General features: G+C 34.8%; 7 protein-coding genes across 11 annotated transcripts; 4 read left to right on the top strand and 3 right to left on the bottom strand.

Annotated features, from left to right (window-relative positions):
- Window positions 1-11,494: 11,494 nt before the first annotated feature.
- On the bottom strand, window positions 11,495-28,172 carry Pp4-19C (protein phosphatase 19C). The gene is made up of 8 exons (XM_089234749.1): window positions 27,880-28,172; window positions 24,797-24,955; window positions 24,520-24,672; window positions 20,928-21,101; window positions 17,130-17,256; window positions 14,817-15,006; window positions 14,475-14,553; window positions 11,495-11,883 (listed from the first exon to the last, which is right to left on the bottom strand). The coding sequence occupies exons 2-8, from the start codon at window positions 24,944-24,946 to the stop codon at window positions 11,833-11,835; spliced, it is 924 nt and encodes a 307-aa protein (XP_089090875.1). The 5' UTR covers window positions 24,947-24,955; window positions 27,880-28,172; the 3' UTR covers window positions 11,495-11,832.
- Window positions 28,173-28,203: 31 nt separating this feature from the next.
- On the top strand, window positions 28,204-55,617 carry eIF3c (eukaryotic translation initiation factor 3 subunit c). 4 transcript variants are annotated; one of them, XM_089234745.1, is made up of 22 exons: window positions 28,204-28,364; window positions 32,751-32,858; window positions 34,881-34,946; window positions 35,392-35,468; window positions 36,044-36,165; window positions 36,565-36,736; window positions 37,282-37,385; window positions 38,569-38,678; window positions 39,358-39,490; window positions 41,698-41,960; window positions 42,472-42,646; window positions 46,117-46,275; window positions 46,589-47,029; window positions 47,654-47,779; window positions 47,871-48,024; window positions 48,671-48,754; window positions 50,437-50,546; window positions 50,701-50,904; window positions 51,133-51,295; window positions 53,431-53,496; window positions 54,372-54,437; window positions 55,431-55,617. In XM_089234745.1, the coding sequence occupies exons 2-22, from the start codon at window positions 32,764-32,766 to the stop codon at window positions 55,457-55,459; spliced, it is 2,919 nt and encodes a 972-aa protein (XP_089090871.1). In that variant the 5' UTR covers window positions 28,204-28,364; window positions 32,751-32,763; the 3' UTR covers window positions 55,460-55,617. The 4 variants fall into 4 exon arrangements, with proteins under 4 accessions (XP_089090871.1, XP_089090873.1, XP_089090872.1 ...); XM_089234746.1 differs by having other exon boundaries at window positions 28,212-28,364; window positions 41,701-41,960; XM_089234747.1 differs by lacking the exon at window positions 53,431-53,496.
- Window positions 55,618-61,875: 6,258 nt separating this feature from the next.
- mRpS35 (mitochondrial ribosomal protein S35) lies at window positions 61,876-76,408 on the bottom strand. Its single transcript, XM_089234744.1, has 8 exons — window positions 76,203-76,408; window positions 74,392-74,477; window positions 72,943-73,168; window positions 72,677-72,816; window positions 70,255-70,367; window positions 67,322-67,391; window positions 63,513-63,641; window positions 61,876-62,078 (listed from the first exon to the last, which is right to left on the bottom strand). Exons 1-8 carry the CDS (start codon window positions 76,306-76,308, stop codon window positions 61,935-61,937), a joined length of 1,014 nt encoding a protein of 337 aa, XP_089090870.1. The 5' UTR covers window positions 76,309-76,408; the 3' UTR covers window positions 61,876-61,934.
- A 240-nt stretch (window positions 76,409-76,648) lies between these two features.
- Window positions 76,649-86,404, top strand: LOC149084362 (vacuolar protein sorting-associated protein 37B-like). Its single transcript, XM_089234743.1, has 6 exons — window positions 76,649-76,764; window positions 79,080-79,230; window positions 79,438-79,609; window positions 82,542-82,624; window positions 84,175-84,391; window positions 84,469-86,404. Exons 2-6 carry the CDS (start codon window positions 79,111-79,113, stop codon window positions 84,750-84,752), a joined length of 876 nt encoding a protein of 291 aa, XP_089090869.1. The 5' UTR covers window positions 76,649-76,764; window positions 79,080-79,110; the 3' UTR covers window positions 84,753-86,404.
- Window positions 86,405-93,181: 6,777 nt separating this feature from the next.
- Window positions 93,182-95,495, bottom strand: LOC149084361 (NAD-dependent protein lipoamidase sirtuin-4, mitochondrial-like). Its single transcript, XM_089234741.1, has 2 exons — window positions 94,549-95,495; window positions 93,182-93,364 (listed from the first exon to the last, which is right to left on the bottom strand). The coding sequence occupies exons 1-2, from the start codon at window positions 95,323-95,325 to the stop codon at window positions 93,212-93,214; spliced, it is 930 nt and encodes a 309-aa protein (XP_089090867.1). The 5' UTR covers window positions 95,326-95,495; the 3' UTR covers window positions 93,182-93,211.
- A 203-nt stretch (window positions 95,496-95,698) lies between these two features.
- LOC149084360 (uncharacterized) lies at window positions 95,699-96,594 on the top strand. Its single transcript, XM_089234742.1, has one exon. The coding sequence runs from the start codon at window positions 95,794-95,796 to the stop codon at window positions 96,490-96,492; it is 699 nt and encodes a 232-aa protein (XP_089090868.1). The 5' UTR covers window positions 95,699-95,793; the 3' UTR covers window positions 96,493-96,594.
- A 7,900-nt stretch (window positions 96,595-104,494) lies between these two features.
- On the top strand, window positions 104,495-123,841 carry LOC149084359 (phosphatidylinositol 4,5-bisphosphate 5-phosphatase A-like). Of its 2 annotated transcripts, XM_089234739.1 has the most exons (13): window positions 104,495-104,825; window positions 105,686-105,776; window positions 106,180-106,299; window positions 108,637-108,745; window positions 110,409-110,525; window positions 112,663-112,770; window positions 114,141-114,208; window positions 115,857-115,968; window positions 118,265-118,374; window positions 118,906-119,062; window positions 119,632-119,766; window positions 121,937-122,242; window positions 122,865-123,841. In XM_089234739.1, exons 2-13 carry the CDS (start codon window positions 105,736-105,738, stop codon window positions 122,883-122,885), a joined length of 1,404 nt encoding a protein of 467 aa, XP_089090865.1. In that variant the 5' UTR covers window positions 104,495-104,825; window positions 105,686-105,735; the 3' UTR covers window positions 122,886-123,841. The 2 variants fall into 2 exon arrangements, with proteins under 2 accessions (XP_089090865.1, XP_089090866.1); XM_089234740.1 differs by lacking the exons at window positions 104,495-104,825; window positions 105,686-105,776 and adding an exon at window positions 108,440-108,470 and having other exon boundaries at window positions 106,183-106,299.
- The last annotated feature ends 3,761 nt before the right edge of the window (window positions 123,842-127,602 follow it).

The following is a 127,602-nucleotide window of genomic DNA, read 5'->3' as shown; positions in this document are numbered from 1 at the left end:
CAGTAATATTGTGTGGTGCGTGGGGGAAGAGGTGTGTTCTGTCGCGTTTCTTTTGAACTGTGCTGGTGCTCAAGTAAACAAACAGCCGGTCCTGGTGACTCATCGTCTCATATTTCCCACAAATATCATTCGCTCCAAGTCGTTCCCTGCAAGATGATATTTTTAACCCGAACATCATAATAATATTCAAAGAAATCGTCAACGAATAAAGCAAATACCAGGAAATACTAAAAAACTTCTTATGCATTTCGACACGCTATGGGTGTCGTCTTCAGAGGATAAGAATATTACGCTGACAGAGTTTCCCACTTGGATTGATTTCCAAATCTTCAATCTCGGTTGCTCAGCGGAAAGAAAAAACTATACATCTGTCCAAGTCAAACGTCGTGGCAAGAATGAAGCAAAAATGCCTGCGTGTAAGTAAACTCGGCCAGCATGATATTCTTATCCTCTGAAGACGACACCCACAGCGTGTCGAAATGTATAAGAAATTTTTTTGTATTTCCTGATATTTGGCTTTTATTCGTTGCCTTATTAAAAAATTAATTCAATAAATTTCATTTTATATTTTGGTGGATGGGGGTGACAAGTTAAAACTCCGTACCGAGTGCCACCAGACCTTGCTACGCCACTGCCTCGACGTATTCTTCCGGTGGAAGAGGAGCATCTGGCAGTCGCCCAAACAGCAGGTCACCGGGCAGCCGAAGATCTCGTTTCATGAGCATGTGCTCTGGAGAAAATCCGGTGCTCTCGTGGACGGCACTTCGGTAGGCCAGCAGAAAAAGCGGTAAAGTTGCGTCCCAATCCTGTTGGTTCTGCGACACGAAGAGCGAGAGATGGTTCAGGATGGTTCTGTTGAATCTCTCGACCATCCCGTCATATTCCGGATGAAGCAGCGTAGTTTGTGTCTTTTCCATTCCTAGAAACTTGCACATACCGACGAAAACTGCTGAAGTGAAGTTTCTTCCCTGGTCAGATTGTATCAGCATGGAGGCTCCGAATCGAGACACCCAATTTCGCACTAAAACTTTAGCCAGCGTCATTGCTTCTTGATCAGGAACGGGATACGCTTCCGGCCACTTGGTGAAATAGTCCATCACCACAAGTATGTATTTGTGGACATCGTGAGTCCTGGGTAACAGTCCGAGGATGTTCAGGGCGATTCTCTCGAACGGCGCATCAACGTTGTAGCGTTGAAGACGGGCCCGAGTGTGCTTTGGAGGACCTTTGCGAGCGGCACATGCATAACAGCTCTTGCACCATTTTTCCACATCAGTCCTGGACTTGTCCCAATAGAATCATTCACGGACCTTCTGGAGTCTTGGTTATGCAGAAATGTCCACCGGTTGACTTTCCGTGCAACTCTTTCAAAACATCTTTCATACGGCCTCTTGGTAGAATGAGTTTCCATCGGAATGTTCTTCCGTCCTCCGACTCCCATTTGCGGTACAGCACGCCATCTCTCATCTCCAGGGAGTCCCATAGCGCACAGTATCTTTTGGTCGTCGGACTGGAAGAAGCGATGTCTTGCCAAGTTGGTTTACTCCCGGGATGGTTTACTATTCCTTCAAATCCTATTGGTCATATGTCAGGATCTTCTAGTTGGGCTTTTCGGTTGTTCTCGTCGCTCCAAGGATCGTCACTTGAGATTTGTGATGTTATCTGTCTCACTGTATGGCTCATGGGCTCGTACTTTTGTTAAGCTTTGACACAATGACGACGATTTTGTGGACCCGGTCCTCTCGGCAGGGTATCGACATTTCCATACGATTTTTCTTTACGAGGCTGGATCTTCATGCCATCGGGTATAAATTTTTCCGCTTCCTGAATGGCCATCACTTTCCATGGAGGAAATTCATCATGACCACATCCAAGTACGGCAATGTTTTCCCTGCAACTGGTCATTGCTCATGTCCAAGGAAATTCCACGTTTCCTCAGGAAGCCCAGTCCGATGATACACAGGTCTTTTATGTCGGTCACGAAGACGGAGTGTCGATAGGTGACCATAGTGAACTTCACCGAGACTTTAAATTTTCCTCGCAGAGTCATTTTCTCTCCTGTGACTGTCTGCAGCTTCAACGATGGTAGCACGTAGAAAAGTCGTTGCTGGAATTTTTGAGCCAGGTCCGTCCTGATGATGCTTCACTTTAGCTCCGTTGTCGATGACCATTCTACATGGATGTCCATCAATTTTACCTCGCACGTAGAGTCCGTGGTCTCCACCATGCAGCTGCAAGACATGGTACACTCGGCATGGCGCATCTCCCGTACCAGCAGCAACGACTGAGCATTCGCTCCGTAAGGTGGCCTTTTTCAGGTCTTTTCCAGCACACCAGTGACTTGTCTCTCCGGTTCCCACGATCGTTTCTGGCACACTCTTCAGAAGTTCTTTCAGTTCTCTGATGATCTCTGCCGAAGAGTCCTCCTCAACAGCACCACTGACGATTCGTCTGTCTCTCCTCGAAGCTTGCTGGGCTGCTTCACTGGATGTCGGGGTCCTCGACGGAGTCGACAAAGCACCGCAGGGTCAGTCCATCCCTGATGTCCGGTGGGCAATCGGGATACCGCCCTTGCAATAGCATTTCGATGTCCATATCCAGTTATTGCAACGTTTCCCCCCGTCCTCTGCTGCCTGGTCTTGAGTTGCTGCAAGTGGAAGCCCTTGAGATAGTTTCGTACCTTGTGGCCTCTATCTTGTCATTAACGGCGGCAATAGTGGTGTTGACATCATCTTTGACGGCAGCAATAGATGTGTTGACGGTGGCGGCAGATTTGTTCATCTCTTCCAAGATGTCTAATTTCATCTGACCCATAACTGTCATCAACTGGTTCAGCTGTTCTCGCATCTCGTCCATCTTCGTTCCTCATATCAAAGAAAAGACCTCCCACCATCTGGTTCCAAGGGAAAACCATCAAGAAAACGGACTTGCTATGTTATTTAGGCGTGTTTATCCATAAGCAACTTAGCTGGGAAGATCACATCAAAGAACAGAAGAGAAAGGCGTCACGTGTTCTTCAGAAGATGCGTCTGATGGCTGGACCACAGTGGGGACTGACACGGGCTCTGAGGAGATCCCTCTACTCAAGGGCGTAGCCGGGGGGGGGGACTTGGGGGTCTGGTCCCCCCCCCGAAATGTGAGAAAATGACCGAAAAAAGGGAAAAAGATGGCCAAATCTATTGTTCTGTCACTTTGGTCCCCCCCCCGAACGAAATTTCTGGCTACGCCCCTGCCTCTACTTGACAGTGGTTGAGCCTATGATAGCTTATGGAGCTTCAATATGGCATTCTTCCAAGGTCCAGATGTTCAGACGGCTCGATTCTATACAAAGACCCTTCCTTCTATATATCTCTGGTGCGTATAGAACTACACCTACGAATGCTCTTCAGGTGATCTTGGGGCTCCCGCCATTATCCTTCAAGATAGAATTCCTGGCAAGAGTCACACGTCTTCTAAAGCTTCACAAGCCATGTCCATTGTTAGAGGAAACATTAGTCCCGGACGCCTTCGAGCAAAAAACTATAGGCTGGACCTCGCATCCTGCAGAATTTCTGCAGGCCAATCAAGTATTCCTAGAATCTTCGGAGGATGATACACCTGAGGAGAAATCCGTCGTATATTACACGGATGGCTCTAAACTGGAATCAGGTACAGGAGCTGCCTGTATAAAAACCGTGGGAACGAAGATCGTGCATAAATGGGCTGCTAAACTAAAAGAAAATAATTCAGTATATCAAGCTGAGATGCTCGCTATATTTACAGCAGCTCTGGATGCAGCTACAAACAGGAGGCAGACTGTAATAAGATCGGATAGCCGTTCAAGTCTCCAGGCCATTCTAAACCCGCTCTCTGAAAACGCAATGGCGAGAAGGATAAGGAGTATACTTGTATCTCACCCATCAATACGCATCTCCTGGGTAAAAGCCCACAACGGCCAGTGGGGAAACGAGCTTGCGGATGCGGCGGCCAAAGAAGCGACCAATACCGGAGTCTTTTACGACGAACTCTTATATCCAGCTTCTCACGCAAAATCACTCCTCTGGAGGGACATGATAGCAAATTGGAAATTGCATTGGGATATGTCGGAGGCGTCAGGAAGATCAACTCATGAAGTTATGAAGAAAGTAGATACTAGGAGCAGGGGCTGGTCACGAGAGCTCATCTTATTTGTCACCGGTCATGGGCCTTTCCCGGCAACCTTACATCGCTTTAAAGTGATTGCCAGCGATAAATGCTCTTGTCTTGAGCCTGGCACGCCCCTGCACTACGCCACATGCTGTCCAGAAACGATGCCCTTTCACTTCTGTCCGCTGGCTGCCCATCTACACAGACCATGGATGCTTGGCATACTACGTCGAGAGGAATCAAAGGAAAAGATAAGAAAAATGGTGAAATTCCTTGAGGAACATCCCGAGAAGATAAGGGATCCGTCTCCTGCAACTCCGGTACCAGCGCCGTTAATGAGATCGCCGCGTCTTCACCCTGACAGTGCGCTGGTGGCACTGTTTGCGAGCGAGGAGCAGGATGAATCCCAAACCTAATTAATGACGTCTCGGAGAAATTAGACTGACTGTATTGAACTGCCGGAGTGCAATGAGGTTCTCTGCCCTTCTTGTCATTTGATACAATCCTTGATCAATCAAATTTCTGATTGCGCCTTTTGCGATACGATTTTATACAACTTTCCATGATTATTTATTATCCGTGCCCGTTGCACTTTACTTTAACTTGATTAATTTGATTCTTCGATATACATAATTTTTGATTTCCTTGCACTATATGTAATCTTTGACGTATCAATAAATTTTGGTTTTACCGGAGATGCCCTGTTTCCCCCCCCCTCCGGGGGGGGGGGGCGAAGTGCTTACGTTGCTTCTTGCGACAGAGCCTGGATGTCTCGTGGTTTCTCCAGTTTCTCCGTTCCTCGCGTCTTTACCATTCAAGTCTTTGAATTAACCCACTCCTAACACCAAATTGTTCCAGATAATGTCTCACACGCCCTTGAAATTATCAGTGGATGAAACAATTTACTGGACGTCACAGATTTATTCATGGAAAACAGCTATTTAAAAATAGGAATCTCGCATTGAGGATAAAGTCCAAGAACTGACCACCCTCTTGTGATCGAATCACTTTTCATAGGTACGGTAGAACTTTCGAGAAAAAGAAGATTTCAGAAAACTCCATCTCACAGTTTCCAAATGTGCGGCGCTACTAGACGGGCAGAAAACCAATGTTCCAAAAACCAATTCCAGAAAATTCGAGAAAAACCAATTTCTCGTTTGGCAACAGGACATCGCCAAGTTTGTAAATTTCTGAGGGTTATCAAGAGGGCCGTCTTAAGAGTATCAGGAGCCCTGGACAAATTGATTTTTCTGAGGCCTTACCAAACAAATTCTCGAAACTTTCAACCAAATATAATTTTTGTGAGGGCACCTTTTTGCTGGAGGCCCCCCGGGCCGTGCCCTAATGGGCCCATGCCTTAAGACGGTACTGTAGAGCCAGACATGACCCAGGCTCTGTCCCATGAAACCTTAAGACGGCACTGGTTATCGACAAAATGCGCTATCGATAATTTTGGTAACAATACGTTGTGAAACTTCCATTTGGCATTTCACCTACAGAGTTAGGAGATTCAAAAGAGTTTGCTGAGAAACAGGTCAAAAGTCTAGAGAAAAAACTGTCGCAGAATAGTGAGCTCCATAAAATTTACAGTAAATTCATGAATGAATACTTGGCTTTAGGTTATATGGAGAAGGTTTACAAATCACCTAAACAGGAAGCTTACAAATCCCCTTCTGAGAGTTATTACATGTCACATCATGCTGTAATTAACGAGTCTAGTACAACAACGAAGTTTCGAGTAGTAGCATCTGCCAGGACAACCAGTGGACTTTCTCTGAATCATCTACTATTTGCTGGACCAAGAACGCAATCGGATATATTTCCTATGCTATTGAGGTTCAGAATAGCATTGCAACTAATACAGAAAAAATGTTTAGGCAGATCAAAATTCATCCGGAGGATGCGGATTTCCAGAGAATTCTGGGGGAAAATAAACCTATATTCAGAGTATAGACTTTCAACTGTGACAAATAGCACTTCATGTGGTCCATTCCTTGCCATACGAGCACTGAAACGAGTTAGCTTTTGATGAGGCTGAATCATATTCAATAGCTTCCAAAGTTCAGTGACTTTTATGTTGACGACTACTGTTGGGAGCTGAAAGTGAAAAAGAAGCTAACGAGTTGACCATACAACTTCAACAGATGGTGAGAAAGGGAAGAATGAACTTGAGAAAGTGGTGCTCTCTAATAACAGTGCTGTTATGCGTCTGGTGTCAGAGGACTCGAGTGATTCCCACCATTATTTCAGTCTAGAGTTAGATCATTCAGTGAAGGTTTTGGGATTAAACTGGCATCCAGCATCTGATTTATTCATGTATTGTGTCTCTATGTGTGAGAGTGAGAGAAGAGTGTTATACGAAGAGATACTTTTTTATCAGAGATATCGAAATAATTTGATCTCTCTCTCTCTCTCTCTCCATTAGGTTTTGTGTTACCTGTCGTAATCGTCGCAAAGCTTATTATTCAAAATCTGTGGAAAGAAAATATATCGTGGGACGAGCAATTGAGTGACGTTTTCAAGAAACGTTGGAATTATTTTTGTGCTGACCTCTCGATGTTACCAAAGCTGACGATTGCAAGACATATTATGGTAGGCAATCCTAAGAAGATTGAAGTCCATAGGTTTTGTGATGCCTCAGAGTTGGTATATTGTGCTGCAATCTATTTTCGATCGTGAGATAATGATTTAAAGTGATGGTTGCATTGCTGACATCAAAGACTCGAGTCGCTCCTCTCAAGGTGATATCATTGCCAAGGATAGAACTGTGTGCTGCTCTACTTCTGTGTAATTTATTGGAAGCAGCCTTAAGTTCTCTTCACTACCAGAGTAGGAGTTATTTACATGGACTGATTCTGAGGTTGTTCTCTCTTGGCTTGCAGCTGAACCAAGACGATGGAAGACTTTTGTTGCTAACCGAGTGGCAAAGATACAGGAGATCGTTCCTCATAGTCATTGGTGTCACATTGCTGGAAGCCAAAATCCGGTGGACTGTGCTAGCTACGAGAGGTATTACAGCATCTGAATTTACACAGAGTGAAGTATGGTGGAACGGGCCTAGTTGACTGAGTGACTCTGCTTTTGTTTTTCCTGATAAGGACTTGTGCTTTGAGCGAGAGATACCCAAGGAAAGGCAAACCATAGTTTCATCTGTTGCTCAGGTTGAGGAAAATCATTAAGGTTCTCATTGTGGATAAAGTTGCTTCGAGTTATCTCGTAGTGTATCGTTTTGTTAATAACGCTAAATCTTCTGCAACTCGAGAGTACGGTACTTTATCACGTGAAGAGATTAATAGATCTATGGCGACAGTTATCAGGTGTGTTCAGGGTGCACAATTTCCTGAATAGCTCTCTCCTTTACAGATGGAAAAACCTGTTCCAGTTAAAAGCAAACTTTGAATCCTTTTCTGGACAGAGAGACAAGGAGGGATTCGCGTTGTAGGAATATTGTCGAATACACCTATTCCTGAAGATCAGAAGCATCCAATGTTGTTGCCAAAGAGTCATCATGCCACAACCTTGCTTCGAGATCATTATCATAAGACCCATCTCCGCGCAGGCCCACAACTTCTTCTATCTGTGATACGAGAAAGGTTTTGGATAATTTCCGGAAGAGATGCAGTCAGATGTTATTTGTTATAGGCATAGAGCAAGACAGCGACTCAGCTTATAGCTGATCTCCCTGCCTCAAGAGTGCAACAACCAACAAACAAGACCATTCACACGAGTTGGAGTTGATTACGCTGGTCATTTCGTTATTACACTTCGAAGAGGAAGAGGACAGAGAACATTCAAATCACACGTTTCTCTCTTTGTATGTTTTTCAACACGAGCAATCCACTTAGAAGTGGTTGGAGATTTGTCTTCGCAGCCATTCATTGCTGCATTCAAAAGATTCATAGCGAGGCGTGGAAAGCCTAACGAGATGTTCAGTGACTGTGCTACGAACTTCACTGGGACACACAAAGAGTTGAAGGAACTAATGAGTAATGTGTCGAAACACCAAGGCAGTGGTCAACTCATAGATTGGTAATCTAGTGAAGGTATCAAGTGGAATTTCAACCCACCGTCTGCTCCACATTTCGGTAGACTGTGGGAAGCTGGTATAAAATCCATGAAACATCAGTTGAAGAGAGTGATAGAAAACATCATTTTCACTCTAGAGGAGTTTTCGACCTTAGTCGCACAAGTGGAGCTTTGGCCTGAGCTAGGTCCAACAGACGGTCCCGTTCAGCGCACACGAGCTCTAAGGAAAAATTGAGATATTCGTTGCCTCTGTAGTCTAGCACGTTCACCCGGAAAGTGAAAGGACGTGGGTTCGATTCCACGCAGTGGCAGTTGAATTTTCTCTCTTTCCAAAATATATACATCTCCAGCCACCTGTTAGAAACCTTTAGAAGTGGAAGCGTGCCTCAATTCAAGATCACTATGTCCACTATCTAGTGTTCCATCAGACTGGTCATTGCAGACGATATTGTTGTGACGTTGTCGTCTGCTTTTTGTTAGTGTAAATCATAGTTTCTCAACCTTTTTTTATCCCATCCCCCCCTTCTTCAGAAATTTTTTCTCCCATCGCCCCCCAACGCAATCTAACCCATAGGATCCTATGTCATACCCGCATCTTCTACCGTCCCCTGGAACATTCCATCGCTCCCCAGGGGGCGTTAACGCCCACATTGGGAATCACTGGTGTAAATGATTGTCGGCTGTTTTTACTCAGCGTGTGTGAGAGCGCGACGAGATAGACGTGTCTCGAGGAGCGCGAGACCATCGTTTTTTTATGTTTTGTTTATTAAAGATTTTTTATCATTATTTTAACCGAGTTCGACTCGTGCCAGAGTCGTCATTTGGGGGGGTCATTCCGTTGCCCCCCCCCCCCGGCTTTAGAAAACACACTAAAAATGGTGTATATACATACATACATACATTGAGTACATGTTCTTCGCCTTCCCCCCCCCCCCGGAAAAAAATGACGTTCCTGCGCCGTGCTTCGTATCCTACAGATGGTACTGTATTCTCGAAATAGGTGATGCGGTTTTTTTTTTCCAAAACGTAGGACGACACCTGAAGTGACATTAAAGAAAGGATTCCAGGTCTGATAATCCTACATTTTCAGACTTCTGCAGGCAGTGTTAAATAAAAAAAAAAAAATCAGGGTTGGGTTTCGAATTTGTGGAATCGAGTTTCTTTTATATCTGAATCAGTTTTAGGGGTGCTCTGACCCGCTCTACAAATTTCCGTGGGGTGCTCAAGTTCCCTCAGCTTCGCCGTCACTGCGAAAAACCAGCTCCTATCAATGAAGAGATATAATCAGGAGAAAAATCCCCAAGACTGTAGATAGGAATTATTTCCAGAAAAAGGCTTTGAAATGCACGGCCTGTTCCTCATAAGTTCGGGCCCCTTATATGTAATGTTCTTTGTAGTGAATGCATATGTTGTGGGGGCACGTGCTGAAAATACGAAAGGCAACCAAATTTCAGGCCCTGCTCAACAGTGTCATAGGTCTCTGGGCAAAGCGTTTTTTTTTGGGCTTCGCCCTCTACCTGGCAAAAGTAATGTATTAACAACTTCTGAAAATAGTAACTAGATCTCACTAGACGACCTGGGTAAAAAACTGCTTCACCAAACACCAACTCTGGCCATATCGCTATATTGCAATTTACTACCATTAATGAGATGGGTTGGAAACGAAGACACCGTGTATCGGTGGTAGCAAGTTCATTCGGGAAAATATCTATATCCTCCCTCAGATTCGAACCCGGGACAGCAACCTTCATGGTGGTAGATGAGCATCTTATCACCACATCACTAGGGCAGAAAACTGGTCTTTTAGTTTTATACCAGGGTCCAAAAGTTTTCTCCGTTTTTGTTATAAAATTAAAAGCATATTGGGAAATATTGGATTCCATATATATATATAAGCATATTGGAATTCTGTATATAAATGACATTGCTCATCACTGCTACTACCTGCTAGTTCTTCCCCTTGAGATTGTCCAAAAGAGGCATTTTGAAAATTTGATAGCTAAGTATCAAAAATATGAGACACAAAATGTTTATAACGGCTAACCAAATGATCACACAATCACAAAAGATCTTAGAACTAAATAAAAAAACTAATAAAACTCATTAAAAGGTTCCTTTGTTTAATTTATTCCCATGGAAGCTTGTGGGTCTTGAAATAGGAATAAATTGTTTTTTCTGTTTTGAATGTCCAAGGCATAAAATATTTCCTCAGGTTCATACTTGATGTAAGGATGGGAAAACTGATGGTTTGTCTGAATCGCAGATGCAGAAAAACAGCATCAATGAAATCACCAAAAAATGTGAACTACAGCTTCTTTGAGATATGGCAGGAAAACGAAAAAATTGGTCCAAAAAGATTCAATTTCTGAAGCCCTTTAAAAATGCTGCATATATTTCCCCAACTCACCACTGTACCGACATAGAGGAAGGAATATAATATATCACATTCAACACTCTTTACCCCCCAGTGTACTTTGCTTTTTACACCATAAATATTTACTAGAAATAAGCCAATGAAATTTTTATTGTCCTAGGAGTCCAGTTTCAAAACTTGAGGCTCTGGGCAAGGTTGTTGAGATCCTAAAATTAATACTGAATACAATGGAGACACATCTATGCCATATGAATATGATGAAGAGTGTTCCCTGTGGTCATGGATCGAAATCATCTCTTGCCAGACCCTTATGGAAAGCAATAGATAAACTTACTTTTTTCTTCATGCTTGTTAGAATTACGGAATAGTTTTCTTGCAGTCAGTCTTACAGTAACTTGGATTAACCAGATTGTCTATGACAGAGCAGTCTTAAGAGCATCATGGGACTCCGGGCAAAGTGATTTTTCTTAGGCTTTACCTGGTAAAAATTCTAGAAAATTTTAACTAGATCTCATTTTTATGAGGCCCCGGGCCAAGCGTTAAGACGGCACTGGTCTATGATCAATAATCATGAGAAAGTGCAAGAAAAAGGGGGAAAAAAGCAGAATTCAGTGAATGGAAGGATGCAGTTTTCAACTCAAGTTCCCATTTTTACAGGTGGTGTATATCATATGCAGATTTCTTTAACATTCCTTGGCCTGAGATATACAAGCTACATTCAAGCAAATGCAACCAATAAGCTTATTGGTAACATCTTTTCGAAAGTAACGTGCTTTTGTGCTGCTAAGTAACATGTGTATCTCATGCCTAAACACCTAAACACCAATTATAAGTATACGCGATACACCTAAGAGCACAGTAATTCATATTAGCACAAAAACATGAAGTTTTTATTTCCTTGTAGAAGCATATTGACTTCGCACAAGAAACAAAATTTTCATAGGAAATATTTACACCAAACATATAACCTGAGACCAGAAATGAAATTTATTCTATTAATACAACATGTAAAACATTGTACAAGAGTAAGAATAAAATAAAACTCGCTTTTTTAATGGACATTCACTTTATATACAATTTCTAAAATCAAAAGAGAGAAAAAAAAAAAAAAACATTCACATACACTATTATGTAATACTCGAGACAAATCTGAAAAACCACCAGCTGTACATGGCCAAATTTCATTCAGTACTTCCCGAGACACGATGAACGACAAGCACATGAGTAGAAAAAAAAAATTTACTTTCAAAAAATTTCTTTTTTTATAATGCCTTCATTTGTCAGTTTCTTTAGATGGAAAAACACAATTACAAAAAGTAATCTGGCTGTGGCTTTTTCGTTGGTATTCCTCTAGTTTCCTACAAAATTCAATGTAAGCAAAATTAATAATAGAATACAACTAGAAAGAATCATATGCTTAAAATTAAAATTACAGTACAGAAACTGATAAAACATTTTTTTAAACAAGCAGTCTGAGATATACTTCTGTATGTACAAAAGAAAAAAAAATTGTTCCTTTGTCGCATTTCAACAATACACAATACAAGTCTACTAAGGATGGTATTCACAAACATGGTCTAAACTAGTCACAATTTTTAGACAAGAGACCGACACAGATTAGTTTAAGTCAGGTTTTAAAAAAATCGTGTCAATCTCCGATCCTACTGGCAAGTTTCATTTTCAAAGTTATCTCGCGAGAATGAAACTTGCCAGTAGTTCGCTGTGTATATGTGGAACCAATGAAGAAGATCCTATGCATCTTCTTCTGTCGTGCAAAAATCTAACGAAGGAGAGGGTTCATTTCAGAAAAGAACTTAAGAAACTGTCTATTTCTTGGCCGCCTGCATTGTCCGATTTGGTCAAATCAAAGGAAGTCCTTCGCATTCTAAAAATATATGTACAAAATATCTTTGCGAAAAAATAATTGGTTTCTATTTTATTTTTTGTATATACAATGTGTACATTCTCATTTTCCTTGCAAGTGCTGTTTTCGATTCTTGAATAATTAATCAAAATTTCCATTTAAGTACTAATTATTATTATTATTATTGTTATTATTATTATTATTTATTTTTTTTTTCTCACTATCTTTGTATGTATGTATTGGTGTGTGTATATATATGTGTATGTGTGGATATATATATATACTTATGTGTGGTCGTATATTTTTCTATTCATGTGTGTGTATTGAATTTTTTTTTTTTTTTTTTTTTTTCATTGATACCATATGGCATTCACTGGTGCAATATTGCGCTTTGAAGTGCATTCGTATATTGTTATTGTACATACTGATCTGATTTTTCCTTTCTTTTGTATTACGCTGTATTGCAAATTTTGAGTTTCTTGAACCGTATATGTTTGTTGTTGTTACTTACGTTTGTAAGCCTCGTGGTATACTCTGTGGAACACGGGGAGTTGTTTCTGAAGGACCCAAATAAAAAAAAAAAAAAATCTCCGATCCAAAAAAATTATGTATACAGTTTAAACCATGTCAAGTGAATACCACCCTAAGCTCATCATGTAGGCTTATTAATGTTAGTGTGTGTGGGGAAGGGAGAAGAATCAGTTTAACCAGTCATCTGGCCAATTAATTTCTTTTCCTATTTTTTTTTCCTTTTTTAAAAGTTTAAATCTCATAAAATATACTTGACTGATTAGAATTTTTTTTTATAAATATATTGAAACTGACTTCAACATCATGTTCTTAACTGTGTTTTTTAAATCAACAAAAATATAATAATTAAAATAATTACAAATTAGTTTTCAAATATTGAAATAATTAGACAAAATCTTCACGACAACATAGCCAGATGATTGGTTAACAGTTAGTTAAAAAACATGTAAAACTATTTCTTTTATCATTGATAAAGTTCAAAAGACAAAAATGAGAATATATTTTTTTTCATCTCAAAACACTACTGTTACTAAATTGGTTCTTAAAAGTTAAGGAAATACTGTCACACAGTAAAAATACATATTGCATAACTGATATAATAATAGAGTAAGACTTATGTACAAGGATACTGGGTTGGACGATATTTTTTTTGTTCCAGTTCTATCCTGTTTCAATACAATGAATATATATAAAAAATAAACAGATCACTGAATACAATGTGAAAGTGGAAATTGCACCACCCTTTTCCAGAAAGGCTACAGATAAAGTGAAGGCTGTGGACAACAATGTCAGACAAAAAAACTGTTCCAATGCCCTCGTTGGCTAATGGAGCTGGATGCCATCACTCCTCAGCATCATAGATACGATGTCAGGCAGGGGGAACGCAGTGGGGGTAGACAGAAGATGGAGTGAAGTTTCCAAGTGAAAATTATGCTTTCACTTTGAACAAAATGCACCTAAAGAGGTTGAACTGTACTAAAATACGTGTGTGGTAAGGGCCGTCTTAAGAGCATCATGGGTTCCTGGGCCAAGTGATTTTTCTGAGGCCCTATCAGGCAAATCCTCGAAAATTTCAACAAGATCTGATTTTCGTGAGGCCCTCGGGCCATGATTTAAGACGGGACTATGCACGGTTAAGTAGCAGTAATGTGTTGCGTACGAAAAATATTTTTTATGAGGAAGTTATTATGCATGTGTTTTTTGTATATTTCATTACAATAAAACTTTCTCTTCAATGGTCAAGCTCTGTAACTGTACCAATGATACAGTTGCGGTATATTGACAGTAATAAGTAGTCTGAATTGTATACGGTTAACATGTAAAAAAAGGATGTGCGATTGGACCCACTTTTTTTAATTAATCAAGGTTCCACTGTAATAACACATATGCATATAATTTAATTAAATTTTGCTCTTGTAGTTTCGCCTTGTTTTTGTTTTGCTCTTTTTTCCCTTCTGTTTCAACTCAAATTTGCATAGTATTATCGTAATTGACTGGGGACAAATAAATTATGTTATGTTGTACAACTGTCTTTTGCTTAAAATATATACTGACCTGGGGTGCAGCTTCAAAGATTGTAAATTCTCTTTGGAGATGTTCATCGAGTTCTAATATTGCTGCTACATTACCACATCTACAAAAAAAAAAAAAAAATGTGTGTGAGTAATTTAACAACATCCATTAAAGGCAAGTGAAGAATAACAGAATAGTATTTGTTGACAAACTCTAATAATCATCAAGCAGTGATACAGGCAGCTTTCCTTTCTGTCATGCACTGCTGTCTTCTCCAGCAAGTGTTTTGTTACAAAAGAACCATTTTGGCTGAAAATTTAACCACTTGCAGGTGGGGGGGGGGGGGGGGGGGGGAAGAGAATCGAAAATTTAACCTCAACTTACCTGTAGCAGTAGTTGGGGGCAGACCATACTGTAAGAACAGTTTCATTGAAATGCCATTTAAAACCTTCCATAACTAATTGATGAGCTCTGCAAATCATGTCAATGTCATTGGCTGAATTGAACTGTGCTACAACATCACTTCCAAAAAGGTAACCTGCACCTCTTGGGCTAACACCCCATCCTTGAGTATCTATAATTTAAAAGATAAACAAAAAATGTTTCTTTTAATATTAATATAAAAGACAAAATACACGAAATGGTTATGGCTAACTTCATTTAATGCTTTGATAAAACCTTCAGTTTTCTTTTGACTTTAACAATCACTTTTATGATTTATATTTTTGTCACACCATAGCTAGTTTGCACCCCATTGAGCCAAAATTTTCCTGTTTCTTTGCTGCAAAGAATGAACGCCCCCCCCCCCCCAGAAAACCCTGCATATGCTACTATATACACATGAGAGTGAGTTATAAGCTGGTATCAAACGACTATGCTTCCATGTCTATTCACTGTGATTCATGTTAAGACCCGTTAAACAAGAGACCTGCTAAATAGACAGTGTTTAAAAAATGTAGTGATTGAAAACTATTTTTTTTAAAGAAATTAATAGTTGAAAATAAATTAAAGAAAAATTCTTGGGAAGAAGAGATATAAACATAACATAAAAACAAATAAAACCATTATTATTAGAGCCAGGAAGTTCAGGCAAAATGCCATAAATGCCTTTTTTTTTTAATTTTCCCGACATAAATGCTTATTTTAACATATTTTTGAGTTTATTAGTGAATTTCAGAAGCCATAATCTGCACAACTTGTATATTTTGAATCATTATTTCTTTATCATTATTTTGAGAACAAAATAATGATTCGAGATTGCACGAGAATGCACTTTCTTCTTAAAATTTTCTTTCTCTTTACTAATTATTATCAGAAAGCCCCATTTAAATTTGAATAACTGATCTAAGAGATTGCATTAACTTTGCTTTGACCAAATGGTGTTAGACACGAATGATTTTGTTTCAGATGAGCGCAGCTCATGTTAAAAAAGCAGAGGAAAATTAGAATTTTTTGCTTTTCCACATGTTTTACATAACGTCTCACTCTGGACTGCATTGTAAATGTATAGCTGACCAATGACTGTCTCAAGGTCATCAGTATACATCATGGCTCACACAAGCAGGGTAGGAGTCCCCCAAGCAGAATGTTTAGCACTGTTCTGCAACAAGCACTCAGCTGACTGAAAATTTACAGTTGTAAAAATCCCCATACATGTAATAGTGTTTTTTTGCAGTTTTTCTTAAAATTCTTCCAAATTGTTCTGCAGTAGCACTAATTGTTCTGTGACGTACGTCACAGATTTTGGCACATTCTGCTTTGAGGGTAGGAACAGACAAGGCTCTTGGGCCCACGTTATTCCGATTGTTTTTTTTACGCCATAAATGCACTGTACAACGGCTCTTTATTTTGCATACATATTTAGTATTTGATTAAATTAACCAGAGTTGCCCTCAGAGGTGTGCAACAGTGTGTGGCCACAGAGGGCACCAGGCTTGATAGTCTTGCTTTAATAGAACAAGGTATCTATTGAATAAAGCATGTTTCACCTATAGAATTGATAATGATTATTCCAAATGATGCAACAAATGAACAAGAATTATTCGCAACTTGAAGGAGCATCACAGATCATTTTCTCTACAGGCTATGCATCTGGTAATGGTAGCTCTGTAACTCACCTAATCCTGAGAGTTTACTAGCATTTTATTGGGACTGAAATCAGTTTAACTTAGATAATAATGCAGTCATTATAAAACAATAATTAAAGCAGTAGAAGGAGTAAATGCAACCAATTTTTCAGATAGTTTTTGGACCCTTAATATACCTTAGTTTTAGTTTTTTTCCTTCCATAAATTATTAATGCCTTTTTAGTGCCTATTTTTGACATTTTTAGTACCTTTATACCCGCCTATTTAGACCATTTTTAATGCCTAAACTTCCGGGCTCTAATTATTACTTTTTTTGACTATTAAAATGCAAGCATTAGAAAGAAAGAGTAAAAAATTCACCTATAAGTTTCAAGCAACTGATTTGGATAGCAATCAAAAACCCACATGAAACATTATGGGCTTCATTCACTCACTAACCCATTTGCACAATCTCTCTGAATTTTGTACCCATCTTTTACGTATTACCATGCATCAAAAGCGAAATAGATTTTTACATACTTTGCAAGAGGTTTACTCTGCTTTTGCGTAAAAAAGGTTGAATATTATAACAATTAAAATTTGATGTATTAAAGAAGAGAGAACAAATCACCTTCTGGGTCAGACCATAGGAGATCACACATTGGACCATCATGAGGGACTTCCTGCTTCCTATCTATTGTCCTGATTTGATCCAAGGTTTGAATAGATGGCGAGAGTCCTCCATGAACACAAAAGATCTACAATCACAATTAAATGCAATTAGAAAATCCAAAATCCAGCCTATAAAACAATTTTTATAAAACAGATTTAGAAATAAAGGGTGGTCATAAAATAACTGGCATTACAAATGTGCTCCTAGAGGCAGCAATACTTTGAGTACAAAAACAAAATTTATACAGGGTATGAAAGAATCATGATTAAAAAAAAAGATTTTTTTTTAATTTAAAGTAACTGACTGCTTATAAATTAAAACAAATCTGGTTGATCATAAAGAATGCATATTTTCATATTACAACTGCTTTTTTCTCCTAATCGCTCAAATTTAATTAAGCATTAATGAATAAACAACAAGCAAACTATAAGCAAAAAACATAAACACCAAAAATCTGTGTTTATGTAACATGAAGGGTCATTGAGCCTAAATTAACTTCATGGATTAACTTTTTTTTGTAGAGAAAAGTGGTTTTTTTATTCATGAACCCCTTCCCCCACCCCCATTAAAGTGAATGGGGATGGTAGTATCATATATCTGATGCAGACATCTCAATTCACTCGATTTACAACCAAAGGGCCATTCAGCATCAACTAAATAAAACAAATTCTATTGGAAATATTCTCTTGCACAATGAATGGATTTGTTTCTGACTTGTATGATATTGCTTAATAGTTTACACATTTGCAGATGTTCTTTACAGATTTAATGATTTCGATAAAAAAAATGAGCAAACCAAAAATTTTAATACGAAAAGTAAAGTCGAAAGCCTATGTTGGTACAATATCTATTACTACTTTGAATTGGCAATTAGGGCAAGGCTTTATACAAAAAAATTATTCCTCTTTTTTAACCATGCGAACCCTAGTGTAATGCATTTAATATAGTGCAGTTTAGCTCCCTATATTTTTCTTCAATGTTTTCCATGAACAAAATCTAGAAATAGAGCAGCTTCCTTACTGCATTGTAACTAGGGATAAAAAGTTCAAGTCTATATTTACCCCAAAGATCTTCTATACTTCTTTTAATCACAATCAATCACATATCAGTGAATATGCAAACCATACCAGGTTGCATTTACTTCAATATCATTGAATTTATGTAAAGAAAAAACAAAATTTAAATTTTTTGATTTAAATCAATGATTTAAAAAAAAAATTAAGAAATATTGTGAATACGAAATCGACGTACCCTGATTTCATATGTACTTTATTTCAAAGTATGCCTTCAAAAATCGTGTCAATGACATTGAAAAAACACTCATAGTTACAGCAAACTAAATTTGGAAAACAAAATCAAATGCGTGGTAACACTATTGACTTTTAAAATAAAAATGCCAATGATAGGCCTACAGTCCTATAAAAACATTGCAATGTTTGTTCTTTTCGAAACACAATTGTGCAGAAAAACATTAAAGAACACAAGTTTGGATAGTGAAAGCTTTGATTGCTTTATTGAGGAATTCTCAATATGGGCTCTTTTATTAGAAATGGCACATTGTATGCAAGATATGATGGACATTTGTAAAGCATGTATCATAATATATTAAATTTTCAGAGTTGAATTTTCAATGACTTTGTTTAAGTCAGAAAAAGCTCTAGGATTTTCTTTGTGTACTGGCAATTTTCAAAACTTCAACAACCAGAAATCCACTTGTGATCCGCCAGGAACTGAAGTGGCAAAACAAATACAAAGTGTTTGGATATGACTGACCTAAGACCCTTCTCATACTAGTATGCTAAAGCTCCATTCACATGGGAAATAGCAAAAGCGGGTTTAAAACCCGCTTCAAGAATTTTCACCAATGACTGCTCTACATTTCTTTCCTTATGAAGGGATAAAGTCGTCGAGTGCTGGAACTCCCAATGCTACCGCAATATTTGCACATGTGAACAGGGCTTTAGATACCAGATGGAACCCACTCAGATAGAGATATTGGAGTATGTCTAACCTGCAACTGATGACTTTCAACTAACAAAATTACTTGATACAATTCACTTAATTAACAAAATTATAATTTTTATTCCTTACAAATATGGAGTTCTCTTAAGAAGGTAATTTTTTTTCACACTTTCAATGCAACAACCCTTTTTTGTGGAATAAAGGGGGTCATTATAACGAATGTCGACTGTATCATCAAATTTTCAAGGCATGTACCGGAATGTGTGGGAAATCTTGTTTGGAAACGTCTATATTCTAATGTTAAACTGCTACCCCACAATATAACGGTAATCCCTCTACAACAATATTTTTTTTCTTGGTTTGCAGAGTATCGTTATATTGAGGTTTCACTGTATTTTTTTTAAATAATGGTGTTATTTCATAAGGCTTTAATTCAGATATTTTTTAAAAATTCTTATAGATTTCTCTCGGTTGTATTCATTTCCTCAAAAAATCATTTCAATCTACCAAATCAATGTTGCGGAGCATAAGCAGTTCATAACAATGCAAAAAATGCTAAATAAATCGAAATATAATTTTAAAAATGTTTTGTAATTCTATACACAAATTCTTATGCATGTAAAGCATTCTGTTACGTGCCATGTTATGACAGCAATAAAATTAAAAGTGCAAATAGTAATACATTTTTTTAGTTGGATATCATTCATGTGATATTGGATGGTTTTTGGTTTTAAATGAAATCGGTGACGATATTATAATATGCTGCTTAAACTATTTTAAATTTTTCCACACCCTGAGTATAAACAAAAGCTTGTGAGGTTATCGAAATAATAATAGTAATCTATCATATCTATAAATCTGATAGCAATGTCAGTGGATAAAGGAACCAAATCAAAGTTTGAAAATTATTACAATAACCTAATAAATGTAATTACGGTACTTGAAACTAATTTATCATTTCTTTAAAATAACAATTCATTGGAAAAAGAAAGAAAAATTGTCAAACAGACTCTAAAAAAATAGTGTCACTGAAAAAATTATTTATACTTTATAAATCACTTTTTATAAGGAAGACGATGCAGGAGACAAGGGATTTGCCCAGTTTCTGTTTGTAGGATCCATTTGCATTTACAGGTAAGATTTTGGGCCCGCAATTGAACGCTAGAATGACCAGTTCCAGGGCACACTCCTAACAGTACACTTTTTCCGCCTTTACACGCACACTCTTGAAGGAGTTTTGAATTTGTTTACAGCAGTTACACGCATAAAAGTGTACGTGTAAAGGGGCCTTTACAGATTATTTGCAGCTTTTCCGATAAAGGGTTGATCAAAAACACACATTTTTTCTTATTTAAATTCTTATTGGTCCCTAAATGCACTTGTGACTAAATTTTCACTGGAACTTATGAATACAAGCATAAGGTTTACATGACCTAAATTTCAGAACAATTCATCAAGCTTTTTTCCAGACATTTGATAAAAATCTCTGAACTCCAAAGTGTCCCTATGACTTATGTGTATAAATATATGCACATCTATTATACGCACATGCATCATTTCATGGCAATTGAATACATTTAAATAGTATATGTTTAGTTCACTAGAAATTCATATTTATATAGTTATGGTGTATATAGTTTTCCACTCATTTTTTAGCATGTTCTTGCAATTTGTAATTGCACCAGAAATCGTAAACTGCCAAACATTAGTTAGATACACCCAATGCACGCTCAATAGATATAGTCAAGAATGAGGTGTTTTTCCCCTATATAATTAGATATTCTCACTACTTACCCTCCCATCAATTACAGCTGATAAACTTAGATAATCGAATATTTCTGTACAATATCTCCAGACAGTTATGGAACCATATTTTCGCAGGCATTCATCATAGAACCCATAAACTTGAGTGATTTGACGACTTTCATGATTTCCTCTGATGAGAGTTATTCTATCTGGATATCTAACCTGAAAATGTTAAAGAAAAAATATGCATCATTAAAAGAAATAAAGACTGACAAATATCCAGGTTAATTTGTTTTTCAAATTTTTCTCTGAAAATTTTCAGATTAAAAAAAGAACAATCATACACAGTATTTACACCAGGGCTTGATAAATTGAAGAAAAATTTTGGTACCATACAAATTTTTACAAGCTATGTATTTTTTTAAACTGTCAAAATATCTTTTTTTCCAACTTTTGTGGGACAGTGTGTCGGCTAACATAGAAAGGGGTTACAAAAATAAATGTTTAAATATTTTGTGTTGTCCTCAAACCTCAATCTAGTAATCACATACAGAAACTTTTAGGCACCAATACAAATTTTTCAGTCGTCATGGTAACTTGGGATTTGTCAAGCCTTGGTGTACAAAAGAACTCACTGAGTTTTTACAATTCACTTGATATTTGACTGGTCCTTTCACCGGCACAAAAGATGGCTGTAACTTGTCAGGGCACAAAGCTTCTATTGACAGTGTTGGGTTCAACAGTTTTATTGCTGCCACTTTAATTTCTGCTTCTTGGAAGTAATTGCACCATTTTGATCATATATACATATATATATATATACATCCTCCCATTACACATGTCCATTACACTAGCACGGTTACACCCAACAAACGCTGCTGTTGTGATAATTGATTCACTCATTACTGTGCTGCCCGCAACCATGCCCTTTATATATGCAAGGTATCCAATCTTTATATAAACAATGTTCCCTCTGATTTCTTTTTTTTACCCATGTGCAATAAGGCAATTTGCTACATAAACCAATAGTGAATTTTATGATTTTATTCACAGAAAAGCACATTTTAACTATGCCTGGCCATGCAAGGAATTTTAGAGAAAAGTCTTATTTATTTTCACTTGCTCTACAACACAGAAATGAATCCCAGTGTTTATACTGGCTTAATTACCTGTAGTTGGACTCAGGGTTGTTTGGTTTAAACCACGTTGGTTTAAACCTTGGTTTTAACCAAGTGGTTTTTTTAAAAAAACCACTTCGGTTTTTTTCAAAAAATCAAACAAAAGTTGCCTAAATATAAATTTTTTTCCTTGAAAATATCATATTGGTTCATTATTAGCCAAAATGTTTCATTTTTACCACATTTTATATCCTTGGGGTACATTCTGATGGTATATCTTTAAATGACATAAGATTTTATAAGTGGTTTTTTTCAAAAAGTCTCATAAAAGTGGCCAGAATATATATATATTTTTCATATGAAGTATCTTAGTCATTTAAAGTTATATATAAAAGCCTAAATTTCTCATTCTTACAACATTTTCTAACCTTTGGCTACATTCTGATGCTCTATCTGTAGCAAATTCATGAATAAGGATTGCATCACACATCTAAATGTAATGGTGTATTATCTCACAGGGTTTTTTTTCCCCCTTCACAAAGAAGCAGCTACAGTAGTGACACCATCATGCTAGGGGCAGGTGGTCCTATAATCCAATAAAGACACCAGCTGTCCTTAAAGGACAAAGACTAGTGTACTAGTAGTTACATTACCTCACATACATTTTCATTGTCTTTCCCATAAGAAGTAGCACATCTCCTACTGTATATCTCCTAGTCTTAATATTCAATAGCTGTTTTTTTTATACTTTCACACACACACTGTTAAGCCCAGTTAATCAAGGTTCTACTGTATAGTAGTAACAGATTTCCGAAAAATAATCAGCTATATACAGGGTGATTATAATTAAAGTTTTGATTCCAAAACTATACAATAAGTACTGATCAGAATGACTTGAAAATTTGCATGGATACTCCTGAAGCAATGGAAGTTTCTTTCGCAAAAGAAAAAAGTGTAAAATGTGCAAGTAGACGATGCTGTACTTGGCCAGCAGTATAATCTATTTTGTGCAACCACATCATTTCGGCATTTCCACAGCATCAGTGTGTGGATAGAACTTCTATCAAGATGCACATTGCAATACCAGCTGCTGAAGACCCATTTTGACAGGATGCACCTTAACCCTTGCAACTTCTGGCTGTGGGGATACCTCAAAATGTTATAAACAGTGGTCAGATTAAGTGGTTTAATAAAGCTGAATTGCAAGCACATCCACATTATGACCATGGGGCATACTCTGATTCTGTTGTTGAACAAGAATTTTTGTGCTTTCAACCTCATAGCCAGAACACGCGGTGGACAACATATTTAACATTTCTTAAGCAAGTTGTAGTTATTTGTTCAATTACTTCGTTTTTTGTGAGGTTTCCATGAATTATGAAATCGTGAAATGTTATAATTAAGGTATCATTCTGCCATGACTGTCTATCGTTTCCATTCTGCGGGCAAATTTCCCACATGTTGCATGATATCATTAATTTTACATTTTTAAGTATTTTTTCCCCCTTTATCAAATAAAATTGAATTTTTTCAGGAATATTCATGTCAATTTTCAAGTCATTCTGACAATCGTTCTTTTTTTAGTGTTTTGAAATCAGAACCTTAGTTATAATCACCCTGTATATCGTAAATCATTGCTAATTAATCTGCATTATTTATGCTTCATTAAATACATTATATTCACCTAATTTTTATTACTTTTTGCAAAATAGCTTCCTAATTAAGTATACTGAAAGTAACTGGAGAAAAACCTTTATATATGATTAATAATAACATTAAAAGAATTTTCAAACACTCAGTAATCCATTGAGTTAAGCAAAAAATAATTAAATTGCAAAAGTTGGTTTTTGTTAAAATGTAAGAAATATTTATTGATTAATTAGCATGGGAATAGTGTTAATTGCATTAATAAACATTTTATTTTAGTTAATTATTGGAAGTTTGAATGATTTTTCAGATATTTTATTGTTTTTAATGTTAATACTATTTAAAACAAAAAAACCGGTTTAAACCAAAAAAACCTGGTTTAAACCAAAAAAACCTGGTTAAACCAAAAAAACCTCGTTTTTTGGTTTTTTTCAAAAAAACCGGTTTTTTTACCAACCCTGGTTGGACTGGTCATGCTACTCAGGTAACTTAGCAAACTTAGTAACTTTCTTAAACAGCTGTTTGAAAAATAGATTGCTATTCAGTGAAAGCTCGGCACACATTCAAGTGTGGGAGGTGTATAGTTGCCTGTATATATCAACCATATGCATTTCAGAAATTGAAGGATTATGAAATTTTCTTGCTGTTGTCACGCTTGTCTGTTTGTTAAAATTAAACTTTGGTAATAATCAGTAATCTTAATGCCTGCTCAAGAGTATGGTTATATAACTGTTATGGGCAAATTGAAAAATCTGATTTACCACAAAACACCTGGCCATTTTACATGAGTCAGATTTTTCAATTAGTGTATAACATAGCCAGTTTTTCAGTTGTCTAGAAGAACATAAAACAATTACCAAGAAGTACAAACTTACTTTCAAAGCTAAAAGCAAAAGAAAAGTTTCTACACTGTAAAATCCTCTATCAACAAAATCGCCCATAAATAAATAATTTGTATCAGGAACATCGCCTCCAACTTTGAACAGCTCCTTCAGGTCATAGAATTGGCCATGAATGTCGCCACATACCTATGTGTAGTAAAAAAAATTTGTGTTGCTTCAAATTGAAATTATAATCAGAATAATTCTCTATGGGACAACTGAACAGCATAAAAAAGAAAATAGTACTTGAAAGGAACAAAATGTGACTCACAGTTACTGGTGAATCCACCCGTTGCACATTACTTTCTTCTACTAAAATCTCTCTTGCTTTCGCACACAAGGCTTTTACCTCACTTTCCTTGATAATTTCACATCTACGAAGCTGTTCGATTTGCCTGTCCAAATCACTACAGTCCTCCATCTTGACAATCTGAAAAGAAAAAAACCATGAAACTTAATGAAAAAATACTCAGAAACAACATGAGCCTGATGTAGTCATTTGAATTAGAAGAGGTTGATGTGGTTACATTTTTGTTACAGCCAGTGGTGCCACTATTCTAATTAACATGGGTCCCAAGAGAACCTGGTTGCTTTTTAAATTTAAAAAAAGAAAAGAAAATCAAGCCTTTTTGTGCTGTTTAATCAGTAATAAACTAAGATATTATGAGAGGCTTGTAAGAACACCAAACCTCAAAGGAATGCACCAAAAACTGACATATCACAGAACAATGAGTGCTGCTGCATAAAGATTTTATCTGCATAAGGAAAGAGACTCCTATACAGAAAGACTGTTAGGAATTTTCTTAGATGCCATACATGTCATCGTTGGCATAGAGCAGGGCCAGGAGCATCTCAACAGTTTGCGGCCACCATAAATGTTAAAGACCCCCCCCCTCACTCTGATCTTATATATCTTATGGGAGGGGGGAACTTGCCGCCAATATTTCAAAATATGCTGAGAAATATCCATAAAAAAGTTATTAACATCCATAAAAAATGTAAATGAACACACAAATTATTGGAAATTTAACACTGAAGGTAATTTTGAACTAATGAGAGAAACAATTCCCAAAACTAATGAAAATTTGACTTGATGAATGCACCAATGAAAATGCGAAATTGATAAGGGAAATAATTTCAGAATTGGCAAGGGCCCCAAAGCGTGAGGCCCGGTCTCACTGCATCACACCACGAAGAGCGGCTCTGAAACAGAGCAGCGGTTCTCAAACGTTTGTCTCCCACAGATTCCTCGTTCTAGTCATCATGTGTTTGCGGTTCACCAGAATAGTGTAACTAAGAACTGCCAAAGATCAACATTACCAGCTTGCAATGGTGTCCCTCTCCAAAGCAGAATGTTCTGCAATGAGCCTTCGGCTGACTGGAAATATTCTGTGGTAAAAATTCCAATATTAGTGTTTCCTGCCCTTTTCGTAAAAGTCTTCGATTGTTCTGTGACGTACATTGCTGATTACAGCATATTTTGCTTTGGGGATGTCTCTTACAAAAATTGGAGATGTTAATAGGAGGTAGGGACTTGCAGCAGCACATATTTGCTATGGTCACGTCGTCACCACTTCTGTTGTAGTTCTGCGTCAGGAAAGATTCTGAAATGGACAAATCGGGTATTACACTCACTAGACCTCTAAACATCCATTTGGTACTTTAGGTGAGTATATTATCAACCCGGGCTACCCTGCCCCTCGGGAAATACTCTAGGCAGTCTTTGCCAGATTAGAAAGCCTTTGAGCGCTTACACCAACGTCTACACGAAAATTTATTTTTCAGAGGGATACAGAATATAGAGCATGCCACAAGAAGCACAGGCACTGGTGCTGAGAATCACTCAAAGGTGATTTTGTCTGGCATGCATCTTTTTAGAAATGGCAGGGATGCGTAGCCAGACATCTATTCAATGTATGGCGAAACAAGAAATGACGTCACTTTGGTGTATCCAAACTGAGAGCGTATGGGCATTAGTGACAAGTGGATGTTCAAGAATTCATGAATTAAATTAAGATTCTGACTAGCATCCACTGTTAGCCCAGTTGCTAAAGTGTGAGATTTACAGTACAAAGGTGGATGGTTAGAATCCTGCCTACAACTTTAGTTTTTTTCCCTTTCACCTTTGATTCTTTGGCTGATTACCAATTTATTTTCGTTTTTCACTTGTATTCAAAATGATACTAAGCATGCAGTCATCCCTAAAGGGTTGTCTTGACTTGCACAGCCCGTCCACTAGGGCAGGCTGGACTAAACGATTCACATCATTTTTTGTTTTTCACACTAAAAATTCAATATAGGGACACGAAAAAAGTCCCGGTTCCCACTACCATGACAATCAATTCATTTTTAATGAAATATTCAGGGGTGAAGGGCCATGGTGAGCTTGCTGTGCGGGGTGGCAAATCAGTGAGAGAAGCACTCACTGTCTGTCCACATGAGCCATCATGACAAAAAAAAAAAATCGCATGGTGTTAATTATAATATAGATGCAATAATTATTTGTTTTATTTTAAACGGTCTTCAGGCATCCAAAGTGTTCCTGTCTACAGCACCACACATGAAATGCATATCCACCTTCCCACCCCTTTCTGCAATCCATAATAGAAATAACGATACTTGGCAAAACTAATCGTTATGTGTTTAATGACAGTGCCATCTAGCAGTTCACTGCTAGCATTGCAATGCACTGTAGATGCATCGCAAGACGAAAATGTCACTTATTTAGAAGTATTCTATCCAGTGCCACTTAATGCATGGGCTTACACGGGCACGGCCCAGGGGCCTCAGAAAATAGTGTAATTTTTCGAGAATTTGCCAGACAAGGCTCAGAAAAATCAATTGGCCAGGTGGCCCCATAATGCTCTTAAGACGGCCCTGGTTCTTACATCCCTCTTTGATTTTTGCCCATTGAGTTCTGAAACCCCCTGTTCAAACAGCAAATTTTCAAGAGACAATAACACTTATTCCCTTGTTCTACCGGAGATAATCTCAAAGGCTAAAGCTCGCCGATTCTTTCACAAGGGACTCGAACCTACGACCTAAAGTTTTAAACGTAGTACAATCACAAGATATATGTTGGGAGTCATCACCAAAAAAAGAAAATTGCACATATGCCAATTTGCGGATGAACTAAAAATTGGAATGATGAAATATTTTGAATAAATACGAAACATTCAAATTAGTTGAGCCGTTTGTTATTAGTGAAAGAGGTATAACACGAATAGACGAAACACTAAAGGTAATGACGTCATCTGAATGTAAATACGCGACTGATAAATTGAATGCATTGTATGCAATTTAAATAAGAAATCAGCTACATTCAAGTAAACAAGAATCGAATAATTAACTTACTCAGTGTGAACTGCTACCAAACAGCGAAAAACAGGACAGAGGAAAACAAAAAAATTGTTGCCACTGCACACAGCCACAGCTTCTACTTGAGACAGAAAGTTTTTTTAAAATACTTCTCATGACACGAAAAACTAATATGCGCTAAAACATCGTAAAAACCACAAATTATCTCATATCTATGTTTTTGTTGTTGTTTTTATTTTTAAAAAGTATAATTTAATGACGATGGAGTGAATTAAAAATTTTTCCTGACGAGATTCATTTCGAAATATGACGTCATTTCTTCATGAACCAATCTGATGGGAGGACAGATGCTTGGGTATCGAGGTCCGTGTCGGCGCATGTGCCGAAAAAGTCGGAAAGTGCCAGCGTGTGTGTTGTGTTTGAAAGTGTGGCGTTGGAAATCTTAATTTAATAATATCACTACCATCAAAACGACTGTCAGAAACATCGATCAAACCTATCATATAGTTTAATCTCGCCAGGTAACTCTTCCGTTTTGTGTTGTATCAATCATGTTGCATGCTCACATCAATACGGTGTAATATTGTGCACGCATGTCAAATGTTTCACCATGATAAATATATCGCCATATGAAATCGAAATAATATAATTTTCGTGGCTGTCCACAAAGAGTGCGATTCAGTCTTATCTACCAGTTCCCAGGGTCTTATCAACAATATTGTAGGCCTCTGGGCAAAGTGTTATTCTGACGGGGTTTCCCGTACCTAGCGTGAAATAACATATCAGTTCACGTACTAATTCTTGCTAGTCATGGTTCTTGAGAACTTTGAAGTACTTTATGCATATTTTATAGGCTCCTCACATACTATTAGACCTCATTATGTAGACCCCCTCCTGAGGTTTCCCGTTTAAAGTGTTTTCTTATTTATAACGTTTTTTATGACAGTTTTTGAAAAACGTTATAAGCAGGATCCACTTTAATTAACAGTTGAAGGTACACATTTATATATTTACCATTAATCAATGTATAAATTCCCTTCTGATTGATTTTACATTTCTTTAAAAATACCTTAGCATTTTCAATATCTTCTGATCAAATTTGAAGCAAATTAGATTCTCTCTCAGACACTTATCTTCTGATTCCCTGTTCATACTTTTCCTGGTAAAATGATTTTATTTTCCTTCCCTGATGGTCCACCATTCTGATCTGTCGCCATTTAACTGTCACATATCTTAACACCAGAGTACAGGGCCGCAACTAGGAGGGGAGCAGGCGGGTCTGTTGCCGCGCGCTGAACCAGAAGGGACACCGAATGCACCCTTTAACTGCTTCCTCTACATGCAAGGGGTGCCGAATTCACCCTTTTACTGCTTCTTATACATGTAAGGGGTGCCAAAATTCCAACTTGCCCTGGGGAACAAAGTATCTAGTTGCAGCCCTGCCTGAATATGGAAGCTATGTCAGATTTGTGATGAAGAAACTTAACAGTGTGCTTATGTGTGTGTGCCCAGCATTTGGCATGTTTTGTGTTCAATAGGTGGTGCCATCTATCTAGCGCCGCAACTAGATACTTTTACAAACGGGACAAGTACACATTTTGGCACACCCATGTAATGTGGAAGAAGCAGTTATAAAGGATGAATTTGGTGCCCCCATAGTCCAGAGCGCAGGATACTAGACCCACCTGCCCCTCCCAGTTGCAGCCCTGCATCTATTCTCCAAACTGGCAATGCGGCGTGCATTTGAAGTTCAATGTATGCATATTTGTATTGTAGGTCTGTGTGATCGCCGTGCCAGAAGTTTTTTTCACTGGCATAGCCAACTCAAAATTTGCAATCTTTAGAAAATAACATTTTTAGCTTTTTACCATTGCGCAATCACAAGTTCCAAACATGGATTTTCACCAAAAGCAAAATTTTGGTGAGGTTATGAGGAGCCTCTTTCCCCCCTCCCCCTCTCCCGATCAAAAATTAAAAATATTTTTGTAGAGAATTAAAATATTGGAATAAAATAATTTATTTTATACTATCTGTGAAGAATTTGATTTTCTGGTACCCCTCCAAAAGCCGATTCTGCGTACACACCCATGATTTTCGCTGGATATTTAAGGTCGAGTTTTTTCAGATTCGGTTTTTTTCCACAATATCCGGAAGGTTTTACAATTTGAACGGGCATTTCAATCCTTTACGATTTTAAAAAAAACATTCGCAATATTGTAGGAACAAGACAAATTTACGCCGTAGAGACGCAGCCTTTGAATGCCGGCCGATGGCTGCAAAAGTATCGTAATTTCCTGTATATAACCAGAAGAGAGAAAATCTGCAGGGTAATAAAAATACGAAATTTGAAACTTCTGTACATGGCCCCTCATTCAGGGAACCAACTAGATATCCCTCATCTTAAGCTGGGTTTTCCTAGGAATAAGTTTTTTCCACAGCGTGAACCGAATTAGACCATTTTGCGCCGGCAGAAACGTATTAGATAATTACACTACGCGTTTGTGTTTTCCTAGTGTGGCACATCAGATCAGAGCGGCTATATTATAGTACATGGCCTTGGCATCAGCTGCTCTGTCGTGTGCGTGCTCCGGTTTGAACGGAAGCGAAAGAAAATGAGAAAGAGAAAGAAAGGGAGTGAAGAGAACATCTGTAAACCGCGCGGCGCACAACGCATTTGCCTCCTCCAGAAGCAGTGGGCCAATCACGCCCGACGTAAAGCACTGTCGTGAGGTGTATTGCGCTCTGTAGGAAAACAGTTATGCTGCTTTTCTTATCTGTGAGGGGATGGCGTGTTGCACTGGGAGAATTATGTTGCTCGCAGCACAAAAAACCTGCTCCTAGGAAAACCCGGCTTTATTCTTCAACAACCTGCGTTGTATATCAATACAGTAGTGTACAAAGTAGTAAACCTAGTTTTTTAAGGTTGCACGATCATGATACACGGTAAAAAGAAGAAAAAAAAGAAAGGGAAAAGTTTTTCTACTTTTTCTTCTGAGAACTAGGAAAGAACATGTCCCAGAGGATACACGTAAAAATTTTGTTCATGTGTCCTTTCTTTCCGTTCTTTCCTAGTTCTCAGAAGAAAAAGTAGAAAAACTTTTCCCTTTCTTTTTTTTCTCCTTTTTACAAATACAAATACAACGCCACAACAGGCAAATTGCCCAACGAGGTGGCTGACTTAAAAACACCATGGATGCCCGAGCCATTTTTTGGAGGCCCTACCTACTACTGCTACACCACACGTGCACCCCCCCCCCCCCCCCCCCGCAGAACCCCAATGAATTGGAACATGCGGGAATGTGCATGTACGTGTAGTGAAACCTGACGTAAAGTTTTTTGTTTCTCTGTAATGCTTGTTATGTGTAGTGCTGCCATCTGCCACCAGTTATTAGCTTTTTACCATGTATCATGATCGTGCGACCTTGAAAAACTAGTTTTACTACTTTGTAGTCCTTTTCCGAAATTCTGGGTATGCGACGCGTTATAATGCGTCAATGGCATCTCTGAAGACCTACTATTATACCTCACACCAACTCCGGTCATATCGCCTTTCATCAATTAACTGCCAAGCTGGGTTTTTTCTCTCAAGTGAGCACAACTCTGGTCTATCGCCATGGGCAATTTATTACAGAGTTGTCTATGCTGGAAGTGTGAGTGTGTGTATCCAGCTGTCTAAGAGCGAATATAGTGTTGTCTGATTTTTCAGTGCTGCCATTTATATTTCAGAAGTGAAGTGCAATGATTGAATATTTGTACCATTGTAGGCCTGTTGCTTTCTGTGGCGAGACTTTTTAATGGGATGCATTTGAGCCTTGAAGTTGAGAACCACAGAAAACTAACTTCAGGCAACCACCGCTGTGGCAACGGTGGGACTTGAATCTGGGTCCTTGCGATGCGAGTCTGTCACTATGGCCACTCGACCACCACAGTGGTGATCGAGTTGAGTCTGAAATGAAGGATCCATCTATCAGTGGTCAACTCGGGTTTGGTAGGTAAATTACTTGTTAGCTATGTCTTTTCCCAGGATCAAACCCATGGACTTGATGGGAACCTTCATGGTGGTAGATGAGCATCTTTTCAACCTTTTAAGGCAGCACTAACTGTCTTGAATTTCCAATAATGCTTCACGTTTTCAAATTAAAAGTTTCCTTTTCTTTGTTGCTTGTAGCATGTATAGTTACTTAATCCAGTGATGAAAATAATCCGGCTGCAAATGGGAGGGGGCAATTAGGTCTAGGCTTTGGGCGCTGAACCAGAGGAGAACATCAAATTTACTCTTTAATTACTCTTTAAGTGCTTGTTTCAGCTGACAAAGTATCTAGTTGCTGCCCTGAAAATAATTCAAACTATGAAAGGTGATAACAAAAGCTTCATCTCCGCTCGTTATCCTGTACCTAGTAATTTGTATGTACAGTGAAGGTTTTCTCTAGTCTATCTTTATATGGTGCCCTAAACCAACACAAATTAAAAAATACAAGAGTAAAGAGATGAGACAAAGAAATAATTTTGTTTCACTATGAAAACATATCTGGTGACAATATGTTTTTAACAGCCTCTGCCAAAAAGGTTGATGAGATTACAAAATGTTGATTGATTGACAAAAAAATATAGATACCACCAAATTTCCTAGGAGTCGAGCACATATTTTTCTTTCCCCTCCTTAGAAATAGTTTGAAATAATTTTTTTCATCTTTTCCGAGATGGCGGTGACCCTTTTGCATGTTAATAGACATGCTGTCTTTAAATCTGAAATGTATTCATCCTATTTTTTCTGTTTGATTAAGCAGTATTGGCAAAAAGGCAGTAATAAGGCCTACATGTGTTTTTTTGTTCCTGTGGCAACCTGGCTCCTGGGACTTGTTAAGCCCTGACCTGATGTTTTATTTGATAAAAAATTTTTTTTGTAGGTGTGTGAACAAGATGAGTAGATTTTTTGCCACCGGCTCCGAGTCTGAAAGCGAGTCATCTTCCAGTGAAGAAGAACCGATACAGCAGAAATCTTCAGGCATCACATCGTAAGTTTTTGCTACTCTATGTATCGTCATAAACTTGTATATCATTAAAACAAATAATAAAATTACATTGCTGTGATAAAATGAGATTTTGCTATGGTGATGCTCCAGGGAATCGAATGGTTATGAGCAGGGTAACCTATATATATTTATATAACCCTTACAGCAGCTATCCTGAGATATCTCATCAAACTTGATCTGCTTTGTTTCTATCACCCCAAAATATTGGGTTCTTAATGTTATTTCCTGCATTTGCATCTTCTATTGCGTGTACAATCATCTCCATTTCGTGACTTGTATAGGGAACCTTGAATGCTCGCATTGCCCCTTGATCAAGGGGCTGAATGATTGATGCTGTATTAGGAGGCATATAAAGGACTCCCACACCATCAGAACTCGATGACATCTGGGTGTCCAAGAGCATTATCTAGTATCAAAAGAACTTTGAATGGCATGTCTTCACTCTCAAGGTACCTCCTGACTTCCGAAACAAAACAGTTTCAACCAATCCAGGAAAAGTGTTTTTTGTTGCCCAAGCCTTTTTTTGTTCATCCAAAATACGGGGAGTTTTGACCTATCCTTTCCCTTCAATCCTCAAGGATTCGCTGATTTGAAAATGACAGTGGGCTTTATCATGTACCCATATTCATTTGCACAAAACAACATAGTAAGTCTATCTTTATTTGCCTTAAAACCAGGGGCTCGCTTTTTTTCTTGGGTGATAAATGTTTTCTGCGGCATTTTCTTCCAAAATAGTGTGGTTTCTGCAGTCTTTGGAAATTGAAATTTTCTAGCTGCCTACTGGTCGGCAGAGGTTTGCCAGTGATTTTCCCATTGTGTAATCCGAATCATGTCTTAAACCTATGAAACCAACCTTTACTAGCGTAAAATTCTGATGAAATAGTTGTTTTTCATCAACCCTTCTCTTTATAGAAGAGTGAATTTTTTTTTTTGCCTTTTCTGTTATACTATTACAATAAATTGGAATACCTTTTTTGTGGCAGTCTTGTACCCACAAAAAAAAAACCAGCATTTTCTCTACGAGAAACACGTGGATCCAGTAGGCAATGCAAAGTTGTTGATGCCGCAGGTGCAGCTACAGATACTGCTGAACAAATTTCAAATTCCTTTTTCTTGATATATCTTACTGTAGATTCGTTGATTCCGTAATAGCGGATCCCAGCAGCAATTGACTTACTTTCACCAAGACTAGATTTGGTATAGGCTACAGACAGGAATTAGATTTTTTTTTTTTATTTCATTACAGTCTAACTTCTCAAAGTTTAAAATAACTGGCCTTTAATGGGTTGAGGAATTTATCGCGTTGTGGAAATACAAATTGCTTCAAATTTGTGTACTCTACTTTATCACAAAATTACATAGGTATAGATTTTTGTGTATGTAAATTTCTATTAACACACTTCCTATACATTTTGTGCGAACTACACATTTCAGTAGGTTGTATAATATTTTGACATACATTTCAAAAATTTTGTCTTGTCCTCTGACTTTTTTTAATATACCTGACAGACAGACGTAACCCCTGACCGCCCAGAGACACCACCTTGAGATGGTTTGCTCTCCTTCCCAAAGAGATGGACGGTCTCAGAGAGAAAAGTGATACCAACAGTACGTGGTGTTCTCAGGTGGTCACGCTCCCAAGTATTAACCGCTCCCAATGCTGCGTAACTTCAGTGATCAGGCGACAACCGGTGTTTTCAGCATAGTATGGTGTTAGCCACATCAAATACAAAAAATTCTTATCAGATACAGTAAATTTAGGGCACCAACACCAATTTTTTGGTTACCATGTCAATCTGCCGCTTCTCAAGTCCTGGTGTATATATATTGATAGGTCCACCTCTACTTTTCTCATGATTAAAAAAAAAAATATTCTGATATTTCTCTGTCAGTTACTATCTATTAATTTCAGGAAATTAGTATTCCTATTACAGATACAAAATTTGTAATCATATCATCAATGAAAGTTTATAAAAAAACTATATTAAGTTTTTCTGTTTTCAGAGCCTTTACCTTCAGCGATGAAGAAGAAGAAAAGAAACGTGTGGTTAGGAGTGCACGTGAGAAAAAGTAAGTTTTTCCCCCATGTATAATACTACTTGAAATGTGTTAACATTTTCCCTTTATACGTGACTAATCTAAGCATTTTATGCAGTGATTTCTTGTGATATTGTTGACTCGGATCTGAGATAACATTTGTTCAAGGAATGTTTTTCCCAGTTAATTTTTTTTTTTTTTTTTGGGCTTGTTTTAGTTCTCTTGAATGTGTTGTGCTTTGATGCATAGCATCATTTATCACATTATGCAGTTATTGAACAACTGTAGGTATATCCAGCTAATGTTGTTAAACATATAAATAAGTCTGGAAGTGGAGTTGTTTGAGCAGTTGTTTGGAATCAGTCCTGCTCTTGTATGTGTGTAAAATGTAGTGTGGAAAAAGTATCAAAAATTTGTCTATATAATCAGTGAAACCTTTTGTAATTTTTTTTTTTTTTTTTTTTTTTTGGTGAAATAGATATGAGAAAATGGTGGACACAATTAAGCTGATAAAAAACCACAAAAAGATAAAGGATATGAGCAAACTTCTCACAAGTATGTTATAATTTCATAAAATTCATATTGTAAGAACAATTGTTCAATCAAATTTTATTTTGTTGCTTCATATCAATTGATATTGTTAAAAATATTTAAATATAATTACCATATTTTAACATGTATAAGGAACCCTTGTGCATTAGAAATCCCTGATTTTTTTGGGTTTGAAATTTGGGGGAAAAATTTCATCCAAGATGTTTTTTTATTCACATCATAGACCATTAAATTCTTCATCACTCTCATCTGATAGGCTACATCACAATCAGCTGCATAGCTACGTAAACTAGTTCATTATCATCAGATTTGTTCTCATCGTAAATTTCAAGGAATTTAGTAATGTGTTAATATCTATAATATTATCCATGTGAAAGAACCCTCCCCCCCTTCTTTTGGGACCCAATTTTTGGCAAAAAGGGGTTTCTTATACACATTAAGATATGGTAAGTTTTGAAACATGATTTGTTTTGGGGTTTAAATTATGTGTAGGCCAATATTTTATTTTTTTTAATCATTATCTGATCTTTTTCTCTTGTTTTGGTGTTTGTATTTTTAAAATGTTGCTGAAATTTTAGGTTTTGAAAATTTGAAGAAAGCATTCACTGAAGCTCGTCCAGTCATTGAAAAAGAGGAGAATGGCAACGTTCCAAAATTTTATGTTCGTTGCCTGGTGGAACTGGAAGATTTTATTGTTGATGTAGGTGTTTCTATGTTTATGTATTTTATTATGCATGTAAATAGTTTGATTGCTACCTTAAAAAATCAGGATCATTATAAAAAGAAACTACTTTCTGTAAATGAGGAATTTCAGTTATGTAGGTCTTATTTTTTCTTGCTCTTGCATTATTTACTTGTATCAGTCTTCCCCCAAGTGCTTTTAATTATAAAAAATATGGGATGTTTATAAAGTATTTTTGCACTCATGCTATTTTCAAAGAAATCTACTCATAAGACTAGTGAACTATCTTGTTTCACGAAGCTTTTTTTAAGCACAGTAAGCATTTTATGCAACATAAAAATAAATAAACTTATAAATAATGATTTGAATTCCTGTAATTCAAATTTTTATTTACAAAAAATTATTTTATATTTCTAGTGTTGGGAAGACAGGGAGTCTCGTAAGAATATGTCAAAAAACAACTCTAGGTCATTAACCACGTTGCGGCAGCAGCTTCGTAAATACAATAAAGATTTTGAGGCAGACCTTGCTCAGTATAGGCAAAACCCAGTTGATGAAGACGAGGAGAAAGAAGAAGAGGAAGAATTAGGTATGTTTCGAAAATTTGCATGTGTATGTTATACAATTTTTGTAGCTGTCTTAAAGTTTAATTTCAAAAGTAAATTTAATACTGACAAATGTATCTTCGAAGAGAATACTATTATATTTAATGGAATCATACATACAATTTAATTTTTCAGGTATAATTAAATGTGTTCATTTCTTTTAAGCATCTTTTTTTTATGTGAGGTAATAAATTTTTCTTGTGAATTTACCTTTTGCCTCCTTTCTCTTAATTCACTACCTGGCCAATATCTCTACTCATCAATATTCAGTCTTTATGTTACTTGTTTAAAAACAAGTCTTTATGCACTGCATAACCAGGTTGTACTATACTAAGATATACCAACTATTTGCATATTACTCTGCTTATGGATGTAAATGAGTTAAGAGTAAGCCAAGAAGTAGCTATGCTAAAAATATGATTAAAACATTTATTAATAGAAATTATGAAAATTGTATTAAAGTACATATCACGTGTAATGACTTTGCCTGTTAATTTATATTTTTTGGGGGATATTTTTTTACCACCAGAATCAGAAGATGAGGATGAAAAGCCAATTGAATTCTTGAAAAAACCACCGAAAGAAGAAAAAGAGGAACCGAAGTCAAAAGTTGTGAAAGGCTCAGATGAAGAGGTAAGTTTTTACACCCTTGCACCTCCCAAGATGGAGTCAATTTGATTCAAGAGTGAGATTTTTGGATTTTTTTGGATTTTTTTTTTGCATAACAAGATTCTAAATGTTCTTTTGTCTTTATCCATTTTTTTTAAATTCCCAAAAAGTGTGAATTGAGCATCCCTGTGAAAGTGGTTCATTATTTTGTTGAGTATTGCAACCTATGATGCTTCCGTCTTTTAGAAATGAATACAGAAACAGATATTGGTTTTAAATCTGTAAAAGATGAATGAAGATCACTTTTTTGTGCCTTTGACGTTATTGACATGCTATAGCACATCAAATACCCAAAATTTCAGAAAAGGGCCTGTAAACATTTAATTCACTCGTCCCATTCTACACTTTCGCTAGGTGAGAACCCAGGTTTTTCCAACATCAGGGTTTCGGGAACCTAGGGTTGAAATGGAGTGACATCATTTTTGTGCATTTAGCAAACCTGGATAAGTTTTTAGTTGTAATTTTAATAATGAATATGCAAGGTATTTAATTTTATATTTGTAATAAATGTGGATTATCTTACACTCATTTTGTTATTAGCAGACTTAACCATAAAAAATATAGAAATCTGTGAAAATTGAAATGACCCAATCCTGGGAATTCATTGAAGCTTTTGATGTTATTTACATTTAAATACACATGAAAACACGTTTATGCAGATGCTTCTATGTATGTCAAAAGTCATCAACATTTTCTAATATAAAACATTTTTTGTCTGTGTTCAACAATGTGTCAAGTTTTTAAATTCAAGCAGACAGATTAGTATAGAAACTGATAAATTTATTACTTACATCAAAGATCATGGAAATTATGTGAAACCAATAGAAAATTTTACTAATGAAAAATAAAAATATTCTTTCTTTGAAGAGTTAATATACAGCATAAATTTTTATAATTTCACTTGTTGGTACTAATAATAAATTCCTGGCAAACCACAATTAATGAATAATTTCATCAATTTGTGATGGTCAGTGTGCATTTAAGTAGAAAAATAGGTACCTATATTTTCTACTTTAATTTGAACTTTTTGGTGGATTTTTTTTTTAATGTTTAGGTGTAATAATTCAGTCTACATTATCAAAAATGGTTATTCTTGGCATAATTATTTCATTGTCATGTATCACATCTTTTTTTCATTTCTCAACAGGAATCTGATGATGATTCAATTGATTGGGGTTCATCATCTGAAGGGGAGAGCTCGTTATCCAGCGATGATGAAAAATATGGTGGAAATCTTGCCATAAAATTTTTAAAAAGGTATTTGACAACTTTAAAGCAATTATCTTGTTTAAATAATTTTTGTTTTGATATCTAGTCAGTCATCTGAGTACTTCCAGTATCAGACCAAGGTTTAAACCAGATTTGTTTGAATTAGCTGGATTGTATATTGACATTTGCAACACACATGTCAAATACTCTATTTCTGTAAATAGACAAGATGTTGTCAGTCCTTATAATTTGATTGTGAGCGGTTTTTATGACTGGTTATAAACAGCTGCCTATTTGAGCTAAAGAGAGTTTCTGTTGTCTGAAAATTCCTTATCACTCAAACAATTTTTCCATATTTCAAATTGTATAGCTTGGTCACTGTCATGAGTAGCACATGTTTTTAGTTCTCATTGAAGTTTGATTTAAAAAAATGGCTTCTATACTTCCGCCTGAAGTCACGGTGGGAATTAGTTTTTGTTCTAGAACTCAAGGTAGTTTATGTTATGATTTTTGAGGATTGAAAAATACATTACATTGAAATACACCGTTAGTTGGGATATACTAGTTTACCTCATATCAATGTAAGACAAAAAAGAAAGCATTAGCCAGATATTGTGATGGCTGTCTATGATTTTTACCTGAAGTTTGAAAGGATTTTGAAGTTCAAAAGTATTTGATTTTGAACACCAGTTTTATTTTGTTTGATTTTCCCTATTCCTGGATGCAGACCTGGGGAAAAAGATGAACAAAAAGAGACAACCAAGAGAGAGAAAAAACGAGATAAAGAACGAAAAGAGAAGAAAAAAGATGAAGACGATGAAGGATGGGAAGAAGTACGAGGAGGGGCCGTTATTGTTATGGTAAGATAACTTATTCCCATCAATATAGATTGAAAAAAACAAAAGTTTTTTATTATTTGAATGTAATTTAGTTAGTCAAAAATTTATCAGAAATGGTAAAATTTATCTTTTCACGTTAAATTTTAACATGAAGACAAAAGTTTGCTCACTTTTCTTTTTCTTGATAAACAATTTCTATGACTCAAATTTTAAATGACTTTCATACAGTCAGTCATTGCAGAGTTCCTACAACCTAGAAAGTCAGAGAAATTTCTAAACACTGGAAAATTTCTTATATTTTCTAAAAACTGGAATATTTCTTATATTAAGGATATACTAGTAATTTTCTCTTCAGTTAAATACAATAGTTTTTTTTTCCATATTTACAGTACAGTATCTTGTCCCTTTTTATTGTGAGTGATATCCCTCACTTTCTTTTCCTCCCTCTATTTTTACTGCTATCTTATAGCTGTTTTTTCATCCTCTCTTGTTTATACTTTCATAACATTTGGACACCAGATTTTTAAATGTTGGAGTGTGTTTGGGGAATGGTTATTTAGGATCACTGAGTATACATTAAATATATTTATACCAAGCGAGCAAATATATATATATTTATATATATAATCAAGTTTTTTTTAAACAATTTTTTTTTTTACATTTTGAACATAATTTATTAGAAATTTGATTTAAAAAATCGTCAAACATTCATACTTATTTCACTAATTTAGAAATCGTGCTGATATGAGGTATATGCAATAATTAATTTCACTATATTTGTTTTCTACACTAGTTAGGCCAGATTTTTCATTGTAGTTAATATCATCTTTTATTTTTTTTTCAACTCACAAGGTCAGCAAAATAACTCTCCAAAGCAGCCTTTTTACATCTTGAATCATCATTAGCTATGGGGGAGATCAGTGTTTTCTGGATTTTGTGAAATCTATCTTATTTGCAAGCTATTCACTCCATAAATGTTTGATTTCGCATTTGTTTCACATGGTTCTTAGTATTTCTCATTGGTCCTCAGTTTTATTTATAAGTTTTATTTCTTTGTCTGATTGGTTAAAAGTTTTCCCATTTTAGAATACTGTATTTTGAAACATTTTTTGCATGCTGAAAAATCATACTACTCAATAAAATCTTGCAAAATAGGGGGAATAATAAGGGGAAAAATATTTTTGCATACCTCAATTTTTAACAATCAAATTACATTTGAGTTTCTAATTTAGAATCTATAATATAGCTATGAGAATGAATACACAATCAAGATTGTGGTAGAAGAAAAAAAGTGAAGCTCAACCTATCAAAATGAAGTTAATAAAACATAAGACTTTAAGATGCAGAGAAAAATGAACAAGGTTCAAGCCTGCCACTTTGAGTCCAGATATTTAAGAATTGCACAGAATCTCATTTCCCGGCATGCTGGTTAATGCAGTAATCAAAAAAATTTCATCTCAAAATCAAATGGTTTAATATTCAAGAGTACTATCATTCATTGCTTTGGATGAAAGAGATAAAACTTTGCTGTCCCAATGAAATGAAAATCTTGATAAAAAGTTTTTGTAAATAAGTATTGTGTATAACATGCAACTTTTGGGAGGGATGATTCTGTATCAATTCGATGTTTCAGAAGATATTTAGTTATTTGATGGTCAAGGAAATTTAGTTATTTGATGGTCAAGGAAATTTAGTCATCTGATAGTGAGGAAAATCTTTCAATCAAAAGTTGTAGGAATCGTGTATTGGGTAATGATGGACAAAAACTTGTCAAGTTAGCAAAACTTTCTTTTCAGACTAGCAGTGTAAATTGATTCTAAACTCAGATTTAGTTCATCAATATTTTGAGGACTGGCGAATTCAAAATAGGGTTGTGAAAGTGTGACTTACTTCTTGGCACAACATTAGAACACAACTATAGCAACCCTATCAAGAACAGAAATAGTTTTCCTCTACTCACCCCATTGAATGAGAAAATGAAGAAGAAAACCTCATTTTTGTTCATTTTTCTCTTTTGTCTTACAGTGTAGAATAGGAAGTGAGATATTCCATTATTGGCAATCTTTGCTTTCCGCAGTCAAATTATATGGAGTGGGCTGCATTAAAATTCATTCCACCCGAATTTATTTTTCAAATCGTATATTTATGGAAATAATAGATTTTTATTCATTGAATAATTTGATACGAATCAATACAAATGTATTATAGATAAGCAATTTTTCCTCAAGGAGAAACCGAAAATGTTCGCAAAAGACGCTGAAATAAATCACCAAGTTGTTGTCAAGAAGTTCAATGAAATACAGGCAGCAAGAGGCAAAAAAGGTACAGACAGAAGTGAACAGATAGAATTACTTATAGAACTGCTAAACATTGGTGAAGCTCATAATCTTGGTGATGGGATCAAGTTGAAGATCATATTTGCTATTGTAGCTGCCATTTTTGACTACAACCCAAATGTTGCAACTTGTATGAAATCTGACATGTGGCAAAAGTATGTTTTTTCAACATTTAAAGATTGCTTGTTTTTCTATGAAGAAGTTCAGTTCTGTTGAATTTGTTCCATAAACATTCCTAATTTAATGTGCAAATATTTCTAGTTATTTTTCAAAAGTTATGATTTTTCATTATTTTTATTGTTATGAAGCAAATGTCTATTTTAAAATGTGTGAAATATTATATTTTTAATGTGTTACATATTAGTTTCCTGGCATTTCATTAGCTCTTCATTGAAATTGCTAAACATTAGGTGTGTGATAGACATCATCCTTTGGGAGATCAAAATCTTGAATTCAGTTTGTTGTATTGTAGTGTGTGATGTTACATGTTTTTCACTTTTGTTCAATAAATTTAATTCTCAATCATGTGTCTCATGGTGTAATAAGTTCATAAATAAGATTTGAAAAATACTGTAGATACTGGTATTTTGATATTTCAGTTATTTATTGGACATTAATTAAATATGCATAATACATTTTTGTATTGAAGTGAAAATTTTGTTTCAGGTGTTTGGAATACATCAATATTTTGTTGGACACTGTTGTGGATAACCAGAATATCACAGTAGGTGAACACATTTCTGATGAATCTGAAAATATAATCATCCAACCTTATAGGGTAAAAGGCTGTGCCCTCACTGTTGTTGAAAGAATGGATGAAGAATTTACAAAGATGTTACAGGTGAAGTTTCTCTTTTTTTAATATTGTTGTGATACTGAATGATTTTCTTTCATTAAATTTTTTTTCTTGAAACTGCCAGCATGGGCTACAGTAAGCTTTTCAGGTGTTTCATAAAGCTGTCAGGTTTTATATATATAGCTAGTTTGCTTTGCTAAATTTCTTAGTATGTTTTAAAATTAATTTTTGAATTTTCATTCAACCTTCTCACAAAGCATTCTTTTTGTTAGTGAATATTTTTTATTACAAAATTATCAATGAATTTATAAATGTTTGATCACTCCAAAAATTCTGAGCGTTTTGGTGTGTTAATGTTTCATTTGCTGCTATGAGTCTTTTTCATACATATTATAATGGAAAATTTATGACAACACAAGGTACAGTTGAAAGTCTATTTTGATGTGCCCAACTTAGATTTCATTGTAATCGACCAGTCTAAGTGTCTCTTATCATTACTATCAATTGACATAGGAAATGATAAACTGCCTTATTTCAAGTATGAAATCATGCTGCGAGACCTGTATATCTGTAAGAGGGGACCATACCCCCTATTAACCCATTTTTTTGTTTATTCTGCAACCGCTGTTTCATACCTTCTGACTCCAACGAGTGTTATGCACGATCATGCGTGTGTATTACAATTATTGAATTGTTATTTGTTTTGTATTGTATCAATGCATGTACATATCAAATTTCATTAAAATCGGTACAGTATATCGGTACGGCAGAGATAATCGACCAAGTCTGCAAATTCTCTTAATTTCTTACACCAGTGTAATACAAATACAAGGCAACAACAGGCAAAATTCCCAATGAGGTAGCTGAAAAAAAATATGCCTATAACTAAATATGGATGTCATATATTTTCAAAACACAGCAATAGTAATCTTGTTAAAAACTCAATTATAAAAAATAAAAACTATATTTTTACGTGATAAAATATACACTGCCCGTAAAAAAATTTATGTTTGTCCTACTTATTAGAGAAAAACTCCCTGTGACACCACAACCTGGAGTTGTCCCTTATTAATCGATACTTATCTATTTCAGTTACAAGAGAGGTATTCTCTTAACTACCGGGCCACTTACTAATCGATACTGGTTTCCCCTTGTCAAAGCAGTTGATCGATAGTGTGTTAATAATTCATATCCATCCCATTGAAAATTTTAAACACTTTGATCATGTCCCCCCGACACTTGCATTCTTTCAATGTAAACATATTCAAGAAATCAAGCACCTTTTTTCTTGGCTCAAGCCTTGTGTACCAACAGGAGCACACATAGCTCTTCTCTGCACCCCCCAACCAAGCCTATATCCCTCTGTAGGTAAGGTCTTCAAAACCTCATGGTATACTCCAGTGCAAGGCAAACTAAGCCCCAGAAAAGTGAAAGAATCACTGAAGGTGAATGTGAAGGCATCTTAAGAATGAAACCAAGCATTCTGTTCACTTGAGAATATTCTTATAAGTTCTCTTGATGAGAATATTCTCCTGTTATTTATAATATAGTTACATATATCCTTGAGAATATTCTCTGGAAGGACTAAATTATTGGGGAATATTCTTATAGAAAATTAGTCTTTCCAGAGAATATTCTCCTCGATGAGAATATTCATATACCGAAATCTTTCCAGAGAGCATTATCAAGATTATATGTAATAACATGTATTATAATTTAGTGCTGTAGTGGTGGGTTGGTAAGGTACAGGGTTAGAGATGGGAAGGGTTCAGGTTACATGGGTTCAAACCCACCCACCTCCAAATAATTACGGCCGCTGTGGTGGTCGAGTGGTTATAGTGCCGGACTCGTGATGCGAGGATCCGGGTTCGAACCCCACAGTGGTGGTCGGCTGAAGTTGGTTTTCTGTGGTTCCCAACTTCAAGGCGCAAATGCGAGCCGATCTCCCCGTTAAAAAGTCTCGCCACAGAGAGCAACAGTCCTACAACGGTAAATCATTCAATCATAACACTTCACTCATAGTTAGTAAAACTGGGGGCAGATGACAGCACTACACATAACAAGCATTACACAGAAACAAACTTTACGTCAGGTTGCACTACACGTACACGCACATTTCCGCACGTACCGATTCGTTGGGGGGTTCCGTGGGGGGGGGTTGCATGTGTGGTGTAGTAGGTAGGGGCTCGGGGATCAGCCACCTCGTTGGGCAATTTGCCTGTTGTGGCGTTGTATTTGTATAATAAATAATCTCGATAAATAATTTGAGAATAATTATTATTTTCAATAAGAATATTCTCTAGTAATTTATAATAGTAGTCCTTTGAGAAAATATTCTCAAGAATATTCTCTGTCCCTGTCTCTCTTCCCGTCAAGAAGATGGGTATATTGTTTATATTGTATATTAAGTTTGTAGACCGTGATACAGAATTTAAGTGTATGTGCATTGAAGAAAACAACAATTCTGTAATCTTAGAATGAAGGTGATTATATAAGAATAGCTTCCTTTATCAATCAACTTTGGTTTAATTTATTTTGTTGTGAACTTATTTCTGAAAATTTATCTAATTTTAAAATATTTTTTAAGGTTTTAATCTAAAGGTTTCTAAAATCTTTATAACCAATTTTTTAAATCCTCTCATCATGGCCTGGAGACTATTCTCAAACTAAAAGTTGTCGTTGGGGGTGATTATACCAAAAATTGTTTTGTTGTAAATGTTTCAGGCAATGAAAACTGATTTATATTTCACAATATAAACAAAATTAGGGAAACAAATTTAAATTATTTAAAAGAAAAATTAATATTCTCGATTATTCTCTAATTTTTACATCCAGGAGAATATTTTTACCTCACATCTCTACCCCCAATCTAACCTTCTAATCCATGCAATGCACTGCTCCTTTAAGGATCTTTCCCATTTACGAACTTTTAGTTTTACGAAGTAGTTTTTCATAACTGAACAAGTTCGTAAAAACGAGTGTCAACTTTTGTGGAATTGCTTCATTAAATTAAATTAATTTCTACTCCACCACATATAGCTTTTACCCATGTAAAAGCAAGCATTTCTACAATATACATCTGTTTTGTGGTTTGCAAATATATGGACAGGAAAAAAAACAAGCCTGCTGTTCGGAATCTGCAATAAATTGTAGGTCCCAGTCTAATTAGCCTCATGTGCAAAAAATGACTGTGGTGCAACAAAAATGATCAAATAGACAGAAAAATTAATAGAAAAATTCTTTATACATTTAGTGATCTGTGTATTTCCAGTTATTTTAACTTTTCCGATACAGTAACTCCACGTTATATCATGCCTAAGGAGAAACAAAGAAAACTTGAGATACTGAATAAGCTGTATAACCAAAGACTTTATCTGGGTGCTTATATTAGGTATTATACCTATTGTACTTGTATCTCTTCATGATTCATTTGAAATTGCCAGTGGTTATTAAAATAGCTGGTAAAGTACTAAGTTCAGAGCTCATTTTGTTTCTCTTCCCCCATTATCATTTAGGGTTGTGATGCTCATTCCCCTGAGTATGTTGAAAGATTAAAAGATGAAAAGGCTGTTTGTGTAATCATAGAAAGATTGCAGGGTTACTTAGAATCCAGAGGTACTCCATCTGAACTTTGTAGGGTCTATCTGAGAAGAATTGAACATTTATATTACAAGGTATGTTCATTTTACATTTATCAATTGTATATTATTCTTTTCTATGTTGGAAAACCAACTTGAGCTGGTCTTAACTATGCTGCCCACGAACTATTAATACTGAAATTTTTTTTTATTTTCATATGCAAGAAATATCAGAGTAGAGTATTCAAAACTTCCACAAATTAAATGTTAAAAGCTTTTGCTTCCAATGAATAGAATTCCATAGATTTTTTTGTTTCGTTTATTGCTATAATTTTGTTATGAAAATCAGGTGAAATAGTGAACATTTAATAGCATTTATTGAAGTCTATATTTTTGTTTTATGGTATAGTTCGATCCAAGAGTCTTTGAAAGGAAGGAGAAAAAAGAAGTGACTGAAGTGACTGAACAGGTAGTTGAAAATGGAATTCAGAATGGTGAAGTAAAAGAGGAAAGTGCTGAAGAAGAGAAAACAGAGGAAAGTGCTGAAGAAGAGAAAACAGGGGAAAGTGCTGAAGAAGAGAAAACAGAGGAAAGTGCTGAAGAAAAGAAAACAGAGGAAAGTGCTGAAGAAAAAACAGAAACGCCAGAAGATACAGATACAAGTATAGATGTGATGGCGAAACTCTGCAAATTCATCTATGCTAAGGACAATACAGATAGGATACGTACACAAGCTATGCTATTCCATATTTATCATCATGCTCTTCATGATAACTGGTTTCAGGCTAGAGATTTGATGTTGATGTCTCACCTTCAAGAAACAATCCATCATTCCGATGTTTCAACTCAAGTTAGTATGAATATATGAATTGTGTAAATTCACCTTGTGTATCTTTCATGGAGATCTTTGTGGCATTACAAACATAAAGTCCATAACAGGCAAAATACCACACATCATGATGGTTTGTTTCCATCTAACACAAGCTTTGATCGCTAGAGAAGACAATCTCCATTTCTTCTTTTAAAACAACTCCAAAATGTATTCGTATATTACTCTCAAAACAGAGTGTTGTGACCTGTCAGAAAAATGTTTTTATTTATCCAAAATGTTATGTTAAAAAATCCTTCTTTACTCATACTGTTGAGTTTTTTGGAAAGGAATAGTAAAACATCGACAATGAGAAAACAAATCGGTCTATTTACTAGCATACATGGTTTTTATGTATTTCAGTGCTAATGATTTGCAGATCTTGCTATGATCTATATATCTTGCAAATTCCAAACTATTGGATGCTTGTCCAAGGCATTGATCTTTGATGTACTACAGTTGCTGTTTTAAAGTTAGAATTTGTTTTTTAAATTACAAATATTTTTGTAACTATCCAAAATTATGCTTGTTATGATACTTTGTCTTTCTTATGATAAGGATGAGAGAACTCATAAATACGGTTTAAATTTAATGTTAATTTTGTAGATTCTGTACAACCGGTCACTGGTCCAGCTAGGTTTATGCGCATTCCGTCATGGAAACATTAAAGATGCACATAATGCGCTTCTTGATATTCAGAGTGGAGGCCGAGCAAAGGAATTGCTGGCTCAGGTGACTATTACTCTCTGCACACTTATTTTCTGTTTTTGTATTTGATACTGATGATATTTAATAATTATATCTCGGTGTAATAACTTTTTAGGGTCTCCTACCACAAAGACAACATGAGAGAACACCGGAGCAAGAGAAGATTGAAAAGCGGCGTCAGGTTCCTTTCCATAAGCATGTAAATTTGGAATTGTTAGAATGTGTTTACTTGGTGTCTGCCATGCTCTTGGAAATACCTTATATGGCAGGTGAGACAATTGAAAAGTGGAATTTAAAAGTCATTTGTATTACTTTGCCAGTAAACATACTTGCTGCTGTGGTGGTCGAGTGGTCATAATGGAATTGAAAAGTTAGAATTTTTTTTTTTTTAAATTACAAATATTTTTGTAACAGACTCGCGTCACGAGGTCCCGGGTTCGAACCCCACTGTCGCCACAAGTTGGTTTTCTGTGGTTCCCAACTTCAAGACACGAATGAGAGCTGATCTCCCCTTTAAAAAGTCTCGCCACAGAGAGCAACAGACCTACAAACAGTACAAATGTAATTCCATCATAACACATCACTCGCTTCTCTTCTGAAATATAGATGGCGCCACTGAAGATTAAACACTATACTACATACGCATTCAGACTGTTAGGTGCACACACACACTTCCGGCACAACTCGCTAGGTAGTAAATCGCCCATAGATGGTGATAGACCTGATTTGTGATTGGTTGGAAAGAAAGAAGGCAAACATACTTATGAGTGAGTGTAATGGTATTAGTTTTGAGAATATACTGCTGATTTTAGTTCTTTTCATGTGAATAAGCAGAAAAATTTCAGTTGTATTTTCATTCACTAAAATATTATTTATTGATAAAAGTTGACTTAATTTTATTTAATTGCATTGCAGCGCATGAACTAGAAGGTCGAAAAAGGATGATCAGTAAATCATTTCACCACCAGCTTCGGAACAGTGAACGACAACCTCTTGTTGGTGAGATAAACATATTTATCTGTCACAATGTTTTGTTTTTTCCCTTTTCAATCTTGATATGTATTGATAGCTTCAGTTACACTGAACAAGAAATTTTGACAAAGTTTCTGTGTCCAAAACAAAAATTGTCATTTCTTATGTAATTTTGTGCACTTAAACTCACAAATAAAAATTCTATCACGCACATCATTAACACAAATTTGACAATAAAAAAGAAAAAAAAAAAAGCTGGATTAGCTATGAGTCTCTAAAGTTGCATATTTAATACACATATAATAATACAATATAGCATACACATTTCTGTAAGAAAAATATTGAAACACAACATAAGTATATTGTGTTATACACAATATAAGCATATATAAAGCAAAGTATAAATATACAGAAAAACAATACAAATACAGTAAAACCCCTCTTAACGGACACCCCCTAGATGCAGTCATCTCTCTTTAATGGCTAAATAATAACTTTTTCCCCTTTTATAGTAAAAGTATGCATTTCAAACCCCTGATTAACTTTCACCCCTCTTTTACGGATGAATTTTTTTGTTCCGTCGGTGTCCGCAAAAAAGAGGTTTTACTGTATATATAAATTTTACCAATATATAAAGGTATGGCATTAGTATACATAAAAACACAACACAAATACATAGAAACACCAAAAAAAAAAAACAATGTAGAAATGTATTACAGCATAATAGTTCATTTATGGTCTCTGACACATACTTTGTTTTGCATTGTTCTCATACTGGACAAATGGAGTATCTCTTACATTGTCCAACAGCAGTTAGCCAGCATCATGGGGTTGACTCTTTTCCCTGGTAACATTGTTCTATAACCCTTGCCACTTTTTTACCATACAATAAAACTTGTAAATAATTTTTTTTACTGTTAATAGGGCATATTAATGCATATTTTAATGTCGGATGCAATTTCATTATTATCCAGCATTATCAGACAATTGGTGCAGTAATGCTGAATAATCGTGTCTTTTTTTCCACCTTGGGCATTTTGCCCTCGTGATGATAGAATTTTTATTTGTGAGTTTACGCTTTCTTCATTCAATCTAATGCTTTTAAAATGTTCTCTGAAAAAACATTGAAGTTCGCCTATATGTTTCAATCTAATTGTTTTCATTTCCCCTTTTTAAATCTTTGAGTAATAAAAGTAATTATGTATGTCTAAGTGACCCATCTATCCACTGTGGGGAACTTGGTTCCAATAATTTTCTAACATAATTCTTAAAAATTGGTTGTGGTATAAAGGAAAAAATGTCATAACATGGTTGATTAAGGATGTATCATTGATAAAATAAGCTGTTGAAATATTGAAATGTTTTCACTTTTGTTGAATATTGTTTTCACTTTTGTTGAATATTGTTTTCACTAGTTGAATATTGAATGTTTATTTGTGAGAACTTGCTTCACAATGTTATTTAAAAAGGAAGTTTTACTTAAAAAAAATAAGCATAGAATAACTGTTATACAGAAATAAAATTTTGGATTGAACTTTCAATATGGTGAATTCCTATAATGCACAACTTTAATTCCTCAACATCTTATGAGATATTTTCCACACCTCTTTCTCCTTCAGAATTATTATTTTTTAAAATTCATGATAGACATTAGATGTATATGTAAAAGATATGTCGCCAAGATTTTCAAGGGAAAAAAATCTTATTAGGCCCACCAGAAAGCATGAGAGAGCATGTGGTTGCTGCTTCGAAAGCAATGAGAATAGGCAGCTGGAGAGCATGCAAGAATTACATTATAAATGAAAAAATGAATTCCAAGGTATGGATTTCTTTTTTTTCACTATCATTCTTTCTCAAAGTCATGTCTATTAAAATGTATCATTTGTAGATACTGTATTGGATCATATTTACATTTATGAAAATATATCAAACTCATTCATAAATATATATGATTTTCATTTTATCTTCAAAAGGTCTGGGACCTATTCCATCAAGCGAACAAGGTGCGGGACATGATCTGCAGTAAGATTCAGGAGGAAGCTCTTCGTACTTATCTTTTCACATACAGCAGTGTCTATGACTCTCTGTCTGTCTGTACCCTGTCTGAAATGTTTGAGCTGGAAAAATCTGTTGTGCACAGTATTATAAGCAAGATGATTATTAACGAAGAATTAATGGTAAGTGCAATGAATGTTTTGTGTGTTGTGAGTTTTACATTGTTTTGACAAACTGTATTAGTTTTAACATTTATGCAATAAAAAAATTAGAGCATTCAGCTGACAAGTGAATTGGTCTTAAGTGAGTAGTTTTGATGTGTAATATGTGTAATTTTTTATTTAAAAAAAATTGAAATGGAGGTTTTAATTATTCCAGGTTTTAAATATATTTTTTCCTCGTGATTATAGGCATCATTAGACGAGCCAACACAAGCTGTTATCATGCACAGAACTGAGCCATCTAGGATTCAAGCTTTGTCTTTACAGTTAGCCGATAAAGTTGCTGCTTTAGTTGATCAAAATGAAAGGTTATGGGAGCTAAAGCAAGGCTCATATTTTGGCAGAGCAATGGGTGAGTCTCATTTTTATTCTGCCTAACTTGTTATTGATGTAAAAAAATATCTAGCTTATTCCCCCCCCCCCCTCAAATGCACAAGAAAAGAAAATTAGTCCATAATTAATTTTCTAACAATAGTCTATATATTTTTTTTGTGATTAAATTCCGATTTGTATTTCATACTATATCATTATAATTATATATTGATCATTATAATCATTTGTATTTAATTATTTCATTTCCATTATATCATTATATTTTATTTATTTCTGATGAAAACATAAGGTGATTTTACTACCTAGATACATACTTACAAGCAGGGGCGGCTCACAACAAAATTTTCACCCATGCTAGACATGATCTTGATAAGCTGCATAAGTTAAACATCATGAAAACTCACGGCTGTGTTGTCATCTAGATAAAGTGTATCAAAAATTAGTTTTTTCTATGAACCATTCTGTCTGATACGCTCATAGTTTGAATTTTACAGACAAAACATTTTTTTCTGTAAATTTTTTCCCCTTACCCCTGATTTGACATTGCCACTGCATGGGTCGCACAGTCCTAGAATTTTTTTCCTAAAAGTCAGTCAGTGAAAATTCCAGCATGTAGTACTTAGAGTTACACACCATTCACCTTGTGCTTGCACTAATAGAGCCACTTTAGTAACTTCAAATAATTTGCAAGCAGATAGTAGTATAAATTTGCCCTCAATTGCACTCCTTAACCCTTTAGCTATGGGAATACAGTAGTCTCTCTCTTATCCAACATAAACAGGCTGGCAGAACGTCTGATAATAGGAAGGTGTTAAAAAAAAGCCTATTAAACGTCAAACTCTGCTATAATTTTACAAATTACTAACCTAATACTCATGTTTCATAACAAAAAAACTGAAAAAATTGACTGAAAAAATGAACTTATGGTTACAAAATATTCTAAAGTTAAAATACAGTACTCAAAAAATTCAGTCCTGTGATGATTTGAAGAAATTTTTGATCGTAGTCTGCTTTCCTGACAAGTGCCATTTCTTCACTGCCAAGTCTCGTCATCTTTGCAGCATCATTATGTCGGTTCCTGTAGCTTCTTGTTGCTCAATGACTTTAATTGCATCTTCTAGATCCTTAATTCCGTCGTTATATGAAATTCTGAGAGGCTCAACAGTTGGTACTTGATCTTTTTTTCCCGGTGGGACGTCGTATAATAGGGAATGTTGAATAAAGAAGACTACTGTAGTTGGAGAGATGCTTCTCTCTCTCTGTAGTAGCAAAAACAAAAAAAAAATTTTTTTGTGAAAGGTAGATGGCAATCAAACTCGAACTTTGCAAATCCCATACAATTGAAATAAAGTGGTGGTACAAATTGAGCTAGAACTACAGGGGGCAGCAGTTTTAAGTGGGAACAAAGAACACCATTGCAAAATAATAGAATTTTAAAGTTGTGGGGTTTGTGCAAAATCGTGTTTGTCCTGGGCAGCAAAAATCCTAGTTACTGCCCTGGGTACAAACACAAAACCTGGATTTGAACCCACTATCACAGACACACTAATGATTGAAGGCACACACTCTACCATTACGTGCACCCAGCCCATATAGTGCAAGTAAGCCTATCAGAAAATGAGAAATAAAAAACTATATGTTAAAAATGTTGAGGATTGCTTTTATTGTATATCCATACATTGTGTACCTTCTGTTTGGCTTTTTTAAACCAAGAGGAAATTCTTTGTTGCATTGCACATCATAATTTGAAAATTGTGGTTGTATGTGTGTGAAAAATAATTAAACTCATTTTGGGGTTCTTTTTTCTTTTCAGAAACAAGTAAGTAAAGTTAAGATTATCTCTTAAAAAAACTTGCTTGCAAATATAATTTTTTAAACAAAATTTGTTATAAATTGTACACATGTTTTAAGACTTCAAGGAAAAGGTTAAATGGAACCTTGCTTCTGAGCATCAAAAATATTGAATGGAAGAGAATATGAAATTGTTTATTCTTCTTAATCAACCCAAACAGTCAATATTAAATTTGCACCCAAGTGATAAAAAAATCTTCAATATGTTAGGGAAGTATGATAAGCCAAATTAACGATGATGTATTCAAGTATCAATTTATACTGACATGGATATTTAACATGTTTCTTTGTTGTTTGAAATAGGTCAACAAGGAAATTACAGAGACAATCAGTACCAGAAGAATTATAATCAGCAAGATCGTGGTTGGAGTATGTATTCTTTTTTTTTAACTATAAAAGTTTTAGGTGTATTTGTAGTTTTTAAGACAAATTATGTAATTAAATCAAAACGTTTAACAGACCTGCCAACTCTTCCGATTTAGGCGGGAGACTCCAGATTTTTCATCCTTCCTCCCGCTCTCCGGATTTGTTAAAATTTCTCCGGATTTTGGCAGAAAATTAGATTTTACGCGAACTTTCACGTTGCCGTGACGTCAATGATTACCATCGTCGTTAGGGAAAACACCCATAGAGGACAGCCGTGGTAATTTCCATCAAGCAGTCTTAAAAAGTCTCTGTGACCGCATTTGAGCAACTGGCAAAGACGCGACTTCGTTTTCGTAGCGTTTATCGGCAATTATTTATCAGGGGCATGACCTTGGTTGCCAAAATTCCTGTATAATTGTTATTGTATTCCATTAACAGCCGTGCGGTAAACATGTTTTTTTGTCAGCAGCTTTATAATTTGAATTTTACTTGTTTCTTCCGATTAAACGTGTTCAGAAAGAAAATATAAAACTTTAAGCTATAATAAAGCTAAAATATAAAGCTTTTAAGAGTTCATATACCCAAGATAGAATCACTGATAGCATTCACGAAAGGAAACATATTTTATAAACAGTATGTAGATGTGATTTCTCTATTCCTCATGGAAAGACTGACATGGAATTATATTCTGCTCAAGGGCAATGCAGAACCTGCCTTGCGATGGGGGGGGGGGATGTAACCTTTTCTTAATTGATTAAAAAAAAAAAATTTGAAATTTTTTTTTTTTGATCGAGTCTGTGAGTGCTGGAGGGGGCGGTCCCCCCCTCGGGAGAATCTCCAGATTTCAAAAGTTAGCACGTCTTTGTTGTTTGAAATAGGTCAACAAGGAAATTACAGAGACAATCAGTACCAGAAGAATTATAATCAGCAAGATCGTGGTTGGAGTATGTATTCTTTTTTCTAACTATAAAAGTTTTAGGTGTATTTGTAGTTTTTAAGACAAGTTATGTAATTAAATCAAAACGTTTAAGTTCAGTGGGGGAATGAATAGAACTGACTCAAAAAGCTAGTGAGATCTTTATGAAGGGACAAAAATTTGAATGTGTTTTAAAAAGTTTTATTAGTGGCTTAATGATGCTGTTTAAAAGCAGGGTGGGCCAACTTGCGGTATGTATGCCATTATGGTATGGTACTGAGTGCAAAGTTTGCCACAAAAATTTCAATTTAGTGATAAATATTTAATGATGGAGAAATTTCTGCTTATTACCAATAAGCAGAATCATAATCTTTCAGGGAAAAAAATTGATTTATAAATGAAGTCAATGTAATTTTAAGTCAAGTACAATGTAATTTTTTTTTTTATTCTCCCAAAAGAACCCCCTCCCTGTCTTATGCTGAATTTAACTTTACGGGATTTCATCTGCACCAATTTTGCTGAACTAACTAATCACATGAAGCGAGGGAGACCCGTATTCTTGAGGAATATAGACAGTTCTTGATATAAATGCAATTAAGTAATATAATGAAATATAAATGAAATTAAAAGTTTCTTGTGTGAGAAGATAATCTGCAGTGATAGATGTTATTTTTCTCAGTCCACAACACATCGAGGAAAGAGACTTTCTGGATATTAATATGGAGATGAACTTCAGAAAGATAAATTTAGCCTGCTTGCCCGGATTGAAAAAGGATCAGGGCTCCTTTTCCTGGATTGATACAATAAACTTTTCTTTTTGAAGTTACCTCAACATTAATATTCAGGAAATCTTACCTTGATAGATTAGCTGTAGTGTTGATTGTATGTTTTGATATGAACATTCTTGTTTTCACTCATTTGGCTGTGAGGCTTTTTGCTCCTCTTGTGGATTGCATAAGTAAGATGTTATTAGCATAATGGCCATTCAGTAGGTCTTAATTAAAATTTTTCATTTTTACAGATAGAAGATCTGGCCAGAGGAACTATTGAAACATTGGTTGGAATTTGTAATTCAAGTCTTGAGCATATTGTGTTGTATTAGGATGGACTTTCTGTGCAGGAGTGTGTGAATGTTTTAAAAAAGGCACGGCTACATTCATAATTATCAATGCTACAATAAAAATAGATTCGTCATTGATACTTGAAAATTTGTTCCAACTGAAGATGCATGTTAGTTAATAGTTTATTTAACAATACCTCTCAATAACTATTAATCCAAACTGTTGAACCAAAATTGGGATAGCAAATTTGAAAATAAAATTAAATTATCTGGGTTCACATTCTAAATAAAATCATGAATGTTTTGGTAGCATAAATAAAAGTGGGTATCTTTTCTTGCATATTGAACAGACAGTTAATTTTGTTTTGCAGCTACCAAAAGTCGATAAGCTTGCCTTCCTCATAAATACTTTCACTTATTGAATGAGTGAGAATAAACGGGTAGGGTTATTTTAGTCTGCAACAGTCTATGGTCTTTCTATGTATGATAAGCAATAGTAATAACCTATCATTGAAATTGTGACAAGCATGTAGGGGGCCTCACTCCTATTTTTTTTTTTTTTTTTTTTTGCTGTTTTTTAAGCTGTTGAAATTAACAAATTTAGCAGACATTAGAATACAACCTGCTTTTAAGTCTACAGACATAATGCAACATTCCATAAAATATATTTCTTATAACTTGAATTTTTTTTGATAGCTTGAGGCAATATTAATTTCTGGTCTAGTAGTGCTTTGAAATATTTAAAGTTTGCATGTGTTTATAATTTTTCACAAAATGTGATTGCTACCAATACCTCTAGCAAACATGAATCACCCATCAAGTCTTAATGGTCTGAAAGTGTCAAACTGCTTATAAAGAGTGGGCAAAAACTTTGTAAAAACCGGACAAATAACCAAAATAAAAAACGGTTTGCAGAGTTAGCATCACTAGGTCATGGGAATTTTTTTGACAGGAAAAAAAAAACAACTAAAAAACGGCCAATAGGTGGCGCTGATGTACACAAGTCAAAGAAAATATGCACAAATAATTAGCAGAATGCTTCTAAATCATTTATTGATGTGGTCCACGCAAAGCTGCATTAAGAGTAAGCATGAACAGTCCTATCGTTAAACTGGTCACCAAACAGTGTAACGCTATTGTAATCTCGTTACCTCCCGGTTCTTTAATATTTTTCCCCCCAGTAACCATTGAGTGGATGACAACAATGAAATAGACAAAGTTCGGATAGAACTATAACATTTATTCAATTATATTGTTAAACCATTAATCAACGTTATCACAATTAGGCTTTTATATGTTAAACTATTAATTAACGTTTCATCACAATTAGGCTTTTCTCTCATTGTCACAATGAAACAGTAATATGAATTGGTCTCACTGCCGTGTCCAGGTTTCACGTGTTATCACATCGTCCGGTGGATACTCCCAGGTGTCTGCCCCAAGGACTCGTCGGCACCAGCTTCAGACGGTTTTGATGTGAAAGCTCAGCCACTACACATGGAACTGGAGATGAAGGTCCATGGGTGGCCGGTCTGGCTACTAACCGATCACTCGATCACGACGACGTTGAAACCTTACGTGCGATGAGACGGGGTTAAGTGCCAAGGCACACTTCTACTATTGTAACTTCATTGTATTTATGAGACGATCTAGCTCACACCATGACAGGGCGTGACGCCTTACTGATTAAATCGTTGATTCGGTCGTAAGCAAGGAACGGAAGTCGTAACATCTCTAGCTGGCTTTTATATAGCAGCATTCCCACAATGCCTCACTGAAGAACCAATCACACAACATTGAAGGTGCGGTATTAGCTTGTATCTAATTTACATAGTTTCATGAGAAAAGGAAATATCGTAAACATTATAATATTGAATCTGGCAACCAAACATAACAAATTGGAGATCTGGCCAGGATCCACAACTTTTAGGCCTATTGCACATTGTAAAAACTCACGACATTATAAACCGTGAGATGGTCCTAGGAAAGACCGACGGCGTGGAGGTAAAATAGATTGCACATTTATATAACACTTTGCTGAACATTTATATTATATTGCACTAATATATTGCACAATTAAAATAGAGTTTGACGATGACGTGGCCTCCACCGACGAACCACGGGAACCCCCCCCCCCCCTCCCCAGAGGGAAAGAGAAGGCAACTAGACGAGCTATTGGGATCTCTGACATAGATGTAAAGCGGAATTTATATGGGACGTTGGTAGCCCGACCTCTGGCTCCGTTCTCGCCCGATGGCTAGGAGACCCCACCCCCCGACCGTCAGACTAAGCGAACTAACTGACCCGAACCGGAATGTCAGCGGAAGCCTCGGGTGGTTTCCGGTAACCAACGAACCCTGGGGCCTAAACAAAATTAAATGAACAACAGGATTGTAAGAGATCCCAGGTCGTCATGTTTAGATGGGTGCCTGTGATTGGCTGCTAGCATCGGGTGGGAAAGTCATTTCCCCATCACGGTGCCATTTTGTTTACTTACTCACGTGAAGACTCTCGGTTAGGTTGGTTAGCTTTTGCTCGTGGTTATTTTGGCAAATTGTTCATCTTTAAAATTATAAAAACGGGCCAACTAAAATTATATTTATTGAATAAGTCCGCGTGCATTTGATGGGTGTAACATGACACGAAGACGGATGTTCACAAGTATAGATTTAGCTGTTGAAGTGTCGATAACATTGTTATTGTTACTGAGTGATTTATATTTTTATGCACAAGTACGTCTCCTATAAAAAAGTAAAAAACGTATGCTTTAGTGGGAATTAAGATTTTTAGGTTCCGTAGCAATAGACTGAAAAATAAATCAAGGTTAAAATCGGAATAACGCGATCAAGGGAAGGGGGAAGAGAAGCGTGGGAACCACGTGATCAATCAGCGAGTTTGACACATCAAACTTCAGATGGCGCTGCTATCAATTCCGCGGCCTTTCTTTAACATTGAGTGGGTACGCTTAACTTTCAAGCGGCTTTGGTTCCACGTGACCACCACCGCAAGGAGATAACATATTGCAGGCGAGTCACAAATTCAGCAATGGCAGAGTGCAGCAGTTTGTTATTTGCATATCTTTTCTTTGACTTGTGTACGTCAGCGTCACCTATCGGCTGTTTTTTTAGTTTTTCTCCTGTCTTGAAAAAATTCCTGTGACCTAGCGATACTAACCCTACAAACCATTTTTTATTTCGGTTATTTTTCTGGTTTTTATGAATTTTTATCCACTCTGTATGATTTCTAAGTTATAATGAAAGGCATCCAAAGACATACAAGGGACATTTCTTCCCTTCATAATAGCAATGCTGCAAACCACCTTACATAAAAAAACAATAGTTTCAATAAGAATCACATACTGAGCTAATGTTGTATTTACCCTACAGTTTAAACTCAGTCCTATGATTATTTTTTATATCCCAGATATCAATAAATTAGTCCTCTAATTATGGAAGGGCTGAAATAGTGAAAATTATACAAATTCAAGCACCAGCCAAATTTTTTAGAAAAAAGCAGAGTTTATTTTTTTCCAAAAAGTAACCAGTTCACTCTAGGGGTACACATATGTGTACCTTTATTTGGTACCTTTAAATGTGTGTACCTTTATGTAAAATGTGTGTGCACCACATATGTGTACCTTTATAATGGTTTTAAAAATGGGATGAATATTTGGCTGCTATTCTGTATTCGGCCAGGCCAAATAATGCTTAGGTATTCGGCTGAATATCTGTGTAAATCTAAGCACAACAAACTAATATTAATTAAAATTCTTCAAATAAATTAACAATTTACTGATTATGTGTCAGGGTGAATTTCTTGGATAAGTGAAATAGTAATGTGGAAGTTGAGCATGAAGTTCATACACAAGTTCATTTACTGAAAAATGTACTTAGACAAAAAACATTGATCTACTCAAAGGGGCAAAGAACATTTAGAGAGGAAAAATAAGTCGTAAATTTTTTATGATGCATTAATACTTGAGCGTAAATAATGGTTGACATTTTCTTAATTAGATGTAAAATTGTAATAAGTGTTGAAAAAAAAAAGTACAGTGATACCTTGGCTAACGAATGCCTCTGCTTAAAAAATTTTCAGTCTCGGCTAGACACTCCAGCGTGATTAACTCATGCCCACCTCAATCTTTTTTCAGATATACCTACACTTTTTTCTCTGAAATTCTTTGAACCATTTCATATAAAGTGAAAGATTCAGTCAAAATAAAAAATGCATTGAGAAAAAAAAGGAGCCCTTGTGTTTAGAACATGTGTTCTCTCAGTGTAAGATGAAAGCATGAAACTGAACAGTCTGGGCATTCTAGGAGCTTATCTTTTCCATCTGACACAGAAATGAGCTGACCAAATCACAAATACATGGGGACAGCTATAAGAACTCGACTGTTTTGTGTCAACACCAACTTTAGTAGACTAAAGCTGGTGTTGGTTATGTGTGTGTGTGTGTGTATACATTTAGTGTAAAATAAAAAGACCTTTAGTACTTTCATCTTCCTGTGAACTCTCATTTATAAAATTTTAAAGCTGTCTATTTTAGCTTTTGGTCAGTTTTTGCCTGTTTTATACTGCTCCTTGGTGTTGTAAGAACTTGTCTTTAAATTTTGGGCAGAGAAGCTTGAATGAATCATACAATCCTCCATAGAAACCTACCGGAAATCATGTTTCGGCGAGCGAAAGTGATTCCGGAATGAATCATCTTTGTTAGCCAAGGTATATCACTGACATTAAAATACAACATTTCATTGTTAAATTTGATTGTCACTATCATGGCAATAAAAATCTGTTACCAGTTTGTTAATATTTATTTAATTAAAATTCAATATCAATAATTTTATTTTCAATTAAAAATGGCACTTTTATTTTTGATGAATTTTAAGAAAATTGATATTCGGTATTCAGCCAAAACATTATCTGAATATTCAGTATTTGACTATTCAGCCAAATCACTATTTGTCCCATCCTTAGCTTTAATGATTCTTTTTCAAGTTAAGACAAGGTATGCATAAGGGTACCCAACTCAAATGGTAATAGTAAAGATCCAAATCAATCTACCCAAATCAATTTTTTCAAAATTTTTTTCTTTTTAAAGGGCATTTTGACATGCACAGACCTGTCAACTTTGGATTTTTTGCCCTTCCTCTGGCTCTGTTAAAAATTCCTTTGGATTTTAGCAGGAAATTAGATTTGTAAGAAAAAATTTTCAGATTTTGATCACAAATTTTTAGATTTTCCCTGAGCTTTCACTATGTTATGACATCAATGACTACGGTCGCCATTAGAGAAAACAGCTATAGAGGGCAGTCGTAGTTCGTGAAATCTATGTACAAGGTTCGAAGACACTTCCATCAAGTAGCCAACAAAAAATGTCTTAGTGACCACATTTAAGCTAATTGGCAATGACGTGACTTTGTTTATTTAGCAACCATTTATCAGGGGATAGTCTTGGTGACATTATTGTATTCTATCAACAACCATGCGACAAACACAATAACAGAGAGAGATTAATTGTATACCATGTGATACCACCAAAGCTTTATTCGTCAGCAGTCTTATATTTGGAAGTTTTTTATTTTGTTTTCTCTGATCAAATGTCTTCAAAAAAGAAAATATACAACTGCTTTTGAGAGAGTTCTTACACCCAAGATTGTCCATGATGGTTATATTATGCTCGAGGCTATCCAGGACCTGCCTGGGGGAACTTATTCCTCAATTGATTAAAAATAAAATTTAATAAAAAAAATCAATTTTTTTGATCTTGAGATTTCTGGATTCCAATAGTTGGCATGTCTGTGTGTAGGTTCTTATGTCAATAAAATGACAAATATATGACATGCAAAAGTATGCTTGCCAGATTCTCATGAGGATTTTTACCTTTTTCTTGACCACAAGTCCTCCTGGACTTAGTGGTCCTTTTCTATGTTGGCAGGTGCATTGGCATACATTAAGCCCTAGCTTAACGCTTAGATTCCTAGTTTTCACCAATAAAGCCTACATTAGACAATGTAAAGAAGACTGAGAAAATAGAACTAGAAAATGTTTAAATCAACTGGTAGTTTTTGTGTTCCAGAACGACCTACGTATATGAATATAATATGGCCAGGAGAATTGAAGCATTAAAACTTATTCAAAAGATGCCTACATGAACCAAACAACTATCTACTATTTCGCAGAAAGGTGGACCTTTCATTGAATTGAGGGGAAAAGCTTTGTTTGGTAACAAACTTTTGTTCACATGTGAAAAACAAAAGTGGACGAATGGATGAGACAATGTCTTATTATTTAAGAATGGTGACAAAGCATGTATCACATCCTCTTTGTTTACACACACAACTCTGCAAAACCCATTTATTCCTGTGTGTGAGTTCACTTATAGCTTATAAGAAACTATATGAAAATTTGACTAAAAAAAGTAATTTATTTTAAGAGAACTACAAATGTGCTATGAAACAACTTATTACAATGATAACAGAATTTTTGACACAGATTTCTTATAATGTTCTAAATACTCATCACTTTCACCATCGTTGATAATTTTTTCAACACTTGAACCATATTCCTTTATTTTGTCTTCAATAATAGCTTTGTCACTTTTGCTCCCCTATTGGAAAAAAAAGACCCATATAAGCCAGTGCTGGACAAATCGCAAAAAAATCTCAGTGCCAGAAAAAATTCCAAAATAATGTTTCTTTTGGCTTTTTCAAGGCACAGCTACCCTCTTTCATATACAAATACAACGCCATAACAGGCAAAATGCTCGACAAGGTGGCTGAGAAAAAGATGCCCATAACAGATGTACATGTCATATATTTCAAAAATGTTTGCAGATATGCTGCTATTAATGCCAAACATTTTATGCTCAACATGCAATTTAGAAACCACATGAAAATTTTAGGCACCAAGGTCAAATCACCTTAGACTACTATGACCATAAAAAAATTACATCTTAGATATATTTTAAGTACTTTTTTGTTATAATGGTTTAATTCACTTTTCCTTTCTTAAGTGATGAGGATAAAGAAGATAAGCAACATTCTAGAGGCTCAGATACTGTCAAAGGAAGATAGCTTCTCTCCTTGAATGTACAGAGAAGATGGAGACATATTTTAATATCAAAATTTCTATGAGCACAAATAAAACTTGATGCTGTTCAGTAGGATGTGGATTCCCACTCTGAAAAAATACAAGGCCACAACCGGCAAAATGACCAACGAGGTGGCTGAGAAAAAGATGCCCATAACAAATATGGACCATCTCTTTTCCATGGCCATCAATGAAATGAGTAAAACAACAAATTGAATCAAATAATTCAGGACCTCTTGTTCAACCAAATCCTTTACACTTACAGATAGAGCTCATGAAACACCAATTCAAGTCTAAAACGACAAATCTGAGCAAAATAGTACCTGGAAAAGCATAAGCACATACTGGGATCATCTGTCAGTCAGCTGTTGAAAAATCTTGGACTTGCAGTTAAAACAAATTCTCTAAAGCAACTTAGACATCTTTGGTTCCTACCAATAGTGTTGACGAGTCGTTGAGAAGAAAATTAATTTGTGTTAGCAACTGTTCTTCGAGCCCCACCGTCGCCACAGTGGTGGTCGGCTGAAGTTGGTTTTCTGTGGTTCCCAACTTCGAGGCGCAAATGCGAGCCAATCTCCCCGTTAAAAAGTCTCGCCACAGAGAGCAACAGACTTACAAACAGTACAAATATTCAGTCACGACATATCACTCACTTCACTTCTGAGATATAGATGGCAGCACTGAAAAATCATACACAACACTAGATACGCACTCAGACTGTTAGGTACACACAATTACACTTCCGGCACAACTCACTAGGTAGAAAATTGCCTATGGCAATAGACCTGAGTTGTGCTCGGTTAAAAAAGTTAAAAAAAAAAAAGATTCTTGAGTGCTTAAGCATTTCTACTATAAGTGACTGTGGTTGAAATATGAAATTAGATTTCCCTTTGAGCTGTCAATTTTTTTTCCCAGATTAGCAGTTAATAAATGTGGAGTAACTTTTTGTTACCTCATGGTCTTCCATTACGGGAAACAAAGTCTGTGCAACTTGAGTTATGCGTTTTTGCTGCCTGCTTCCTTCAAAGAAAAAATCCAGCTGGTCTTCCTCTGTCATTTCTGTTTCCCAAGGCTCATGCACCTATATTGGAAATAAATACTAAATACGAGCTTTTTTTTTGTAAAAACATTTTTTCTAATAATGACAGCACCAAATAACTGTTCTTTCACAATCAAAACTATAATTTATTGTATATTAGTGAAATGTGTATCTTTCATTACACTTGGATGTCTTATTATTGAAATTTAATCACTGCATTAGAAAGGAGATATTATCAAATAGTGTGCTGTATGAAACAAATGTCTGTGTGGCTAACTCCAGTTTTTTTTTATATCAGGACTTGATTATGATAAAGGTACAAAACTTTGTCAAATCTCATTACTTTATTATGACTGAAGATTTTTTGTAAGACAATTTTCAAAATAAATGTCAGTGTGTACTTAAGACAGGCATCTTCAACTTCTTGCTTGCGAGCACCTAGAGTGGTCATTTGCTCGTCTGATTTGATGCTTGCAAGCACTTGATCAAAGTTGTAATTATACAAATTGCATTCAAGGATTGAAATCATCCAGATTTAGTAAACCTGTGAATTAGTAAAATACTTATTTGCTTTGCCAAAAATTCTGAAAATTTATTCCAGAACAAGAAAACTTAGTATCAAAATACCTTATTTAATACTTATTTATACTGCAATAAAACAATTCAACATTGACATGAACTTGAAATATCTGTCCTTTATAGATTTTGGGTCACTAAACACAAAAATTATGCTTAAAATTGCCTCCTGGCTCAAGTTTCTGAGTAATTTCAATGCAATTTTACATATAATGCTATGGGAATACAGTAGCACAAATAACAGTTAACAAACTTTCTTTTTTACACGCTGTCTTTTTGTCGATTGCTTGCAAGGGCATGTCTAGAGCATTTCTGTGGATCATCCAGCAGAAATATGCTAACACTGAAACTGACCACTTTGCAATGCAGTTCTACTGTAAAAATGTTCTGATGGAATCGCTCTCCTTTTTCGTTACTGAAGTGCCACAATTCGCTGGGAAGACATCCATATGTGAATGCAGGAAGTGCATTTTTAATGACACGTGGCATCCAATTTCCTCATAATCACATATAAGTTCCTCCACTAGGTCTTTGTAAATTTCAGCACAAAGGTTGCCCGAAAATTGTGTATTAACATTCCGGAAACAATGCCAGGCATGTAGCTCATCGCGATTGAGATTAGATTCAAACTGTTTGTCTTGCAAAAGCTTGCATATCTGGGGACCTATGAATACCCTTGTTTTACTTTTCTGTACTTGGAAACTTTTGGCATAAGTATTCAAATGTACATTCATTTTTGTTAACAGCCTTCACAAATGCCTTCAGAAGTCCCAGTTTTATATGCAATGGTGGTAGGACAATGCTGTTTGGGTTCACTAGAGGTTCATATGAAACGTTTTTAGTGTCAGGCAACAAAGCTGTTTGTAGATGTCATTCTTTCTATTTGTAGTGGGCATGCTTCGCACTGCTTTCTCACTGACATATATATAGCAACAGTACTTTGTGTACCCACATTGTAGACTGAGCACAATTGCTATAATTTTAAAATCACATACTAACCATTTATATTGATTGTAATTTATAAGATCCAGGAGGCGTTGACACATGAGATAGCTTTCTTTACCCAGGGCTGCATAAGCAAAAGGGATTGATGATGGTATTTCATTCATTACTATTATACAATAGCACAGTCTTCAGGCTTATTTTTGAGGCATCTATAAACAGTCTCCAATCATCTGCTTTGCACAGAATGTTCAATTTCAGCATCAAACCTTCAAAATATTAAATCATCATTGTCACTGCTGAAAAATGTTGACAGATCTTTTTTGACAATCGCAAAAAGTAGATACTCTAAGTGTATCCGCCAGGGGGTTCCACTGCTGTAATCTGGATGTTAAGAATTCAGCTTTATTCTTTGGCAGTTCTAAATCCCTAATCAGGTCATGAATTTCACATTGATTCAGTGTACGATACAGTAGGTACTTGGTTGAAATGTTGGATTTCTGACGCTTGGGAACGCTTTCTAGCATAGTTCACTTCAATCATCCTCCATTGTGTCTGAAAATGTCGGGGGGGGGGGGGACCAGCAATCCTCCATGAACTACTGGGCAGGGCATTGCTAATATTTAAGTAACCACATTCAGTGGTTCGTAAAATGTACAGTCACTAATTAAATCAGTAACACAAAGCGTAATATGAACTTCTGCATGGAGCCAGTTTTAACTGCTCACTCACATGATTCATGAGATGAGGTCCAGAAGCAATGCGTCGAGTCAATAGCAGCTATATCAAGAACCTCAGTGCCTATTTCTTTTCCCTTATTTTTTTTTATTTTCACGTATCTTAATTATAATGTCTTATAGCATTATATGTAAGATGTAAACACATAGCTGCCAAGTCTCCCAAATTTTAGCTTCATCGCTCGACCTCCCGGAAAGTTCTTAAATCTCCCGAATTTTTACGAAAATCACAAAAATCCCTAATCGTCCCTAAAAATTACCTACTTCATTAAAAAAAATCCCCGCTTATGAAAACAGTCCCTAAGGAATTTCTTGTGGGGCATGAAGCCCTTTTTTTCCCTTTCGAAATGACGTCACACGTCGTAAATGGGAAAATTCCCTTTTTAAGGAAGTTTTACAAACCCTCTGATGGTAACAAGAAAGTTGTCTGTCTTATCGTGCAGGGAAATGGCTTAGCAGCCAATAGTCCTGGATAATAATTGAAGATTCTAGTAACGCGCATATGGTCAAAATTTCTTTTGTTGAAGTTACGTACGTGCGATATAACAAAGCATGAATACTGATAAGCAAAAACATATTTAATCAATTTTAAAGATACTTATTCCGATGAATTTCCTTTCATCAAACGTTCCAGAAGAGGGCCGACTTTTCCTTTTTGTACAAGTTGTGTTACGGACATAAACATCGGGCATGGAAAGACTACCATCATCACTCGTGAAATTTAAAAAAAAAGCATAAAATCATCTTCCGATGATTTTGGGGTCATTCGCTCAGAATGTTTGTTCACAGCATTTCTGATTGAACACAATATTTATTTTTACATCATTGAAGTTTTGGCCTCCAATTTCACTTGTTTTTTGCGTAGGAATTTTATTCCCAAGGTTTAACTTCCATGTGTGTAAAATCCCTATTTTAATTTGACTTCAGTTTTTGAGTAGGGATTTTATTCCCTACGCTTTAACTTTTATGTTTGGAAAATCCCTATTTTATTTGGAAAAATCCTTATTTTATTTGGAAAAATCCCTATTGTATTTATTAGGGAATGGTTTAAACATAAAATACGGGTTTGTGCGAAAATCTCCCGAATTTTCATTTTCAAAAGTTGGCAGCTATGTAAACAGTAAAATTTCTCAAAACTCAGCCAGGAGAGAATTTCAAGGGAGATTTTCATGTTCAGTGACCCAAAATTTATAAAAGGTGGCTACTTTCATTTTTGTAGAAAACAAATGAAAAATTGTTGAACAGTGTAATTTTTCATTGAGTCGTAGTCATCACGTATGCAATGACTTTACTTGAATGATAAATCCTTGTCAAAAAGCAAGAGTGCAAAAAGATGGTTGATCCATTGAAGATATTTGTAGTAGTAGTAGTAGTAGCTGTGAAGAATCATTTTGTAACAGCAAAACTTAATAATAAGTAATTTTTGACAATTAGAAAATGGCCAAAAATGATTTGTCTTTTCTTTACCTGAGCTTCATGATACAGAGCAGCTAGAACATAGATGAGGAAATCATAATTCTGCTTACTGACTGGACACCTGAACAAATAAAGAAAATTATGAATCGTATGTTCAATAAATTTCCAGATTCTTTGAGTTGTAAAAAAATACATAACCCATTTTCAAAAATTTCAGTAAGCACACTGCAGAAACTTATAATAAAATGTTACAATTTCTTCAAACTTTACGTCAGCCACATCAACTCTACAGGCATCCCTCACTTTACGCAATTACTTAGTTTGCAGAATAGTCGCATAAAGTCAGTTGAATTTAACATGGTTTGGTTGGTTTAAGGTCTCAACCTGACCGCTTGTGTTCGATTATCCGAGAGACATAAGAACGTCAAACTCTGAGAACTTCCTAACTTAACATGATTTATTTAAATTTGAACAAAAATTATTAGTTAACCAAACATAATGTTAAAACATGCTGCAGTAAAAATATTATAGCATTGATTGAAGTGTGCGGCTTTCTTATATAGTGGATGAGGGCGTGGCAATAGATGACTGGAAACGATCGCATCATCACTTTGCATATGGAATGCAGCGCCGCCAAAATGGGAAGGATGGGGGGCTGGGTCTTTCAGAAGAATTTAAAAAAATTAAACCCACAGCAAAGGAACCTTTTTTTAGTGAATTATTTAAAATTATGAATAAATCTCACGAATTTAGGCAGTATGAATGAGTTGAATAACTCTTTTTCTGTCTCCACTACTTCTGATTGATTCTAGTGAGTGTGGATGTTTTCTTTCCTGAAGACCCTGGTATGATAGGCCAGAACTAGAGGGGGAGGGCAACTGCCCTGGGCAGCAGTTTTAAATGGGGATAAAGAACACTGTTACAAAAATAAAAAATTTTAAAGTTGTGGGGGCAATGAAAATTCTTGTTACAGCCCTGGATATGCTGATATTTTTTTTTTAATGAAACAGTCGGGATTTGGTTGACAAGCAACATTTTTTGTCTCCTTATAAAGACACTATTAGCAAAGCCAGAGAATTCTGCATATTTCTTGCAAATATGAAAATTCTAGTTTCATTGAAACCGCTTTTTTTGATTAAATTTCTCATGGAATTGTCAATGTGTTACACTGTTCATCAGTGAGATCTGGTGACCTGTATCTGAGAATTTCTCATATTTGTCTCAGCTATATCATGAAATCCAACTGATGTCTTCGTCAAAGGATTTAGATATGATATATATCTTCAATTTGCAAGCCCATTTGCTGGATTAATAATAATAAGTTAACACTCCAAGCCAAATTTTGCAAGTTTGAATTCCTAAAATCAACTTTTAAAAATTGTGTTATAGCTAGGATACATAGTTAAGCCTTGTTAATTTGAACCCAAAGGGGAATCAAGGTAATCTTTTGGTAACAGCAACCAAATTTCCATGTCATTTAATGATATTTCAAAAAGACCAACTATGTTTTGCATAAATCAATATATGACATTATGCAGCTTTACGTAAGGTTTTTCAGATATTAATTTGAACATGTATTTTTCCCTTTAATAAATCCAAACAAAACCTCATAATGCACAAGTTGAATCTTTATTGACATTCAGGGTCAAATCCTGTGTGAATGGCATTCAAAATTGTGTCATAATAAACCAACAACGTGCTATAAAAAATAGTAATTATAGCTAAATAGTTTCATGGGAGGGAAACAAAAATTGAATTTGTTGTGGCAGAAATCTTTGTTACCGTCCTGCAACCCATTTAGATTATTTTACTGATGGAGGTATCACCCTAACCAAACAAAAACATAATATTTCATAAACCATGACAAAAGCACTCATAAATTAAATACAAATAAACTGATATTGAAATTTGTTCGTCTAGTTGTGAATACAGTCGCCCCCGTAAATACAAAAAATCTGCGAATAACACAAACCATGAACTTTTGATTTTTTTAGCCATCGTGTTTATATCTGCTTTGTGCAACAAAAAAAAGATGGGGTGCCCATTAAGATTTTTTGTATGTTTTCTGAAAAGAATATTATAATGTCTGTTAGCCGTTTTCTTCATTTCAGTTAATTTGTTAGATGACCGTATGGTGACTTCTTACACGGTCCTGCCTCTTGACGGGCATTGGTTAAAATTGGCTTAAGTTGATAGAGCCTTGACTGTATTCAGTTTGAAAGGAAGGAAGAATGATAACAAGGCTTCCTCTTCCAATTTTTCTACATGTGGAAAAACGTACCATAGAAAGGTCTATGGTGATAGAAACAATCCATTGCCGATTCAAACTTACAAAGCTGTTGCGCAGTGTTTCTCATATTAGTGAACTTGTCGTTTGTCATCCACTTCTTGATCTTGATCACCATACCACTTGATCATCATCATCATTACTTTGGTTTCCGGAGCAGTCAATTCGATTAATCACCTAACCACCAATGTTGATTTCTGAATTGATGTTATATAATTGATTCTCAAATTTCCTCCTATGTCCATTTCATTAAACCCTTCTCCAACCACCTGCTTTGCTAAAGTAATACCTACAGTACCTTTCATAGCCTTTTTGGCTGGCTCCGTAGAAATGGATGTGTCCTCAGGCTCACATTCTGGCCAAAAGTTCTTTCAATACGAGATGTTCCCATCTTTATAGCTTCCACAGTTCTAGCAATGTTGCTAATGACATAAAACTGGGAAGGACGAGACAGAAATCTCTCTCAAATGGAATAATTTTCAGTGATAAATGGTCTGTTCAATGATAAATCTAAAACGGAATATTATTTGTCTATTGATGTTCCGTTTCATACAGGTTTCACTGTAATAGATCACCTAAAACATTCTTTAAACTTAGGTAAACTGAAACAAAATAATCATTTATTTAGTATTTACTAAAATGTCATGACATTATGAAAAGAATATATTTTAACAAAAAAAATTTCAAAAATGCTTACCGGTCTGCAACTAGAGTTAGAGTGTCCGTCTTCACATTGTATCTTTCTGGTCCTGCTAATTTAAGTAGCTTGTCTTTAGCATGGTAATCCAAGTTCAAGTGAGCGAGCTTAGCCTGAAAAATATTTGCCCTCACTTTATTTTGGATCATTAAATTGCTCAGAAAGTTCAAGATTTACCCATATACGAAAATGAAAAATTCTCTTTCATCATCAGAAGCAACATAAATCATCAATATACGATTGAGCAACCTACCAAAGCCTATCATCTAAAAGCCATGGAAGCAGCTTAATTCAAACTGTTTTTATTTAAGCTATTTACAATGTAAAATGATTCATGCTTGTGGATAGAGATAGTTTTTTATTTTAACCACCTCTTATAGCACAGTTTGTGAAACATCAATTATTCAATGCATATTTGTACTATGACGTAATGTTTAAAAATGAATAAAATAGAGTTCACTGATGATGAATATTTAAAAAAAAGATAAAGAAATAAGTAAATTTATATATATAACTTATGCTTGAGGTATAATGAAAAACTTTCGTTCAATCGAAATGAAGATTATATCAAAAGAAAAACATTTATAATGGTTGTTATACAAAAGCGTTTGGGACATCATAGAAGGTGTGACAAAATAATCATCAAAACGAGCATAGACTTTATTTTCTATTTTACACAGAGAAAAGATGATTGTTTACAGATATTATATAACTGTTATAGGTATGAATCAGGGTTATAATAACTAGGTATGAATCAGGATTGAGGTTTGACATGACAAGTGTCAAAAACCTAAATGAATGGAACGCTTTTGGATAATATTTTGTGCACAGTAGGTTGACAACATGATGAGAATCTTACTTTTTTGTATATTACGTTTTATTTCTAAACACTAATTTATTACAATAATTAAAACAAAATATTAATTATAATTTGCAGTTTTGTATTTTTCGACAGACAGAGTCTAGAACAGATAATATATAATTTTGTGGTCCATTTATCTAAACTATTGATTACCCATGTTAAATTTACGAAGCGAAATAGAGCTGTTTATTCAAAATATGTTTGATAAATCACAGTTATTGACCACAGAAACTTGCTCAGTATTAAAACAGTTGAAAACTTTTTGTCAATATTGTCATTCTTACTTTTACACGTAGAATAAGTTATAGGAGCTTTTCTTAAGCATCATATGCAATCAGCTAAATTAAAGGACATTTTAGTCCTACAATTTCATATTTTTATTGCTGGCTGTATTTTAGTATTATGCACAATAAGGGTATCGTTTTAAGTATCAGTGATTGTCTAGAAAATTTAATAACAGAAATCAACATTACATATATGGCGTAAAAGAATTTTTTAAACATGCATCTATTATGAAAAGAGTACAGCAGATGTTTTATATCAATACACATACATAAGCAGTTGAGGAAATTTTGCAGGGTCGAGAATTATGTTGAATTGAAGAATATCTAATAGTTTCATAGTTTTCCCTTCAGCTTTTATGTTATGCTCTATTCAAATTATATATTTTACATGAAAAAATACACACATATTGTCCAAAGTAATTCTGCAGAGAGCAAAAAAAATTAGTTTAAAATAATATTAAGTATTTATTCTTTATATAACATAGTGACTTTAAACATTACATGCAATCAATATGGTATTTTTCAGTGGGAATTTCATATTGACAGCAATATTTAAGGTTAATGACAGTTTTTGACATGATGGTTTAAAATGTCAAAAACTGTCATGCTTCAAAAACCTACCTATCCTGGTATGAACACTCCCACTTGTCCTATTTTTTTTGATAAAATGCCCTACTTTTCCTATTTTTTTTACCAAATCCTATCAATAAAATTTGTGTAATTATTTTGAATAAAGGATGGAATCATCAATATATATATTGTCAAATAATACAGATGCAGTAGATTGCAATTAATGATTCTGCAGAAGTAGAAATTGTATCGTTTTACAGATTATTTGGGGGTGTATGTGGACCATTGGTTTATTTTCTTTTGCTTCGTTTTAGGGTTCAAAAAGTGTAGTAGTCATTAAAAACTTCTGTCTAGATAGAAAAAATTCTGGTGCACATTTTATTTATAAGTGAAACAACACTTTTTGCATAACAAAGCAGTTAAATACATAACCCTATTCTAGGTTTGTACATGTAAACGCTTCAAGAGTTTACCATGTTGGACCAGATCGAATGCCTTCTGGAAATCAAGGTAAACAACATCTACATTTTTGCTCTTACCCAAAGCCTTAGTCACGTGATCAGAGAAGCAAAGGAGGTTAGTTACATATGACTTCCCCTTTCCTGAACCCATGCTGATTTTCTGACAATACATTATTCTCGTCTATACTTATCGTAATGCCTTACATTGGAATATTAAGATGGCTAAGAAAAAATATTAGTTTCACCTTGATTGTGACTATTCTAGATCTTTCATCTCTGATTGTAGGAGCAGAATGACAATAGGTACTGGTTATCACTTCTAAAGGAAAATGTTCATCACATTTTGAATCATCTGTGAGCTCTTTTGGAAATTCAGTGCAGAATTCTATGAATGAAAGCAAACCTGATAATGAAACTGAATTCTTCAAAACAGGATTGATCTAGAGAAAAAAATAAAGAGTTTTTCACATTTCTGACACAATACATTAACATAATTTATCTGAAATCTTACTTTTTATAGCTTCACAGTGCCGTTTTACTGCAGGTGGCGTCAAGTGCAAAAAGTTTGGGATTTTCATAAGTTCTGCATTTGCATACTTTCCAGGCGGTGCTTTTTTATCTGTGTAACCTTGATACAATAGTAGCGGCACCACTGATGGACGAAAAGATTGGGCCACGGGCCAAACGGATGGCCAATCATTCCTGATTGCCATCCTTTTTTCTCGGGGTGGCAATGGCTAAAAAACACAGAAAATTTGATTAGTTTCAAAAATATGTATTAGTACACGTCACTGAATGCATCTTGCCGCTGTGGTGGTCGAGTGGTCATAGTGACAGACTTGCATTGCGAGGACCCGGGTTCAAACCCCCACCGTCACCACAGTGGTGGTTGGCTGAAGTTGGTTTTCTGTTGTTCCCAACTTCGAAACGCGAATGCAGGCTGATCTCCCCGTTAAAGAGTCTCACCACAGAGAGCATACATAACAAGCATTACATGGAAACAAACTTTACGTCAGGTTCACAACATGTACACTCCAACATGTACCAATTCGTTAGAAGTTCCCCAGAGGAATTTGGACGAGGTGCATCTTTTAGATATATGTATGTTCAATAATGTTTTCCATGTACAGCTATCACTATTCTAGCAACGGTCAAGCTTGGGGATAGCTCAAGTATAAAAAAACCAACAACTGGAGCCTGCATCAACAGCTGCGCTTGATTTACAAATGAACACTAAAATCAAGTGTGGATACATGTGAAGAAATGAGAAAAAAAATGTTGAACGATTTAATGCTCAGATACTAGAAATGGGAAGTTTGTGAAAATACTCAGATTTTCCTTTTCAAGGTGGACTTATCCAAGTTTTGGCTTTTTTTCACCCCACCCTCCTGTGGAACTTGGACTTGTTTTCCTGGTTCCCGCCTTCGTGAGGAGAGCTTTCATCTTCTTCCCACTGTTCGCAAGAAGGAGTCGCCAAAACGTACCCATACTTCCCTACCAAGACTGTCTTCAGCTGCATATGACCATGAGCATGTTTGGTCCTCTTTGGGTGTTAAAGGGTTAACATTATTATTTTTCCATCATAGCTGCATTTAGTGCAGGAATTATTGCATACTTGCCCTGGCTGATTTTTATATGAACCAAATATAAATATATTTATATTTGGTTAATAAATATAATAAATTATAATATTATTTATAATTTGTGTTAATTACATTTTTAATTGGGTTGCTGTATTTTTGAAATATATGACATCCATATTTTTATGGGCATCTTTTTATCAGCCACCTCGTTGGGCATTTTGCCTGTTGTGCCGTTGTTTTTGTATTTGCATTTGTATAAATGAAAATGTTTCATTTCAGTTTGAATGCAACTTCAATCCATTTTATGCAATGCATTTGCTGCAACTGGAATCTGGCAAAAAGCTTTTGCTTCAATACTTTAGTAGTAAAGCACTTACCTTTTTTTCAAAAATATATTTCTTAGTTTGTTTTTTCTTCTTGTCATCAAATTCTGGATAAAGTTGTAAAACTCTAAATTCTCCATCTGAAAAAAAACCAACATATTATTTTACACATTAATAATATTTTTCAACAAAGAACATGCAAAGTCTTTTCAAAAAATTGGGTAAAATTTGTCCGCATGGGAAATTTTAAGAGTTCCAAAAGAATTTTTTGAAAAATAAATACAGTGCAATACTTTCTGCTGCAAAATACTTGACTACATATTTCCCCTGATAGATGGCAGTACATTTTTCAGAATATGTGGGAAAAATTTAGTGAAAGGAGAAATTTTCAAGAGAAATTTTGCTGGACAAGGTCACTGTCCGAAACAGAATCCTGACAGAATAGCAGTGGGTTTCATGCAAACAGCAGCGATTCGGCAATATACTCATATATATTGCCAACAACTGTTCTTTGTTGCTAGGAAATCAGTGAAAATCTTATACAACAATAGCAATGATATAGTAATACAGTAAGACCTGTCTATAACGATACTGTAGGGTCCTAGAAATTTTTTTTTATAGACAGGTAAACAGTTTGAGCACTTGCCAATTTCTTATAAATAGTTTATTCAATTAATTCCTGTTAAATAGGAATTCCACTAGGACAAAAGAAAATATTGTTATAGACAGAATCCTTACACACAGGTTTCACTGTATATATAAGTTATGTTGCCAATAGCTATGCTTTGGTGATAAGAAATACATTAAAAATCTTATGTAAAGATCACTGCTCATACAAAGATATTATCCGCTGGTCCCGATGCACTTTTTACAGTATAATGTACTTCATCTATAACAGTAACTCTTTAAAAATGATTCTTCAGTCTTTTGAGTGTCCTTATGTAAGCACTTCACTGTACATAATTTTGTGCTTTTATTTCTCTGCCAACATTTCATCCATGTCCTTTGCACTGATTTCAAGGCATTTTAATATTATTAAGATATAATGTTTGGTATGTGACCAAGCATGTTATTTTCATTCATATATTTAAACATATTTTTGGCCTTATGGCAGGACAGTAACTAAGGGAAGTTGGGACAGGGGTCTGGTATCCTGGGCATTGGAGTAGGAAGGATACTGAGTTTATTCTTTTTACATAAAAAAATTACATGGGGGGGGGGGAGAGGTGCCAAAATTTATACTGGCCCAGGCAAGACAGAGTTAATTTACGTTTCCAGTTGTGGCCCTACCTAGATTGCGAGAGCTTTGATACACATATGTAGCCAAATTCTAGCTATCAGTAAACATTAAATGGCAAGAATAATTGTTGACAAGCATTACTAACAAGAATGGTTCTCAGCAAGTGGCAAATTGTGTTCCCCCCCAGTAACTAATCATATGTTACTTGTTCTGGTTTGAAAGTCAGCGATGCTCTTTGCACTGACTTATGTCTCTCATGCAATATGATACCATGTTTCACTGTTATCAGCCACATTGTTTGAGGTTGTAAAGTAGACAGACCAAGCAACAAGTAATAAAGATGCTAATCTGTGCAATCGAACATTTTTCGTCGTATCAAATTACTCCGAGAATTAAATGTGATGCATGATTCAATAGATGAATCTGCTTTTATTTTTCATGTTACAGTGTATCCCGGTTATAACGTCCCCAGTTAGAACGTTTTCCCACTTAGTACGACCATCTCTAACTAATATTCGTATAGATTTCCCATTTGAAGAATTTTCGAGCTTACAACGATTTTTTAAAAAACGTTATAAGCGGGGAGCCTCATAAAAAATCAACGCCAGGGGCATTATGTACTCACCCGATTCAACTGTACCGGTTGAAGAAAAACGGCCACCATTGCAAAGTACTGCACGTAAAGGGATGTTTATAAGAGTCAACGAATGAACAACACTTCTGTGATACATTGCAAAACGCACGTGCGTAATTGCAGCTTTTTAATATCGGGAGCGCTCGATGGTCGGGAGTTAAAAAAAGCCAGTTTGTTTATTTGCGATACTTTCGTACGGCTGTGACCAAGTCTTTTACAGCAGGTGGGGGGGGGGGGTCATTGTATCTTTCTTACTAATATTTTATTATAAAAACAATAATTCAATTACCAAAAAATTTTAGCTTTGAGAATTTTATTCCAAATTTATAAACCAGTCTGCTTTATTAAAATATATGTAAAAGATCGATATACTTTTCGGTGCGTGCTTTCAATTTTTTTTTGTTTATCAAGAAGAATAAAAAACCTTGAATATCGACAGTCAAGTCAAGTCATTTGTTTATCTTTGTTCCCACTTTCGTCATCATCTATAATTACAATGAAATCAATTTGTTAATAGGCTTCTTTGACAATCTCTTATAGAAGAAGTTATTAGGTCAGTACGAGGAAACTCGAGAGGCATTTTATAATGATTTATGGTTTTAAATTTCTAGAAATAAATTTAAAAATTAGTGTTATATACCATTTTTCAAGTACACAAATATTAAATTGTCACTGTTTCTTCAATATATTTTCCGTACTTGAATATCTGAGTAGGTTTCCCGTAGTATACATTTAGAGTTATATTGTTACTTATTATTGTGATTATATCATATTGTTTTTATGATTTAATGTGACAACCTTGAATGTTGTAATTCATATGGGAGCTAATAAAAAAATATCACGAAGCGTTATAATAATTTCAATTATGTTCAGTTGTATTGATGATACCATGGGCATACCCCGCTTAACGCGTTTTCGCTGTAACGCGGTTTTCAAAAGTTGGTTATAAAAACATGACAAACCTGTGAAATCTTTTCCATTGATTATAATCGTGCAAAATCAGAAGATGAGCTTGCAAATTAAAGAGATGATAGTTATGATGAAATCTGATGCAATGGATTTGAGGATGTAGATGAGATGAGCGTGTTTTAAACATTCAAAGGAAATGATGGAAGTCTGAAGCTCTTTGTTGTTGAGCCCACCAAGTTTTTAAGAAAATAGATGACTGATTCTTTTTGACACATTGATTATTTCATCAGAATTGTAATCTAAGAAAGTCACTCTAATGAGAATATAATTTTCACATTGTGAGAGGTATTAGAAATCATTGATAAGACGGGTGAATGCTATCCCTAACAGAGCCACAATTAGAGGGGCTCTGGTGTCGCAGGAAGGGCGCTGAGTTCGCTATTTTTTGTTCAAAATTGAAAGGGGGCACCAAAATGGACTCTGGCCCAGGGCGACTAAGCAAACTTTTGTTTCTAGTTGTGGCCCCTAAGATGAATCTTGACTGTTTCATTAAAAAAAATGTATGAGCCTATCATATATTCTCAAGCATAAAAGAAGAGCAGACCCACACACTTACCTGAACTAGTCATTCGTCATCCGATTAAAGACGAAAAATATACTGTTTATAAAATATTATTAAATTCATCCATCCATGAAAAGATTTATTGATTTTATTTATTTTATCAGATTTATTTATAAGCATGGACAATTCATCAAGTTCAATTTTTTTATTGTATTGAAGGACCGCCCTTACCCCAACTGCTCAACTGCTGTCTTACCCATGTTGAATTCCACTCACTTTACGAGATTATTTTGTGGAATAAATTAATTGCATAAAGCAAGGGATGCTTGTAGTTCGAGTTTGTCTTTATTAAAAATTATATTTCGTTCCTATCATTGGAAAGTTTTCACTAATTAATCTCGTCATTGGCGTGATTTAATTGATTTTTATTTTTCTTTAGTGCAGTTATATTTATTAACAAACCTTATTAATTTGAACACTTTCTTACAAGATGATGAATACAGTTGTCTCAAATATCCAAGTCTTGAAATGTGAATAGGTCTTTGGGCACTGGCCGTGCTGTATCTTAGCAAAAAATAGACCCATCTACCTAATGGTTATGTAGTGAAAATTCTGTATAACAGTGTCCTCTGTAACTGTATTTTCCTATATAATGATATTATTCTCTCTGGTCTTGTTGCACTTTTCATCATGTTACCATTTCATAATAATAACTCCTGCATAACAGTAGGCCTATGCTTTTCCAGTCCTTTGAGTGTATGGGCATTTCACCATATATGGATCATATGTGAAAGTCTCTAGCATCTGAAAAACCTTATAAAGAAAATTCTCTAATGGCACTCATTTATATAAAATCACATCTTTGAGTTTGAGTGCCATATCATTGTATTGCACCATGACAGTCTCTATGTAGGCTATCATATAAAGAAAATCTTATATTTTGTATACGCTTTACAAAGTAGTACTTGATTTTTTTTGTGAGTATTTCTGAGAATTGTGGTCCTCTGTGATCAGAAACCTTGCTCTCATTAACAGACAGAAAAGCCTTAATCTAATGGAAAATCTTTGATCGAGCTTAGAAATGGCAAAGCCATTTTCATCTATACTAATTAGCTAATTGTGATTATTCAGTTTTAATTATTTAGTGTGAAGATTTGAATTTCTAAAACTTAAAAAAAAATTGTATTGTAAGTTGTTATTCTCTCTCTCGAATTGACAAAAAAGAAATAAATATTATATATATAAATCTTCCTGGAGATAAGATGCAATAGAAGAAAATTGCCATATTATGTGGCCTAAATGTTCACTTATTCTATAATCTTTCATTGTATTGATGCAATAAAATTTTATGTTCATGCAGCTTTTAATATTTTGTGGAACTCTATTTTCATTTGCAGGTTATTTATATTACTTCCATATTCTAGAACTATGTTCACTCCAGATTATGCAGATGCAACAGGTATAACGAAGCACTTGAACTCCAATGAGCTAAAAGAATTGCTCAATAAAGATGATATGCTGGAAGAAATGATCAAAAGTCTTCAACAGGTCTGTATTGATCTCAGAAACATATATTAGACCAATGAATTTTTTCTTTTTCGAATTGAAACTTATTTGATTCTAATGTTTTTATTAAAATGAAAATTGACTTGAATATAGCTTTTTTTTTTTAAGGTTCATATTAAGTTATAATTATTATCAGCAGCTGTTCCACATTATTTACAATCTATTGAGTTCTTTCACATTATTTTTCAGGTGAAGAAAATTGAAAATGAGAAAGAAATGCTCTTATTAAGTAACAAAAGTTTAGCAGAGTACAATCTTTCGCTACAGCCAGAGCTTGAAAGATATAGGGAAGAGCTTATAAAGCTTTATAAAGAAGCAGATGATCTTCAATCTAAAGTGGTTTCTAAGAAGAGTGAGCTTGGTAGGTATCTTTTAATGCATGTAGATGCATACTGCCGTGATTTCTGATTTAAACAGCTTTGGAAATGAATTTTCAAAATAGCTTATATCATAATTTGCATGTATCCTGTAAACCAAATAAGGCCTCTCTAAAGTAGAGTGGACTACAAGATATGCAGAAGACTGGATGTTGTGAAGATATTTATTATTTCAGATGTTAATTTTTTTTTTTTTTTTTTTTTTTTAAGGAAGGAAAAAATTAACATCTGAAATAATAAATATCTTCACAACATCCAGTCTTCTGCATATCTTGTAATTAACAAGTGGAGAGCGACATTCATGTCATAGAGTGGACTAATCGTCCCTTATTTTTTTGAGCAAACAGGTTTGCCATCCCAAGTGATGTCTTTTAAATCATTGAGGAAAAAAAAAGAGCTGAATGAGGAATATTGATTGGCTGTAGTAAAAATACTGATGTCACACTTTCACTCAAATGTAGCCGGTCAGTCAGCCTGGTATTTCAAGGAGCTTTAGAACAAATATGGAGGATTTCTCACAATATGATAGCTTTGAGTTTGATCTACAACCTAGGCAGTATGAATTACATCGTTTTTTATCATTAATGACGTCTGCCACCCATCTCCTTCATACTGTTAAAAAAAATAACAATTTATATAGATCTGGAAGTTAACTGTTTGCTTCAAGTACCATCTACCGATTGCTAAGAATTTGAAATAAAACTTCAGTTGATGAGGTAATTCAATGTGCAAAATAATCCATTTGAACATTCCCCCTTATTGGTAAGACCTTATGGAAAAACATTGGTAAGTCGTCACCCTAATAAATGGTCATTTTTCTTCAGTCCCGTCTAGCTTTCATAGATAACAGTGTTATCAAACCCTTGTTTACTCGTTACTAATTTTGGTTAACTCGTCAGTATGGAAAAGTTTTAGACAGAGAGGAATAGATGATTTCTATGGCTCCCTTTAAATAAAAAGCTTGATAATAGCATTACTATATATTCAAAAATGATCATAAAAGCCTTATGTATTAAACTGGAGCAGTTAAGTGACAAAAGTTACACCAAGGAAGTTTATTTGCTGACTAAAAGTTCTTAAAACTTTAGGGGAAAACTGTTTGGGTTGGACATAATTTCTGCATGGGGCCTCACTAATTTAGGGCTTCAAATTACCTTTGTTGAAAAACCAGGTACTTTTTCCCAAGTTGAAGCCTTCTAGCGTCTGCTTTGCCCTGCCCAGGACCCGTCTCAAGTTAAAATTGGACCCTGTGTTCGGGTTTACCTTTTATTTGTATCATGAATTACTGATAAGTGTACCAGTGTATTTTATCATAATAACTAAAATACTAAAAGCTCAAAAAGATAAAAATTTAGTTCCTTCCTTTTGTAATCTATAAATTTTGTTAATTTTGTAATTTTAATTAATATTTGGAAAAAAAATTGAGTTTTAAATTTTACACTACTTTCCATATTTTTATGGATATCTTTTTTTCAGTTTTTGGACAATTTGCCTATTTTGGCCTTTGCATTTGTATTTAAAGTTATATGATTTTCACAATATTGCAAATTGAAACTGATGGCACTTTGCTTAATTTATCACAGTTGTCATAATTTCTTGATAATGTGAGCGACAACTTATTAAGGTTTTACTGTATTAGTCTTTTCCTCACTATGGAAAGTGATGATTCAATCAATGGCTCATTCTTTGCATAAAATTCCAATGAGAGAAAAACAACACTGAAAAAACAGTGCTAACAAATTGACGTTAAAAACCAACTTGTGCCAAGAAGGATTCTAATTAGCTTCGAAGAATTTTTTTCCATTTTTTTCATGCAAATCATGTTTGATGAGATATCTTCGGATTGTGGCTGTAAGGATTAATCATTTTTCATCAACTTCTCAAGTATTGATTTGTTATTCAGCAAGGAGTATGAAATTTATCGTTATGTATAGTAGCCATCACTTCATGAAGAATCATGTTAAGTTTTTTAATTTTTATTCTTATAAGTGCTTGATTCTTATAACTGATGATCTTTCTACGTTAAAACAGCGTTTTATTTTGCAGATTTGATTCTTATTAAGCAGCAGATTCTTATAAGAATTGGCTACAGCATTAGTTTTTCATTGTGTCTTTAATTTTGCTCAGTTGTTAATGATATTACTGCCGTCCATCTCCTTCTTTTTCCCCTCCTCCTGCTATAAGTTAAATTTATTGTATGTGGGTTAGGACAGGTCTGATCATATTTGCATGTTATCTTTTAATTTATTCCACATTCATAATAAATTTTTCTCCCTTAATTATTAACTTGCGAAAATTAACCCCTAAATGCTCAATTTTTTTTCAAGCTAATAATTTTTTTTTCATATAGTTGATGACATGTATATCTCAAATTGTACTGTTTATACAGGACCTCAAAAATCTCCCACAAAATGAATGCATTGAAGTAATATTACACATTCCAAGTATATAACTATCTTCATTAGTATGAAAAAAAAAATGTGTTGCAAACTTCAAGGTTAATGAAATGCAACCAAAACATTTTAGCAAATCAGTGAAATCACAGCTGTCCATGGTCTACAACAAACAAACAGGTATTGTCTTTAATTGGGCCATCTACCAGCCAATTTAAAATATAAAATGGAAAGAAAGTTACCTAAATTTATGTACAAAATCAGTTCTGAATTTTTTTAATGTAAACTGTCTGCAGTAATGAACGTCTAAAGGACCCTTTGCATGTATACAAAGCTATGCATTTAAGGGTTAATAATTCATGTTTATGGGCACTTTTTTAATGTTGTTTTTGGTTGAAAAGTTTTTCTTTCAGTTCCCAAAGCAAATCAACCATAAATCTCACCAGCTTTAAAATGATGTTTTTTAAAAGCATAAGAGATGTAAAGTATGGTAATTAATGTTTATTTTATGGTTGGTTTCTAGGTGGTACGAAATCCCACAATGATTCCGAGACTGTTCTTGCACTGTTACAAACTGCAGCTGCTGAAGCTGAAGAAGACTCTGAGGTATAGAATGGTTAAATTACTATGAAAATAAAATTTTATATGAGGAATTCTGAAGTTATTTGATATTGTGATTTTTTTCTAGCATGTTTTTCAATGTTTATATCATTTATTATATATATCATGATAAATATCACAAAGTACATTTAGTATTTATTTTCAAAATGTAGTTGTAGCTGCTTAATAATGGACACCAATTGGACCAAACATTTTGTTCTCGAATGTGGAGTTATGTCTATTAATAGGTAGTGAAATACATTGAGCCCTATTTGATGGGATTCTAAAACTTATCTTTAAATGTGCCCATTATGAGAGGTTCCATTGTATCATGATGTATGATGCTCAGTCAGAAATATGTGTAAATGATTTTCTCATTCAAAAATTAGTTAATATACGAATGAATAGCTAAAAGGATTTGTGTTTAAAATTTTTTTTTAGCTATTTATAAGTAATTTAAGGTATGAGAAGGGTTTTTTGTAATGCAAGCTCAGGCAGCAATGTCAATGATATAACCTTTTTATATTGCCACCCTCTAGGACCCCCCCCCCCCCACCCCACAAAAGTAACAGTATAGAAAGAGCTCTGTTGCCTCTTAATGTCTATATTGCATTTGGATGAGCAGAAAAATCAAATTATTTAATTTTTAAAAAATTTTTATTCATGATTTTTTTATTAACAATTTTCTGAAATTATGAAATAGCCAGATGCAGAAAAGTGTAGATTGACAATTTGATGAAAAATAGTGAATATACAGGGTGTCCCATAAGTCTTAATCCATCTTTACCTCATCAACCGTTCATTGTACAGGTATGATTCTAATCTGAAAAATGCTCAAAATGTGTTTATGAATCACTCAGTACCAGTTTGGAGGTTGAAAATATGGTGTCATAAAATAAAAGTTTAAATTTAGATACGACCTACCTGTGCTCCAATCAGGTAGCACAGAAGAAGTCAACAAAAAAAAATCCCATGTTCTTAATTAAATGCAATATCCACTGGGGTATTTGAATTCAAAATCAGAGAAAAGCTGAGGAAAAACAGCACCGACGAGGGAAAGAAGTAGTGTCTGTTAGTACTCGTATATGCTGTTCTTTCCCAAACATTTTATCCAATATGTGAATTAAAATATCTCAGTGAATATTGCACTTAAGAACATGGAATTTTTTTAAAATTTGTTTTCTAATAAATTGAAGGACAAGGAAAAATAATTAAGACATTCTTTAATTTTATGGCACACTGTATTTTCGCTCTTGAAACTGGTACAGAGTTATTTTTGAACACATTTTGAGCACTTTTTGAATTAGGATCATACCCGTACGATGAACAGTTAATGAGATAAAAGCTGAATTAAGACTAACAGACACCCTGTATGTGTATCAAAATATTGTGATATTTAAAAACTCTATCATGTGTGTGTTGTAAATTTAGTAGTAAAATGGCCTCAAATTTTAATGATATAAAGTTTATGTGACTTTCATAGGATGCTGCCTTACTATTCCAGTGCATATTCCATGGTTCCTCATTTACTAAATTTTACTTTTTATTTTTAACAGAATCACTTCCAAAAATTGTTGGATGGAGTTATTCCTCTTGATGACTTTGTCAATGATTACTTGAAGAAGCGAACAAAAGTCCATATACTCAGAACAAAATCAGAGAAATTGAGAAACCTCCTTCTCCCTCCAAATGGTGTCTCCATAGCACCACCCGAAAAGCCATCAAGAACGAAAAAAGCACCACCACTACCACCAATTCCAGTACCTCCCTCTGGTATGAATCATAATTATTTAGTATACTTGCCATTTATGATACTCTTGTGCCTCTCTCATTCTTAATCTCACCAACAGGACTGCCTTATCCGAATGTGCCAATGCCGGGATTCCCAATGGCTCCTATCAGAACTACAGCATCGCATGGAGAATCTGCAATACTGCCAGTGAGACATGCTCCAAGGCCACCAGTACATATTCCACGTAGAGGTTCAAACCCTCCACAAGTTAATGTATTTCCCCCAGTTCCAAGCCCTAATGTGAGCATGAAGCAACAGAAAGTACAATCATCTATGCCACCAGCTCCTAATGGGACATATAATGCATATCCACCGCAGATGCGATTCCCGCTTCCTAATTGAAAACCATCATTGACTGACTATAGAATCAGTATTGTATTTTTAGGTGGGTGATGGGTATTTTTCTTTGAAAATTTATCGAGCTTTGAGCTTATTGTTTGCTCAAATCATAGTAGCTAGACATCTGAAATTTTTGAAGCCATATAATACAAGTATTGATACAAAGTATGACTTTTTTTGACCTGTGAGAATTCTGTTTGATGAATTTTTTACGATTCGTCAAGATCAGTTTTTTTCAAAGAAGATGATAGAATCATGGTTGTTGGTAAAATATATATTTTTAAATTATTTGGTTTATTGTATAAATGCTCATAAAGTTCCTTATTCTGTAGATTTCATCTACACAATGTATAAACCCAGTTTCTAAGCCTATGGATTCATCTATTTAAGAGTTCCATTGGTTTTTTTTTTTTTCAATTTCAAATTCGTGTTAAAATAGATTTTAGATGATTTTATTCTCATTTAAGGATGTATGCAATGCATTATTATCGTGTACAAGATACATTGCTGATTAATGGTAGTAGCCATCAATTTCATTTCGTCATTTCTTTACTTTTCGCCCTTAAAATAGTGAACAGAGCTATGACAGTGTAGTACTTTCGAATAATAATAGCATTAGCATGAAAAGATTAGTTTTACCATTACCTTCATTATCTAGAGCAGCGTTTCTCAACCTATGGTATTCGCAAAGACTGGTGGTCCCCAAGTACACATAAGAATGTGATTTCAATCAAAATAAAATAAAATTATAATAATTCAGTTGTATCTGAAGTCGGGATGGCTCAAGAATAAAGTTTTACCCGTGCAAGACATTGTTTTGGTGCCCCTCCTACACAGTATAAGATGCACCAATAAAACAACCCAGAAAACTCAAAGCTCTGTTCGCAGCTAAATGAAATGCATAAAAAATTAGTTTTCTCCACAAATTATTCCATCAAATACATTCATAGTTTGAATTTTACATTCGGAGACAGTAGAACCCCACACGGATCAGAAATATTGATATTCCCTTAGGTTTAAACAAAAGATTGAACCCATATATTATGAATTAGTGGTCCCTTTGAACTGTTTCAAACATTTTGCTGGCCCTCTAGTTCAGAGAGGCAGAGGAATGCTGATCTATGTAGAGTAGAGATGTTTATCATTTTAGGTTTCTGGGAAACATTAGGAGAAATGGCTTGAATAACACTCAAAGTATGTGAAAATAAGGTAATACCCCCCTTATGAGAAAATCACTTTGAATCAAAACTTACTATTCCAAGCCAAATAAAACAAGACAAGCGTTTTTCCCTATTATAGGTGGGAAAGCTACTCATACTTGAAACAGTATTAAAAATATTTTTAAATAATTTATTTATGTTTGAAATTTTTCACATATGTGGGTCCGTGGATTGGAAACATTAATTTAGAAGAGCTTGCCAATTTTACTTTCGTTATGCAGTCCTATAACCAAATTTAGCACTTTTTATTACTTTCATTTGAGAATTTCTTGGGATAGTTCGGCATAGGCGTAATTTTTTTCCACAGTTGGATAACTTATAATAAACTAGCTTACACGTCGCACTTTGCTGTGATCTCAGAAGAAAGGAAATTCAATTACATGAAGGAAAGGAAAAAAATTAGAAAAAAAAAAAATCTATGCCAAAAACCTTCACGGGAGTGTACTCAACAACTTCCCAAAGTTTCATGGCGATCGGATGAATGGTGTAGTAATGCATCAAGGACAAACAGACAGACATACATTAGTTTTTATATATATAGATGAGTGGTATGTTTTCTTTTCTCAGTGTGAAAATAATTATTTGTTGTAAAATCAGTAACCCCCCTCTTTTGCAGACAAAAAAAATGTCGACTGTAAAAGAAGGGCGACCGTAAAAAATTGGTTGCTATTGAAACCTTTAAAGTTATTTATTTTAAATTAATCCCAGTTTTTTAATAAGTTAAAGATTGTATATGAAACCAGTATTGTACATGCTTTTGTACAAATATGCAATTTAATTTACAGTGAAAAACATGATAAAAATTACATTAGTTTTTTGTAAATAAGGTGCACTGAAAAATAACTTGAGCTAAAAACTTTTAGGGGAAATGTAATCCTCTGTATTTTTGTTGAGGGTCTGATACAACACTAGCAATTAAATGAAACTTAATTCTGTAGGTTTCGCTCCCTGTTTTTTCCCCTCTTTTTCTTTTCTTTCTTTTTTTAGTTTTGTAATGATGCTAATTTAACATTGATTTTCCCAGCGTTAAAAAATATTTTTTAGCTGCAATTAAAATAAGAAGATACAAAACTTTTTAGAAAAATTCACCGAAATTCCTGAAATTCAGGAAAAAAAGTTATTGAATAGGCTGTGTGTTTGAATCAGCTGCAAAAGTTATAAAAATTAACTTTAGAAGCTGTATAACTTTGAAGCCATGGTTTCCAAGCCTTCCTTCCATAGCCATGGTTTTAATACAGGAAATTCATATGTGGGACATTCAAACAAAGTGTCCATTCAGGACAGCAGGGATTTGAAATGCATACTTGGAATAGGTTTTTTCTCAGGAAATTATTATTTGACGATGAAAGAGGAATGAGACAGCATCTGTGTGGTGACCATTAAAATGGTTTTTCCTGTACTTGCTGAATAATTGGTACCAATTTTGCTAACTGAAAATGTAATGTGATGAACTAATTCTCAAAAACAGTGAGATTAAGATGAAGTTAATATTTTTAAATGAAAAAAAAATTGTCGTAAAAATAGAAATGTGCTGCCCACAGAAAAAAAAAAACATCAAAAGCTGTCAAATACATTTGCGTCTCTACCTGTATTCCAAAAAAAAAAGTAAATTCAAGATATAAATGCTTTCTTTATATCTTGAGGTTGCTTTATATCTCTTGCTTGGGTGTTTGAGATTGTATTTGTAAATTTTCATGTTAATTTTGGTTTTTTAGTTTTTAATTATGCTTGTGTGTGCTTGAATGTGTGTTGGGAAGAATATAATTATCAGATTCCTATTATATTTGTCATGCTTAGATGTGTCATATTTTTGATAACTTTGTAGATATAATTTTTTTTCAATTGTAACCAATCTTTACAATGTTTTTATACATGAATATATTTTAGTCATTTTGTTTGATGAAGTTTGAATTTACTTTGTTAATGCTTGTTGAGTAGCTAGTTCTCTTATGAAGTATATATTTCACAAAGATGTATGTATATTTGTGATTATGTTGCGTATCATGAAACTCAATTCTGTTCCATATCTTTATTATTATTGTGTTTATATTTGATTATTTCATTGTTCTAGTGTACCTAATTTAATAACAGATCAATTGAGAAGTAGATATTATATGCTAGTTTTTCTAGGACTGAAAAGTTTGTGTTACCATGAATGAACAGAAATGCATAATGCTTATCAAAGAATAAAGAAATACAAGGAATGTGCCAAAAGTAAGTTTCTTGTAGAGATACCTTGAAGAGGGAAGGACTACAATGAGTCAAAAATGAAAGATACACATTTTTAGTTTGTCCTGAATACTTGATGGGAGGATCAATTGTAGAGGTGAAGGGGCACATGTGAAGAGTGTCGGAAAAGAAAGATAAGGAATAAGTAGCTGTGCCTTCCCTTAGTTGAATTGCGATACAGAGGGGAAAATTTTGGTCTCATAATAGGGTGTAAGGTTTTATAAAGAAGGTTTCAAGTTGATTGTATAATACAGCAAACGGATCTGTGTTTGTGGCAACCACATCCAAAAATAGAAGACATTGCATTCTTGTGTTGTATGCCTCATTTTGTGATTCTTCGTTGAATCAGTGTTTCTCGAAGTTGGAGGGGGGGGGGGGTATAGAAGGTATGGGTATAATATAGGATCCTATAGGTTGCTGAAGCAATGGGAAATTTTTATTTCTGAACTGGGGGCACGGTAGAACAAAGATGTTTTTGAAACTCTTCTCTAAAAAATAAAGATTAAATTTACTTTTGGAATGTTTAATTCTGTTCAAATGTTTAGTATAGCTACTTTTATTTATATTTACTTACCACATCATAATATTACCTTCTGAAACAACAGTGTCAAAATAAAATCATGTGTGCAGTATTATTTTAATAATATGATATGGGTGCAGCATTATGAGGAAAATCAATGATTCTTGAGTGTGTGTGAATTAATTCTTTTGGGGACCATTACAATGCAAATTTCATTATCGTATAGGAATATTTATGATCTTTGTAAAGATTGCAATTGAACATGTGTATGTGTTTGATTATCCATGCTTTATGAAATAGCAAAATTTTTATCATATACTATTCAAGCACAGTGTGTCGTACACAATTTGTAGTAATTTATTATATAATTTAAGAAAAATGTTTTAAAATGCTTTCATTCCTTAAATCGTGCCATCTAGTTAATTTTTTTCAAATCACACATGTCTAGGCTATATATTTTTTACCAGGGGGTACTGTAGCATTGACTGTAGAGGCTCAGCATGGCCCTCACATCCTGGATCAGGGTCCCTAAGCTGGGATCCCTTGGGCACCATCCAGACCAGAATTTCACAGGGCCTTCCCCCATGATGAATTTAAAGCTTCAAAAAAACAGAAAATAATGAGAATCGTCTCGGGCCCCCATTGCTGGAGCCCTGTCAGCCAGGGCTGTCTTAAAAGTATGATGGGCCCCCGGGCCAATTGATTTTTCTGAGGCCCTACCAAACAAATTCTCGAAAATTTCAACCAGATCTAATTTTTCTGAGGCCCTTCTTCGCTTGAGGCCCCCGGGCCCATACCTTAAGACGGCACTGCTGCCAGCCCCACCCTTGTGGGGGGCCATGAGGCTCAGAGACAGCCCAGTTGTTAATTGTTCTACATTTAATTAGCATACCTGGGAGCATCATCCCAGTTGCTCCAGTGTGTGTAGTTACAATCTTGTCTGTGGCATGGGTGTTTACTTGTGCCTTTATTTGCAAATTATGATTTTCTATGCTGTAGAGCTGTGGACCTTAATCAAAGACATGCCCCTGGTGGTACAAAAAAGCAGTGTTAAATGCCGAAGCTGAAAAATACAAATGATTAATTCTGAATATATTGGTGCACGAAGAATATAAACTAAATGGTTAAGAACCGTTGCTGTATGGGGTACTAGATGAAATATGGAAAACTATTTGCATTTATAGTAGAAAATTTATGAAATATGATGACCTATATGACAGAAAATGTTCAATTGCATATCTGTGATGGATTATAGGAGGAAAAAGTATTTAAGTTGGGCCACCGAAAGTAATATCTAGTATGTTACATTTATAATTACCTAGATTTTTTATAAACTGCATTTATAAATACAGTGAAACCGTATAATAGACACCCCCTATTAGTTGACGCTTTTAAAATATGCTGTGAAACTTGGCCCCAGTATTTTGCTTTATATTAATGGGTCGTTAGCAGACAAAAATTGTCCCATGGTGTATGTTATCGAGAGGTTCCGCTGTACTAACAAGCTTTTTGATTTAATCATTTGGGTTTTTATGTTTTCAGAAATTTTAGTCCTGCATTTTTTTTATCATGGCAAGTTCAGAGAGTTTTTTTAAAAATTCTTTTTCGACTTGAAAGAGAAAATTTCAACTGGAGTAAAAAGTGTCATTATAATAGACATTTAATATATTCCTTATAAGGCTTCCAATATTTATATCATTGCATAAATATTTTCATAGCTGTGCATCATGATAATCAAAATTATGTAAAAAAAATATGTCATAGCTACCATTGTTTGTTTTCTTAGTGTGAAATCTCAATCAGGCATTAATATTAGATCAAGATGATCACACACAAATGTTTGGAAATTTCAATCAGGTTTATATATAACTATTTAAAAGAATGTATTGTAATTAGGTACACTATATAGTATATTTTAAGATATCTTGTATATATTGAAAGGATGATGTGCCTAATGTTTCATTACAGGATTTAAATAAAGATTCATGTGCCTTCTTTCATGTTGTTATGCTAGCAGTTTCTTTAAATCTAATTACTGTGGAACCTTTCATTCATATTCAGCCATTCTTTAACCTCATCTTTCTCATTGCTGGCTTTGAAAATACTGTCCCTAATATGTAGTACAGTAGAGTTTCAATAGTATGAGGTCAACAGGACCGAGACCACTTTGGATTAATGAACACCCAGATTATCAGAAAAACAATTGAATCAAACAATCAACTTTCAGGGGAGGAGCCTCAGACGTGCATTTGTACTTACCTATTTTGTTCTCAATTCAACAGCTTAGTTCATTGAGATTGGGCTGCCAAGATAGATGGCCTCTTTATAGGCTGGGAGGGGGTTCTCGTATATGATAATATATATGAACATTATTGTTTTACACTTTAAATTTACTGTGGAGGAACTTGTGAAAAATTCTGATGTGGGGTCCACAGAAGACACCCCCCCCCCCCCCACTCCCAGCAAAGGGATCAAGACTTCTTTAAACTGAAATTGCATTCGTTGGAGGAATCAGAATGAATTGGTCACGTTCTTGTTAGAAAAACTTGGAAGAAGTTTTAAAAAAATTCTAGCACTTTAGATTATGTGGAACATTGAAATTTCAAGACTGCTGTAATTCACTATGCAGTATTGGACATTTGATGTGTATAGTTAATTTTGTGCTGGTTTGTTTGTTCAATTAGATTTTATCTCAACTCACTGTCTTATTCTCAGGTTCTTAGAAAGGTTCTACTGTAGTACAATCACAATAAAGGGAAAATATTGCTTCAACAAATGATAGAATTTTTTCATGTTTTTTTGTACACTAACTTTTCCCTATGGATAAGTGGTTTTCAAACTTTTGCCACCTGCAGAATAGACTAAAAAAGAACGACTGCAAAACACTGTGCCTTCAGTTAATTACTGATGAATAAAATAAAATAGCAATCTGTTTAAAACTTTTTTTTTTTTAAATTTTTGTTTGTTTTATTTGCAAATCACACCAATAAAACAGTTTGACACATTAGCCATCAAAGCCGATTGCTCAATATATTTTGCTGCATGTATCAATGGTATCTGTACCACATAGGCGGAGATAGACTTGGAAGTCTGTGGGGGGCACGATGATGATGTCAATTCATATGTACATAAGATCAGTTGATAAGATCAGCCCCCCCCCATCCCGTATCTCCACCCATGCTGTACCATACTATCTATAGCAAGGTTCTTAACCTTTTCCATTCTTACTATACTATTTAAATGCAGGGTGCTTCACGAAGGACCCCTAACTTTGAAAATAAATAACTCGGAAACGGTGATAAATAGACGCATAAAACCAGTGGTATATTTATTAAAAAAACTAATAATCTGATTAAAAAACCTCAAAAATTTTGTTACAAATTACGTCGATAGATGACGCCGCAGGGGCATTACCATAAGTAGGCTGTACATAGTGGGTAATGCAAGCAGACCTCGTTGCATTCACATCAAAAGCAATTCAAAATGTGTACCTTTCACACGTCGCAAATGAAGAATGAAATTGTCAGTGACTCTGTAGTGTGTCACCGGAAATTGACACACAAGATTGACAAATAGCCTCCTCCAGCTCGTCGAGTGTTAAAGGATTGTTGCGGTAAACAATGTCCTTCAGTGTGCCCCACAGAAAGTAGTCGCAAGGGGTGAGGTCGGGTGAATACGGAGGCCAGTCCATGCCTTTTCCCTTAACTGTCGAATAGTTCAACGCAATAACTATCATCGAAGTATTCGTCCAGAAAGTCAAAAACGGCTTGTGTACGGTGTGGGCGAGTCCCATCTTGCATGAACCACACCGTGCATGGTCGATTTTTTAATAAATATACCACTCATTTCATGCTTCTATCTATCACGTTTCCGAGTTATTCATTTTCAAAGTTAGGGGTCCTTCGTGAAACACCTTGTATTTGGAGTAGTGATTATTTGATTAACTTAAAACCTACAATATCACTACAGAAAAAGTTATAAAGCTAATTCTTAATAACTTCTCCTTCCATCACTCTTTTCCAAAGAATAGAAATTCTAAATTTAGATACTTATATTTTTATAAATTCCTGTTGCTTCTCTTTAAACGACAATACTCCTTACCATTAATATCCACTCTATCTTCTGCTAGGCATAATGCCACATGCTTATTATCAAAATTCGGGGTTTAGGTTTGTTGTCAGACCTTTTTTTGCTCACAAGGTGAAATCTGCATACCCTCCTGTACTGATTGAAGGCCACAGATTCTTTTGCAAAATAATATTTAGTATACAGCAATAAAAAAATGAGTTAATTTTTTTCTCATCCATGCTCGCACTATACACCCCCCCCCCCCATTAAGAACCGCTGTGCAAACTCTATGCAAAGCTTCATTCATTGTGGGAAGATATTATATTAGCATTACTGATTATTTATTACTGTAGTACAAGTTCAAAAATCTCCATTTAAAATAGTCATAACATATTAGGTTTAAAAAGTTATTTATTAAAATAACATTATTTAATTATAATTTTTGGCAGTATATCGCCACATTTTACATCCAGCTTGAGTGAGGCTAGGCCATCTGCACGGGTCGGACCAATATTCACAATTGCCACAGGTTTCTTCTGTTCTATAGCTGTTAAAATTATCGAGTAACCTGAATACACCTGTGGGGGGAAAATACATTTTTAAAACACTCAATGCATGAAAATATCATACATATTAGCTTTGACAAAACTGAAAATGTAACTGCAGTGTTTGATGGTGTATTTGTCAAGACTGTTTTTCTTCATACACACATTTTTTTTCACCCAGTAAAACACTTGGGTGAATCAAAATCAGACATTCAGGAATATTTCTCAAACATCATCGATGAAACTTTTTTAAAATTAGCATGAAAACCAACTTGTGTCCCATAAGGTGGTACCAAACAAATCCATAGCATTTACAGTCGAATCTCTGTTTAAGGGACATTTCTATTTGAGGGACAGATTCCCTGATCCATATCCCATTGAATTAGAGCTAATTTACTTCTGAAAAAAGACACCTATTTAAAATACAAAGTCCCATGGGTGTCTCTTATTGTCAATGTAGTATTGTCCTTTATCCTCTTTATATAAGCTCTGCAACCGTTTTTAGGACCATTTCAACCACAGCAATTAGCTAATGGTTGACAAAGTCAACATTAGCTAATAAATGACAAAGTCCACCTGATGGCGACATGTGGAGACAAAATGTCCTCTCCACTTTTTAATGCAAGATATGCAGGAAACTCGTTGAAGAATGAGAACAATTCCTACATTTCATCGCTTCTATGGCGTAGTGGTAGCCATGGCCCCCACATAGGGGGGGCTGACAGGGCCCAGGATGATTATCATCATTTTTTTGATTTTTCAAGCTATAAATTAACAACAGAAGGGGCCCCGCTACAAGATGTGGGGGCCATGGTGGTAGCGCATTTGCCCGGACTGCGAGGAGGCTGTAATTTGTGTCCTAATAGAGGCAAATGTTGAAAAGTTTTGCCACAGAGAGCAACAGGCCCACAACAATACAATTATTTAATCATTATGCTGCACTTATAGTTAGAAAAATTGATGGCAGACTACACATAACAAGCATACAGAACATTATACAGAAAAAAAACTTCATGTTAGGTTCACTACATGTACACACATATTCCAACATGTACAAATTCATTAGAAGGAGGAGGTGCATGTGAAGTTTAGTAGTAGTAGAAGCAAATATGAATTTTCTTTCAAAAAATTTAGCTCTACATAACTTGTATTAATAGGTGGAGAGGACATCTTCGTTGCTTTATAGTAGATTATTTACAAACATATATTTTATTTACATAAAGTGAGGATCCCAAAACAAGTAAACCATCACATTCCGATACTTTCATATGAACTTCTTTCGCTCTATTTTTTGGGACAGTTTCTCCAAAGAAAACTATATCAGGTTTTAATATACCGCCGCATCTTTCACAAGAACAAACATTGAAGTTGCTAATAGAGGAGTCATCAAGTTCGGCATCGCCATCGGGTCTAATTTCTAGTTCTTCTAGTTTGAGGTTGGGATTGATTTGCTTCAAGCGATGTTGTAAAAGATACCTTGCAAATACAAAATTGCAGTTCAAGCACCGGACACGATAAGAAGTTCCATGGAGTTCTGTGACTTTCTCAGTACCAGCTTTATGGTGAAGTCTATCAACGTTTTGAGTCACCAAATACTTCAAAATACCAGATTTTTCCCATTCTGTGAGACACATGTGGACACCATTCGGTTCTACACTGGAGAATCGCTCCCAACCAACGTAATTCCTAGCCCAATATCTTTTACGGACGTAATCACTGGAGATGAAATCTTTATAAATCACTGGCCGATTTGGGGAACGGTCGTACAAGCCTACTCCTTTCGATCTATAATCGGGGACACCACTTTCCGTAGATATACCAGCACCGGTTAAAACGTAGAGATAATTATTTTTATTGATAAATGATTGTAAATCATTCACGTCGTCATCACCAATTTGGCGATGAACTGGAACAAAACTTTGATCGGCGATTTGGTGAGTAGAAAAGAATCGCCCGCGTTGGCTTTTGAGGAAATTTAAAATCAATTGATTCATTGTAATTAAAAACAATACTGAAAATCATATTAAATAAACCCAATGACACTAAATATCATGTCGAATCAACTCGGTTAAATTATTATAAACGCTATAAGGAGATGGGTTTCGATTTTTGTTTGTTTACATAAATAGACTTGACTTGCCTTTTTATTGTCCTTTTTACCTGTTGTGTACTGTTTACCTTGAGGTGAGATGGTAGTAGTTGTTTTTCAGAGTCGTTTTAATTACACAGCAACAGAAATAAAAGAAAATTGTTGATATTTTATTGACAAAACTGAAAAAAAGAAAGTTTTAATCGTGTGACAGTATGAAGAAAATTAGCTCTTATATTAATCCCATTTTTTTGTAGAGGCTGATATTTTTGAAGAAAGAGGACATTAAAACTAATCTATACAAAAATTGTAAACAAACATGGTAGCTGTTTCTGTGTATGTGGTGTAAGTTGTCTTCTGCGAGAAATCAATCATGCTGCGCACGTTTTCAAAAACTGATGTATGCAAGCCGCTGTGCTTGTGTAAACAAAAAGATGCAAGCTTTTGGTCGCCGTGTGTAAGCTCACGGTACAAAAGTCATTATCAAACCTTAGGCGTTGATTCGAGTGCATCGCCGGAGGAAATCAAGGCAGCGTACTATAAGCTGTCCTTCATGTTTCATCCCGACAAAAACAAAGGATCCGAAGTGTCCACAGCGAAGTTCCGGGAAATCACGGAAGCCTACGAAGTTCTGGGGAACACCGAGAAGAAGGACGAGTACGATAAACAAACCCTAGCGAGATCACAGCAGCGGCGAAGCACTGGTGGTGAGAACAATCAAACGATCTTCAATTCCTCGACGATGCGCAAGAAACACCCTCACGTATACACCGGAAAAACGAGCTATTACGATTTCGAGGCGCATTACCGTGAGCATTACGAAAGGTATTACGAGATGAAACGCTTACGGCGTGAATACATGTACAATGATATGCGTACTAGAAGAACAATGCGGCCATTCTCATTGGGAAGTTTTGTTTTACTGTATATCCTTCTTTGTTGTGGATTTAGTGTCTTAAATTTGACTCTAGAACAGCCCAAACAACCTAAGATTGTATACTACAATAGTAGTCCGAGCAACACTGGGAAAAAGGATGCCGCAAAAAAGGAGCCGAATCCTGCTCAGCCATAGATTTGATCGATTGTTTGAACTGTGTATAATTTGTTATTGCTTTCTAGAGTGGCTGTTGTTCATTGTGGAAAAATATATATAGCTGTTTTATCTCTAAAATCATTCACAAAATAGCCTGTGTTCTTCAATTTTAAAGGGGTGAGGGAAATGACCTGAAACTTATACGTTACACTTGCCTGGAGACAAAAAACAAAAGATTATGAATCGCAGTTAGATACCAAAGACTGGAACCAAGTGAAGAGGAAGATAAGTTTCGGATAAATTTCACATGCGAGTAATTGAACCTCCATCCTGATTGGAACAGGAGGAGTGCTCTATCCTGGGCTACAACTACAGGGGAAGCAGGCAGGTCTAGTGTCCCGGAACAGAGGGTGGGTGCATATTTCACCTTTTGACCTCTCTTTCAACATTACTAGAAGACACCAAAATACGAGCGTGCCCCAGCTGACCAAGCATCTAGTTGCGGCCATTAAACTACTCAGAACTGGCAATTTTGTCATTATTAATCCACTGTCAGGTGTAACTGGTCTATAGTTTTCACATTTTCTTTTTTCTCTTCTTTCCTTGATGGCACTAGCGCTATTGAGTAGCTGTCTATTATTCAGTCAGATTTGATTGCATAATATGATGAATGAATGCCAAAACTTTGCCACTAGACTTAGGTTGTTCCTAAGCTCTCCTCCCAGCTCTGAGTGCATAATAGTCAGTTCACTCAAAACTTACCAACCACGGGTGGTGACCAAAGTGATCTGTTGTTAGGCTCATTGCGCCCAATCATGCAACATTTTGAAATTTAGGTACTTTAACCCACCAATGCATAGGCTAGGTCTATGAGACCCATGCACATTCATTTTTCATTTACCAGCAGGAAAAATTTTCTTGAAGTTCTTGCCAATTTCCTTCTTTCAGGCACATTTGATTTGACAGGCACAGCGCAGCTATATTTTTCACTTCGGCCCTTCCCATTAAAATTTGTTTGATGAGTTTTATGTCAAATGCGTGGTTTTTGTAGAAACTTTTGTTTTTTCTTCCGTTGACAGCCTTTTGAATGTGTGTCCATCAAGCACATTGCACCCGACCAAGAAATAAGAGCTATTAGTTGAGTTAGGCCCATGAATAATCCCATTGAGCTCTCAACTACACTGGGCTGGAAAATTCACCAAAACCAGTTCTGCACCTTGTAAGTGAGTGAGCAAGCAAGTGAGGCAGCAAATGAACAATCAAGTGAGAGTGAATTCATGAGGGAATGAGCAATTTGGAAAAAAGTGATGAATGAGTAAATGACGTAGGGTGATGGAGCTCCAAACATGTCATTGCTATGGCAAGGGAACTGAAAATTTTAGAGCAACTGCTTTATTCAGTCCAACTTGGTGGATGCAAAATTAAAAAGCACTGCAAAACCGTATGAAACTATGCAGTGAGCTCACACTTACTCTCTCTAACCAGGTCTGCTCATTCACTGCTGACTTGGTTACTGACTTACTGGTTCATTTGCTTATTTACTTAGTCATTTGCTTATTTACTTAGTCATTTGCTCGCTCACTTATTCACTCGCTAATTTGCTCACACCAAATTGTTTGTTGGTGAGTTCCATAAATGGCTCCAGTATACAAACATACAAACTGGTGCTTATGCAAGCAGCATACTTGTACCGTGTGGTGGCGAAAGAGGGAGTTGATTGAACATGCATGCTTGCAGTTACATGTGTAGCCATCTTAAGGAAAGAAAATTTCAGTTCTCTGTAGATTACTGAGCCCCAAGGGGAAAGAGGTTTGATTTCCCCATAGAGGCATGTGAATTTTATTTCTGAAACTCACTTCTGCTTGGTTTTAGTCTTTCATACTGTACAGGGTATCTTCTAAATCCTAATTCAGTCTTAATCCTGTCAATCATTCTTTGTAGAGGTATGGTTCTGGTTTCAAAAATGCTTGAAATGTGTTCAGGAATCACTCTGTACTAGTTTCGATAGTGAAAATGCAGTGTGTTATAAAATAAAGCATCTAAATTTCCATACAATCCCCCTGTCCTCTTTTGAGGGCAACAAAATAAGTTCCACCTTTCCAAGCGCAATATTTGCCAAGATATTTGAATTCAAAAATCACTAAGTTGGGAAAGAACAGCATAAATGAGGTAAAAAAGCTTTGCCTGTTAGTTTATGCTGTTCTTTCCTTTGTTTTCTCTGATTTTGAATTAAAATATTTTTTTCATATCCCCAAGAAATCATTTCTACTATTGATCGGTTATCATATTCAGTTTCTAGTGATCATGTGATTGATTCTTAAATGTTTTCCCTATCATTTAATTATACTACTTACTAATATGATAAATAACTAAACTGTGTTTATTCCAAGTCTGTGCAAACTACTGTTTAGCCTATTTTCAAATCAGGAAATCGTGATGATTTGAGCAGTGGCGTAGCAAGGTCTGGTGGCACCCGGTGTGGAGTTTTAACTTGTAACCCCCCCACCCATACCCACCAAAATATAAAATGAAATTTATTGAAGAAGTAATTTTTTAATAAGGCAACAAATAAAAAGCAAATGCCAGGAAATACTAAAAAAATTTTTTATGCATTCCGACACGCTATGGGTGTCGTCTTCAGAGGATAAGAATATAACGCTGACTGAATTTACTTACGTGCAGGCACTTCACTTCATTCTTGCCACAACGTTTGACTTGGACAAATGTATAGTTTTTCTTTCCACTGAGCAACCGAGATGGAAGATTTGGAAATTAATCAAGTGGGAAACTCGGTTAGCGTGATATTCTTATCCTCTGAAGACGACACCCATAGCGTGTCGAAAGGAATTTTTTAGTATTTCCTGGTATTTGCCTTATTCATTGAAGATCTTTTGAATTTCATTACGTTTGGGTTAAAAATAACATCTTGTTGCACAGAATGACTTGGGGTGAATTATATTTGTGGCAAAGATGAGACTATGAGTAACCAGGACCAAGATAGAACAACACCCCCCCCCCCCGCACACACCATACAATAATACTAAATAATTACAGCATCACATTGTACACCCACAATCTGCTGCTGCAATTGCAAAGGCCCATGTAAATTATTTGACATGTTATTTTATGTAACAAAAAGGCACATTAATACAAAATCAGCAATTTTTTGTCACCCCCTCAGAGCTGGTGCCCGGTGCGGGCTGCACCCCCCGCACCTGCCTTCCTACGCCACCGGATTTGAGTAATTGCAGACCTCTATCTCCATTTTACCTTCTATTTCCAAGACTTTTGAAACTGTTCTAAAAAAATACCCTAATTTCTGGTACTGCTTTTTTTTCCCCTAATCAACATGGGTTTCTTGCTATTCATAACACTGAATCTGCTTTACTTAGATTTTAGTACATACATAATCTTGACACATATAGAAAAAAAACCATAGCTGTTTTTGTGGACATGAGAAAATCTTTTGACAGTGTTAACCATGGAATCCTTCAGTATAAGCTTGGGGCATGTGGAACTAGAGACATTCCCACAAAATCTTCTAGTATCGTACGTGACGAACAGATCCCAGAGAGTAAGAAGTGTCTCACATTTAAGTAATTTTTTTTGGGGGGGGGGTGTAAAGAGGAGTACCCCAGGGATCTGTTCTTGGCCCCCCTACTCTTCAATATATTCATAAATTGGGATCTCAAAATTAGTAGCAAGATGATCATGTTTGCTGATGATAGTTATTCTTTACTCTGCTACTTCATATGAATGTCTTCAAAATACAGTAAATCCTGACATGATGAAAATTAAAGACTGGTTTTATGCAAATGATTTACAACTTAATATCTCTAAAACTAAATATATTAACTTTTCTTTACATAACATTCCTGCTTTGAATATTGACTTTATGCTTCATAGATATATATGTAACATTAGCAATGATTGTAACTGTCATAAATTAGAACATGTGAATGCCATAAAATATCTGGGTATTTATATTGACTGATATGAAATGGAAATCCCATGTTCATAATCTACAAATTAAATTAAGATATACAATGTTTAAATTTTATCTTCTAAAATATTTTGTTAATTGTTCTTTTCTATAATCACTCTTTACTACTCACTTTTACATTCATACTTATTATATAGTCTACCTGTTTGGGAGTAGTGATTATTTGACTAACTTAAATCTATAATATCACTACAGAAGAAAATTATAAGGCTAATGACTATTATACTCTCCTTCCATCGAATAGAAAAAAAAAATCCTACCTTTAGATACTTATATTTTTTATAAACTTTTTAAACGTCTCAATACTCCTTTCTATTAATATCCTCTCGATCTTCTGCTAGGCACAATGCCACATACTCATTACCAAAATTCAGAGTTGGATTTTTGCTGGAACGTGGGCAAAAAATAGAAAAAAACCAGGCAAAAATTGGTAAAAATTATTCTTTTTACTCAAGACATATCAGGCTTAGTTTTTCAGTTACGAAATATTCTTTTCAATATAAAAACTTGAAAAACATGTGAAACCTATAAAAATGAATATTCAGCAACCAAAAATATGAAAACAAAAATTCACGAGTTCAAGATCATTCTCAAAAAAGGAAAAGAGATGATTGCGATAATTATCGCTTCTTTTACATTGCATAGGCTATCACAATTTCTCCCTCAATTGCTCCTCCTACCCCTTTGTCTGCTTGATAAGATGTTAACAGATTCCAGGAAAAAAGATTTCAGTTTAAAATTCTGTACTTTCATGGATCAAGTCAAGATTTTCTGAACTTGTTCCATTAACCACTTTTATGGTGGTATCAAAGGTGTATAATCTTTGTCCATTCCCAAGGAATACATAAAAGCTTTAATACTTGGTAATCGGAGGATACAGTTGGAAAAAAAAAGATTCACACCCTAGAAATTGTTTTTCCCTTCCAGTGAAAAAAGAACAAATGGCTTGGCAAATGAATACAAAACAGATATAAGAAAGAAGGAGGAGGAATTTGTTTTAGTTACAGAAAAACATCAATTTCAAAGATCTATTTTTCCCTCTATTTTTGAAAAAAAAAAGATTTCAAATCAGTTTTGGGAATCTTCGCTTTATCCAAATCAAATATGCATCACCCAGATTTGTTATAAAAAATTCATAAGTATACGGTTTTATAATTATTTATTCATAAAATTTGAAAGATAAATACACATTTTTTTAATTCTATGAATTTTTGCCACTGGCACAAATGTGGCGAAAACTATTTTGTGCTCCTAAATTTTGCCGCCCAGGTAGTTGCCCCCCCCCCCCATTAGAGCCCTGCCTTATTGTATGTGATAGACATCAATTATGTATTGTTAATGCCACATTTTATGAATGATAAGTTTTTCATGGATACGGTGCCATCTGTGAATGAAAATGTCAACTTATTTTTTGATTTATCAAATAAAACTCTATGCCATGACAGACAATTTAGTGCAAACTGCCATTGTAAAATTGATTGGTCATGATTTCATGGTCCACATTAGCTCGAATAATTGGGGCCCTACTATAAATGAGTAATTGTTAAGTGCACTGTGACAACTATAAAAATAAAGTTTTCTCATTTAGATTTCTGATGAATTTATTAAGATCGTGCAAAGTAAATCTATAACAATTTCTTCCCCACAGAAACACTCATTAGCTTATTGAAATTTATTTTACACTGTTCATGCTGGTGGTTTCTTTTATAATGGGTGACGTTACATTTTCTAGGCATCATCCTCAACTGCTGGGCCTGCTTAGGTGTCACGAATTCCATTTTGTGTTGTAGTTGTTCTCCTCCAGGCTGATAGTAATAAAACTTTGGTTCGTTATCCCTTATGTAAGAACCCCTAGATTTATGTGGTCTTATTTCTTTTGCCGAGAGCTCCTCAGGGAAATTTTCTCTGTCGTAACTCAGCTTCTTAGCTGGGTGGCCGAGAGTCTCGAAAGCTTCGTTGACTTGCATCATTTTTTCCATAGCGTCGAGGTTCCCGAAGTTCGTATCGGGATGGTACTTTTTGGAGAGTTTGTAATACGCCGCTTTCACATCATCCAGTGAAGCCACTGGTTTAAGTCCTAGGACAGTATAGTAACTTTTGAGTCTGTGAAAAATACTCCAGTACTGTGATGACTGGAAAGGTCGTCTTGCTGATGTCAATGACAAAATGATCGAACGCCACATCGCGGATTGTACTCTAAATTACAACAATAGAGACTCCTCACAATCAAATCTCAAAAATTACTACCACTATTGTTATTGGCAAATTAAAGGCATTTTCCTACGTTGTAAATGAAATGAAATATCAATAGAAGACTGTTCAAGAGGCGAGCGTCTTAATTAACTTCATCGTATTTGCCATGTCTATACTTAATAAAGAATTAACTAATGTTATCGCTTCACTGATTAACATTATAAATTACGGAAACGTGAAACCACAAAACACTTTTGTAAACATGAACGGCCCTGACCAAAGCATTTCATCGACATTTTCTGAGACCAAAGCAAATAACGATGACCATTTTAATAGTATCAAATTCATACGGAATAAAACCCATCCTGCTTTTACCGCCATCTCTTTTACTGCAGATGAAATTAATTTCATCAATAAATATAACAAAACTGGAACTTCTACTGCCATCTGTTATTGTTTTAAAAAAACATAAAAGATAATAGTTGACAGATAACTGTCAGGTACGGTAAATGATCGCACGAAAACATGGGTGGGTATTCATTTGCACAAGTACGGTATTATATATATATATATGTATGGAACGATTTTTTCCTCGCCATCTTCTTAAGCCGGGTTTTCCCAGGAGCAGGATTCCTGTGCCGCGCGCAACGTGAATCGCACAGCGCGACACGCCGTCCACTCACCAATAAGAAAAGCAGCATGACTGTTTTCCTACAGAGCGCAATACGGCTCACGACAGCGCATTACGTTGGGCGTGATTGGCCGATTATTTCTGGAGGAGTCAAATGCGTCGTGCGCCGCGTGGTTTGCCGATGTTTTCTTCACTCCTGTGTATTTTCCTTCCCTTCAAACTGGACCATGCAGACGACAGAGTAGCTGATGCCAAGGCCATATGCTATAATATAGCCGCCCTGATCTGATGTGCCTCGCTAGGAAAACACAAACGCGTAGCGTGATTATGTAACACGTTGCTGCCGACGTGAAATTATACTGTTCGGTTCACGCGGCGCAAAACACGCCTGCTTTACGTGTCTGGTCTAGTGTACGAGATCCATCTTCTATGAGGAAAAAGTTTGCTGTTATTGTTTTCGAATGAAAAGCTTGATTTTTGCATATTTCTCTAGTTGGTTTCTTAATTGAAAAGTTACTTGTGTCCATCAACATCGTAAACGAAGTGCTGTAAGGGGCCGTTCAAGTATTACGTAAGCAAATTTTTAGCCATTTTTGACCCCCCCCCCTTGTCAGCAAAATTTCGTCATCAGCTCTGCCCCCTCTGAACCCTAACTCATATTTTCATAAAGGGTGGTTGATGACGTAAGCATTTTCAAAACCCCCCTCCCCCCCTTGTCATCAAAAGTCAGCAAATCGGAAACCCCCTTCCATCGATGATGACGTAATACTTGAACGCCCATAACTTAAGACGCCTTCAGTATTAAGGAGTTCTACCCTAACTTGGAAAGAAATCTAAATTCTCCGGGAGGAGGCATTGAGCTATAAGTAAAGGAGGAGGAGGGGGAACCACGAGAGTTTACAAAACCTTCACTAAATGACGCTTTTGATCAACTCTTCAAAAGATGGGAAGATCCGTGAAAGAGCGCCGCTTCATTTTAGTCAGCGAATTAGAGATGGGCAAAACGGTTCTTTTCTGTGAGCGGCTCTGAACAGCTTCCCATCGAGCTTACTAAGTAATATGATACTAAGTAAGTATAATCGAGTAATATAAGCTCGATGATAAAAGCGATAAAAGTACTATATTCGTATTTCTGGATGGAGGAAATTATTCATAAATCTCATTGGTGGAAGAGTTCGACAAAGAACTCGGTAGATGGTAGATATCAGTGCCTGATTGGCGTGGATCGTATGTGCTAAATTCTCCATGAGGAAGCTTGAACAGACGGAGTTGAAAGGTCTTTTTCTAATATCTTGTGGATGTAAACAAGATAAAAAAAAAAGAGGAAAGTGACAACAAAAATTAGTTAACCAGGAAGTCGTGAAGATGCTGCTGATCTCGTGGTTAGCTCTTCATGTGTGAAAGAAAAATCTGAATTCCGCATATATATATATGTATATAATTTACCTGGTATGCTTATTTTTCCCGCTTTCAAGTTGGGGGAAAAAGAACTCAGAAGTTCATGTTTCCATGAATTTAATTCTGCGGAATAAATGTGAAGAGAAGGTATATCGAGAACGATCTCATAATTTATCATAATTTTCTTGAAATTTATCCTAAAAGCTTTGTATTGAATAATTGAATTCTGATTATGAATATGCATATGTGAACTTTAAATTATCCATATTGATATATTGCTGATAACAAGGATCTCTGATGAATTCAAATATTGCTGCTTAGATAAGATTTATCAGTGCTCGTTGCTATTTTTAACTGATGTATCGTTGGGCAATGACTTGCATTCCAGAAGTTTTTAGATATTCTGGAACAGTGTTTGTATTTCTTTGTCCCCTGTGGACCATATTTTCATGACCCCTCCCCTCGTCCAGAAGCGTTCTGTGTATTAAGCTCTTTCCACTTATTGAACTCATTTTTACATTAAATTTACAGTGAACAGAAGCTTTATAAATGAGGTCAGTCAATCCCCCCCCCCCCGCTTGAAATTGAGTGAGCCTACCCAATGACTGTTTGCATACATTAAGTGATTCAGTAAACTAAATAAGTAAAGTAAGATTATCAGAAAGGTATAATGAGTAAAGTTTTTTTGTTTCATAAGGAGTTATGATATTACATGATATATTTATAGAAGCTTCTGGGCTTATGTTAATTTAATTTATTAAAATGTTGAAAATTTGAACAAATCTATACAGTAGAACATTGATCCTCCAATGTAATTCGGGCAAGCCTATAGCAATAAATCAAAATTTCCAGAAAATTGCACAACTTAACCTATGTCTTAATATAAAGTAGGACTTGACAAATTGAGTTGCCACACACATTTCTCTTTCCCGAGCTAGTAATCCCATATTAAAATTAACAATATGATCATTTTTAAATAATGAGATGTTTTTTTAAACCATTTTCAGGGACACGTATACGTATAAACGTTTGTGCTGATCTTCATCAATTTATCCTCATGTGTTCATCGGACAGTAATGTTATGCTGATGGACTTTAAGTAAGTAAAGCACAATATGTATTTTCACTATCTAGCTCAGGTGTTCTCAAACTTTTTCTACCCGAGGCGCCCCCTTTCCCCTATTCAATGCTCATCTGCAAGCTTCGCCGGCTGCCCAGAGCTGTTTAACAAAGAATATTTTTGAAAAACCATTGTCAGGGTCACCACTACGTGCCACCTCTGATAAGGTTGAAGGTGCACCAGGGTGCAGCGCCACACAGTTTGAGAACCCCTGACCTAGCTTATTTAGTGTGATTGCGATCTTACACTTCAATTCTGGTGTTAATTTTTTTTTCCTTTAATTCATTACTGTTTTTTTTTTGGAAAATTTAATAGATGAATGCTTATCTGTAATTTCTTATAGAATTTTTTTTAAACTAAATTTTCTTCCAATGCATTGCAGAGTATTTGTTATGACATGGAATGTCGTTGGGAGACCTCCTGTGATAAACAATTTATCTTCTGTTTTGGGTCTGGAAGAACCTGTCAATGTTGCCAATTTACCTGATATATATGCATTAGGGTGAGTGTTAATGAAAGTTTCAAGCAGAATTTATTTAATTGCATCTTTTTTTTTCCTCATTTATATAGGCCATTTTGTTTAATGCTCCATTCTAGCATTCTTTGATATTTACAACAGGTTTTCCAGCAACCTGAAAAGTCAGGGAAGAGGAAAAGATAAATGTCAGAGAAAGTTAAAAGGAGAAAATATTTGGGAAAAGCAAGGGGAATATGTGAAAAGCAACATCAATTTTCAACTGTCAACATTGAAAAACATTGTAACAATAATAAAGGGAGCTTAATTTTATCTGACAAGTCGCAAGCAAGCTGATAAACATCGATCCTAGTGTTGTTTTGCATAAACATGAATGCATTGAATGACTCGTAAGTACGACTCATAAAGTATGAGTCATTTCTACTGGGGAAAGCAGTACTGCTGCTTTTCCAAGCCAGAGAAATTGCACTCTCTAGTGGTTAGTGGTGCAGTGGTAAGATGCTTGTATTCCACCATAAAAGTTACTGTCAGGGTCCACAGATTTGATCCAGGGGGGGGGGGAAACTTAGGAAACAAGTTCTTTATTTACCAAGCCTGGGGGCAAACACCAGTAGATGGCGCATTCATTTCCCACCCAATTCCATCGGTAGAAATTTTCCATATGACGATATGACCAGAGATAAATGCTCTTGTCTGGAGCCTGGCACGCCCCTGCACTACGCCACATGCTGTCCAGAAACGACACCCTATCACTTCCGTTCACCAACTGCCCATCTACACAGACCATGGATGCTTGGCATACTACGACGAGAGGAATCAAAGGAAAAGATAAGAAAAATGGTGAAATTCCTTGAGGAACATCCCGAGAAGATAAGGGATCCGTCTCCTCCAGCTCCTGCAACTCCGGTACCAGCGCCGTTAAGGAGATCGCCGCGTCTTCACCCTGACTGTGTGCTGGTGGCACTGTTTGCGAGCGAGGAGCAGGATGAATCCCAAACCTAATTAATGACGTTTCGGAGAAATTAGACTGACTGTATTGAACTGCCGGAGTGCAATGAGGTGCTCTGCCGTTCTTGTCATTTGATACAATCCTTGATCAATCAAATTTCTGATTGCGCCTTTTGCGATACGATTTTTATACAACTTTTCATGATTATTTATTATCCGTGCCCGTTGCACTTTACTTTAACTTGATTAATTTGATTCTTCGATTTACATAATTTTTGATTTCTTTGCACTATATGTAATCTTTGACGTATCAATAAATTTTGGTTTTACCGGAGATGCCCTGTTTCCCCCCCCCCCTCCGGGGGAGGGCGAAGTGCTTACGTTGCTTCTTGCGACAGAGCCTGGGTGTCTCGCGGTTTCTCCAGTATCCAGCACAGCTGTCCATAGAACCAAGGCCCATCTTGCATCTTAGCCCATAGCCTAGGGTCTCATATCCATAGGAGGGCCTACATCGATCTTGTACTATGATTTTTGAGTGTTAGTACATGTGTAAATATGTAATTTCCTCTTTCCTGCTAAATAATGGGCCCCCAAGTACACCATGCACTGGGACCCACGATGTTCAGACGGCCATGCATAGAATCCACACATGAAGGAAGCTCACTTAGCCCAGGGTAGGTGCGAACCCAGAGTGATGTGTCAAGAAGGGTGATTTATTGTGTAGGTTTTTTTGGATCATCCCATGTTTTACACAAATATATTTTCCCACATAATTCGACTCTTGGGAGGAATGATCATCCCTTTTCTGTATGTGTGGATGGATAGGGGGTTCCAGAGATATCAGTCTTATTAATACAAATTTTTTGTTTATAAATTTAGTTTTGGCTAAATTTAGTTCAATAAGTAGAAAAGGTCTTGCTCCTGGATGTAGGGCCCTAGATAAAACATGAGGGCACGAGAAGAAAATGTGGTCAAAAGGAGGCCACAGGATATGAAAAAAGCTTGAGAAATATTAGTGTAAGAAAAAAATATATTTTATTGGTTGTTATGTGAAGTCTAGTATTTGCTGTATTACTATTGACCTTTTTTTTATGTAGAGGTTAGAAACAAAGTGAGTATTTTTAAAAAAATTACTCCTAGTTTTTTTTTTTTCAAACATAAAAGTGATTTAGCATCAAGAGTTTCTATTTAAAGTAAATTTTTTTTTTTGCAAATACAGGTTGTAGCATATTAAAGCAAAAAATATGAAAGTAAGTTTGGTACTTTGTGTCGAATTGGTCTGATTTACAACTGAATCATAAATATTGTATGATAGACATAGTTATTTCTCTGTATCTTTGCATTCTATATCATATTTTAATAACATTTTCAGAATGTGGAATTTCAAATAGATTGATTCTCGTTTAATTTTTTTAGGTTACAAGAGGTCAGTGCCAAACCCCAAGATGTGCTCATGGGCATGTTATTTAGCTACCCCTGGGTGCATGGCTTCAGGGACGTACTCTGTAAATACGATTATGTAAATGTAAGGAATCTCTCTGGAAGTTTTCTCTCTCTCTCTCATGGGTATATTTTATAACCCACTGCATCTAGCAGAAAAAATAAGAGGAATGTAAAGAAAAAAAATTGTTTTATATTTTAGAACTCAAGTCTTGACAAATCTCTAATTTGCTATACCAATTTAAAAAATTGGTATTTGCATCAAAAATGTTCTGTGTGATTACCATATTGGATCTCCTGAGGACAACACAAAATGTTTTCTAATTTGACATGTCATAGCTGCCAAGTCTGTCAGATTTTTACTCCGTATCTCGGAAAATTTTCTTACATCTGCCGATTCTTTTTTTACTTTGATTGAAAAAATTAATGCTGTGGGGGAAAAATAAGTTTGAAATAATTTTCCTTAAAAAGTGTTTTGTTTCTTTTTTTTCCTCCCAAAATGATGGAATGTGTAGATTGTTGCCACTGTATCAAATCACAATGAAATATATTATTTCGGTGAGCGAAAGGGTACCAGTTTGTCATGTTTTTGTCAAAAAAAGACTAAATTTGCCAAACAGATGCTGTCTGTTTGGCTACCAACGTAATACCTACCCATAATCCAGCTAGCCAGCCGATGTAGCTTCGGGAATGATGAAAATCTCCTAATTTCCCAGGAGAATTAAGACGTAGGATGCTTATGGAACAGGAATGTGCGCCTAGAATGAGCTAAAACACCAGGGTGTCCGAACATTGGCTGACTTGGACCAGGACTCCATGTGGCGCAAACATGACATCGATTCGTCGTCGTACGGCATACGTGACTATAACTTGTGACATCCAATAAACGCTGACGGACCACGATCAACGGAACTTTGATTATCGAGTCCAGACGTGCCAAGGACACTATAATATCAATTTAGATTTTGATTCTTAGATCATGATTTATCATAAATATTCCGTTGATTTATACTCCTGTAATTGGACTTGTTATTCTGTTATACAAATTTATATAGGTATATATACTTATACATATTCAGTATAATTCCAAATGCACCCATCTTTTGGGAACGCTTCGATATCTCCTTGAGATGGGAAGCGGGGTGTGTCCTGTCCTTCAATGTTCAATGGCTACCAACGATAGCTTTGACCACACATCCCATTTTTTGAGTTCGATGTCAGTTTTTTATTGGCTTGATTTTGATTTCAGTGTAGTAATGACATACAATTTAACCTACTGTTGGTCAATAATTTGCAACTGTGTTCTAATTGGTGATAGCAGCACTATGTCACAATTTTCTGAAGGGGAAAAATCCCCATGACTTCTTTCTCATCTTGAAAAATCCCTACTTTGTTTTTACAAAAACCCTTTTCATATTTGTCTAGTTTTTGTAAGGATTTTGTATCTGCTCCCTTATTGTTATTCTACAAGGGTGGCAGATATGTCATGTTAAGCAGCATAAAAAAAGAGACGCCCAGTCTCTAAAAAGTCAGGTAAATAAAAGATTATTTTTTATTAATTTTCTCAGGAAAAACAATGCTTAAGCTCCTCCTATTTCGCTGGCATCAATTTTTTTTTTATTTGTCAATTCCTGACTGCTGCATTTCACACCTTTTCTTTGATTCAGTATAATCTATACTGGTGGTGCCATTTGAAAACTTTTTTTTTTTTTACTAATATTAGGATTTCTTTTTAAAAAATATTTCAGATAAAGCATATAAGACTGGTTGGCATAGAATTGTTCTTGTACGCAAAAAGAAAGCATGTGACTCACATACGTAATATACAGACATCCTATACTCGATGTGGTCTGAAAGGAATGTGGGTAAGGTATATTATTTTGTGTTGAGTTCATGTTATGTGTATTTTAATGATTTAGAGATAAAAAATTTGACAAAAACTGTTAGCATATCAAAAGTAGAAACTGATACAAGTTTAGGAATTGTATTTAAAGTATTTTTCACAACATATGTCTTCATCTGATTGTGCTTGTGATGAGCTTAGAGCAGGATGGGGGGGGGGGGGTGTTGGCCTATTGAGCTTTTTGATAGTGTTACGATCTATAGACGATAGATGGCGCAATTTATTCGATGGCTCTCAGAAATATCAAAATCTGTTGATACCGGTTTCGGTATTTCACAAAGGCATGCGATTGGTGAAGAACTGGTGGAGGGTTGGACAGAAGGTTACGCCCATCCAGACAGTGGCGCCACAAACCTGATACTATGAAATAGAAATTTGGGGAATGTTCTTTTTCTCAAAGTTTCGACCAGAGCTATAAATATGAGGCGATCGCAAGAGAGAGGTAGATTCCAGAATACCAGAATAGAGAGACTATGAAAAGTCAGTTGTGATTGAACTTTGCGAGAAAGTTGTTAGCTCTCTGATTAGCTTGTAAATATGTGTAAATTGCTGTTCTGTAAATAAATCTGTCCGTCGAACCACTTGTTTTGCAATCTCGAAGTCTTGTGAAAAATTGCCCAGAACAATAGCATGTTTGGTATAGCATAGTAGCTTGCAGGTTTCATTTTCAATATGGCCCATACAGGGTGAAAGGTTGAAGACACTTGGCTTGGTGAAAAGTCATCCTCTGATAAATTTATTGGCATGTTTGAGAATATTTATGGCCTTACAGCTCAGATTTGTAAAATAATGGTCAGTGGAGTTTAAACAATTAACTCCACCTCAGTAAATATATCTTTTTAGAAAATGAAATATAGAAAAATTTCAATGAGTATGAAGTTAAAGCTGTCGTCTTCTTCTCAATAAATTTTTTTTCAAAACTCTCAGCATGAGAAAATCTGAGACCAGCGCTGACCATTATTTAACAAATCTGAGAAAACAGTTTAGCAATTTCATGGACCAGTAGAAATAATGAAATAATGGCCAGTGCTGCTCTCAGATTTGAAATTCAGATGAATAATTCTCAGCTTAAGCAAATAAAAACTAATATAGAAAAGTTATTTTAGTTATTGAATCTATAATTATGCACCGGCTATATGAATTGGGCAAAATCTTTTGCTGACCGACAGGAAATCCTCATAAATTTGCACTGGTCTATGGACCAGCGGTTGAAGAACACTGCTCTAAAGTCTGACCTTCTCCCATTTGTGTATAGCTCTTGTTTTTGTAGAGAGAACCATGGTTTTTGCAGTTCATCTTTTTAGAGCAGTTTGTTACAGTTAATTTTTCTCACTGTGTTGGCTTGTTCAGTGTTCTTCAGCCGATGACAGTCTGTGGAGGTTTCCTGCTGGTCTGATTTACTAGCTACTTGATTTCAGATTTAATAAATAAAATACCAACTCTATATTGTTGTTTTTGTTTTTTTTTTGCCTCAGCAGTCTGCAAATTATTTATTTATCACATTTCTGCGTATGGCAAAAACTGGGGGGGGGGGGGGGGGGGGCTAAAGGAGACAACTGCCCCCCATTGGCAAACTTTTAAGGGGCAAAATTTTTTTACAAGGTTTAGAAGGTAAAAACAGTGTTGTAAAATCATCAAATTTACTTTATAGGAAGAGGGTAAAATCATACTTGGCCCCCAAACAAAAATTCTAGTTGCAGTCATGTTTCTGCTAGTCCATAAAATTGTTCCACTGTTTTCACCGTTATGGAAAGATCACTGGGTTCTTTATATTTAGCTTACTAGTTTGAATAGCTTACTGTAATCATGTAGGGGTATCCATCCATGATATACATGTTGGAAAATATCTGAGGTCTGGCCAACTTTCATTAATTTCCCAGATACTGTCATATGTGGACATGATGGAGTGGGCCATTACTAGAAAACCGATCCTGATTTGACTAAGTTGATTAGTTTTTTTTTTTCAGTTCCTTGTCAAATTTAAGATCTATCATTTTGCTTGATGTTTATTTTTTTAGGGAATCGCAATAATTTTTCACCCTTGCATATTATTTTCTTTGAACCTTTGTATGTACATTAAAATATAATTTTTCCACCAGGGTAATAAAGGTGGAGTCAGTGTTAGGATGTCTGCATATGGGTGTTCATTATGCTTTGTCAATTCACATCTTGCAGCTCATGATGGGGAAATACAACAGAGAATCGAAGTAAGTTCTTGTCATATTCTGGTCCTCTAATACTTGCATCTTTTTTTTAAACAAAAATTTACTGATACTAATGTTAGGAATAATGATAAAAAATGTGTTTAAATTTTTCTGTTCTATTTTGTATAATATTACTTGTGTCCATAGGGATTTCATTTGATGTCATATAATTCTTGATTATTATCTCTATAATAAATCACTATAACATAGCTGCCAAGTCTCCCAGATTTTGCAGGAGGCTCCAGAATTTTGACTCTCCGGACTACTATGGACTCCCAAAAAACTTTTATCTCCCAAATTTCGCCCGTGATTGTAAAAAATCCCTACATTTAAGGAAAAAATTATTCCCCAAAAACTTTTACCCGAAAAAAAAACTGCTGCTTCATAAGCATGTAAATTGTCACCGTTTTGCCAAATCACAAAAACTATTTCATTTTTGGGGAGAAAACACAAAATTTTCCAATCAGCAAGCATCAATGCAGCCTTTTGAAATCCAAAATTAGCATGATTGTGTGTATTTGCTTTATCCATATGTCCTGTTTCGAGCCCGATGGAGATTTTTGGTCTGCAAGATTTGATTTTTGAGAGGTAATTTAACCCAAGGACTTTAGCCTACTGGTTGGCCAAGATTAGTGATGGTTTTTGCAATGGGGAAATATCATTAAAATTTCCCTTTTACTAATAAAAATCCCTAAAATGAAAAAGATCCTTTATTTTTGTATGGAATTTGGATCCGTGCGGAAACCTCCAGAATTCTCATTCTCTAAAGTTTGCAGCTATGTTATAATACTCATTATTTGTGTAATTAATTAAAAGATACAGGGTGATTCAAAAGTAATCATCTGATTTCAAAGTAATATATTTCAAAACATATTACATATAGCAAAATTGATAATACCTTGTAAGCAACAGACATTTGAAGTTTTTCCACCGCTTGTTTTATCATGTCGTTCTTTAATAATGTGGCACACATGCTGGCCCACCCAGCATGTCAGTATTGATGTTCATAAAAGCAGTGGTAATTCTTGAATTCATACAAAGTAGTTGACTATGGGAGCACATACACAGCGTCTTTAATGAAACCCCAAAGGAAAAGTCACTTGCAGTGATGGCGACTTTAGAGGTTCGTCTGATAGGATGGCGACTGTGCTCCATATTTTCTTCAGTATGCTCATTGTACTGAAGCAAGTGATGAAGGTATATTGCATATTCCAAAACACAAAACATTTCTGAAACGTTGAATGTGTGAGAATAAAAATCTAACCTTTGCTTTTTCATACCCTATTTACTATTACAGTGCAATTTATATGTTTCAAGCTATGTGTATTTTTTTTAAACCGATGATTATTTTTGAAATCACCGTGTACTTTCAGGACTACAATCTTATTGTGGATACTCAGCGCTTTGTTGACCCACAGACAGAAAACATAATAACACATGAGTGAGTTTGCTATCCTTTTTCAGTTTGCTTAATTGTGTGTACATTTTTTTCATTTGCATCTTTTCGAATCACTGAAATTGTACTTTCCTGTACATTGGTGATATATATATATATATATATATTCTTTAATTCTGTGACTGACATTATTTCATGCAATATGTTTTGTACTAGATATTTGATGTTTTCAGTTGTTGATGACATGGCATGCACAAAATTTTCGGATTCAGTGGGATAAATAACATTTATAGTGCAGTGCATCAAGTTTGTGTTTGTACGAACAGGGACCAACATCAATCTAAAAAAACCTTTAACTGCACAAATACAGTTCAGCCTCTATAACTTGGCTACCCCGATAACTTGACATTTATTATTTCCATAGTTACTACTTTACTACTCATCCACTCTGGTCATATCGGCATTCTTCACAGTTGGAGTTGGGTGGGAAATGAAGGTGCCATTTATTGGTGGTCGACCCAGGCTTTGTACGTAAAGAACATGTTTTCTCTATACTTTCTTCCCCCAAATCAAACCTGGCTGTAATGGTGGAAGATGAGCATCTTATCACTACACCACTCGACACTTATTTCCATGGCCGGCACAATTCAATAAGGAAAAATCTCTCTAACTCGACACATGATGACCTCATCCCACTTAAGTCGACTACGATTTATACTGCGTTGTCGCAACTGATTTTCAGAAATCCCCATGTGTTGATCAGTTTGAAAAACTTTACGACATCATGCGTGTGTGTTTCAAAAATTCTATGTTTCATTGTGTTTGTTTGTTGATTGATATGTGTCTAAGCTTTTCTCCCTCGGTTTGGGTAGAGTGTAGTTTCTGGTATTCCTCTGTTTAGAACCAGTGAACCACGAAAGACATGTGAATGCTTTCTGAATTTTTTGAGTGAGAGATTGTCAAGAAACCTAGATCAAAATGTTTCAAGTGAGAGGAAAAAAAGTTATTTTGGATAATTAAACACTGCTCATTTGCTAATAACAGAGCTTCCATAACAGCGATCAAAATATGCTTTTCCACATAATTTGGGATTTTTCTCAATACGAAAACTTTTCATAGAAAATTGCAAATGAAGAAATTTTATCAATTTGGGAATTGTTCAAAAATATATTGGCACATATACATATTAAAAGAATTTTTAAAAATTGTTGAAGGTGAAATGAAACCTTGCTAACTTGACACCTCCTCCCCTAATGTGAAATGTTTTCGATTCTCTCGGTTTGTCCGGTTATCGAAGTTCCACTGTAGTTGGAAACATATCTCTTCATACTTGCAAACAGAAAAAAAATTCTTTTAAGATCAGTTTAATGTTTGTACTTACCTTTGGGAAAAATAGATTGACACCTACACAAAAATTTATTGGTTTGCCAAATTTTAACTCACTAAAAAAAATGATTTTTTTCTACAACCATGAGCTCGCTAAAGGTAATAAAAAAAAAATAAAAAAGAGGACTGGGTTAAAAGGTGAGTTAACGTGTTCAAGGGATAAAGGGATATTCGTGATGTCTGAAGCATGAAATTACCCAACATTTATACCTTTACTATGAATTTATTTTTATAATTTAATATTTTACTTTCTTTTTGATTTAAATTTTCTTAATAGATTTTATACAAGAGTTATATATTTTTTCAGTTATGTGATTTGGTTTGGAGACCTGAACTTCAGGATAGATGACTTTACTTCCGAAGAAATTTTAGATCTTATAAAAAAAAAGCGTTTGAATGACTTGCTTAGCAAGGATCAGGTAGATTATTTCTTTTGCCACTATTTCAGTTTTCTTGTACAGTCAAACCACTCTTTCTGAAAACTCTATTCCTCAAAAAACTGATAAACTACATCACGAAGAAGAAAAAAGTTGCTGCATTTACTGTACTAAATTTATGCATTTTCACTTCTCTGTTTCAAAGTAATTTTCGAAATTTATCTATCTCAAAGACCAAACCACGGTGATAATAAAAAAAAAAAATTAATGAATTCCTTTTTTTCAATCATTTTTTAACCTTTCCTTTTTTTCACCTTTAACAAATCTTGCTTTATTCTGTGAAAGAAATTGATAAGAAAAGATATTTGTGATTGTATTACAACCCATTGTGATGATGGATCTTGTGGATTATGGTTGGATACTGTAATTGACAGGGAGGGGGAACTATATTCGCTTAAAAAAAAAGAGGTGTATGTTAGGTGAGAGGTTAATTCCTCCCCCCATCGAAGAGTCTGTATCTGCTTAGGCTCATAGCGTAGGTGCACACATAACTAATAAGCATAATAAGCATATTGGGATGTACATTGAACAAACAAATGGCTTTGGTCACAGACAGAGTCCAAGAATTGCGATGTTACAGTGATAATTCAGATCTGGTAGTTCATTGAATTCTAACAATTTTCGAAACAGTGCTAAGATGCAACAATTACTTAAAAACATTTTGATCTCAAAATTTAATTTTGAAATGTGGTTTGTGCAAATGGACAGTTTACTACAAACTTGCAGCACTTTGACGGATACCAAAATTATTGCTGAATGCATGGCCAACTCGGGTGACAAAAATGCAGCAGAAGATCCAGAGGCAGAGTGGCTACTAAAACAAAAATTTATTCTGTTGCCCGAGGCCATTGCTCATTTTATTACTCCCCTCCCCGCAATTCTGAATGAAAAACGGTAAATGCAGCACCCTTCCTGATCCAGCGTCCAGGGCACCAGACCTTATCTCCTTAACTCAGCGCTGAGCCAAGACAGCCAGAGAAAGCAGAAATGAAACACTGATAGACCTTCCCTCCCCTAGTTGCAGTCCTGTCTAGAGGAATTTTAAAAAAGTGACTGTAAAGAATGCTGAACATGCTGTAAAAACACTTATTTCTGGGGCAAACTGAGAAGATTGAATTCAAATTATTTGCAGCTCTTGCTAATATAGATGACACTGTGAAGGCTCTTGAACAAAAAAAAAAATTGTTAATGTATCTGCAAATAGAGTGTAATTGAACATTAATTGTGTAACTTGACAAAAAAATGCTTAATTACTCTATGAAGTCTAGTGTTTTGTCTTTCTTACACAGTTTTCTTAACTTACAGCACTATTTTTTTAATACTCCTTATCTCGAAATGTTTTTTGGTCCTATCAGTTTTGAGATAAGCTTGACTGTATATGTTTAGTGTAAGAGCATTATTTACATGTAAATTCCACTTGTTGTGAAAATCATTTTTTTTTTGGTTTTTTTTGGTTTTTTTTCATGCAGATTAGATTAAAAGTTCTCTTTCTATATGATTTCCTTTGAAAATTTCATAACATCATTTTCATTAAAATAAAGCATATTTTAATATATGTAAGAGTGAAGTGGAGCTTGAATGAATATTTTTTAAAAATTATTTTTTTAGAATGATACTTTTAATTTATAGGTCTTTTATTCGATGCTTTTACATACACACTTAGACTGTTAGGTACACACACAGTTACACTTCTGGCACAGCTCATTAGGTAGTAAATCGCCCGTAGATGGTGATAGACCCGAGTTGTGCTCTGTTTGAAAGAAAAAAAAAATGCTTTTGTTAATCTTTGATTGATCAAACTTTGCAATTTGCCATAGTCGAAATTAATGCTGTTTGATATCTAAATATATAAAAATTGATTTTCTGTGTGTGTGTATGTTCTCCAACTATCATTGCCAGATTTTGTATATATATATATACTAAATGGGACCTGACTTGAATGATAGGTTACTTTAAAAGTTTGTCATAGATAGGCAAATGCCCGAAATGGGCAAAAAACTGTCGGGCAACAATGGTTTCTTGGCCTCTAATCACTTTCAGAATGTTTACTTTGGTTACCATGGTTCCCTAGCAATGTGTTTCAGACGTGTATATGCCTTTAAAATGGTTTACCATTTCTTTAATGCTGCCAGTATTATGTATAATAGTTTATATGCCTTTATAATGGTTTGTCACTTTTTCAACTCAGTAATTGAAAAAACCTGTTCATTTCTGGGTAATATAACTAGTTGGTTATAATATCAAACTATTTTATTTACCATATATATTTTTTATTCAGCTTCGAAAGGTCATGTTGTTGGGTCAAGCTTTCTCAGAGTTCTGTGAAACACCTCCATCTTTTTCGCCTACTTACAAGTTCCACATTGATTCCAAGGAGTATGATACTCAGTAAGCCATCATTCAAATTGTTTATTTGCGACATAAGGGAAAGGACATGCTTTATCATTAATACAAATAAATATAATAAATATTTTATTATTAATACAAATTCACAAGCCAGGACAGGTGAATTGTCTAAAATGAGGTAGCTGAAAAAAAAGTGGCCTTTTAAAGTATAATTTTTTCAGAATTAGCAATGGTTATTTCATTGATGAAAGTGCATAGAGAGATCATTTCAAAGCTATTTTCATTCTCATTTTCTTTGAATTTAATTGGTTTTGAGGAACTATTTTAGCATAATTTACAAAGAAAAGGTATTTGAAGGAAACATTTATTTTCTGGATATTATGCTGAGGTGAACTCGGGAAGAAAAGTCACGTCAGCATAATATCCAGAAAATAAATGTTTCCTTGATATCTTGGGCTGAGAAAAAGCCATCTATCCCTCTGTAAAAGGTATTTGTTTCAGAAAAATATTGTAAAGCATGTAGATATTGATGAAATTTGCATTTTGGAAAAAAAATTGATATATTTTTTCAAGGAAAAGAAAGCCTGCTTGGACAGATAGAGTTCTCTTCCGCTCAACCCCTAATGCATATGAAAATGTTACTCTGAACCTCAAGCAGCTACATTACCACAGTCATGAGAATATTACACAAAGCGATCATAAACCTGTAACTTCAAGCTTCAATTTGAAGGTAAATAAATTTGTATTGGAATATTTCATAGCATTAATATGTTTTTTCTGAATTTATTACATAATAAAGCAACTCGCTAATAAGCAGCTAGTGCAGTTTTGAAGCTTCTGGCTATAACTATTAAAAGGATTAAATCTTGAGTTAAGTTTTAAAGTTCCTTTTCATACTTACTCTAGAAAGTTTTTATCAGATCTCGTTATCATGCGAGCCTATCTTCCTGTTAAAATGTCTAGCCGAAGGGAGCAACAGACTTAGAATGATACAAATATTCAATCATAACAATCATTCACAGTATGAAAAATAGATGGCAGCACTAAAATTCATACTCAACATGCAATAAGTTATTACTGGTCATGACTGATAAGACACATTTTATTGTTTCCTTTAAACGAAATAAAGACTGGTCAAGTGCAATGCAGTACTGTCAGAGAAGAAAGCAAAAATTGAATAGCAATTGTTTTTTTCCACATAATTAATTGTATTATACCTTGTACATTTTTCCCCCATCAATGTATTTTTTAATTCAACAGGCATTATTAAATATTTTTAAACCTATAAATGTCTTTCAGGTATTCACTCAGCCTGACGAGGTTTCTGTATACTTCATGCCTATTTCCCAATGGAAAATTAATGAGGACTGTGTAGCTTATTACACATACAATGGTGGAGATCCGCAGACCTATGATTGGATTGCATTGTGCAAGGTTGGCATTTTTGCATTTCCAACATTTTTTTTCTGTTTTAAGTTTGTTTTGCGCAATTTTCTAGAAAACATCAGTTATGTGAATCTCAGATATTAAAACCAGTTATACCAAAAAAAAGTTTATATTATTTAAAAAATTTAAATAATTTTAATTTTATTTTTTGTTTATTTTAAGTTTTTATTTTAAGTTTGTAAAATTGATTATTTAGACTACTATGGGCATTTCAAAATATAAATAATATAAATTTTATAAGCAATTTTATGGTTGGTAAGTTGTGCTGTTATTGTGTTCATGCATCTAATTTCCCAACCTAAATTAATCAGGATTGCCTTTATTCCAGTTATATCAGAGAATGTTTTGCTATGTTGATTAAAAAGAAAAAAAACATGTAAATTGAGTTATTTTTTATTTATTAATTATTAATAAATAAATAAAATGTAAATCAAAGATCTGGAATAAGGACATTTTAAATTTTTAATAAATCAATCAGATTAAAGTGAAGATTAATAAAAGATTTTAAATAAAGATTGTTTTGAAAGAGACTCTAACATTAAGAAAATTTGCATTGTGAAAATTAAAATTTCAATTTATTTCACTGTAAAAGAAACTTGTGACGAAAATGTTTAAAATAAGTTTTTAAGAGAAATTTTATTTCGAAAGTTTAGTTTATTCCTTGAGTAACAAAAATTATTTTTTTTAATCAACCAAAAATCAGAGTTTAATTCTTTAAGCGGCATAGCAGAAATAACTGAATCCCCTATAAAAAATAGCATGTCTTTTTTAATGAAGTAGGCTTTCTTTTGATTTTTAGCAGGTGCCATGTAAGGAGTACAGGGAGAAGTGTTCCATTGAGAAATAAACTTTATAAAATGTGTGGGTGTGTCAATGGGGAAAAAAGGGACTCTTAGTGAGGCGAGATATTTCATTAATGTCCATTAAAGCGACAAGTAAAAATGAATTGTTATGTAATGTTTTTTAGCTTTTCAGTTAATATTAAAATGATAATGAAAAATTTAAATCAAGGATCTCAAAAATAAAGACATCAACCAAATTTTTAATAAATTAGATTCAATTTAAGATGAAGATAATTTAATGAAGATTTTTTAATTAAAAAACATTTTCCATAATTTCTGTTTTGGCTGGGATGTTTATGATGTGCCAATAAAAACAAGAAAGTTTTTAGAAATTTCTATAGCTTTTTACATGTAACAGCCTCATATGAGCTGCATTTAATTTTTGTTCCTTTATAAACACTGCAATGAAATGTTATTAATATCAGTATGAATTTTGTTTCTGATTTCCTGTGCTCACTAACACAGCATTAATTTAAAAGTTGACATGTAACTTTTGAGTTAGTATTTTTACATTTTTACGCTGATTTAAAATAACAAAATATTGCCATTATGATAATAGGCAAAACCATATTGTTATTGGAAGGAAGATATGGTCTGTGTGCTTGATCATACAGACTGGGAGGTATTGAATCAATAGGTTAATCAATAGCCAGCAGTCACATTGTTGGATTTTTTGCTGTTTCTGAAAGAAAACACTGATCATTAAAGTTATTTTTCCCCCATGGTTTCTCCATGTCTATATTTTTACACCTTTTTTATGTTAACCTACATTATGTGAGACATTTAATGTAAGTTGCTTTTGAAATCAAATTGAGTGATAAGTTAAACTTATAATATATGATTTTTTCCCCTATATTTAGGATGATCCATATAAGCTAAAGTTTAAATTAAATTGGTGGTTTAATTATTTTCAGAAAGTTCTATTTAAGTACTCACAGCCCAGCCACTGATAATTCCAGTGTCCCCTTGGAAAAAAGACATCTCTTTTGGAAGCACTGCTTTTGATGAAATTAAAATGTTTGACTAATATCTGACTTGTATTATTTCTTTATTTTTTGACTATTAATCAAAAATGATCATGGAAAAAGGTAAAGAAAAAAGTGTGACAGGATCTGTGTGAGAGCGGCTAAAAGTTATCAATTAACTGTTAAAGCAGCTGCTTTATTGTTGGAATTAAATTCCGATTCTGGTGATTTAATTTTGTGATTTTTTTTCATTCAACTATATTATCTATTCAAATCTTCAATTTATTTATTGTAAGAATTTAGTTAAATATCCTGATATATATACACACACCCATGCTCCTTCTCTTATAGGCAGACTTGAAAAATCTGGAGGATCATGTGTCATATGTGTGGGTTCCAACTCGCCCATCAAGTTTGGCTCCTCCATTAGTGGCATCACAAGTCACTTGCAATGGTGTAACAAATGATCATTTAGATGTGCAGCAACTGCAGCAGCAACATTGTTTAACAAATTCATCAACTCCTGTGAGGCAGCAACGAGGACCTTATTATCGTGTGGCATTTTCTGATCAAACTATTCTCATAGAAGGAAGTTATGTACTTGTCTACTTCAGCTACACTTTCGATAATGTTCTTGGAATAAGTGAGCCATTTAATGTAAGTTGCTTTTGAAATCAAATTGAGTGATAAGTTAAACTTATAATATATGATTTTTTCCCCTATATTTAGGATGATCCATATAAGCTAAAGTTTAAATTAAATTGGTGGTTTAATTATTTTCAGAAAGTTCTATTTAAATACTCGCTAGAAGATAATGCAAAATATTTGCAAATCAGTGTCAGTTTTGTTTAATATTTTATTTTCATTTTATTTATCAGTTTTAATTAAGTTTTGAGTTTACATTGTCCTGGAAACTAGTTACCTACTCAAAATTCTTTATAGAAACTTTTTTTATTTGCTAATGATATGCAACATCTTTCTTAAAACTTTGTAACTGGACTAGAAATATACTACAGTTATTGCATCATTAAGTCATCATTACAAAAGCACAAATGTTATTGTTTTGTGAACCAAAAACTCACTGCTTTATTTTATTTTTCAATCTGTGAATAAAAGTGATTTTGATGGTCCGATTGGTTGTTCTCTAATGATCCAGTTCTACAACTGGAATTTTTTCTCAAACATGGCTGATGTAAATAAAAGGTGCCAGAATGTGAGTGTGTATTTGTTAGTCGATATTGTTTATAATTTACCTTATTTTTTTTTTTCCTTCCTCCAGGTTATTGGTCATGATGAATGAATGGTCTTGGATCAGTGCAGTTTTGCTCATTTGTAAAAATTAAGAATACCATATCATTTTAATCCTGCACTTATTCTGTTAACCCTTCATCTAAGGGTGTCCATAATTCCATAATATGAAAGAAATTATTCCACATTCGTATAAATATATATATATATGAATGATAAAAATATGTGAATGAGTATATATATGTTTTTGTGTGTGACAATTATGTATAAATGTTACATTGGTTTTGCCAACAAATAATTATTATGTACGTTGTTATGTCAATTAGATCTGAATGTTCAGAAGTAATTTCAAAGATGTTACTTGCATCCTGAAGTAGTATTTTTAGTGTAAATTTTGTTTTTAAACCATTTTGAAACTTGTGTTATTTAAATGCAGGGAATCATGTTGATATAGTATTTGTTATAAGCGTGTAATGTTTTCATATTTTATTTGATGGTTAGTTTATAATATATTCAATGTAACGATATACTGCCTTTCCTAATCAAAAAAAATTGTATTTCACGGTTGCACATTTTATAGTTTAGTTATTAATGTATTTTTCCTAGATATTAATGTATGTGCATGTACAAATGTGCAAGTGCATGTCTAAATAGGTGTATTTTTGTATTGCTTGGATAATGTTTTACGTGATTGTTTGTCTGAGGTAATCGTTGATCACACTTTTGGTCAGTGCCTTTACAACCCTTTTATATTGATCAATATGAAATTATTATTTTTTTCTATTGTTAAACTACATAGTTGGATATACTGTGTATGTTTTTTACCTATAATGCTCTAGAACAAGTTCAATCCAAGAATCTGTATGAATTTTTATAATACATGAAAGAAATGCAGTTATAACTTTGCTTCTTTTTCATAAAAAAAAGTTCATTGCATTAACTAATTTTCCACTTAGCTAAATAGAGTGTAACTATTTAAAATTAATCAGAGACATTTGTGCCCCCCCCCCCTGAAAAAAAAAAACAAGGTACATGATTAAAAAGTAGTATTTCGAAATCATTTAATCATTTAAAAAAATCCTGTTTAATATTTAGTTTTCTTCAGTGCCACAGAACCCTCTGAGAATATTTCATTTTATCGAATGTGTGCATATAGATCCTTCATTTCTCTGGCTGCATGGAATATATAAATAAATGTAAAAAAATAATAATTACTATAAATGAAAATGCAGCAAGAGTAAAACAACTGAATGAAATTCAATAAGAAATAAATGCATATATTACTTGAAGAATTAACTCCAAATAATTTTTGAAAATGCATTCTGCAAACATAGCAAATGAATGTTCAAATTTATCTGAGAACTTTGAAGAGGGCACATAGATCATCTGCATATTTTTGAAATAATTTTATCCACTTTTCGGTGATAAATATGTTTAATACTTAGGACTGCATGGGAAATATATGTTGAGTTTGTTGCTACTTTTAAATGTGTGAAGAATGAGAATTTTACATGCAACTTCCATGGAGAAAAAAATAACTGTAAAAAAGAAAAAAATTTCAACACATTTCTTTCTGAAATGTTTTACACAGTAAATATATATTTTATTTTTGATGCTCATGCTAATATAATGTGTGATATATTTGTATATGAGGTTTTATGAAATAGTTCAGACTTGAAAAACTTCTTGTCTTCCAATTGTTTTTAACACAAATCCAAAAACAATATTTTATTGAATATTGTGATTAACAAAGATTGATGCATGCATATAGCATAACAAGATACTTATACAAGTTGGCAGTAGTTGAACCTCTCTTCTACTTAAAACTATGCATAACTATTATTGAGTACCACCAAATTTCGTAGAAAGATTTGTCACAATATTGGTACAGTGGTATCTTATGCTTTATGATATGATTTCATTCCTAAAAGTTGTTCACATCTAGTGAAACTCTTATCATTTAAACTCATTTTTATCCAATATTTTTTGTTCTTAATTTAGATTAAACGCAAGCTGAGCCACCATTTATATGTATGAAACAGGAAGCTTCCAACTGTTGGAAAAAATTCAGTCAAGAAGAAATCAATTTGTAAAGAAAAAATATAATGGATATTTATGATAAAATCCTGCTAGCAAATGTTAATTCCTATTGATCTAGATACCCTTTGATATTGATGATATAGACTTGATGTGGTAGTTATTAAGATGGTTATTTGAATATTTAATTTTCTCTCATTAAATATTCGTGTGATTTCTTAGATCGAGTCAGGAAATTTTGATTGTTGTAAAGTTTTTATTACATTTCTGAATGTTTTTATGAAGACTATTACTTGTTCTAATATGTTCTTTGCCACCGTGTGATTGTTTTTTTTATCTTGAAAATTAGTCTAAAAGTACTGCTAATGTACATAATTTGGAGGTCTTGAAACTTCCAATGATATGATCTTGATATTTGTTTTTTGGGCAGTTCAGGCACTGACATATTTTGTATTTAGGATCAAGTTTTTGAATTTTATCTTCGGATGATGTAGTGCAGGCATTGGCGTAAGCAGGTGGGGGGTTTTGGGGTTCTAATCCCCCCCCCCCCAAGTCGAGATTATAGTGTTATTTTGCAGGAAAAACATAAACCCCATTGAGAAGAAAAAAAAATTAACCCCCCCCCCAATTCTGCATACGCCTATGAGTGCAGGTATATCATTTTGATATGCAAGCTTCATGTGGCTATTGTGAGAGTTACTCTGAATCAATGCATTGTTCTGAGATTTATTTTAACAATGAAATAAATCTTGATACTTGTGTTGTGTGACTAGAACTTTCCAGGAATGATTCAATAAAAATTTGGTTAACATATTTTTTTTCTAATCCTAATGTTCTTTGCTGTATGGAGGCTGCAAGTTTTGAGATATTATCTATTTTCTGTATATTATCCAACATCTCAATTACAGACGCGTAAATGTACAGGGTGGCCCAGAATTCTGTGGACTTGTTTTTAAAATAAAATATTTAAAAGAAGCTTTTAAAGATAGAGATATCTTTGACAGCGTCTTGAAACATTTGAATGAGGTTGTTTCAATATTTTTTGCTTCAATCCTTATTTCCATTCTTCGTAACATGGATTTCACGAAGAATATGGCAAGAAATGCAATGTAGACGTGACATCCTCTTCATCATTGAAGGTGTGCATGTATAAATTTTGTAGCAAGTAAAAAACTTTGAAACCTTATTTTTCAAATGCTTGAAGCTGTTTGTCTCATCTTGACAGCTTTTTTTAAGTAAGTCCAGACTTCTGAACTTCATTCTTTGCAAAAAGAAGGTTTCAAAGTTTTTACCACCCTGTATTTAGTTTTTCTGAACAAAGCAAACATTTTATGCATTAGAATATCATAAAACACCTCTGTAAATTCAAAGACATCTTAGTAAATGTGGTTACATTTTGTTATATTGGAAAAGAAAGATTGTATGTGGGAATGTTGTTGACATTGGATGTTAATTAATACTTTATAAAGGTAAAATACAAATATTGAGCATGTTTACATGACTGGGACTTTTTTTATTCATGCAAGTGCCAAGATACTACATTTTATGTGTATATACATGTATATATTATCCCATATGTTAAATAATGAATTTATATTTAATTTTAAATACACAGTACTGAAAATGTCAGCATATGCAAATTGTGTCTATAGCATCATCAAATGGCCACTCAATCGATACATAAGTTTGCTAATTTTAGTGTAAGTAAAAGTAAGTTCACTGCAGAATAAAGAAAAATCCTACACACTAAAGACAAATTTTTTTATTGTGTACCAGGCAAAGAATTTTAATTTTCTACCCATTACTTTTCTGGTGCGAACCAAGAGGCTATAAAGGTATTGAAATACACGTGGTAATAAACATGTGCTATCGTATCTAGGAAAGAGACTTTCTTCATATTATGTGTAGGTGCACTTCAGAAAGAAAATGTACTCATCTCCTCTGGGAATTGAATCTGTATCCTCTTGCAATGTAGGCAAGGGCACTAACCAGAGACAACTTTTGTTTCCATATAACATGCAGAATATTTTGATGCACCAAGTAAAAGATATTGCTGCCTTCCCAATAAATATCCTATGAAAAATCTCTGCGCTGTTGCCACCTGGAGCAGATATGTCTCTATTCAGTGCATCATGCTACTATGCTTGTTTACAAGGAAAGAAAGTTGTGTGTCTACGATGTATTGGTTAATGCTTTTGCGCAGATGATTGCAAGAAGACCTGGGTTCAATTCCAAAGGGAGACTACTAACTTTTCTTTTCCAACTTCGCATAATATCTAGATAGTCTATCTTAGAGAGAGTAGGCTGAGAAAAAACATCTGTATTTATACATAATTTATATATTTGTCACTTTTTCCAAGCAATGCCTGTTTTTTTTCCCTTGTGATACCAAAAGGATTTAATTTTTTTAGCTATGATACACATGCCATATGATATTTAATTAATTCAGAAATTGATTTTCATTTCAAGTTTTTGAAAATTCAGTTTCTTTATAAAGATTCTGTCAATTTAAACTCAATAACTATATTTCATATGTATATATTTTGGTTCTGCCTATAGTTTTTAAATGATTTTCCATGATACATTGAGTTTTACTTAATTTTTGAATATCTATCACACAAAGACATTTCCCAATGTGAAACGTCTTTTAACTGTAAATATGTTAAGTATAGTAACATAAAGAAGTGATTAGCAGATTTCTAACCCGTTTACCATCTCCGAACGGCAACTAG

This window comes from Pholcus phalangioides, unplaced genomic scaffold (genome assembly GCF_987345545.1).
Source record: "Pholcus phalangioides strain wild (caught in Gottingen) unplaced genomic scaffold, Ppha-v1.0 ptg000008l_1, whole genome shotgun sequence".
In the NCBI taxonomy this organism is placed as follows: domain Eukaryota; kingdom Metazoa; phylum Arthropoda; class Arachnida; order Araneae; family Pholcidae; genus Pholcus; species Pholcus phalangioides.
The sequence above is the reverse complement of the archived record's forward strand: the minus strand, read 5'-3'. Positions and strand labels throughout refer to the sequence as shown.

What these genes read in the sequence shown, in the direction of transcription:
- Pp4-19C (XM_089234749.1), bottom strand. Translation starts at nt 24,946, where the DNA reads ATGGAGGACTGTAGTGATTTGGACAGGCAAATCGAACAGCTTCGTAGA. An exon ending in CAGCTGTAATTGATGGGAGG is followed by an intron (nt 17,257 to 20,927) that starts GTAAGTAGTGAG and finishes TTGTGATTGTAG; the next exon opens with ATCTTTTGTGTTCATGGAGG. An exon ending in TCTTTGAAGCTGCACCCCAG is followed by an intron (nt 11,884 to 14,474) that starts GTCAGTATATAT and finishes TGAATTTTGTAG; the next exon opens with GAAACTAGAGGAATACCAAC.
- eIF3c (XM_089234745.1), top strand. Translation starts at nt 32,764, where the DNA reads ATGAGTAGATTTTTTGCCACCGGCTCCGAGTCTGAAAGCGAGTCATCT. An exon ending in TATGAGCAAACTTCTCACAA is followed by an intron (nt 35,469 to 36,043) that starts GTATGTTATAAT and finishes CTGAAATTTTAG; the next exon opens with GTTTTGAAAATTTGAAGAAA. An exon ending in AATTTACAAAGATGTTACAG is followed by an intron (nt 42,647 to 46,116) that starts GTGAAGTTTCTC and finishes ATTATCATTTAG; the next exon opens with GGTTGTGATGCTCATTCCCC.
- mRpS35 (XM_089234744.1), bottom strand. Translation starts at nt 76,308, where the DNA reads ATGTATCACAGAAGTGTTGTTCATTCGTTGACTCTTATAAACATCCCT. An exon ending in AACCGGTACAGTTGAATCGG is followed by an intron (nt 74,478 to 76,202) that starts GTGAGTACATAA and finishes GTTTTTTTTCAG; the next exon opens with ATGGAGAATTTAGAGTTTTA. An exon ending in CCGTAATGGAAGACCATGAG is followed by an intron (nt 62,079 to 63,512) that starts GTAACAAAAAGT and finishes TTTTTCCAATAG; the next exon opens with GGGAGCAAAAGTGACAAAGC.
- LOC149084362 (XM_089234743.1), top strand. Translation starts at nt 79,111, where the DNA reads ATGTTCACTCCAGATTATGCAGATGCAACAGGTATAACGAAGCACTTG. An exon ending in TGATCAAAAGTCTTCAACAG is followed by an intron (nt 79,231 to 79,437) that starts GTCTGTATTGAT and finishes ATTATTTTTCAG; the next exon opens with GTGAAGAAAATTGAAAATGA. An exon ending in TTCTAAGAAGAGTGAGCTTG is followed by an intron (nt 79,610 to 82,541) that starts GTAGGTATCTTT and finishes GTTGGTTTCTAG; the next exon opens with GTGGTACGAAATCCCACAAT.
- LOC149084361 (XM_089234741.1), bottom strand. Translation starts at nt 95,325, where the DNA reads ATGAATCAATTGATTTTAAATTTCCTCAAAAGCCAACGCGGGCGATTC. An exon ending in TTTTGGGATCCTCACTTTAT is followed by an intron (nt 93,365 to 94,548) that starts GTAAATAAAATA and finishes TTCCCCCCACAG; the next exon opens with GTGTATTCAGGTTACTCGAT.
- LOC149084360 (XM_089234742.1), top strand. Translation starts at nt 95,794, where the DNA reads ATGCTGCGCACGTTTTCAAAAACTGATGTATGCAAGCCGCTGTGCTTG.
- LOC149084359 (XM_089234739.1), top strand. Translation starts at nt 105,736, where the DNA reads ATGTGTTCATCGGACAGTAATGTTATGCTGATGGACTTTAA. An exon ending in GTAAATACGATTATGTAAAT is followed by an intron (nt 108,746 to 110,408) that starts GTAAGGAATCTC and finishes AAAATATTTCAG; the next exon opens with ATAAAGCATATAAGACTGGT. An exon ending in ATTGGATTGCATTGTGCAAG is followed by an intron (nt 119,767 to 121,936) that starts GTTGGCATTTTT and finishes CTTCTCTTATAG; the next exon opens with GCAGACTTGAAAAATCTGGA.